This window comes from Rattus norvegicus, chromosome 17 (genome assembly GCF_036323735.1).
Source record: "Rattus norvegicus strain BN/NHsdMcwi chromosome 17, GRCr8, whole genome shotgun sequence".
Lineage (NCBI taxonomy): Eukaryota > Metazoa > Chordata > Mammalia > Rodentia > Muridae > Rattus > Rattus norvegicus.
In genome coordinates, this window is record NC_086035.1 from 7905388 (window position 1) to 8030000 (window position 124613).

At 50.1% G+C, this 124613-nt stretch overlaps 1 protein-coding gene and 4 long non-coding RNA genes across 11 annotated transcripts; 3 read left to right on the top strand and 2 right to left on the bottom strand.

The window, feature by feature from the left end:
- The first annotated feature begins 49021 nt into the window (after positions 1 to 49021).
- On the top strand, positions 49022 to 51254 carry LOC134482767 (uncharacterized). The gene is made up of 2 exons (XR_010059313.1): positions 49022 to 49591; positions 50820 to 51254. It is a non-coding gene; the product is annotated as an uncharacterized LOC134482767 (long non-coding RNA).
- Positions 51255 to 55497: 4243 nt separating this feature from the next.
- Positions 55498 to 84847, bottom strand: Tgfbi (transforming growth factor, beta induced). Of its 2 annotated transcripts, NM_053802.1 has the most exon segments (17): positions 55498 to 56153; positions 56841 to 56865; positions 57573 to 57652; positions 58093 to 58195; positions 59003 to 59127; positions 61293 to 61423; positions 62093 to 62229; positions 62857 to 63002; positions 63556 to 63693; positions 64422 to 64634; positions 66067 to 66208; positions 67943 to 68089; positions 68386 to 68550; positions 68980 to 69140; positions 70382 to 70446; positions 80081 to 80179; positions 84567 to 84726. In NM_053802.1, coding segments are annotated over 17 exon segments (2058 nt in total). In that variant the 5' UTR covers positions 84701 to 84726; the 3' UTR covers positions 55498 to 56106.
- A 7644-nt stretch (positions 84848 to 92491) lies between these two features.
- Positions 92492 to 100550, top strand: LOC102555503 (uncharacterized). Of its 6 annotated transcripts, XR_010059055.1 has the most exons (8): positions 92509 to 93712; positions 94089 to 94115; positions 94204 to 94312; positions 95626 to 96605; positions 96982 to 97186; positions 97814 to 97922; positions 98372 to 98671; positions 100162 to 100550. It is a non-coding gene; the product is annotated as an uncharacterized LOC102555503 (long non-coding RNA). The 6 variants fall into 6 exon arrangements; XR_010059056.1 differs by having other exon boundaries at positions 92492 to 93712; positions 94089 to 94312; positions 95626 to 97922; XR_010059054.1 differs by having other exon boundaries at positions 92494 to 94115; positions 95626 to 97922.
- A 2348-nt stretch (positions 100551 to 102898) lies between these two features.
- On the top strand, positions 102899 to 109160 carry LOC134482670 (uncharacterized). Its single transcript, XR_010059058.1, has 2 exons — positions 102899 to 103521; positions 108121 to 109160. It is a non-coding gene; the product is annotated as an uncharacterized LOC134482670 (long non-coding RNA).
- On the bottom strand, positions 108139 to 110989 carry LOC120097786 (uncharacterized). The gene is made up of 3 exons (XR_010059059.1): positions 110895 to 110989; positions 109644 to 109821; positions 108139 to 108272 (listed from the first exon to the last, which is right to left on the bottom strand). It is a non-coding gene; the product is annotated as an uncharacterized LOC120097786 (long non-coding RNA).
- Between the last annotated feature and the right edge of the window lie 13624 nt (positions 110990 to 124613).

Sequence of the window (124613 nt, forward strand, 5' to 3'; positions counted from 1 at the left end):
ATCAACTTCTGGTGTCCACAGCTTCACACGTGTGTACACGCACACTCACCACACACACACACACACACACTCACATGCACTCTCTCACACATATACTCACAACACATACCCTCATACATACATTCACACACATTCTCACACAGGCTCACACACTCACATACACACACTCATGCACACATTCTCTCACACACAGTACACCAATGTGCATGTGCACAAGCACACCTACTCACACACTGTCTCACACGTACACACTCACACTAATGCACATGTGAGCACACACACTCTCTCACATGCTCACACATACTCATATTACACACATGCACTCACATATATGCTCTCCCTCACACACACAATATACTAATACACATGTGCACGAACACACACACACACACACACACACACACACACACACACACAGAGGCAATGACTCCTATCTGCTAGGCATTGTGCCAAGCAATGGGGCTTGTGCTAAATGAGGTGTCAAACATCAAGCATACAAAGGTGTTTTTCCTGCCCTAGTGACACTCCCAGTCTCCCAGTCTCCCAGTCTCCCAGTCTCCCAGTCTCCCAGTCTCCCAGTCTCCCAGTCTCCCAGTCTCCCAGTCTCCAGCTTCCAGTCTCCTGGGCATGCTTGCTGTGTTTTGTCTTCAAATTTCTCAAATATTTCATGTGAGAACTAGAAATGAGAAAATCAAAATCTGTCCTTTTCAATCTGCCAACCCGACTGTTTCCCCCGTGGAGCAGATGAGTGGAACCTTTAAGGAGCTCCTTGCCTGGCAAGGGTTAGCCATGAGTATGGACCATTCAGTTGAAAAAAAATGCAAAGTAATAAACTTTTTCACCCCTAAGTAATGAAACCACTCACTGTCGTCATTCAAATGCTAAGTTTAATCGGACTTACTGTAGACAACTCTTCCTGAAATATGGACTTTAAAAAAGGACCTTCAGGGGCTGGAGAGATGGCTCAGCGGTTAAGAGCACCGACTGCTCTTCCAGAGGTCCTGAGTTCAATTCCCAGCAACCACATGGTGGCTCACAACCATCTGTAATGGGATCTGATGCCCTCTTCTGGTGTGTCTGAAGACCGCTACAGTGTACTTATATATAATAAATGAATAAATCTTAAAAAAAAAAGACCTTCTGGATTGGTGTGATGGCAGAAACAGAAGGACCATGAGTTCAAAGCCAACCTGGGTTTATAAAGAAACCCTGTTCAAAAAGAAAAAGGGGGGGGGGGGAAGGGGAGAGACAGGGAGGGACAGGGAGAGAAGGACAACCATCATCCCAAATTTACAGTTACATATTTTTTAGATAAACGCACATGTATTGGAAGCTTTAAATCACAGAGAATAAACTAGCCAAGGTCAGCAGGCAAAGCAGCATCTTACTCACCACCTCCCCGTGCATGTGGGAGCGATAACGCGCACGGAGCGCGCACTCGCTCGTTCTGCTCCTGGACTTCACGGAATCCCACAGGACACCTACAACTGCCCTACAGCTGCCAATGCTGCCGTCTTCACGATCAATCAATTAATTATTTAATTAAGAAGCTATAGTACGGACCACAGTTCTAGACTGGCCCGCACGCAGCTTCACAGGTGGTTTCGGCCCTGCCTAAAAAGACTCCGTAAAAGGTGTCTTTTCACGGCTGGAGACGTGGCTCAGTGGTTATGACCACTTGCTACTCTTCCAGGAGGCTTGAGTTCAGTTAGGTCTCACAGCCACCTGTAACTGGAGTACCGGGGGACCGGATGGCTGTCCCATCTCTTGACCCATCCCTTTCCTGATCTTATATGTCTCTTCCTTCTCGGGGAGGACAGATCGATTCTTAGGAATCTTCTCTTGGCACTTGGTATTCCAGGAAGTGTGTAAAAAGAAAAGGCAGCTGAAGTGCCAGGCAGTGAGGGGTCGGATAGCCTTTTCACACGCACAGAAAGGGGAGCTCAGGGGAGCTAGTTCTCAAGTACACCCAGGTAGTCAGAAACAGAGCTGGAACCCACAGCCGGCTGAGCCTAACCCACTGCACGACATCGCCAACCCTCTTGGCTCAATGAAACGCAGGACCACACTCAACTCTTTACTCCAACAAAATGGTGTCTGTGCCGAGTGTTAGGGAGTCTCGATACTCTGAAAACAGAGCTGGGAAAAGGACAGGTTACTAGGCAAAAGAGTAAATAAATAAATGTGTTGGCGCACATGACTGCAATTTGTAAGCAGAATCCGTGTCATTTGGTGGCGGCAAAGTCATACAGAGCAAGTAGGCCATAAAACTTGACTCTAACAGCCCGGCGAGGGCCCTGAGCAAGATTTAAAGGCCCTGACCGAGTGGAGCCCGTGTTCCGACATGTTTATCTGGGGGGAAATAGTGAAATAGTGAAACCTGCTTATTCTCTTTGCTCGGTGGCTCATGCTTCTGCCGCTGTACTGTGGACAACGTGTGGGCGTTACTATCATGCCACATTAGAGACGATTTGGACCGATGCATCAAATCAGGGAATTATTCAAAGTCAGCGCTGGCTCCTTGGCGGTGTAATGTCTCCACAGCAGAGAGGAGCCACCTGCAGGGTGCAGCCTGGCTGAGATGGGAGCAGCTTCCTCAGACCCGGGCTCCACAGAGCACCGCTGTGCTCACTATATGCTAAACCCTGAAGTTCGAGTTTTTGAAAAATAAAATAAAATAAAGGAAGAAGGTCACACAACGTCTCCACTCTGCTGTGTCGTGATGGAGTAGAAGGAGATTCCAGGTCATTTTGTTGGAATCAAGAACCCGTGTGAGTTCAGTGGACCAACCTGGCTCTCATGACCCTCAAGTCAGAACAACAGTCAGCTGGGGTCTGCTTCCAGTTTCAGGGCCGCAGGAAAATGGGTGTTCCTTACGCATCGTGAAATATTTATTTTACTTGCTTCTGGTCGCTGGATGAGATTCTATTCTGATCTACGGTATTGCCACTTCCTTTCTGATTCACTTATTCCCTTTAAAAAACATTGCCGATTGATTGCCCTTTAGGGGCGAGGTCCTTGGGATGGCTTAGAGAACAGTCCATTCAGGACCCCTGCTCGCACAGACTACTGCAAAAGCCAGACACAAATCGCTCTACGTCCAGTCTGCCCAAGGCAACCCCCCACCCCGCACACAGCCCCCCACACCATCCCCACCCCAGAGCCCTGTTTATTTTCCTGACCGTCTTTAGATCTGCTAAACTTTCCAAATACTGAGCTCTCCCCTTCTCACAATGTCACCACTGCCGCGGCCGCCGTGCTGTTTCTTTCAGCTTGAGGAACCCACTGGAGCCAGATCCACAAGGTCATCGCGTACTACTTCATCAGTGATACCCGCCAGCTAAGCAAACAGGGAGAGCAGTTTCTAGATTCAGGCTCTAACACTGAGTGGCTCCTGCAAACTAAACTTAGAGACTCTCAGCAGCTTTAAGACAGCAACCATAACCATTCCCTGCTTTCACATTAGACTGTTTTTATGCCTCGAGAAGGAGTGGTGAACGTGGGCTTATAGCGGCAAATGAGGTACGTCGCAAAGATATCTGGGGGTGGGGATATCCTTGCTTATATATCATATAGGCAATAAATGGGCTTCCTTAGCCAGAAAGTCCTTCTAGTCCCCCAGCTGACACAGCTACCAGGCTTCTAGAATAACAACAGCCCCCACAGTGACCTTTTCTCCTTTTATCCCCAGAATTCTTGGCAGTTAGAACTCTATAAAGAGAAACTCCGCAGGCCATTACTTACTGCCCAAAATGACGCTCTCTATTTGATAGAAGTCCATGCCAAGTTGATGTTCTAGTCAGGAGTGGCTTCTGCCACTCTCTGCCACCTGCAATCTGTCAGGAAGATCACATCGGCCCTCGCCTGGACCGCTGTGGCCAGAACTGCTTCTACTTGGCTAAAGCCAACCACGGATGCAAAAAAAGAAGTGGTTCAGGTCACTCTGCTGGTGAGGCGGTTGTGTCGTGAGCATGGCAGACACCATGGACTTCCTGCACCCCCACCCCAGCCAGACCAGCACACAAAGCCAGAGCCAGGGCATCTACTTCGGAGAGATAGCTTTTACCTACGTAAGGCAGGCATTGCCTTCCACTCACCGACACACTGGACAGGCTTTTATTCATTCTCTACTCTGTGTGTGCACATGTGATACACACACACATAGACACCACACTGTCATGGCACGTGCCAGGCACAATGGCAAGTAACACTCGACCTGCTCACTTAGACTGTATAACTCAGCTGGAGGAATGGGGCAGTGGCCAAAGAGCCTCACTGTGTAAAAAGGAACACGAGACAGGAACAGCTACAAAGCCAGGGGAAGACCTGAAAGGAACAGGTATAAACTAAGTAAGGAGGATGTCTGACGGGCATAGGGATGAGTCTTCTAAGCAGAGCAATCCCAGAAACACGAGCGATCATGGCGGTGACTACGAGAAACCAGACAGCTCACAGGGTCAGAGAGCAGAGTGAGGGAGCTTGCCCAAGTGAGCAGGGTAGGTCAGTCAGTGGCTGGAGCCTACCAGAGGGTTCCAGAACCGTCCCAAACTGAACCAAATGTCAGCAGTGGTCAATCCTTTTGGGTCTTAGGCAATTACTTTGATAGTGTGTGAGGGGGTGGGTGCAAGAGAAAGTGACCACAGAGGGGGAGGTGTCAGGAACACACGGGCACTTAAACACCAGCCTTAGTCTTCATCTGACCTTTCAGGGCAGTGCCACTGTCTTACCCATGACTTCTACTCAGGGCCATCACAAGACCTTCCCTGCCCTCTCCCTGTCACGTATTGAACACCTACTTGGCCTTTCTGAAGCCTTGTAAAATTCCTCTGCCATGCTCTGGTCTCCTACCTGCACACCTGCTGATGGGCAGAGAGAGCATGATCAAGTAAAGGAAGAAACACTGAAGACAGGAGTAGGAGCAGGGAAGGTAGGTGGTGGAGCACGGAAGTCATGTGGGGGAGCACGGAAGTCATGTGCGGGAGCACGGAAGTCATGTGGGGGAGCACGGAATGCAGGAGTAGGAGCAGGGAAGTCATGTGCGGGAGCACGGAAGGCAGGCAGAGGACTGAGTGGCTGTTTTCAATCTCCCGAGAGTAATTTTCCTTGAAGGGAAAGTCCGGGAGGCACACCCCCAAAGTTAACAGCAAAACAACTTGTGTGCACAGGGCGGGGGGCCTACGAGTTAATTACAAAATGCTAAACAATGAGGCTGGAGCTAAGCCCACGCCCACACAGTTTGCTCCTACTGACCTACAGCCGAGGATTTGCTTGCCTGTGCTTTGTTTCAATTATGGGGGCTTTAGTCATTGAATTCAGGCCAGCGTTTCAGGAGGGCTGGAGCCCAGGTACATTTTCATTTGGTGCCTGGCCTGTGAAAGGATCCTCTTGTCCACCATGCCCTAAGGAACGTCCCCAAGTCTGACTCAGAGAGGCTCCCAGGTAAGGAGTCAGCCTATCAGGGGTGAAGCCGGGATAGACATTTCTCTTAGGTAACATCGTAAACATCTCGTACTTACCTTTGAACTGGAGGGAAATCCCAGACAGTCCAATTCCAAGGACAAGACTGGATCCTCTGTGATGGGGCTGCCTTTGAGGAAGGCAGAAAATGTAACCACGTGATCCATCCCCTGATCCGGACCTGGGGATTGCACTCAGGATAAAGGCAGGATTCTCTTGCCTTCTGGCATGGAGAAAGGATCAGGTACCCAACCACTTGCTACTTGGAATCAACATCTGGCCCTCCTACGGTAGAGACCTGATAGGACATGCCAAGCTAACACTTTTACATATGTAGATATTTTTATTTCGAGGACCCCTTGCCTGTTTCAGAGCTTATGGTTGCCCCAGGACCTCTTATAAACACACCATCCATCACACAACACTGGCGGAAGCAGCTAAGTAGGAAATGTTCTCGGGGAGGAGAAGGCAGCTTCGCCTAGGAGAAGGCTCACTACTAGAAGCTTCTACCCTTGTAACCGGCTAAGCCTCCATCTCTATTCCATTCCTCAGACCAAAAGAAATCTTTCAACTACTGCTGTTACTGGGAGGTCAGAGATAGGAAAGAAGGTAAGAGACGGGGACAGAGCAGGAACTGAGCAGTGTGGGCCACTGCTCCTATTCCTGGACTCTGAGGGATGGTTCTTTCTCAGTCCCTCCTCACGTATGCAGCCTGGGGAACTCTGTCAACAGATGCTTTGGGTTGGATCCGAGACCGATAAATAAATACATAAATAAATAAATAAATAAATAAATAAATAAATAAATAAATAAATGGTGGGGCGATGGATGCATCAAGCCAAGGAGAATGGAGAGAAGGAAGGTTAGCCCCAAGCACAGGGAAACATGAGAGAAGGCTCTTCCTGACAGCCAGGGGTGTGGTACATGTGGGAATGGGGTCAGGAGGGGCTTCAGGGTCACTTCGAGGGAAGGACTTGGGGTCTGTGAGGGTGACAGAGGGTTGGGTTATGTGGCAGAGAGGGGAGCTCAATGCTTTGAGTCAATGCTCTCTGGGTTGTAGAGGGGAAAGGTGTGGGCATCTGAGCTGTGTGTAGCAGCCTGGGTTTCCCAAGGAAGGAGGAAAGCCAGATTATGTGGACAAGATACACACGGTATGGTACCAGGCAGCCTGGAAGCTTAGACTTCTGCACAGTAACAGTGACAGTGACAGTGACAGGATGAGCTAGGCTGGCCATGGCACACTCTTATTGTGCTTATTCAGACCCAGTCCTAACTCCCACTGTTTCTTAACTAGCAGGCGCTTGAGCCCACCCCACTCTGTTTCCCTCTTATCGAAGGAATGGCTGGTTAATAAAGAAGAAGGTCGGGGTTGGGGATTTAGCTCAGTGGTAGAGCGCTTGCCTAGCAAGCGCAAGGCCCTGAGTTCGGTCCCCAGCTCCGAAAAAAAAAAAAAAAAAGAAAGAAAGAAAAAAAAAAAGAAGAAGAAGGTCCAGTCCTGTGAAGAGTTCTTTAACCTGGATAAGTCCCTCTCCATCCATTCCAAATAAGATGAGCAGAGGCTGTGCCCGTGTGCACATGTATGTGCCCGCATGGCATGTGCATGTGTGCATGTGTGTGTGCGGGTGTGCCTGTGTATATATTTACATATGTGTGCATGTACACTGTGTGTGCGTGCATGTGTGCATGTGTGTGCATACCTGCGTGTGCACATGTGTGTATGTGTGTGTGCATGTGCCTGTGTGTGTGCGTGAGTGTGTGTGTACTGTGGTGTACATGCTGTGCATATATATATACAGACATGCATGGGTAGTAATGTTGACAGTCATGTGCGGCTCCACAGGAAGATTATTTTCTCTTCCTCATTACCTCCCCTTCTTATCTGTATCCCCACCTCTCCATATCCCTTGTTGCTCCAACCCCAGCACCAGCGTCTGCTTGGAAGATCCACAATATCTCCTCCATCCCTCCTTGACCCTTCGGATGTGTCTTACACTGATACCAATCCAATCTTTTCAACCCCACCACCGTCTGGATGCACAGCCTTCAAATTGTCTCACGCAGCTGTTAGAAGAAAGAGAAGCCGTCAGGCCATGACCTCCAGCTCTACCCCTTCGTTTGCCTTTTCTCCTCTGCTTCCTGAGCCCCATTGGAATTGGTTTTCCCTCTGACCCTTGCATCCTGTGTTTTTTTCGCTCTCTCCCCAGAGCACGTGCTCGCCACTCGTGTGCTCCTCCCTTCCCACTGCCTGCCCGCCAGCTCCCACATCATGTGTTCGCCATAACTTCCTGTCCTCTGACTCCCACGTCACGTGTTCATCATGGCTTCCGGTCTTCTAGCTCCCACATCACGAGTTCGTCACAGACTCCCAGGTCCCATGTTTGTCAAGGCTTCCTATACTAGAGCATTGCCTTCGCTCTGCGTTCCCAAATAGCCTCTTTGTTTTCGGAACACAGATTGATTGGGTGGAAAGTTGTTTCCCTCCTTCCGCACTTCTGGGAGTTAGCCTGGGGTCCAGTCTCTAACAGGTACTGAAAGAAAAAAAAAAAGGTTGTTTGAGTATATAAATGAATGGGAACATATGGAAACTACTTATTGGCTCATTAATTTATTTAATGAAAATTTGATAGAGTGGCTACTACAGTATGCCAGGCACTGCTGTTTACTTCACAGCAGATTTCAGATTCCTGTCTTCGAGGGGCTTATGCTATGGCGAGATACGAAGACATGTGCATGATAAAGACCGATTAGCTAGTCTTTAGAGTCATCTGGGGGGATTTTAGAAAATGCTTTCATGAGATCTGACTTTAGGAAGCCTGTAGGGCATTTTTTTTTTTAAATTAGTGATTGAAATGTGAAGGCCCAGCCCACTGTAGGTGGGTACACTCCAGGCAGGTGGTCCTGGGTCCTATAAAAAAAGGTGCCGGGCAGCAAGCCAGTAAGCTGCAGCCCTGCAAGGCCTCTGCATCAGCTCCTGTCTCTTAAGTTCCTGCTCTGTTTGAGTCCCTGCCCTGACTTCCTTCAGTGATGGACTGCTTGCTACCTGGAAATGGAAACCAAATAAACCCTTTCCTCCCCAGCTTGCTTTTGGTCATGGTGTTTTCACCACAGCAACAGAGACCCTAACTAAGAAAGTAGCTTAGATGAGACAGGTGATACTGTGTAGATAGGTGACAGACAGATGTCTCTTTAAAGATTTTGATGTGTGAGGCAACATCCAAAGCCAGAGTAAAAGCCAGCCAGGTCAGGGAAGGGAGGAGAGAAAATTCTGGGAAAATGGCACTGCTTTGAGAGGCAGTGGAACTACCAGGACATTTCAAGACACAAAAGAAGCCAGAGGCAGACCCGGGTCCATCCTGCCCCTCCTCCACTCCTACAGTGACCGTGTGGGTGGGGCTTTGGGACAGTTTTTAGAGTCAACTTTCTGCTTCCTGCATGGTTTTTGAGCTCCTCCTGGGACCAGACAGCATACCAGGTGTTGGGGATGGAGGGCTCAGTACTGAAGAGGAGAGCGGGCCCACAAAACCAAACCACCCTTCCCTCCAATCCGGTGTCTGTCTTGTCCAGCAAGGTTCCAAGAATAGAGCTAAGTGGGGTAGGAAGCTGGGATCAGGTCGAATGGGCTCTCTGATGGAGAAACTGCAGCACCCCGGAAGCTCAGTGGTTTGATTATAGACAGTTGATACATTATATTACATACAGTCATACATATGTAGTTATGTATATTATATACTGTTATACACACACACACACACACACACACACACACACAAAATAGACCAGTTAGTGGTCTATTATATCCAACTGAACAAGGAAACAGGTTTAGATAATGTCTCCTCCCATCAGTGAGGAGAGAAGGCATGGTGGATGTTTCTACCCACACTGACCACATCCACATATAGAACAAGGATGGCTTTGTCATTTTTCTGAGCCTGAACCCCTGTGAGTATGGCAGGGAAGGACGCTTTGCCCCGCTCCCATGGATCGGATGCTTGACATTGCTGCGCACAGAGCAGTCAACAGCACACATTCGCTCAGGGCTGCTCCGCTCTCACTCGGGGCTTTGTCCTCTCCCCACGAGGACCCCTTCATTCTATTACCAGGGCAGCCACTGCTTCCCAGATCACCCCTACCTCTGTGCTTCATCCTCCAAGGTCCACAAACTCCCCGACAGCTGGGAGGATCTGCAAACCCCACTTGTCTGAGCATGCTGCCTTCTGGATTAAAAGCGTCCAACAGCTCTCCCTTGGCTGGAGGACGACTTCAGTCCCCGGCCTGCCATCAGGAACCAAAACTTCTTTACCGTCTTATCTCCCACCCCTGTCTCCTTAGGAAATGAACACTGGCTCACCTACACCATCTGTACAACATGCTGGGCCCTCTTCTCGTTACTGTGGGCCACCAACCCTGTCTTGGATGCTCCCTGTGTAGGGAATATCTCAGAGTCCCCAAACAGAACCTGTGGAGTGACATTGTTCACACACTGCTGCATTTGTCACTGGGACTGGGAGCTCTTTGAGACTAGGACATAGCTCAGCTTCCTCTTTCTTTCCAGTGTCAAACGACATCAATGCCAGACATGCTGGTTTTTAGTGTCCAGAAACTGGACTCAGAGTCCAACCAGCCAGTCAACGTTTGCTGACTAAGTAGGTTCATGGGGTTCTCTGCTGCTCATGGTATCCCCCAAATCTAGCATTGGGCTTGGCACAGAGCAGGTGATCAATAAATGTGTCTGGAATGAGATGGACAAGTCCCCATCACAGAGCACCCCCAGAGCCATCCAGAGGCCATTCCTGGGGGACAGGGCAGGAGGGGACAGACAGTACTAGATCTCCACCAGCGATCCTGAGTCTTGAGGATCTTTGCCTCATAAGCCTATGAAGTCCCCAGCTGCCCACCTCTCTGCAGCCGTGAAGCTGAGGCCAAGGATGCTTCCCCTCCCCCCATGCTGACAGGGTCTCCGGCCCCTCGTCTCCTAGAGAAACATGATCCATTGCCCGTGGTTTATATGAGGTTCCAGGCAGAAACCCCTTACTCTTAACTGCATGGTCTACAAAGGACTTCTGAACACAGGTAGCATTCTCTCTCCTGCCTCAGCCTCTCTCCTAAGATGTTTGTGGGTGACAGCCATGATCTCTGCTGCTACCTAACCCTTGCTTTCTGGCAGTCCACAATTGGAGCAGCCACCAAGCCCTGAGGCCAAGCCCCGCAGCTCAGAGGTGGCTGAAGGCTTTGATAGAAGCCATGAGACAAGCGGACAATATAGACCTTTTGGCACGATGTTGAACAGACTGGTGGGTATTTTGTAATCATCCCTATGTGAGTGAAGTCACTGAGGGTGAGAGCAACTTGATTTGCCCCTCAAGATTTGCTCTTTTCGACGAGGTCTCACCGTGTAACGCAAGTTTCCCACAAACTGGAGGTCCTGCTGTCTCCACATCTGGAGTAGCTGGGATGATAGGTGTGTGCCACCAGACACTGATCCAAGTCACATTTTAAAGTGATTTTTAGTCAACTGCGAGAATCCAAGCTGCAAATTTTAATGCCTCACTGCATGGCTGTAGGCCCTGAAAAGTCGTACAGAGGACGTGGCTTTTTAGATGATAAAAATGTTAGCTTGAAATTACGGAAAAGAAAATGATTCTAAGGATCCAAGTAAACAGGCTCCGAGGTGCTTCCCCTGCTCTGTCTCGGGCTGTATGTTGGGTAAAAAATACACAGAGCCCCAGCCTACTCCCTTCGCCCTTCTATCATCCTGTCCCGAAAATCTGCAGCGAAGATCCGCTGCTCAGCCCTGGCCACGTATTTGGCACATGACCGTCAATCAGCAGAAGGCGTCCCAGCTCTCCCGAAGGCTGCGCTCCTGTGTGGTGCTGGAAGAGAACAGCAGGCAAACTTCCTTCAGAAATAGCTTTTTTTCCTTCTGTTTGTAGTTGGTAGACATTCTCGGTTTAGTCAGAATTAAGGAAATGACACTTCTCACACTTCTCATGAGGTCCAGGTGACCAGTAAAGAACGACCTGCTTCTGAGGCTCTGGGCTCGCTCTGGAGCTGCAGCCCATGTCTCCCTGGGGCGGACCTCTGCAGCCCATCTGCCAGTGAGAGCCAGCTGCTGTGGGTGGAAGGTTTGCACCCCTCCATATTGCCTCCGGCCCCCACCTCAACGTGATGTTAAGGAGAGGTGGGGCCTCTGGGATGGGAGCTTCGGTCCTGTGACTCTGCCCTGAGCGTCCAAAAGCACAGTCCAAGAGACTTCCTGCCACCATCCAGTCCCCTCACAAAGAAAGCTCCAGGAAGCCAGGGAGAGGGGAAGAATGACCCAATGTCCAGAGTTCTCAGCCGGGGTGAGGGATGGGCTCCTCTGGAAGCCCCTCTTCCTCCGTTGGCTTGGACCCAGATCCGTTCACAAAGGAGAGCCAGGCTTGGCCCAGAGATCCATGGGAAAAGAAAGGCAGGGGGCTGGCCCTGCATCCAGATGCTTAGCTCACTGCACCCTGCTCAAACTTCACAAACCACTGAGCATTGAGACAGCACTTGGTGTTGGCATCGGCATCTGAAACAAACCCCTCAGCTGCTTGTTACCTCAGGTGCTGGCAAAACCACACATACTACCAGCAAAGGTCTCCCCAAAGAGCATAAATCAACCCCTCTCTGTTCTGCAGGCTGCGCATGTACCACACAGTCCCAGCCCTCAGGTGCATTTGCTCTGTTCCATTAATGTGTTTGTCCTTAACCATCCTTCCTACGATATTTATTTGTTTTATTTTTATTTAGGCCACAGGCAGTGGATCTCTCTGAGTTCGAGGCCAACCCAGTCCACGGGGCAAGTTCCAGGACCGCCATGGCTACACAGAGAAACCAAGTCTCCAATAAAAAGGGACAAAACTCTAAATTAATATATGTTAATTAGAGGTCAGGGATCACAGGAACTGATAGCATGGAGAGGGCAAGAACCCTGCTGCCTTCTGTTAGCCCTCTACCAAGATGGCAGCAATGAACAGTTCATGTCTATTCATGCAGATCCTGTTTCTATGCCCTGCTACCCCCTAAATCCACTCCGTGTAACACTCCGCAATCTTTCTGCCTCTTAACGTACATCTTGAGCCTTTCCCCTCCACCAAGGACTCTGTACCCACCCACCCTGGCATGACCTTAAACAGCTCCAAACAGATGCCTTTGCTCTGGTTCCCTCTTTACTGCTACTACAGAGCCGACAGGGCTAGCATGCGTGCATCTGTGTGGATCTGGAATGAGCTCCTGGGCTATTGGAGGCCCTCCCAGGAATTGGCAGGATGTGAATACCTGGCCTGTATCTGTGCCTATGTGTGAGCATGTACACTTCTATGTGAGCTTGTGCACCTCTGTGTGAGCATGTGCACCTCTGTGCCAGCATGTGCACCTCTGTGCCAGCATGTGCACCTCTGTGCCAGCATGTGCATGCTTCCACAGGACAGAGTTCCTAAGAGAAGACATGACTAAAAGGATGGGTGTGTCTTTAGCTTTGAGAAATCCTGCCAAATACTGAGTGAGAGGTTTGAGCCAGTTTTCTTTGCCCTTCCTGGCAGAAGCTAGGTGTTGACTTGGCTTTTACTAAAAGGCAACTTTAGAACACGGAGAAGACGCTGCCTGTGCCTTGCCCCTGAGGATTTCTGCACAGCATGGGATGGTTTACATCTTCCAGCACTGACTGTCCCACACATGCTAAGTGGAGAGAGAGGGGGGGATGTGGGGAGGGATCTAGGGACATTGTCTGAGAAACCCTGAGAGACAGGAAGTATTGGAGAGGAGGGCAGAACTAGCCTCCACATCATGCACCTTTCCTTACAAGGAAGCGTAGCATCATTTTTTTTACTGAGATGGTTCAAGTTCCTTCTCCAACACACACACATACCACACGTGGGATGCACCCTCCTGTCTCCCATGTTAGGGGCATCATCCATTGCGAAGATGAAAGGGTCTCTAGAGGTACCATTTGCATTCCTTCTAGGCCTTTCAGATGGTTAAGCATCCATACAGTGAGCTTCAAATGAAATGTGATTGGGGTCCACTAGAAATGGGTCCATAGGTTAGACCTCAGCTGTGTGGGAAACGTTTAAAGCCTCTCCCTTCTCTGTCTCCCTAGTCTACATCCCTATTCACAGGACACAAGACTGGTATGTGCTGTGTGTGTGTGTGTGTGTGTGTGTGTGTGTGTGTGTGTGTGTGTGTGTGTCTAGGTGGCCAGGATATGATTAGAAGAAAAAGTTTAATATCTGAGTTCGTTCACAAACATTCCAAATAAATCATCACATCTCACCTGATGCTCAAACGAAGTCATGTTGGAAGACAGAAGACAGAACTCATGGCCTGATTCAGTAGACCCATCCCTGCAGGATCTGTCCCCATGGCAGGGACTGGAATAGATGGGAAGCCAGCCATGGAGTTTTCACATGGTGCCTCAGTTGAGTGCCCATCCCAGAGGGATGCCCTTAGGTCTCAGGTATGTCCTAAAGCCACAGGGTTTTCCTAAGGCTTGACAGACCAGGTGCCACCCAGGTGACTCTCAGACCAGTGGTGAATCTGCCGAGCGTTTCAGACCCTGCCTGCAGCTTGGATTCCCAGGCAACTGTTTTCAGAATTCACTGGTTGGCTTTAAGGGAGCTCCTCTGACCCACTGCCCAGAACCTGACCTGCTCCTGGCCCCAGGCTCATGACTGCCTGCTGTTTTCTCTCATTACCACGGTCAGTTGTACTCAGTTGTGTACTCAGTGCTTGTTTCGAACACAAAGCTACCAGGAGAACCCCTTCTTAGGACTCAGTTACATTAAGGTCTGGGCTCTGGGTTCTTCTTCTATGATCCTTTCTCTTTCCTTTCTTTCCTTGGGTTCTGCGAAGTGAGCAGTTGAAGACCTCAGTGATATGGCCGGCCGCAGACTCTGGACCCAGAACAGAAGGGGCGCACACCTGCTTCCCACAGCGACCTTGCTTCGATGTGCAGCCCACCGTCCTACTATAATAAAATACCCAAGGTGGGTTATTTTGGAAGAAAAGAAGTCTGTGCCGTGATTTGCTTTTGCGACTTGGATAAAACACAGACCTATACAAACTCTGGGGAGCAAAGGACTTTGTTCATCTTACAGGTGATGGTCTGCCATTGTGGGAAACCAGGTCGGGAACTCCAAGAGGGCAGGAACTTGAACCACGGAGTAGCACTGCTTACTGCCTTGTTCCTCTGGATTGCTCAGCTACCTTTCATATGCCGCCAGGCCTACTTCCTAGGGATGGCACCACCCACAGTGGGCTTGGGCCCTCTTAGGCTCTTTCTCAGTTAGTAATTAAGAAAATGTCTCACAGACATGGCCACAGACCAGTCTGACTTGAGGTTTCCTCTTCCCAGGTGACTCTTGAAGTTGAGAGCTGATAGTTTGCATCAGTTTTGAACAGAGAAGTCTGGCTGAGGGCATCACAATGGTGGGGGCCAATGTGGAAGGTCACATGATCAAACAGGAAGCCCCAGACCAGGTCAGAGGGCAGGCGGGCGTCTCATAAGCGCTACACTAATTCCTCCATTAGCCTAGGGGGCTGTCATGAGCTCCACCTCTTAAATGGCCTGCTACCCCCCAGCCCTCACATCACCATACCTGAGACCAAACTTCAAACCAATCTTCGACAGACATGCTCAAACCACTGAGGAGGGTGAGGTGCTCTCCCAACCCAGAAAGCTCGAAAACATCCTTGAAGTCCTAGAAGTGTCTCTCCTCTTGGAAAAAGTCAGATCTCCAGGACAAAGAGATAGGTTAATCCCTATGGAAAAATGCTAACGGGAGGGAGGGGGCTCCTTTCCAGTGGGGACCCACTGTCTAATGGGCACACACACAGGCACCTTCTGAGACAGGCAGAAGAGAATTAGAACTAAAAGCTTATCAAAGATCTACCACGTGCGAATTGGGGCAATTCTTCATATAACTCCTCCTGGAAACTATGTCAGACACAGATTTTGTCCCTGTTTTACAAGTGGAGAAACTGAGTCACAAAGAGGACAAGTGACTTTCTGGAGTAATGCTTTTAGAGGAGATTTATGTCAATGGAAATATGGGAATGAAGAAAGCACAAAAGAGAAAAAGAGGGGAGGAGTAGGGCTGGAGTTGGTGCACTCAGGTGGACCCTCCTTAACACCCCATTCCGAAGGCCCCTGTGACTTCCCACATGCTCTTCTCAGTGAGCTCACAATTTCCCGTAAAAAAGACCCGCAGTGCCAACTTGAGAAACAGAGTCATTTCTCAGTACTGCCTTTTATGAGTAGTTTTCAACTCTGGGCCTAGTGGCACAGGCTTGTAATCTCAGCACTTGGAAGACTGAGACAGGAAGGAAGGTTGTGAGTTCAAGGCCAGCCCTGGGCTGCACAGCATGGCCTGAAAAACAAAACAAAAAAGGTTAGCTCAGCAAAGCAAAAGTCCTCCGCCACTAGACAGAAACATTCCATGGTGGCTGTTATTTCCTGGCTGGCTGCAGTGAGTGACCAGGAAGGGTGCACCTGGCCATCGTGAGGGCGAGGGACCAGACAGAGAGGGCAAGCACGCCAGCCACACAAGTCAACATCACAGAGAGCCAAGCGTGGTCCCCAGAACATGATGCATTCTGCCATCCAGCATCAGACCTGGGCATGTCTTTCCTTTTCCAGCAGAGCCTCCGTTGCCCCGATTCAAAAGCAACAGAGCTGACGAGAGAGCTGCTTTCTGGGTTCCGTCCTATCTCCAAGCACCCTGCCTTGGGTCAGGGAGGCACCCCCACCCTCCTATTCTCAGCCCCCACCGCCCGACTCCAGACTGCGAAAGCTGTTTTGTGTCTTGTTTTTCTGCAAATACTTTGATGTGACAGCATCTGCATTTATCTTCCTCCGTGTGCTCTTGAAGTTGGACATTTGTTTAATTATCTCTGTCTTTGATCAAAGTCTCTAGAAGTCTCTAGGCTTCCTTAGCCCTGAATCTAGTGATAGAACAAATACATCCAGGAAGAGGACAGCTGCCCTCCCCCAAAACACCCCTCCCCGAAAACCTCAACCGCCCACTGGCTGCTGGGGCATAGAAATCCCGCACACGCTGGCTACTCTTGGCTGGCTACCTTTTGTTTCTCCTCCAGAGAGTATTCCTGTGTCTGACCTGAAGGAGATGGAGCGTGAAGAAGCTGAAAGATCTAACAGAGAGGAACAGCCGGAAGTTTGCAGGAAAGATGGCTAATCCCTGCCAATGGGGGTGAAGAAGTCAGACATCTGGTTGCTCGTTTGTTTCCTGCTGAAATTTAGGGCAAAGGGGCCCCTAGAAATTTGGGTCTGGGAGAGTGGAGAAGAAAGGGAGTAGGAGGGAGATGTGTGTGTGTGTGTGTGTGTGTGTGTGTGTGTGTGTGTGTGTGCACTGTTCTGTATGCTTTCAGCTGGAAGCTGCTGCTGAAAGTTGGGGAGGAGGTTTGGCACAGCATTCAAAGCCCTCGGCTTCCGGGAGTGGGCTGTATCTGAGAGGCCCTTGCATGTTTGCCCTTGGCCCAGGACCATGCTTTCAGGAGGAGCCCATGGCTTCGGTCCAAAGTCCTGCCAGATAACAGAAGCGGGAGTGAACCTAGAATTCTTCAACCATGGGGCAACTGGGAGTGAAGGACAAGAAACCACAGTGCTGTGTGCACCCATATCCTTAGGCCTTTGTGTCTTCAGCGCTGCGTGCCCTACAGTGTGATGAAGGAGAATGGCCCACCTCTGATTCCCACCATCCAACATTGTCAGGGATATCAATCCCTACTACACAGAAGAAGAAGAAGAAGAAGAAGAAGAAGAAGAAGAAGAAGAAGAAGAAGAAGAAGAAGAAGAAGAAGAAGAAGAAGAAGAAGAAGAGGAGGAGGAGGAGGAGGAGGAGGAGGAAGAGGAGGAAGAGGAGGAGGAGGAGGAGGAGGAGGAGGAGGAGGAGGAGGAAGAAGAAGAAGAAGAAGAAGAAGAAGAAGAAGAAGAAGAAGAAGAAGAAGAGGAGGAGGAGGAGGAGGAGGAGGAGGAGGAGGAGGAGGAGGAGGAAGAGGAAGAGGAAGAGGAAGGGGAAGAGGAAGAGGAAACCGGGTCTGAGGTGTAAGCCAACCTTCAGTGTCAGAGCCTCGGCAGGCCCAATGCAGGCTCAGATTTGTTACGACACCCGGTGCTTCAAGGTCCCATGAAGAAAGCTAAATCCAGTGGCCGCTGTGGCTTTGCCCTCAAGGTGCTGTTTCTAGGCCAGGTCAGATAGTATCCATTGTCAAATCCTGGGGCTTCCTGAAGCTTCTGCTGGTGATTGCTGTCCCGGGACATACTGTGTCGTAAGCCAGACCAACTTTGGAGCATCACCTCCAAGTCATCTTCAGTGAATGGTTCTTGTTTTAGAGGAATAATCATTGGACTGATACTGCACGAATCCTCTAGCTTCCCATGTATTATTGCTTTCATAATATCTGGGGAGATGGTTGTTATTTTATATTTAAGATGTCAAACAAAAGCGCCATGTTGATCTTCCTCTCCCCCTTTCTCCACGCACAGCTTGGTCAGTATTTGTTGGGAATTATGTCTGACACTGTAGGTATGGCAAGAAGGCAAGCAAATGGGAACTTGGAGTTCATGGTGGAGGTCACTGACTCTACATACATAAGAAAACACATTTGAACCTTGGCGGGGTCGGGGGACATGTGTGTTATTGATGGAGAAGGAACCAAAGAGACCAGGGAAGCAAGGAATGCTAACAGCAAAGACCTTATTCAGGCAAGGCCATGGTGAGCGTCACCATCTGGACCAGAAGGCGCTGTTGTCTGAGATCTCGGGATGTCAGGGTTGAGGCCAGCAGCTAGTTCACAAATGCCTTTAGCCACTGGCAAGTTCCCCCAGCAGCCTCAATTCTCCCAGTGGTACAGAGAACAGAACCAGCTTCACCGGAGAGTCAGAGAATTATCAAGGTCTGGCCCACTAAAATAAAAGCCCGAGTCAGGTTATGCAAATGTGACCTCTTGTCAGATTTGCTTCATGGGTGAGGGTAGTGGTCTTTACCAGTGGCAGATGGGCCACTGTGTACAATGCAGTCCATGTGAGGACGCTGTAGGGTATTGGTCAGAAGGCTTTCTTACTCATGGGCACATGTCTAGTTTCTATGAGAGACAAGGCTTCCCTGAAACCCGCGTTGTACAAAAGCAAAAGTTTATCTCTTTCACTCCTGTATCTGTACACAGGGAAACAACCTTCCTGATGTTGCGACCCTTTAACACAGTTCCTCATGTTGTGGTGAACCCCACGCCCCCCCCCCACACCATAAAATTATTTCGTTGTTACTTTCATAACTATAATTTTGTTACTCTTAAGAATCATAACGTGGATATCTGATAAGCAGGACATTTAATCTGTAACATACCCTGTGGGGGTCGTGACCCACAGGTTGAGAACCACCAGGCTAGAGGGGTTTTTATCAAGGGAATGCATTCTTTCTCAAGCTTGTGCTGATGAACGCCCTCCTACCCTCAATGCATCTCTTTCGAGATGTGTGGACTCTCTGAGTGTTTAGTAATAGGAACATCTGGGTTCACTAAGAATTAACATATTTTATGTCCTGGTTTACATTTTACAACCCCTTCTAGTGAACTTCTTTGCAGGTCTGACAGCAGGAGGGATGGGTGACCTGTGGAGCTTCACGTCATCTCCCGTTTGGCTGTACTCACACTACTGCAGATGGCTTGATCAGGTATTAACTCCCGTGGATGTACATCGTCACCTCTTTTTCCACCTTCAGAGTGTCTGTAACTTGAGGAGGCTTGTCTGCTTTGCCTATCATTATATATCCCCCACCCAGAGTGGGGCCTGGTCTGCAGCAAACGGTAACTGAGTGCAATGGATTGGCTATTGAAACTTCTTGTACAGATGGGCCCCCGAGGCTTAGCCAGGTTGACCAACTCAGATTCACCCAGGTGTTAAAGAGCTGAGACTCAAAACGGAGCCCTCAGCTTTCCCCTGAGGACTTTTGCTGGGATAGGGTCCATCTTTGGGTGACATAAATACAGAAACATAACAGGAAAATGCCAGCCTAGTGGTGAATATTTACTAACCCAGAGGCTGGTTTTCAAGCAAGGGAAGCTAGAAATGATAATACGAACAGAGCAGCAAGGGAAAGAAAGACAAGGTAATGTCCAGAGAAGAGCAGAGGGAATGGAAGCCTGGGGCTCTGAGAGATTAGTTGGTGAAGGTCATTGTTTGGTCCAAAAGAAACTCCAGTGGCTGACCGTGGTGCCTATTAGCATACCAAAGCACATGCTGGTCTCCAGGCCAGGTCTCAATATCACAACCCCCTGTGGCTCTTCTCAGCTCTTCTCTGCCCTCAGCTCTCATCTGCACTCTACCCTAAGCTTCTTCAGTTCATGGGCTTCCTTCCCCTGGCATCCTATCCTCATATAGACACACCGTTTTGGCATCTCTATCTCTGTTTCTGTGTGTGTGTGTCTGTGTGTGTGTGTCTGTGTGTGTGTGTCTGTGTGTGTGTGTGTCTGTGTGTGTGTCTGTGTGTGTCTGTGTGTCTGTGTGTGTCTGTGTGTCTGTGTGTGTCTGTGTGTCTGTGTGTGTGTCTGTGTATCTGTGTGTGTGTCTGTGTGTCTGTGTGTCTGTGTGTGTCTGTGTGTCTGTATGTGTGTCTGTGTGCATGTGTGTGTGTGTCTGTGTGTGTGTGTCTGTGTGTGTGTCTGTGTATCTGTGTGTGTGTCTGTGTATCTGTGTGCATGTGTGTGTGTCTGTGTGTGTGTGCCTGTGTCTGTGTGTGTGTGTCTGTGTGTGTGTGTTTCTGTGTGTGTGTCTTTCTCTGTCTCTGTCTGCCTGTCTGTCTCTCTTTATCTCTGTTTCTGTCTCTGTCTCTATGTCTCTGTGTGTGTGTGTTTCTGTGTGTGTGTATGTATGTGTCTTTCTCTGTCTCTCTCTGCCTGTCTGTCTCTCTCTATCTCTGTTTCTGTCTCTGTCTCTGTGTCTCTCTGTTTCTTTCTCTCATCTTCCTTTCTCTTGATCCCTTCCTCTCTCTCCTCCAACCCCCCAGCTCGTGGCCAGTCCAGTCTGTAAGCCATGTTCAATCTACTGCTTTCTCCCCCTGCTCTGGACTTTCCCAGACACCTCTGCCTCTTCTCTCTCCTCATATCTATAATAAAACCTTCCCCTCAACCACACCTTGGAGCGGTCCTACCTTGGTTCATCCATCTGGTGCCCAAACCCTCTGTGTACACAATGATGCCCCAAGGATGGCCAAGCCCCAACCTCACAGCTTTTGATACTACACCATGACACCCGACAGACATTTGGAGGAAATTCAAAACCAAGAAGGACCCTGGGGAGGCTGCATAATTTATCTTTGAACAACAAGGTATATTAAACATTTTTTAAAGAAAAACCACTTGTGTGTTCAGCCTGTTGCCATGTTGAGTCTGATAAATATGCATTTCTGTTTAGAAAGTCTTCATTAAAAATAATTCATGTATAAAAAAGCAATTAAGAGATACACAAAAAGCTCATTCCTCTGGGCAGGTCAAGTCGATGAAATAGTTTTAAACATATGCCCTGCCAGGCTCTGTACTAAGTAAATTTCTTTTAAAATAATTTTTAATATTTATTCCTTTAGCGTGTGTACTGAGAAACTAGGGAGTTGACAGACTCCTTGGTAAGCAGACAGACAGGGGGAGGAGCCATCACTAGGTGACAGATTTCCAACATAGCCTCCTCAGGAATTCCTCACTCTTCTGACTTGAGAAGAAAGGCCTTGTGGGACTTGGTGATGTAGCTCAGTGGGAGAGCAGCTGCCTTGCAAGGAAGGCCTTGCAGAGCCTCTGCCTCTCCCACCAGCTGGCCCTCCTTGGGGGTTGGCTCAACAAGTTCAAGGGTTACACAACAACCCTGGGCTCATCAGCCATTCCAGCTTCCTTCAAACCGATCAACCCTAAATCAGGGGGGAAATACCCTTTAAAATCCCCCAGGGACAGGAGAAGAGACTGGAATTTTTGACTTTGCATTCCTGTCTGCTTTGCAGAGGGTCTTTTTCTCTGGGTGTCTCCTGCAGATGTGTGTTTCCTCACCTCAATAAACGCCTCTCTGTGACTGCTGATCCTGTCTGCGGTGCGTGGGGTTTCTCTGCTGCTCCCTGTCTGCCTTGCTTTGGTTTTTGCCTGCCTTTTAATTCTTTAACTAGAAGAGGAAACAAACCCAATCTCTAGACTGTATCGTTCTGGGGACCGTCCTGGATGCCTTCTAAAGATGGTGTCACGGGCACGCGTGTGCCATGGCACCCATGTGGCGATCAGAGGGAAACTGGCAGGAATCTGTTCTCCCTTGCTGCCACAATAGGTTCCAGGGACTGAACTCAGGTCATCAGATTTGGTGGCAAGTGCCCTTACTTTGCTGAGCCATCTCGATGGCCCCCAAGCATTTTCCACGCCATTAGCCACCAAGTAGCGCTTTTTATTATCCCAATTTTACAGAAGTGGGCTCAGTGAGACTAGGAACCATGGCCAAAGGCAGACCAGGAGGCTCTGCAGCTCAGACAGCCCTGATACCAGAGTGAGGACGCTTAAAACAGCTGCCCTAAGGGCTTCGTGTGTAAGTGCTTCACGAGTGGCCGATTGCAAACACATGAGTGTATGCGTTCTCCCCGAGTGTGTGCCTTCCCACGCACTCCTGCATCTGACACTCAATGCCTGTTTATTCAAGGCCTCTCCAACATCCCTCTTCCCAAACTCTCATACCAGCTCTCTTTACCTTGGTGCCTCCAAGCTGCCTTCTCGGGAGCAGATGGAGAGACATTGTCTTCACTGATTATCTTCAGAGGTGGGAACTTACGTGCTTCTTCTACATGCTGGCCTTAAACTTGAGATTCCCCTGCCTCCAGTGTTGGGATTGTAAGCTTGACTGGCTTGACTTGGAATCATTCTAATGTGCCCCGTTACCTCAGTTAGCCGTGCTCCCAGTCAGTGTCATCTATCTGGTTTGCACCAGGTAACACGAGAATGGAAAGTCGGTTCCTTCTGAAAACCAAGAAAGCATCGTGGGGAACTCCCTTTTGCTCTATGTCTTTTTGGTGTCACATAGCATTTTGAAATTCCTTTCTAAAAAGGAAAAGGCAGGCAGGTGGGTTTTGAGGTTTTTATGATGTAGTCATGGTCAGGAAGGCAGCTCAGAGGGCAGCGTGAGGCTGTCTGGGGTCCAGGAAAGAAACAGCCTCTTTCAGAATGGAGGGAGCTTTGCTTCTGTTTAAGTGAGGATGGCAGAGGGTGAGCCCTGTTACCCAGGATGAGACTCGACCTCTCTGAGTACCAAAGGCCATCTTGGAAGCTTGTCAGGACAGTTATAGTCAGCAACAGTCCTTAAGTGAAAGTACATCCTGGCTATAAACCCTAGTTATTATTCATCAGTCTTGTTGGGACGTTATACGGAATAATCTGTAAGTTGTCATCAGGTGGTGGAGGTGGATAGCACACAGTGAAAACTATAAAAGGGGGCACGATGACCTGAGTGGCCCAAGACAACGCCCCAGAGGAAGAGGAGGTAAAGCGGAAGCACAAAGGATTAAGGACTCTGTCCAGTGGGAGAGAGACAGCACCTTCAAACTGCTCTGTCAAATCAGGACAAGTGACAGACCTATTAAAAAAACAACATTTACAGCTGAGAACAGGCCTGACACTGAGTGACTATGGAAGTTAAATGTTTTCAAAAATTCACCAGCCATTTGAATCTTTTTTAAAATTTATTTGTAATTTTTGGTATAGTTTAAAATAGTTTGGGGCTATTTTAAAGGTTTGTTTTTATTTTATGTTTACGAGGCCAGAAGAGGGCATTGGGTCCCTGGAACCACAGTTACAGATGGCTGTGAGCTGCTATGTGGGTGCTGGGCACCAAACCTGGGTCCTCTGAAGGAACAGCACGTGCGTCTTAACTGCCCAGCCAGCTCTAGAGCACCTCTTTCTTATGTTTTAAACTCTTTGTCTGTTCTATATCTTAGCTCTGCAGCGTGTCTACTACAGGCATTTTTCTGAGTTTGTAATTTACCTTAATTGGGGGGTTGGTGATTGGGACAGGGTTTCAGGGTAGCTTAGGCTGGCCTAGAACTTACTACATAGCATAAATTCACTTAAAATTCTCAGCAAGGGTTCAGCGTCTGCTCCCAAAGTGCTGGGCTTACAGGTGTGCACCAATTTATCTTATTTTGGTGAAGCTCTTTAAATTTAAAACATTAATGTACCCATATCTCTGTGTGTGATATGTATATATGTGTGTATGTGTTCTGTGAAATGAGTGTATGTGTATATGTATTTGTATGTATATGTATATGTATGTATGTATGATGTGATATGAATGCACGTGTGTGCGCGTGTCTGTATGCATGTCTGTGTGTGTGTGTGTGTGTGTGTGTGTGTCATACCTCATGACATATTTCTGGAAATTTCTTCTGGATTTTGCTACCATCATTTTTTTACTCTCCTTTTTCTGAGAGGCCAGGGTGGGATGTGTGAGCACGTGTAGTATTTCCTGTCAGGAATGGGACAGACTGACCACGACGCTGGTTGATGCAAGGCACTGGGAGTCCCTCTCTTTTCCCAGTCACTTTCTTGTCCTATCCTCTCCTGGGCAGATGTGTGGGCCTCCCAGCCCTACTTCTCATCAATCAAGAGCAGGACAAACGGCTAGACTGGTTCATGGCCCAGTCGTCATGTTGTGAGCAGAACGCTGTCTTTCGACCAATGTCAAACCTAACTGCAAGGCTATGAAATCACGTGACTTTGAGTGACAGTCCTAAAGTGGGTGAGTGTTCTCCTGCCTCCCAGACCCTGGCTCTCTGATGGCAGAGTGTGGGGAGGAGGAAATTTCACTGGGAGCTGTGGTGAACATCTCCTCCCTCCTACCATCAAAACGCTGACCCGCAGGCCTCTGAACCGATGCTAACCCCACTGCTAACTCATTCCTTTCCCGCCTGTCCTTGAACTCTCCCTGCTTCCTTTCTGGAAACTGCAGTCTTAGAGTGGGTGTAGAAACAAATGCTGGCATTAAGTAGGAAATGACATTCCTCAGGGTACCTCAAAAACAAACAAACCCCCAAACAACCACCCCCCTAAACCCAGCAGCCTGTTAAAGCTCTGAAAACAGCCTGATTTTTACAGCTATTCTGAAATAGTCTGGAGTGCTGACCACTAAGGTTTGCTGAGAATTCTTTCGAGGGAGCCAGGACACCCTGGCATGGGTAACACACGCTACCAGCAGTTTTCCCCTTAGCCCTTATTGTTAGGTAGAAATTCTTCCCGAATTTAATCGACGTAAGGCACTTTCTATGCGTTTTCCACCTTTTCTGCACCGTCAGGAATGTTGGAAAGCGATTGGTCAAGAGAGTCAGCGCCCAGCTCCCTCAGATTGCAAACCACGGGGTCCCAGGGGCACTCATGGTTCTGTCAGAGCGAATGTCCGGCACAGACATGGCTCCTGCTGTGCTGTGGAAAGCGTTGTGTTTCTCTTTAAATTTCCCACTTCACGTTTTAGAATTTGATAGTTCATACGACTTCTTTATATCATCACAACAAACATTGAGGATATAGGCTGAGATCTGTTTACCAATAGGAGTCACAATGATCCCAGCCACAGGGCAACAAAGTGGACCCCAGTGCTCTATAAGATTCCCATACTCGGTGTCTGACCTAGGAGGATTAGTGACTCTAGCGTCCAGGCACCATCCGGGGAGGAGGCACCCAGGGAGCATCTTTCTAACCCTAGACCAGCCCAGCCTGGTTCTTCCCTAGAAGGGCTCAGAGCCAGGTATGAACATCCCTTTTTCCCAGGCTGCTGAAGCCACGATCTTGCCTTGGGATGTCTTTATCCTGTTCAGAGTCCCACAAAAATCAGCATTTAGCTAACACATTTCATAATTATTGGGGATGTAAAAGACCCCATTGTTCCCCCACACCTCTGTGGAGGAACACAGCTTCTGGAGGTCACTGAAACTTCCAGGAGTTAGAATCACCAGTGGCTTTACAAAGAAGGGTTCCTTGCTCCAGTCACGCTCAGGGTGGGGCGGAGGAGAGTTTGACAGGATGTGGTGTTCTCCAACTTAATTCTTTCATGAAGAAAACAGTCTGAGAGCCTTCTCTAAGGTATGCAAGCTTGATCGAGATATTTCCACATTGTTCCTCGTCTTACAATGCCCCTGGAATAATTGCTAGCCGGAAGATACTGCGAAAAAAGAAACAGTTGCCACCGCAGCATGGCTGGGCTGGGTGCGGGGAGGAGGAGCAGGAACCAACTGGAAGCAAGAAGCAAAAGGATTAAGCTTCCAGAGAGGAGGAAGCAGCTGAAGGGATTCTGCTCCAGGGAGGAGCTGTGTGTGTGTGTGTGTGTGTGTGTGTGTGTGTGTGTGTGTGTGTGTGTGTGTGTGTGTGTGTGTGTGTCTCACTCTGTGTATGTGTTTATGACCTCGTGTAGTTTTAACTTTTTTAAATTTCATTTTATGCATGTTAGTGTTTTGCCTGTGTGCAATACTCGTGTGCCTAATACCCGCAGAGGTCAGATGAGGGCAGTGATGCCCTGGAATGGAGTTAGGGATCTTTGTGAACCACCGTGTAGGTCCTGGGAAGGATCCTTTGCAAGAGCGACGAGTGCTCTTAACTGTAGAGAGAATCTCTCATAAACATCGCCTGTCAATAAAAAAAGCCGACAGCCAATGAGCTGAGACAGGAAATAGGAGGTGAGACATTGACAGGAAGCGAGAGGATTCTGGGAAATAGTGAGGGAGTGAGAGGTGTGGGGAGAGATCTGAGTGAGAGGCTGAGAGAGACGCGCAGGAGATGTGTAGGAAGAAGCAGCCAGGACTGAGGCGAGGTACTAAGTGGTAGACATGGAATAGTTTAAATGAGTGTAATAAGTTACGAGCTAGTCAGGGATAATAAATAATTAGTCTCAGAGTCGTCATTCCGGAAGCCGGAACTGGAAGAGGAAAACTGGGAATTTATTTTATTTTACCCTTAAGTGCTGAGCCCTCTCTCCAGCATAGCTAGTATGTTTTTTACATTATTATAAAAAAAATTGTTGTTCTGGAGGTCGGGAGTATTTGCCCAGAGTTCGGAGTCCTGGGTTTGATCCTGGAACCATGTAAATGAACCAGTGATGCCGGCCTCTAATCCCAGCACTGAGGAGGTGAGGGCAAGTAGGATTGTGACAGAAAGCTACATATATACGTATAAGTTTAAATTAGGCCTTTTATGTAAAGAGAAAGGGGGGAGGGGTGAATTCTTCCCAAAGACATTAAACTTTCCATAGGATATTTAACATGATAAAGTTTTCAACAGCTCTTCAAAATCCCCCTTCCGAAGTCTCTGAACAATGCTTCTAGGAGAGTGGCTCTGTCACTTGTCTCGGGCACTCTCAAGGCAGTAGAACAGAAGTACAGCCTCAAAACAACATGAGACTCATGTGCAAGAGGCTCTCCGTCGGCACTAGCGCGTCCTTGGTGAGACCAAGGTGGAATGTATGTGCTTTGCGATCTGATTCTTTCCCCTATTAACACTACACTTCAGGGCTTCACCTACCGTTTCTAGAGATTAGCAACAGTACCTGCGTTTGATAGATCTTTAAATTTGTCCAAATTGAGATTTTTAAATTTCTTTTTTATTAGGTGTGTGTATGTGTGTGTATGTGTGTGTGCATGTGTATCTGTGTATGTATGTGTGTAGGTGTGCGTGCGCATGTGTATGTGTGTGCATGCAGGTGTGTATGTGTATGCTTGTGTGTGTGTCCTGGTCTTTATTTTTTTTTATTTTTTTTCCACTTTTTTATTGTTGTTGTTTTTTTCACTTTTGGTTTTGGCAATGACAAAAACAGCAAAACCCATTGCTGTGCATTTTTTTAGCTTGAATATGTGACCAGTTCTCACTCCTAGATAAGCAGGTAGGAGTGAAAAACATGAACAAGGAGATTTCAGGATAGCACCCTGGGCCATGTCAGTGTTCTAAGAGGCAGGCGTGGAAAGAGCCACGAAGTCCTTGGCCTTTATCCTCTTGTCCCAGCCCTCTTCACCAGAGCGGCTTCACCAGCTGAGCTGTATACTCTGGTGACCCCAACAGACAGCTCAGGCAAGGAGCAGGCAGAGGCAAGTGGAGTCACGGCTTCAGCAGAGGAGTTTGCTGCTGACACAGATCACAAAGGCTGACCGACTTCCCACCACAGGCAGCTGGGGCTCGGTGCAGCCGGAAGACTTGGCAACAGTGTGGCTCCCACTGAGAAGCAGGACGGTGGACAGAGTTAGAATTGGAGGTGTTGGTCTATGGTCCTGACCCTGTGTTTGTTGAGAACTGACTCTTGAGTACTACAAATCCGCTCTGTCACTTGTCTCGGGCAGCCATGAGAGACTCAGGCAGCTGACCAAGAACTGTAAATTAATCCAGTCTTAGAAATACAGTGTTAATCATTTATGATCCTAGACTTTGCCTAGATGTACAGAGCCACACATGCAGACTACAGGAAAGTAGATGTGAACGTGCCTGGGGAACAGAGGGAGCCAATCGCAGAGGGGAGCAGGGGGAGCAGAGGGGAGCCAATCACAGAGGGGAGCAGGGGGAGCAGAGGGAGCAGAGGGAGCAGAGGGGAGCCAATCGCAGAGGGGAGGGGAGCCAATCGCAGAGGGGATCTGAGGGGAGCAGAGGGGAGCCAATCACAGAGGGGAGCCAATCGAAGAGGGGAGGAAAGAACAGGGTGGGGCAGGTGAAAATCCAAGTTCTTTATGTCCAAGTGTGGCAATCACTCTGGTTTCATGTGTTTGTTCGTCATGGTTTATTAAACGAATATTCTAGAGTCAAACATTCTGCTTCTGCTGGTGATTTACATACACTTAATATCAGCACAATATTGTCGAAATGCTAATAAATCATACTGCCTGGCCAACTTTAAATCTAAAAACAAGTTTACAGTTTGGAAAAACAGATGAAGGAACTCTCTCATACATACACTGCAAGGGCCAAATGACCCAGTCACACATGTGCATACACACAGACACACACACACACACGTGCATACACACATGCATACACACACGCATGTGCACACACATGCACACACATGCACACACACATGCACATATGTGCACATGCACACACACATGCACATATGTGCACATGCACACACACACATACACACACATATACACACACATACCAGGCAATAATGAGTATTAAATGTGAGGAGCATCAGGTAAGGTAACAATAGCTGCAGAGGTCTGGTAGCTCACTGACCCGAGACACAAAAGCAACTGCCAAAAGAGATACAATGTTAAGAAGCAAGGAGCTTGGGGAGCTGCCTCACTAGATAAAGTTCTTACCATAAGCAGGAGCCCTGGAGTCTGGATGCCCATCGCTACATGAGAACTGGGGGAGAAAGATAGCTCAGTGTAATCCCAGGGTTTGCAGGTAGAGACATGGGCTCCCGGGGTGAGCTGTCTAGCTAGATCAGGCAAGCTGCAAGAGACTCTCCCTCAGTGGAAATCGATGGAGGAATATATCTGACCTTTAACCTCTGACCTCGACGTCCATGCACCCATGCATACTTGCATATACGTGTGGCCATACACACATCTGCGTATGCACATTCAGAAAGAAAAGAAACAACAAAGGTCTAAGCTGAAGAAAATCTGCATTTGGCTGGGTATAGTGGCACATGTGTGTGACCACAGAATTTAGGAAGCTGAGGCAGGAGGATGAAGAGTTTCAAGCCAGTCTGGGGTTGCACAGCAAGACACTTTATGAGAATAAAGGCAAAGAAAGAAAAACTTTTGAATTTAGAACTAAGGGGCCCATCAAATTCCAAGTAACAAACGAACAAAAACCCCACTTGCATCTTGGCAAAGGTTCTCAAACCTGAGATTAAGGGAAAGTCTACTATGTTTCCAGGCTCAGAGAAAGCACACCCTCAAAGGAAAAGACCTCAGACAGCTGTGTTTCCTTCAGAGAGCCTCTTAACCAGGGGAGGTGTCACTAGGAAACTAGAAACCAGGAGCTCAAGTAGGAAGAATCATGTGGCAGTGTGAATATGTAATATATATGCTTAAACCTAAAGCTACCCTAATAATAAGACTACATGGGGAGGTGGCTCGGTGGGTAAAAGCGCTTGCACTGTGAGCATTAGGACCCGATTTCAAGTCCCCCCACCCCACCCCATGTAAAACTCGGTCAGGTTACATGTGCCTGCAATCCTCACAGGGGAGGCTGACAGGCTAGCTGAAATGTCAGTGGCAGACACTGTTTCAAGGTAGTCGGTGACCGGGCAGTAGAGGGTGATGCCTGGTGTCCCGCTCTGGCCTTTACATGTGTGACCCAAGACTAGCGCACCTGTGCTGGGTACCTACCTACAAATGAATGGGCCGATGAGGATGCTCGCACCAGAGTTGAGACAAAGGGAGGGTGAGTGTTGTGAGATGCTCACACAGAGGACCGCCACCCAAAGTCTCATTTGGGATGTTATCGAAAAGAATATAGGGTTACATTTCTTGGAAACTTAAAACTATGTGTCTTAGTTGCTGTTCTGGGTCTGTGAAGAGAAAACCAAAGCAGCTTACAGAAGAAAACATTTCATTTGGGGCTTGCTTACGGTTTCAGAGGGTGAGTCCCTTATCCAGGGTGGGGAGAGGGACAGGGGGCAAGCATGTTGCTGGAACAGGAGCTGATTGTTACATCTACTCTGACCCATAAGTGCAAGGGGGAGGGGAGGGACACAGGGACGGAAGGGGAGGGAGGGAGAGAGGGAGGGAGGGGAGAGAAAGAGAGCACATAAGTGAGTTAACAGGGCCTGCTGTGGGCTTCTGAAACCTCAAAGCCTATCCCCAGAGACACACCTCCTTCAACTAGACCACACCTCCCAATCCTTCCGTAACAGTTCCACCAACTAGGGACCAAGCATCTAAATATGAACCTAGGGGGCTCTCATTCCAGCCATCACACCAGTGGAGTAAAATTATCCTTACTGTTTGTTTTTTCCAGACTGAGTTCTCTGGGTAGCCTTGGCAAGTGCAAGGCCCTGGGTTCGGCCCCCAGCTCGGAAAAAAAGGAAAAGAAAAAAAAAAAAAAAAGAAACTAGGTGCTAAATGGAATCACCAGGTATCATTCATATATATATATATATATATATATATATATATATATATATATATATGTGTGTGTGTGTGTGTGTGTGTGTGTGTATGTATATGTATATAGAGAGACATATATTTATGTAATTATAATGTATTATATATTTAGCGTGTGTGTATGTGTATATGTGTGTATGTGTATGTGTGTGTATGTGTGTGTATATGTGTGTGTATGTGTGTGTGAGTGTGTGTATGTGTGAGTGTGTGTGTGTGTGTGTGTGTAAAACAGCAATAATCAAAGCAAAAGAAGCTATGGATTTGAGACAAAGTGAGGGAAGGGGATGTGGGAGAGTGGGAAGGAAAGAGGGGAAATTATATAATTATATTTTAACAAATTAATAAAAACCGTGTGCCCGAATCTGTAGGCTGCACAGCAGAATGACTATGAGTAGCGTCTCTTTGGACTGCTGCTGCTGCTGTGGCTTGTTTTGTTTACCTTACCAGGCAGCCCAGGCTGGAACTTGCTGTGTAGACAAGGCTAGCCTCTAACTTCAGCCTCCTAGATGGTGGGGTTACGGCCAGTGCACCATATGCTGCTTGTTTGTGCTTTGAGACAATGCCTCGCTATGTAGCTAAGGCTAGCCTTGAGTCTGTGCTCTTCCTGCCCCTAACCCCTGAGTGCTACTAGGACTGTAAGAGGGCAACATAATACATGGCTTTTGGAAGAGTAAACTTCTGCTGGAAGGAGGGAGGGAGGGAGGAAGAGAGGGACTCGGTGCCCCTTGTGCACCATTCCTTATTCTCCCTTGTCTGTTAGGACCTCTTCATCAGTGACCTCTCATTTCCCATGTTCCTCAAAGGTGAGTCTGACACAATGGTGTCATCAAGGCAGGAACCGCTAGACAGTGCTGACTCTTGGTTAGTTGCCCAGGGGTAGGCAGAGGTCTATGTGAGACATTCAGGATTCATATCTCTGTGGGCTTCTTTTCTTGGAAACAGCATCCTTGCCTTGGGAGGAGATCTTCATGTCGGGTAAGTCAGCAGGAAGGGTGGAGGGAGAGGGGTGAGGGAAACAGAAAGACTGGGTCTCTAAAGGACACAAGGACAGCTGGAACCCCCCCTCTCTGCCCGCTTGCTTCTCTAAGCTGACACATTTCCCCTCCAGCCTGAGCCAAAGGAACTATTTCTGCCTCTGCTGATGAGAAGCCTCCTGAAGGAGACAGCAGCCTGGACCTCAGTTGTTTAGGCTCCATACTAAACCGTGGCCTCGATAGGCTTGCTCTGATGGAAGATGCCTTCCTTGGCTGGGCCACAGGGGAAAGGGCATTTAAGACTTCTCCCCTTTCCACTGTCAAGGGTGTGGCTGTGCAGCTGTTGCCTGGCCCTCTTCAGTACCAAATCCTCCCCTGTGCTTCCCAGAGCAGCCCCTGTACAGGCTCTGCCTTCTCTCACCCTTTGGCTCCAACACGCTCACAAGGCTCCTGACCCATCTTTCTTCTGTGACCTCAACATTCCAAACTTTGACCTCAGCCCCGGGGACCTTCACCTAGGCTTTCCCCTCTGCCTGGACGGCTCTTTATTTTAGACCTCTCCTTTCTCCCAGCTGACTACTTCATGTGTCAGCCTGGATATTAGTCATGCTAATTCCTCTTCCTATGACCCTTGACGCTCCCTTCTCCAATCTGACATCATCTTGCTTTTTTGCTGTAATTACATGTCTGATGCTGCTTTCTTTCCCTAGTCTGCAAGTGCCTCGGGCGAGGTCTGGCTTTTGTGGCCTTATCCCTGGCCTCTGACACTGGCCGCCCTTACTGGATTGCCAAGGAGTGATGTATGTGCAGCCGTCAACCACTAGCCCACAGAAAGGCTCCTGGGCACAGCAGGGGGATGCTGTTTTTAGCAACAGGGTATCTTTTAGGATTCTTGCCGAGGGGGTGCTGCAAAGACTTCACTCTGACTTCAGCAATAACAAAGGAAGCATAGACGGCAGGTGTTCAGGAAGCCTCCACAGTTCGCAGAACAGCCAGGGACTGCACAGACCGGGAACCATGTCTCCTCACAGCCCTCATGCACACTGTGGGGTGTTCTGGACCACTGCGACAGAAGATTAGCTAGGACATCCAAGGCGCAACCTGATGGGTTTTCACGGCGTGAGGCCAGCATCTGGAATCCGAGGCGGGTGTTAGAAACGTCAGGGAGCAAAGCTGGAGGCATTGCGGGTGGAGATGCTGCCTGCCCAGAGCAGATACACGGGTGAGGGAATGAGTTGATGGTGGCTGTCTTAGTCAGGGTTTCGTTGCTGTGAAGAGATACTCTGGCAATGGCAACTCTTATAAAGGAAGACATTTGATTGGGGCCGGCTTATAGGTAGGTAAGAGGTTTAGTCCACTGTCACCATGGCTGGGAGCACGGTGGCACATGGGTAGACATGGTGCTGGCGTGGTCGCTGAGAGTTCTACATCCAGATCAGCAGGCAGCAGGAACAGAGAGTGACACTGGATCTGGCTCGAGCATCTGAAGCCTCAGAGCCTGCCCCCAGTGACACACTTCCTCCAACAAGGCCATGTGCCCTAAATCCTTTCAAATAGTGCCACTCCCTAGGGGCATAGGGGATCCCTTCTCGCTCAGGCTACCAGTATCCAAGATGACACTACCGTACCGGCATTTTCAAATGACACCCCACAGTATAGACCTGGATCAGGATGTGTCCCTGACTGCTGTGCCGTGGTTTGGCTATGAATTGTCCCTCAAATACTCACATGTTTAAAGAAATTGTCCCCACCTGATAGATACAGATGAAGGGATGACTGGGTTCTGACAGCTCCAATCAGATCAGGAGATTAATCCAGTGACCGATTCACGATAAGATGGGCTTATTGGGGTGCCTACTTGGAGAGAGGCGGCTACGGAAAGCGTGTATAAAAACATACCCTGTCTCAGTCCCTTCCCATCCCCTACTCCCTGCCCTGCTTCCCGGCTGCTGGGAAGTGAGCAGCCTCCTCCTCCACACACACCTGCCTGCAGCCCAGCCATCTGCCTCCCCTCAGCCCAAAGCAATGGATCTAGGCAACCTGGACTGAAACTTTGAAACCATTATATAAAATAACTCTTTCTTCCTTTAAATTATTTTCCTAAGGCATTGTCATTGAGACAGAAAAAAAAAAAAAAAGACTAGCATATTGAACCCCAAAGAGTTTTTTCTTTTGAAAATGAGCTATAGACTTCAAAACTAACCACAGGGGGTTAATGCCGAATGATGAGCAGGCATTGTACTTCACAGTCAGTTTTAACACACAGCATAGTGCCAGGCCCCTGGTGAGCGCCCAGTGCTTGCCAGCTACTGTTGAGCCAGTCAGCCATCTAGAATGATGCCTGGTAAAACCACTATGAGAAGGTGACAGTCATTCTCTTGAGGTCATAGTTCACTATTTCTAACCCTACAATCAGCCGATTAGAGGAAACTAAGAATTAAGTCCCTAGCTGTGGGGTCTGTGGGAGGTTCTGGGGGAAAGCCTGTGGGACTAGAACAGGGGCTGTGGTCGGAAGTTTTTTGGCAGAGAAGGGCATTCCCTAGTTAACTACCGGGCTTTAGCACCTATGAAAAACTGCTGACAGGAACTGGGCTACATCCGGTGGGGGTTCTACATCGGCTCTAGTGTTCCCTCAGTGGCAGTTGGCTCTGGATGCTCACTGGCGTGGGCAGCGCCATCATCTGCCCTCGGCCTTCTTTTCTGGATCCTTGTAGGCTCACTTCCCACGTGAGAATCATCAACTTCCTCTGTGCCCGGCGTCACAAAGCACCAGCTCCCTGAGTGCGCATGCGCAGACTGTACACTGTAGCCTACAGTGTCCTCCCTGGTTCTTCCCGAAATCCCCGCTGCCAATCAGGTGGACTTGGCAGCAAGGCTCCCTCAATGCCTGCCCTTGACACTCATACTCTTACAGGGATATAACCTTGACTTCCTTAGCCGTAAAACAGCCACACAATCATCTCGCCTGCCATCTCCACCCCGCCCGAGACCTCAGGGACCCTGTGCATTTGTCTAGTTTCTGGTCTCTGGTTGAGGGACTGTGGTCAGAGGCTTCAGGGCTGGGCACTCTTCTCTTCCCAGCTAACTCCCACTCAGGAAATGGCCAGTCTCTATTTTGAGCAGAGTGAAGTGTTAGACCTTCCTGAGCCAGGCCACCTCCCCTGCCCACACCACACACCAGCTGGGCTTTAGACAATGACTTGTCATCCCCTCCCGCAGGGCTGTCAGGACCACTCTGGTTGGTTGCCTGAATTCCCTGAACCTTCAAAAAGTAAATCTTACTTTCTAACCACCTGCTATATATAGCTTTATGCACAATAGCTAACCTTGGAGGGCCGAGCCCTTGGACAGGCTTGAGCCATTGTCTCCACACCCACCCGTAGGCCTTCAGAGGCTTGTAGCCTCCCAGTTGGGAGCTGCTTGTAGGGAGGGGCCCTGTCCTAGAGAGAGCAAACAGGCCCGATCATTTTAAGTCCCACATATCTTGTTCCTCATCTCTTTCAGATAATTTTTTATTATTTTAGATTATATGTATCTGTCTGTGGGTATGTACATACGTGAGTGCAGGTACCTCTGTGTTGGATCCTGTGGTGCTAGAATAATAGGCAGTTGTGAGTTAAATCACATGGGTGCTGGGACTGAAGTAGAGGTCCACTGGAAGAGAGGTGAGTGCTTTTAATCGCTGAACCATCTCTCCAGCCCCCTTGCTCCTCATTTTAAAGCTCAGGTCCTACTGGGGTCCCACCACTAAGCTCACCCCTACTCTTTGTGCAGTCCAAGGCTACACAAGGAGCCCCGTGGATAAGTCTTCTGGAGAATACTGAAATTGAGTTGGCAGGCAATGAACTGCACCCGACAGACCAGTGGTTCTCAATCTTTGCCTCTTGATCTCGGGAGGGGGGTGTGTGTGTGTGAATGACCCTTTCACAGGGGCCGCCTAAGACCACCAGAAAACAGATATCTACAACTCATCACACCAGCAAAATTAGAAAGTAGTAACAAAAATCATGGTATGGTTGCGGGTCACCATGACCTGAGGAACTGTACCAAAGAGTTGAAGCATGAGGAAGATTAAAAAACACTGACATAGACCCTTGAAAATATCACAAGATGGCAAACACTCCAAAAGACCTCCTCGGTGCCCACTTTGTTACACCATCCTCCTACTTCCGGCTCCGCCCCCATTCCCATGCACACCATCCTACTTCCGGCTCCGCCCCTCTACTCCCCACACCCAAGCCAGGCACCTTTGTTCTACTTTATCGTCTAAGAGAATAGACCAGTTTAAGGAACCAAATAGCAGCACGGTCTTCTCTGAGCGTCTCCCTCTCCATGTAATTACTTTGGGATTCGCGGATGTAAATGCAAGTCTCTATTGCTAAAATTTATCTAAGGCCATGTGACTCTGGGCATGCTGCTCTTTCTTGCCTGTTGCTAAAATTCCTTCCTTGGGAGAGACATATTTACCCCACCAACTAGCAAACCCAGGTATGATCACACCGAAGTCGACCCTGGGGAACCAGTGAGTTTATTAAGCTTACTTATAGAGCAGAGAATGGGCAGTCATCAGCACGATCTGGGAGGCCATAACGCAGCCACACCAGAAGCTTACCCCCAGCGTGATGATGACTCAGACGGTCACGCATGTAGTCCTCCACGGTCCTTCAAAGCTGATGTAGGTCTAAGGCCCTCACTCTGAGGCCATGTGCAATTACAGCAAAATTGCGTACAACTGGTTAGGGGGAGTGGCTGGGTACTCAGCTGAGGAAACCACGACCCTCCCATGGCTCCTTGTATGAGGAAAGCTCAATAGTCAGCAAGCCCAGCTGTGATCATCTTTAGCAAGCAGGCCCAGCTGAACATGGTGGCAGTCATGAGCATGGCTTTACAGAAGAGTCTCATTTCCTCACTCCCCTCTCCACAGGGAGGGTTTTCAACAGAAAACCAACCTGTTTGCAGACACTCTGTTTTCAGCTCAGGGTTGTAATGGATGAGGTGGGTTTTAGATACTTCTCGATCGCTGTGAAGAAACCATGACCAAGGCAACTTAGAAAAGAAAGCGTTTAGTCAGGAGCTTGCTTACAGTTTTGTGAATCCATTGACATTGTGGCAAGGAGCATGGTAGCAGGAAGGTATGGCACTGGAGCAGTAGGTAGAGTTTACACCCTGATCCGCAAATTGGGGGGCAGAGAGGAGAGAGGGACAGAGAGACAGAGAGAGACACAAAGAGAAAGACAGAGGAGAGGAGAGGAGAGGAGGGGAGGGGAGGGGAGGGGAGGAGAGGAGAGGAGAGGAGGAGAGGAGAGGAGAGGAGAGGAGAGGAGAGGAGAGGAGAGGAGAGGAGAGGAGAGGAGAGGAGAGGAGAGGAGAGGAGAGGAGAGGAGAGGAGAGGAGACTGGGCCTGGTGTCAAGTTTGGAAACTTCAAAGCCCAACCCAGTGACACACTTCTTCCAACAAAGCCACACACCCAAATCCTTCCCTAACAGTTCCCCGAGCTAGGACCAAACATTCGAATACATGAACCTTTTGGGGTCATCCTCATCCAACTTCCACAGGGCACTCACTGTGAATATTCACATATGAGATTTTGTTTTACTCAAACTTCAATTTTTAGATTTTTTTTATGAGCGTTTTGCCTTCATGTGCGTGTATCACATGAATGCCTGGTACCCTAAGAAGAGGGTGTCTGGTCCCCTGGAACTGGAGTTATGGATGGTGGTGAGCCCTGATGGGATGCCTGGGAACCCAGACTGGGTCCTCTGCAGAAATGACAAGTGCTCTGAACCCCTGAGACTCTCCAACCCTGCCAGTGCTTTCTTTTGAGTAAATATCGTATAGTGGGGTGACTGGATCACACTGCAGTGTGTTTAGCTTTTTAAGGAACCGCCAAACTGTTAATACAAAGTGGAGGCGCTGTGTAACACCCCCAGTGAGGGAGGCAGGGAAAACCACCAAAGCTCTGCTCTGTTACTCACAGCAGCCAGAGGCACTCTCCTCAATTTTAGGGACCTTGATTCAGGCCAAACAGGGATTGGTGGCTTCAGCATAATATTTCGGGACTGAGCAGTGTGAAGCAGAGTTTGCATTTTATTAAAGAGAGAGGCCGAAGAGGAGAGACATGGTACAGGCGTCTCAAACAAGAGGGTGCGCTTGTAACAGAAGCGGCTCTACCATTGCGCCCTCCCTGCTAATCCAGGCGCTCGGGACAATGCCTCTGGATAGTTCGTGGGCATGTAAGGCAGAGCAGAAAACAGAAAGCCCGGAAGATGCGTCCTGCCGTACCCATAGCGAGTCTCCACGTCAGTACTGGATCTGCTGGTTAACTTCATACGTTTATCCATTCACTTAACATCTGTTAGTTCTGTTTACTGCCGTGCACTGTGGCAGGCATCGGAGAAGTAAGTATTCTCTGTCCTCAGGATACTGCATTGTGCCCAGGAGGCAGTGTTTGGGCGTGTTCAGGTGACTTCCGGATAGCCGAGTAGGACACAGGAGCCGGGCAGTGTAGAGCAGAGAGAAGATGCCACAGGAAGTGGTAAAGAAAGGGATGGGGGTGGGGGGGAGCCAGCACAAGGACTCGCGAAAGCAGTGGTGTTGCAGCAGAGCAAGGGCAGAGAAGAGTGGTGCCCGGGACTGTGGGACATGCAGGCTGGTACCGCTCATGCGCCCGGCGCCAGTTCATGCAGCCACTGCTGTTTGGATTGGCTTCAAAGACTCTAAGGCGGTCCTTCAGAGTTGAGTACGGAGAACTAGGGTTTCCGGTTCCCATATATGGGGGATTTTTCTTAAGGTGCAGAGATATTTGCCCACCAGGGGGAGCACCTGAGATGCACAGCTGGCCCCGGCCTTCCTGCTGCTAATTAGTCTGAAACCCAGGCTTCCCTCAGCCTCCGCCAGCCCCAAGGCCAGGGCCAGATGAGGCAAGTCAGGGAAGGGGATTGAGGATGGAGAACAGGAAAAATGGGAGTTTCTTCCTGATAACAAAGTCCGTAGTATGCCCGGCTGCCTGAGCTGAGAAATTTCAGACGCTGCGATTAGCAGGTACCAACAACAGCGCCATCTTCCTGTACTCTCGGGGACCAATTATAAGGCCTCCTAAATGCCAGGATTCCCTGGTCGGAGTCTGTCCTTCCTGTGCTGGGTTTCTGACTGTCTGGCATCCCTTGGCTCTTTATTCTCATTTGGACTATTGGCAGTGCGATTCGTCTTCTTAACTTGCTCAATGGTTGATAATTTACTTTGGACAGCTATGAGACTTGCTAAGGTCTACACTGGCCACTCAATCTCTGGATCCTATACTGAAGTCTTTATTTTCAGTCCCATATGCCTGGGGACAAAGCAAACACCCTGGAGGCAGAGATGCTGGAAAATTCACAGTGGGGGCAGTCAAACCTTGGTACTTGCTTATATTAGCGAGGGTTTCCATTGCTATGAAGAGACGCCATCACCGTAGCGATGCTTCTGAAAGCAAGCATTTCATTGGGGTCTCTTACACTTAGAGGTTTAGTTCCTTATCGCCACGACAGCAAGCAGAGTGAGTGGGGTATAGGCAGACACAATGCTGGAGAGGAGCTGAGAGTTCTTCTTCTGGATCTGCAGGCACAGAGAGAGAGAGAGAGAGAGAGAGAGAGAGAGAGAGAGAGAGAGAGAGAGAGACTGAATTTGGCTTGAACATTTGAAACCCCAAAGCACAACTCCAGTGACACACTTCCTTCAACAAGGCCACACCTCCTAATAGTGCCATTTCCTGGTGACATTCAAACATACAAGCCTTTGGGGGGCCATTCCTATACAAACCACCACAGAAGTATTTTTTAATCGTGTGTGTGTGTGTGTGTGTGTGTGTGTGTGTGCATGCGCATGTGCGCGCACACACGCACGTGTCAGTCATGGCTCTCGTGTGGAGGTCAGAAGATAGGTCAGGGCTGGAGAGATGGCTCAGTGGTTAAGAGCACCGACTGCTCTTCCAGAGGTCCTGAGTTCAATTCCCAGCAACCACATGGTGGCTCACAACCATCTGTAATGGATGCAATTCTCTCTTCTGGTGCGTCTGAAGACAGTGACAGTGCACTCACATAAAAACAAATAAATAAATCTTTAAAAAAAAGATAGGTCAGGCACAGGACTTGCTTCTCACCTTGTTTGAGACAGGACTCTTCCACCTCCCTGTGGGGACACAGGTCATACTTTCATGTCACCCAATGTGGTTTCTGGAGATTCAAACTCAGGTCCTTGTGCTCTTACATCAATGGCTTTGCCCACCGAACCACCACCCCAACCTGCCACACAGCGTTTTGGTTATACTGAGGACCTGACTGACAATCCCAGGGTGAGACCTCCCCCCAGTGCAGCCAGCCTGGATTTTCCTGTAATTCTAATAAAAGAACCAAGTTCCTTCCTCCCTGTCCCGTGTCTGTGCTGCCACATGTGGGATGCTGAGAGGTCTCCCCACCCCCACCCCCTGCTTTACTTGTTTCCTTTCTTGTATTCTGCACACCCTCCAGATATTCCATGAGATTTGTCTTCACTTGTGTAACATGGACATATCACTCGGGGGCAGAGGCTTTCTACAGTGGCGGTGGCTACACCGTCTAGGGTCCACTAGGCCAGATTGTTTGCTAAGATACGTGAGTTAATACTCATGGACTCATCCATTTGTTTCCTATATTAAACTCTTGTCCTGATCATGTCTAGTAGAACTTGCCTGTCCCCAGGATCTTAGGATCTGTGTGAGATAGGCCAAGTTGCTATGTTGAGGTGGAGAGCTCTTACTCTGCCCAGAAAGCCCCTGGAACTCCAGTGAGACAGTGCAAAGTGGGGCAGGAGGGTGCAGTGTAGGGAGCATGGTGCAGTGTTGGGAGCACCTCCCAAGGCTACCTCAGCACCAATTCCTCTCCACTCTAAATCCCTCTGCAGTTGCTAGAACGCTGTCCAACCTTGCTGACAAGCCTTGATTGGGCTGGCCAATGGTATCCCACTTGTCTGAGCATGCAGTCTAGTCTCCAGTGTCACAGAACAGTCACATATGGTCGTCTTGATTGTGAGTCTTCAGGCCTCTGCCTGTGCCCTGCTGTGTTGCGCCTGGACGCACCTGTGGCTGTACGTGGGGATGAGAGATGGTTCTCTACCCTCTACCTGAGCAGACACGACACCATCAAACAGAGGCTCAAGGGACAAACACCCTCTCACCCTCACTCCCAGTCCAGACCTTGGACTTTGTAAAGGAGGGAGACTAATGCAAGAGACACCTGAACTGGCTGCTGCTGCCATCAAAGTGAGCGGGTAGGAGACTTCAACCTGGCGTCTTTCTCAAGCCTCATTTTCTAATTATTCTTGGTGAACACACAGTGGCAAAGAGAACGGAGCAGACAAGGAGTCCTAACTGCCGTGTGGAGGAGGGTTTCCAGCAGGCAGCACCCAGGGACCTCCTAAAGGCCAAGTTGACAATTGAGATTACTCATCACCTGCCTCCCCTCAGAAATGAAACACAGCACTCGCTCGCCTTCTCCCGCCTCCCCCAGCTATGTCTCCTCCTGGCAACAATCCAAGTTTTGGGTCCCCCATGGCTAAGCATTGCTTTCTGCTCTTCTCTCAGACACCTTTCCTTTCCTTCCTTCCTTCCTTCCTTCCTTCCTTCCTTCCTTCCTTCCTCCCTCCCTCCCTCCCTCCCTCCCTCCCTTCCTTCCTTCCTTTCTTTTTCTTTCTTTTGTCAAAGAAAATATGACTTTTATTTACTGCTTTACAAATTTTGCCTACAGAAAAACACTTGAAATATTTTAAAACAATATTTTAAAAGGCAATAACATTTTATATTCATGCCCGTAAACAATGCAAGATGTCATCTGAAGACCTCATTCGTGTCGGGAGGTCGCACGACTCCTTCGGCTCTAAGGATGAAGGCTTTACAAAATTTCACCAAAGCAGTATCAGAAATCTCACACTGTGGACGACCTGCCTAAGGGATGCTCTAAGGGCAATGCCTCCAGGAGTCTTCCCACCACAGCTAAGTAGTACCCTGTGGGTGGGCTTTGAAGACAACATTCGGCCCCATGAGGCTCACGACTGCCTGTACTCCAGGGGATCCAGCGCCCTCTTCTGGCCTCCACAGGCACCTACTCAAGGCTACACACACACACACACACACACACACCAATGTCTTGTTCCAGTGACATTTGAGGCTGGAGAAACCAGAACTCTTAAGCCCCTCCCATCCACCTCATCTGGTCTTTCCTTGGCCCCATCTCAGGACATGGCAACACAGCCCAACTGGCTGGTTATGTCAGAAATTTAGACCCTCTCTGTGCTTCTCCTCCTCCACCGTTCCCACTCCCAGCTGATATATTATTAAGCCTCACTGGCTCTATTTCTCTAATGTGCCCTGAATGCAGTCAGTGCTGGTGGTAACTGTTGAATTGCGGGCACATGAACCCAGACTCCATCTCTTTCCCTGGGACACTGGTAGCCTTGCTCCGGGACTCCCTGCCTTCCTTTAGCAGCACCAAGCTCATGATGCAGCGGAACCATTTTCTGTTACAGAAAAGGCAAGACACTGTGCAAAGGTCCTGGGGTCATATTAGTATGCAGACATTAGCTGGTATGGAGGGATATGGGGAGATAAACTGAACTAATCTGAATCCCTAACTGAAATCCCCTGCCACACATACCCCAAGGATGGCTAGGAACACACTAGGGAAACATCTCAATGCTCAGGCCTTGGGCCGGAAACTGTTGGAGCGTGACCCAGCTCCCACTGGGTGCCTCCTGTGCACGACTCTTCAAGTCCCCTCCATTTCAGACTTGATTCTTTTTTTTTTTTTTTTTCTTTTTTCCGGAGCTGGGGACCGAACCCAGGGCCTTGCGCTTCCTAGGCAAGCGCTCTACCACTAAGCTAAATCCCCAACCCCCCATTTCAGACTTGAAACTGAAGCTCTGGTGACTCCACTTTTCTTTCTTTTCACCATTCTGTGAAGAGCTCACTGTCAGCTCTTAAAAGTGGTTGGGACTGTGCCCTGCTGCACGATGGCTCCTCATGCTGGTGTCCTGGTTTCTAAAGGCTTCTGCGGGCATCACTAGGCCAAGCAGTGGCACTTTAAACCTCACGTCGCTTAGATCACAGGAGGTAGGGAGCTGGAAGGCTCAGCCTGCACTCCAGGAAAACACAGGAGGCTACTTTTTGCTGCCTCCACCCCTATGGCCCAGGGACCTTGTTTTCCTTCCCAGCACTTTCCACATTCCACTATAACTGGGTGCCCTGAATACAGTGCTGAGCTGCAGCTCAGACCACCATAGACCTTTTGGACTCTGCATTTTAAAGATCCTTTGAGGGCAGGGTGGAGAGACAGCTCAGTAGTTAAGAACATGTGTTGTTTTGGCAGAGGGCCTGGGTTCAGTTCCCAGCACCGTGTAGTGTCTCTGAACCACCTGTAACTCCAGTTCCAGGGACCCCAATGCCTTCTTCTGATTTCTGTGGGCACCAGGCATGCATGTGGTGCACATAAAGCACATACATACATACATATATACATACATACATGTATAAATGTAGGCAATACACTAATACATGTAGAATAAAATATAATATTTTTTAAAAAGGAGATCCTTTGGAAACTATAGACCTCTCCCCTCCCAGGTCATACCCAATCACCTTGTACAGGGTGGGATACTGACCTATGACCTCTGGGGTGGGTGTGGTTGGTTGTGATGGAGTATTCAGCCTCAGCAGGGTGGGAATTCTGCTTGGGCAGGAGAAATGGAGATGCTAGACTACACTTACCCTACACTGTCATCGGGTGCTGGGCTTGTGGGAAAGGCCAACACACTGCTCAGGGCATAGGGGAATGGGGTTGGGAACTCAGCCCATATGGGAAAGTACATGGGCTGAGGTCAAAGCTGGGTTTGTCTGACTCCTGGACACCTAGTCACCGCTGGAAATCTTGGGGAGTTGGGAACAGAGGGGGGCTGTGGGCAGGGGAGATGGAGAACTCTGGCTTAGCTCATCGAAGATTGTCCTTAGCATAGCTACAATTGTCTGGGATCATGGAGTAGACGAAGGCTTTCTCTATGATCTTCAAGGTGGTCCTTCATGAGACAGTTCTTGTCTCCAAACTGTTTATTGACTGCTCATCGTGGAAAATGGGCGCATACCACCTCTTCAGGATGGACCAGAGATTAAATACCTTTTGCAGAAAGGAATGTCTGGGAAGGGAAGCTTATTGGCTAACCCCTCAGGGCCTCTAGCTGCCTCTTTAGCATGGAGATCTTTGCTCTGGGCTACGTGACCGTTGATCAAGTCTCTTTGTAGAGAGTGTGGTCTCATATTCTGAGCCAGGGATCTTTGTAGGGAGCAGGAAGACACCTACTGTCCTCAGATGGGTGCCTGGGTGCTGGGGTCTCTGAACCCACTCTACCTCACCAAGTTTCCTGTCACCGTCCTCTGCCCCACAGTTGGTGAGATAGGATCTCTTTGAGTGCCCACCATCTTGATATCTAGGCCAGAAAGTCAAAGCCGTCTTCTCTATCCTTCTCTTGTTTGTCTTGCCGGGACATAGAACTTTACCTATAGTGGGACCAACAAAAAGATACTGGGGATGCTTTAACATCTGGCGGATGTCCTGGGTATAAGGCAGGACAGGAAGATGGAAACTGGAAGAAGCGCAGGGGAGAGATAATCTCTCTCTCTCTCTCTCTCTCTCTCTCTCTCTCTCTCTCTCTCTCTCTCTCTCTCTCGTCTGGCTAAAGCCCCTTGGTAGCTTAAAGTCAAGAGTTGCAGCATAATGAACACGGCTGCTGTGAGGCCGGTCTATACAGAGACGCTGTTACTTCTGTGGAGATAAGTCAAATAAGGAGGTTAAAGTAACATCCAACCCTGCCGGAGGCCCGAGGGTGTGTGACCGTCGAGTTTAACCCTATTTATTCCTTTCCCTGCCATCAATTTGCAAGTGCCTTCTGAGACTCTCACAAACAAGGTTATGAACTTTGGCCACAGTCAGACTGTGTCACAACCCCCCCCCCCACTCCCCCTGCAAGCTTCCCTTCAGCCCTGTGACCCACGGGCTACCTTATCAGCAAAAAAAATGAAACATTACTGATTGGCCCACAGAGGAAGCTGACCCGTAAAGTTGCTTCGGGGAGGAGGTTTGCTATGTTGCCAGGCCTCAAGGCCATGACTCGAGAAAGGGGGAGCATGAGAAAAAGGGCAACACTGCATACGGAGATCTCAAAGCAGGATGGGGCCTTAAAGGAAGGAGAGGCTTCCCTTTAAGGCTGAAGAGGAGCTATAGTAAGGATGAGGGAGGATTGGGGGAGGCAGAGAGAAAAAGGGAGAGAGGAGAGGAAGGAAGGGAGTCTTAGTTAGGGTTTCTATTGCGATGACCACAGCAACTCTTATAAAGGACAGCATTTCATTGGGTCTGGCTTATAGGTTCAGAGGTTCAGTCCATTATCATCATGGCGGGAACATGGCAGCATCCAGGCAGGCATGGTACAGGAGGAGCTGAGAGTTCTACATCTGGATTGGCAGACAGCAAGATGAGAGAGAGAGTGAGGGGTGGAGGAGAAGAGGAAGAAGAGGAAGAAGCCTGGCATCTGAAACCTCAAAGCTCACCCCAGTAACACACTTCCTCCAACAAAGCCATACCTACTCCAAAAAGGTCACACATTAAAATAGATCCAGTAAGTCTACACCTCCTAACAGTGCCATTCCCTGTGGGCCTAGAGGGGATATTTTTATTCAAAGGACTACAAGGAGAGGAAGAAAGGAGAGGAAGAGATAAAAGAGAGGGAAAGGAAGAGACAGAAAGAGAGGTGGGGGTTGAATGAAAGAGAGATTGTGTGAATATGCGTATGTGTGTGTGTAGTGTGTGTGACTCTGTGTGTGTATGTGTGTGTGGTGTGATATATGTGTTTGTGTATGTATGTGTCTGTGTGACTATGCATGTGGTATATGAATGTGTGCATGTGTATATGTGTATGTGTGAATGTGATATGTGTGGTGTGTCTGTGTGTATGTCTGTGTGTGTGTCTGTGTGTCTGTGACCATGTTTCTGTGTGACTGTGTGTGTGACTCTGTGTGTGTGTGTGGTGTGATATATGTGTTTGTGTATGTATGTGTCTGTGTGACTGACTATGCATGTGGTATATGAATGTTTGCATGTGTATATGTGTATGAGTGAATGTGATATGTGTGGTGTGTGTCTATGTGTCTGTGACTATGTTTCTGTGTAACTGTGTGTGTGACTCTGTGTGTGTATGTGTGTGTGTGTGTGTGTGTGTGTGAGAGAGAGAGAGAGAGAGAGAGAGAGAGAGAGAGAGAGAGAGAGAGAAAGAGACTTGCAGCTTTGGTTCTCTCCTCCTATCACCTGGTTTCCATGGATAAACCAAGGTTGGCAGACTTGGCTGCACATGTCTCCCTGCTGAGCCACCTCTGGCCCAAGGCTCAGGTTTAAATAGAGGGCAAGAGGTGCGCATAGGCAAATATCAATCCTGGTCAGGGTGTGGTCCTATCCACCACTGACTCACTCAACTCAGAACTTGGGCAGGGTGACATGACGTGTTATCCATCTCTTTCTGGGGGACAGACTCCTCTCCTCTGGCTGGCACCAGGTGGCGGCCTATTTGTTCAACTTGAAGTCCCTGGGGGAATTCCATTTCCCTGAGGTCCATCGATTCAAACTGAGAAACACAGGAGAGGAACGCAAGGCAATCCGGGAAGAAGTGTATGTGCCCGGTCAGGATGGTAATCCTGCCCCTTCCTCTCAGAGAGACATGCTTTCCTGTTTCCACAGGCTAGGGAAATCCCAAAGCTTTCCAGAAATGCGTGTTTAGACTCTAGAAACTGATACATTAAACTGAGAGGAAAACAAACAAATCAGATGTGTTTTTGTCTCCGTGGCAGCTGTTGATGGACGCCTGGGTTTTGGCCTGAGCCACTGCTCATTAAAATCACAGGGCAAAGGGCGTCCCTCCAAGGATGTTGCTTTTTGCATATTTACATAATGACACCCATGCAGCTACCCCTGACCTTATACTCTGGTAGCGGTTCTCAGGCTTTCCGTGTCTTAGTGGGTCTCCTGGAACTGTGGGAAATTTCTTATCCAAGAGGGCTGAGCTGGGGCCCCCAAAGTTTGCTTCTAACAAGTCCTGGAGGAGGCCGTCAGTCCCATGATGACACTTGAAGGTGCCTAATTATTCTAGGACAGATTCTCTGAACCTGCTGAAACTTTGACCCTTGACTGTGGCTCCAGGGATGATGTCAGTGTCACCTGTTATGATGCAAGTCTGCGGTTCCATCCCGTGGTGGCTCTGAGTCTTCATCTTCCCAGCTTTTAAGAGGCAGCAAAATGGAGAGTGTTAAATATGCTGAGCTGGGCATTGCAGTGATGAGAACAGGAAATAGAAACCGGTGAGGAAGCTTTAGAGACAGGGACCTCTATTCTTGTCCTTGCCCATAAGTAGCAAATGTTTGGAGGCTCTGTCATATTTCTTCTTCCTTTACACAGCTGCCTGGGAGAGGCACACAGACTCCTGGAGGCTGGACCAGCCCGACTGACTGGGTCACCCACTACTACCCATGCCTCGAGGCAGACAATCCTTATTAACTCCAGACCCTCTTTGCAGCAATCCATCTTGGGAGTACATTCTTACCTTAGGGCCACAACTGTCGCCTCTGAACCTATAATAATACACTTGTTGTAAAGTGGCTTTTCCGTTACTGTGATAAACACCATGACCGAAAGCAACTTGAAGAGGAAGGGGTTTATTTCAGCTACACTTCTAGACTTCAGTCCGTCACTGAGGGAAATCAGGCCAGGAACTCAAGACAAGAACCTAGGAAATGAAGCAGAGACCATGGAGGAACCCTGGGTGTGGCTTGCTCTCCCCTGATTCATGCTCAGCTAGCTTTCTTATAAGGCCTAGGCACATGAGCCTAGGGATGGTACCATCCATAGTGGTTGGGCCCTCCCACACCAGTTGTCAACTAAGACAACATCTCATAGATACAGCCAGAGGCAAAGTGATTGAGGAAACTCTTCAGTTGTGGTTCCCTCCTCCAGGGTGACTCCAGGTTGACAGTGGAAACTAACCAGCTCATCCTCTATGAAATCCATTTTTTATCTTACCAAGGAAAAGGAAGGGGAAGGCCCTCCTGTGGCTTTGGTAGCCATTGTTTCTCTAGGACTTTAGCACCTAAGCTATCGCCCAATGGAGGCAAGGAAGCTTTTCTTTCTCTTCGACATCTGCTCCCCTCCCTCTTCTTTCCCTGATCAGTGGCACAGACCTATAATTCTAGAACTTTGGAAACAGAGACAGAAGTATCAAGAGGAGTTCAAGGCCCGCTTAGCCTATTTAAATGAAACACAAGACCCTGGTTTTGTTGTTTTGGTTTGGTTTTGTGGTTGGTTGATTGGTTTTAGCTTTGGTTTTTTTGTTTGTTTGTTTTTTATTTTTGGTTGTCTGTTGTTTGTTTTGCTTTGTTTGTTTGTCTTTTGTTTTGGCTTTTTTTGTTTGTTTGTTTGTTTGTTTGTTTGTTTGAGACAGAGTTTCTCTGTATAGCCTATTTGTAGACCAGGCTGACCTGGAACTCACAGAGATTTGCCTCTGCCTCCAGACTGCTGGGATTAAAGGCATGTGCTACCACCACCACCACCACCACCACCACCACCACCACCACCACCACCACCAGGTTCTTTTTCTTCCTCGTTCTCCTCCTCTTCTTCTCCTTCTCCTCCTCTTCCTCCTCCTCCCTTCCTCCTCCTCCTCTTCTCCTCCTCTTCTCCTCCTTCCTTTCCTCCTCCTCTTCCTCTTCCTCCTCCTCCTCCTCTTCTTCTCCTCCTCCTTCTTCCTTCCTCCTCCTCCTCTTCTCCTCTTCTCCTCCTCCTCCTCCCTTCCCTCCTCCTCCTCTTCCTCCTTCTCCTCCTCTTCTTCTTCATACAAATGAACCTGGAGCATAATCACACAAAACAGAACCTAGAAATCTACACTAGTAACAAGTTCCCTACAGTGCCATATTAGAGAATCACCATTCTGTACAGTAAAATCACCAGGGAGAGTTGTACTAGTTTCTTCACAGAAGGCCTGTTCCTTATCGCCCCTCTATGAAATAGAAATTCTCCAGGGGGAGGGTCGGGTGCTGGTTGAGTTCTCTACTTAAGGTCTGTCTCTCAGATGGACCATAGGGTCAACAGGACTCTTACTGGAATGGACAGTTCCTGGGAAGGGTCACTGGCCTTGGTGGTAGAACTAGTCCCTTGTGGCTATTGGTCAGAGGGTCAGTGTCCTCAATGGCTGTCAGCTGGGGACTGCTTGAACTCACTCCGAGCTGCCTGTGTCCCTTCCCTCCTTTGTGACCCTCTATAGTGGCTGGGCATGGAAACATTTTTAGAGTTCATTCTGATGTCACCAACTGGACATCATAATTGAGCCTAGTAATGGGAGATGTCAGCTGGGGACATAGCTTGGTGCTATACTGTTTGTCTAGCACAAGGGCCTGGGTTTCTAATTGCTAGCATGCGTGCACAATGTTATACATAGACACATTTTCCTCAAACCCCAAATTCAGAAGGAGATCCTAACATCATTTAACCACGGCTGCCACTGGTAGAACGATGATTTCACTTTTTCTTTCTACTTCTTATATTTTCTAACACGTTTACAAGAAGAAAGTGTGGAGTTGGTAAGGAGAGAGAGAGAGAGCAAAAACAACAACAAAACAAAACAAAACTTATCTTCAAAAAGGAAGAGCTCCAACAAGATCCAACTCTACACGATGTTTTAAAAGATATGAAATTAACACCAATTTCAGTGGTGTGCTATAGATGTCCTCACAGCTATGCAGATCAAAGGGACGAGGAGACAGGCTGCTAGTGAGAGGTAAGATGGCCAAGGACAGGGAGCTGCTGAGGACTCGACGGCATAAAGAAATAATTCAAGGTGGAATCAACTCCCTGAGACTCTGTGTCTCCCACAGCAGAAGAACAAGCTTAGATGGAAGCCAGGTGAAAGGACAAACAATGGATACTAGTGTATGTATTTCAATAAGTATTCCTGCCCCGCCCCCACATGACCTATATGCTCGTGTGTGCACACATTCGTATTTGAATGTGGCACATAGGCCACAAGTCGTGTACTGAAGTCAGAGAGCAGCCTTGGGGGCGGTTCTCACCTTCCACCTGCTCAGAACAAGGTGTTTTTTTTTTTTTTTGTCTGTTTTTGTTTTCCTGATGCATGTGACAGGTTAGCCATCATGTAAGCATGGGATGTCATCACCCTTCTATCTGCTCCGACTCTTGGAGCTCCAGGGTTCCAGACACCTGTGTCACAACGTTCATCAGGGCTCTGGGGACTCGAACTCAGGTCCTCATGACTGGCTAGCAAGTGCTTTACCCACTGAGCTGTTGTAAACAGGAGCTCACTGTGGTCTGTCTTCAGTAGGAGAGCACTGAGAGCTCAGCGATGAATTATTACAGATAAGCAGGAGGTACCTGGCTGCTGTCTTCCTCAGCTAGCTGCTGGTGCTTGCCAGCCGGGATACATTGTAATTTATCTTAGGGCTGAAAAGTTACAGACCATCCGCTACATAATTTCAACTCTTGTAGCAGAAAAGGGAGTGGGAGCTTGAGCCAGAAGGATGGAGAACTTGGGGTGGGGACTATGCTAGACAGGAGGGAAAGATCATATTTATATACCTCTCTAAAGAATTCAGTCAATGAGGAATTTGAGGGACAGTTAGAGATATACAAAAACCTCTATTTTGAACCTAATCATGGTAACAGCCATTCTTGCCTCTTGGCCTGGCTTCCGCAGACATGAACTAGGTCTGTTTTGCTTCCATTATGCTAAGCCTCCAGTGCTCTTATTTTGAAGTGAGGATCAATGTTTTCTACGTCATTTTCCCAGCCCCCAAAGTGTTTTTCTGAAGTCGGACATCTGGCTCAGAAAGATAACAAATAAGATATTACTTTAAATCCTTCGCTGGCATAAATTCTGGATCTCCACGAAAGGCAGTTGGCTATTGATAAATGTACTCTCCAGTAGAAGAACATTCTCAAGTATGGGACAGACAAGCCACTTAACAACATGACCTCACGTCACCTGGTCGTCCAGAATGTCCCATCAGTGTATGTGTAAAGAGTCCTGAGTTTTCAGACAAGGTCTTCCATGTTGCTGGGCTTTACAGGGTCTCTCAGGTTCCCTTACTACTGTGGGTACACCATGACCTCCTCTGAGGGTAGGTTCTCTTTCCTGCTGCAGGTGAAGATGCAGGGTCGTGATGAGCTGCTCGCTTGTGTTTGTGCACGCCTGCTGTGTACAGTGGCAGGGTCGAAGCAATTCAAGCCAATGCGAAACACACTTAACCTGAGAACGGAGGCACACAACTGTCATCTCAACACCAAGGGGATTTACCCAGCATCCTTCCCCACCGGGACAGTAGCTGTGCCTCTGCTCAGCCGGAAACCGTAGGGCTTTGCCCTCATCCTACATCCAGAAAGCTCGGGGATGCTGCACACCTACCCACATGGTTTCCTTAAACCTCAACTAGTTCAATGCTCATCTCAAGAGGCTGTGGGGAACCACAGTCACCTCTGACTAGAAGGAAGAGGGGTTTCCCGGCTGTTTGTGCAAAACCTCATTTCTGCCCAAGTGAGGGTATTTAATCAGAAGTCCTCCCTCTCTGTGACTCTCCAATCTCAGAACTTCCTGCAAATCAAACTCAGGGGTGAGGGTGGGAGCCAAGACAGGGAGGGTTCTGGGAATGTGCGGAAACCCTTTAAGTAGGTAACCACTCCCTCCACAGGGTTAGAAAGTCAAATCACCCCAGGGCCCAGCAGGGGGGATGTTGAAGTATCCCTTACAGGAGCAGGGAGGGGAATGACTTAAAAAAGAGTGGTATGTGCACTGAGATGTGCACCATGGAACCCCACTTTCTGTTAACCCTTGCCTCTCATGTACACAGCCCCTCTCAGGAACATGTGCGGCTGGAGGTGGGGGCAGGAGGGAGCAGTGCTGAATCCCAGGTGGCAGTCGTGGGATGTTTTCCCTTCCTTCTGTGGAGTGTTGATAGGCTCCTTACTATGGACCTAGGGGACCTGCTTTCTTTTGTTCACTTCTATTCCATGACAGTGACCGAATGGTCACTTACACTTTCAGTGACTGGTGCAGTTGTTTGGGTCTGAAGTTCTGTCTCAGGTCTCTTGGTGTGGGTGTAAGAGGTTGAGTGTGTGGATGTGTGTGTGCATGCGTGTGTGCATGTGTTTGCATGTCCTCTGTGTGTGTGTATGCATGCATGTGTGCATGTGTGCACTGGTGTGTGCATGTCCTCCTGTGTGTGTGTGTGTATGTGTGTGTGTGTGTGTGTGTGTGTGTGTGTGTGTGTGTGATCCCAAGGCCCCTCCCAATTTGGTCTTTATATTGGCTCTGTGGAGTGAGCAACTTTCTGCCCTTGCCAGGCACGGATGGCCTGAATTGGCCCATTTGACATCTGCGGGTGGGGCACTGGGCCCATCCTTCATTCCAGGACCTTCTTTCCTGGCTCCGAAAGGCCCCTGAGCACATTGCTCCATGCTGCTCCTCAAAGCCGGTGCTGGATTACCGCGCCAGCACAGAGGTGCCTCCCTCCGTCTCCCACGGCATCGGCCTGATGCTAGGTACCATTGCTGCGGCTGCTCACCAATCCCAGACCCACAGTGGTGTGGCAGCAAATTATGGTCAGTCAAGGATGTGTAGCAGAGATCTAGCCTGCCGGGGAAGGGTGCTCTCAGGAAAGTGGGTTCCCTTTTGCCTGTGTCCCGCTTGCTCAGGGCTGACTCCCAAACCTCATTTGGCCCTGGTGCAGTAAGCAGGGAGAGCAGAGAAGTCCACATTGTGGGCTTTGGAGCTAGCTCCTACCTGGGGCGATGTGGGATACTGGTTTCCACTTCTTGTCTTCCATTTCCGTAGCCGTAGGCGAAAATCCCCATCGCGGCTCCCTATACGCAGCCTTGCGGAAGGAAGCGAATGCGTTCAAGTCTTCAGCTCAACACTGTGGACCCTCTTCAGCCAACAAAGCCAGCTTTAGGCAGGCCCTGACCATGGGGCGTTCGGGCCCCAGATGGTGAAGACCTTTGCATGCCTTTCTGTGCTCCCAGAAGCCAGCAACAAGAGGCAGGGCCACCTTCCGGTTCGTCCTCTATCCTCCCTGGACTAAGGCTCAGGAGACAGGACTCAAGTGAGGCCTGGGCAACCTCTAACCTGTTTGGGCTGCTCTTGGTCTTGGATGGGGCGCAACCCCAGGAAAGCCCCAGAGGCAGACTTCTGGGCCGCAGGAGGCCTCCAGGTGGCAGCACACATTAAAGCTGAGCCCGAGCCTTTGGGAGAACCAGCATGTGGGCGGCAGGCTGAAAGGGCAGCATGTAAGACCCCCACAGAAGGCTGGGAAGGGAGGCTGGGAGGGGAGGTTGGGAGGGGAGGTTGGGAGGGGAGGCTGGGAGGGGAGGCTGCCCGTGGTTTTGAGCCACAGGAAGCCCCCAGGGAGAGTTGGAGAAGAGTGGAAGTCCTCATTGAAAGGATTGAGGCAAAGCTGTGGAAAAGGCAAACAAAGAAAAGGGGGGGGGGGCTTAAACCCCGGTTGGCGATTGGTATTTTTAAGGAATCCTCCTGTGGGAGGTTTTTTTTTTTTTTTTAATATTTTTAAAAGATTTTTTTTTCCTGCGTTTATGTATGTTTATGTTCCTGGTGCCCGTGGAGATCAGAAGAGGACACCAGATTCCCCACAGAACTGGAATCATAGATGGTTGTGAGCCACCACACAGGAGCTAGAAACCCAAACTAGGTCCTCGACAAGAGCATCGGCGCTCTAGACTGTGACGGTTTCCAGCACAGAGCTTTATTTAAAATTTAAGGGGTCTTAAGGGTTAGGGAAATCATTCATCCGTTTTTGTTCTGCTGGAGTCTTGGGTACTGTGTGTCCTCTGGGTGAAGCACAGTGGCCCGGCATCCAACATGAGCATGGACATCACAGGGCAGACCAGGGGACTGCCCAGGCACCAGACGAGCAGGCCTGAGCTATGGGAAAGCCACATGAAGCTGTCACCTCTCCACACACTGTCTTCCCGAGCCTCGAGCCCCAGCCTTCATTCTCAGCTCCACTTCCGGATGTAGTGTCTGTTCTATGCTATCACTTCCTCCCATCACCCCATCCCCCACTTCCTCAGGTTCCTTTGTCACTGGACACAGAGGTACAGTGCTGAGCTTCAACTTCTGTCTTTCCGTTTGTCACCACTAGTGCCATTAGCTGAGTGACCATTCTCTTTTTCCGCTCACAGGGAAGGTTTGTGACAACCAAGGCACTTCTGTTACCCCCGACCTAAGATGAGTGTGTGTGACCCTCAAAAGTCACCTGTGCACACGAGGAATGAGTGGGTGGTTTTTCTGAAAGGGGGATTTATTTTAATCATGTGCGTGTATGTGGGGGGTCTATGTACCCATAGAGGACAGGAGAGGGCATAGGAACCCCTGGGGCTGGAGTTATGGCTGGTTGTGTACTGCAAAGCATAGGTGCTGGGAACCCAGCCCAGGCTCTAAGATCAGTCACGCCCTTCTAAGCAGAGCCACCTATCCATCCCCCTGGATGATCTAGTTTAATGAACCGATACAATATCTATCTTCCTCTAGACTCAAAGCTGTGTAAGGAACCTTTCTGCCTCACCCATCACCCTAGTCCCAGAAGTGACTGGTACTAGGCTTTAACCGTGTGTGTGTGTGCGTGTGTGTGTGTGTGTATGATGTTTGTATGTGTATGTGTATGTGTGTGTGTATGATGTTTGTATGTGTGTGCATGTGTGTGTGTATGTGTGTATGTGTATGTGTGTATGTGTGTGTATGTGTGTGTATGTGTGTGTATGTGTGTGTATGTGTGTATGTGTATGTGTATATGTGTGTATGTGTGTGTATGTGTGTGTATGTGTGTATGTGTATGTGTATATGTGTGTATGTGTGTGTATGTATGTGTATGTGTGTATGTGTGTGTAGTATCCATGGAGTAGAGCGGGATCCCTTTCTCCAGGAGAGCTGGCTGCCATCAGGAAAGACCCAAGGGAAGGATCCAAGGACTGTGGGCATCCTAGAAGGCATGATGAGAATGGAAGACTGTAGAGAACTCTATGGACCATGTCTTACCTCACCCTCGTATCCACAAATACCCAGGAAGTGAGTCACACCACCTGCTACCTAGACAGCCTTTGACGTTATGTCACTACCACAGCCACACAGCACTGACCCCAGACTGCTGAGCACAGTTTAGATGCCATAGGTTGAGGGAGCGGAGAGAGATTTGCATACAACTTAGGCCAGGAGGTAGAGCCTGGGAAGACTAGCTTTCTTGTCTGGTGTTGGTCTCTGGGAGCTGGGAGCCGGGCTCCAACCTGCTTGGCTATTTTCTTTTCTTTCTTTCTTTCTTTCTCTTTCTTTCTTTCTTTCCTTTCTTTCTCTCTTCCTTTCTTTCCTTTCTTTCTCTCTCTCTCTCTTTCTTTCTTTCTTTCTTTCTTTCTTTCTCTTTTTTTGGTTGTTGTTGTTACCAATATCCTCCCTTCCTTGAGTGTCCCTCTCCTCTCTTGTGTGACAGTCTGTGTTGGCAAGACTAAGCTGTAAAGGTCAACCCAAGATGACATCTCATTCTTGGAAGAAGGAGCTTCAGGGTAATAAGAGGGCACAGTGTTGGGTGATGTGAAAATGGAGGACTCGGGACTAGGTGAAACCATGTCCAACCAAGGGCTTAAGTTCACACCGTCATAAGCTGTGTGGGCATCCAGGGGCCATTTGCTGGAACTATTTCAATAACCACCCTCGGGGGTCCTTGATGAATGGATCTTGGGAAGATTTGGGGGATGGCGCAGCTTGCAGGTGGGCACTGAGGAGCGGAACCCATCCCTGGTATGCAGCTAGCACACAGGTGTTCGTTTCTTTGGTTTTATTATTACAAATGCGCCGTGGCTCCATCACACTCAGGGGAATCTGAATTCTACATGTTCGCCACACCCTTTCCTTTCTACCTGGGCAGGGCCACGTAGAAGCATTCAAACCACGTGTGGTCACAAGACATAATTGACAGAAACAGTTCAACTCATAGCTTATAGTGATGCCATTTCTCCAGCGGTACAAGAGCTTTACAGGATGGTGCCAGGGCTTTCCTGGACGATGGACTGCTTGGTTCACATTTGTAAGCTCCGAGGCTGGAGCTCCCTTTTCCCAGGGCCTTGGCACCGTTGTTGAATTCCATGCTTTGGAAAGGTCCTTTCTGGTAGTCAGCGCCAAGATACGACCGCCAGATCTGTGTGTTCAGTGGTTGAACAACCGTGTTTGGAGGGATCGAAAGCTAAAACTGACCTCTCTCCCCTTAACATCCCAACCCATCCAAGGCTCAGATCTCAATGTGGTGCAGCCCATGTATGTTGAAGTGTGATATTTGGTTTCCGAAACATTCAATGGTCTCTTTGGCAAACTGAGAGAAACTGGCAGGAAGCTGCTTGCAGGGCACTCCTCTGTGGTCCTTCTTGCTAATGCTTCATCCTCTCCGCTTCATCCTCTCTAGTAACCGCTGATAGACAGGGGCTGACAAAAAAAAAGGAGACACAGGAAAGCCAGTGAGGCACAGGTGTCCCGTTGTGTGTCTGGGGCTCTTATTTAAGTCTTTTTGTCTCAGTACCAGGGAAACGAACCCAGAACGGTGGGCCAAGATGACAGCCACATCCCCTTTCCACTTCTTATTTATGAGACAAGGTCTCACAAAATTGATCAGACAGCTTTGAACCCATTCTGAAGCCTATCTAGGCCTTTGACTTGTAATCCTCCTGCCTCAGACCACCGAGGAGTTCCGATCGGGTACCATCAGGCCCAGCTTCCGAATCCCGTGGGCAGAAGCCACATGGCCTTCCTCTGCCCTGCTCCCCTGTTCATGCAGGGGATTTGGGGTTTGTAGAATTTCTCATCTTACAGCCTGGAGTGTTATCCTCAGTGTGGGTGCCTGCCAAGCCCCGTGCAGTCTTCCCAGGCTCCCTGAGCCCACAGTCACACCGGCCCCGAGAGGCTGTCCTGACTCTACTATTACCATGCTACCGAGAGGGAAACTAGATTTTCCATGTCTGACCCCAGTTTACCCTGCTACTCTGACCTGGAGGCCAGGCTTGTTTTACTGTGCGCCATGTTTTGATCTGCACACAGAAAGATTGCGGGCATGGGTCTGCTGGGGACAGGTGGGGACACACTAGCCCAGATGGGACTGTAAAGTCAGACACTTACCAAGTCGCATAGAACTCTGGGCACTCTAAGGAACAAATAAACACAAGAACAAGTCAGGATTTCCTTCGCTTTTGTTTTTTTTCCCCTTTGCTACGCCTGCCTAAGGCGTCAGGTTTCTTAGTACCTCTTGTCACAGAACCTGCATATGGAGGGGCTTTACACTGCACTGGCCTCACTCAAAACAAAGGCTGAGGTAGAGAAGGGGAAAACTTGAACCCACAGGCTCCAAAGAACCCCCTCAGGTAGTAGCCCGTGACTGTACAAGCCTCCTCTCAAACGGGCACTGATGTAGAAGGTATACATCCCTGGGGGACCCTAAGCTAAGTGTCTCCACTGAGACCAGAGCTTAGAGCTGGAGTGTCAGCTGTCAGCTGAAGCGTCTCCCAAGATACGAGTTCAGCCCTTCTGGAGGAGATCTCTGTTCAAAAGCAGACTGCCCATGTGAGGGCTCCAGCTTCCGGGATCAGGGCTCTACCCTGAAACCTCTTCTCTAGAGACCAAAGCTTTAGTAAGTTCTAACGGGCTTCGCCTGACCCAACTCCACACACGCCGAAGTAACCACACACTGCAGAAGATAGGTTAGCCTTGGAAACAGAAGACGAATTCGGAGGCCCGACAGCCAGGTGGCTAACGCATGGACTCAGGGTGGGCTGCCCCCATTGGCGAGGTAGATCCCAGGGCTGCCTTCCTCAGCTGTGGCTCACTGGTGGGGGGGCAGGGGGGCACACATACCCTGGAATAGGCTGACGCCTTCTTGAAGATTTCAAGGGCAGAGTCTGCCAACTCTTCTCCCCGTTCTTGTGGCCGGTTGGCTAGAGAGAAAAGAGAAAACTCACGGTCTGTCGCCAGCATCCTGATGGACACGCAGCCATGCACTGCCTGCCACCGGTGTCCCCATGCACCCACATAACATCTGGGCCTTTTCTGCCACCAACATCCACACAAATATTCATACTGGGTAATGTCAGAGTTGGGGTAAGACGGTAGGCAACTCAGTAAGAAATAGGCCTTGGGGTTGGGGTTTTAGCTCAGTGGTAGAGCGCTTGCCTAGCGAGCGCAAGGCCCTGGGTTCGGTCACCAGCTCCGAAAAAAAAGAAAAGAAAAAAAAAAAAAAAAAGAAAGAAAGAACTAGGCCTCAAATTCTGTAGCCTATCATCCTAAAACATAGTTCTCCTGATTCACTTTTCAGTCAGAGACCCAGGAGCCACACTCATGGGCACCATTCAGTTAGGACCGCATAGTAGGGCCTTACCTGGCGGTTGCAGAACAGTGTTGATGGCATACACCACACCGTTTGTGGCCATGATGTCGGTTTCGGCAACAGGTTCCTTATTGACACTCACCACATTGTTTTTCTGAGAGAAGAGACAACTGTGGTTAAACGCAGAGCCCACTGGGCAGAGTGGGCATCCGCTGACCATGCACCCATCCAGTGGAGGGCTTCTCTGGCGAGCAGCTACCATTGCCCTCCTCAGACTTCCCCTGCCTTACCTAGGCGTGGCACAACAGTGCACTGAGCAGGATTCTTACCCTCACAATGGGGAGCAAGGAGGGAGAATGTCTCTTAGCAGAAATAAGAGCTGAGGTGCAAGAGAAGCTTCAAGGAAAGCTTGAAGGTGGGAAGGAGCCCTCAGGGTGCAAGAGAGACCATAAAACCCCTTGAAGCTATATAGGGAAGGAGCCCTCAGGATGAATGCTTTCTTGAACAGCCGGTGTGCCTATGACAGACAGTATCTTAACACCTGAGAAACAGTCCTTAAGTTAAACAGGCCCCTCCTAGTCGCCCCCTACCCCCATGTGTCTTCCCATGCTCCCCTTCGAACTGGTGAGCAGGGGACAGCAAAGCTCCACAGAAAGGAACAGAGAACCAGTCAGCTCCTACCCACACGGGGCCCTGCTGAGCCAGTCTGGCTCTTTCCAGATTGGAACCCTCTGAACACAGATCTAAGGCTGAGCGGCTCCCAGTGAGAGATGCTCCCAGAGCAGCGTCAGAATGAGAAGATCTCTCAAGATGCGGCCCAAGCAACAGCTAGGTGGGTGCCTGGCTTTGGGACTGGAGCTGGGGTGGGGTGGGGGTGTAGATAGGGGACTGCTCTCTGGAGATACTTGGAGGAACTACTCCCCACTTTCTAAAGGGTTCCTACACAGTCCACGCCACTCACCGAGCTGACTTCCAGTTTGTCCCCTTGGAGAGACTTCAGCCGCACCAGAGCCCCAATGCCTCCGCTAACCAGGATCTCATCCCCAATGTGGTACTTCAGGATGTTGGTAAGTTCCTTGGCATTTGCTGTAAGATTGTGGAAGGAGAGGACACCGGTTAAGCACAAGGACTGTGACTCGTGAGGGTATATGGAAGATCAATCCGTGCTCTTAACCTCTGAGCGCCCCCCCTCTGGCCCCCGCGAGGTTTCTCCAGAACAGGGTGACTCGCTGAACAAGCAGAAGCGCTCACTGAGTACCTACTGTGTGTACAGCCAAGGACCTATCATCTGCTTAACGGTGAACCGATGACCAAGGCTGTAGCCAGCGGGGGCGGCTGGGTTAAGCAGGGCTCCGTGATGGCTAAGAAGGGGTTAATCCATACTCCTCTCTGCATATGAGTCATGTTTCCCTGAGCTAAATATTTGCCTGGAGAGCCAGGGACCTTTCCAGCATCAGCATCTGGGACCCTTCATCATTTGACATGGGCTCCTGCCGACTATAACACAGTAGTGAAATATTTACACATTATGCCCTCAAGTGCATTTTCGGCTGAAGATAGCAATTCCCCTGAGGGAGAACTTGAAAGATTGAACAGCTGTGCTCCGGAGGAGCCTCTGAGCCGATGATGAGGTCAGGGCTGAGTGGCTGAGGCCATTCCCTGCACGGCGCCCTTCCTCCACACACCTTCCTGCGTGCACATCGCAACATTCTTTCCAGTCCACATCCATGTCTCTGCCAACTCGGGCAGGCATCTGAGAGAGTCAAGAGGCAGTCCTTAAACCTGCCAGCCACCCCCTGGTGTCTGATCCTCCCCAGCCAAAATCTTACTTCCCCAGGGCTTAAGCGGCTGTTCCCAGGACCATGAAACTTGGAGGAAAACGTTGAAGCATTTTAAAGAGTTCATCTGGTTATCGACACATCTACAGAGAGCTAAGGGACAGAGCCTCTGATGATAAGGAACTCTCTGGCATCTGCACCCAAGCTGGTAAGCGATCTCCTCCCACAGAAATATAGCCCAGAGCAAGGTGCAAAGAGAAGTCAACCCCCTTGATCCAGGGTCTCCAGTCCAGGTCTTCAACACCAGGGTCCTCCTTCCTCCTTTGGGTGCCATTTTCTCTACCCATGGGGACTTGGGGGGCTGTTTGGGGAACTTTCTCCACACCCCTCCTCTGCTCTCACACAACGGAAAATGATGGAATCTGAGTAGGCACAAGCCACCTGGGGAATATTCTATTCTTACAGGGTTGAGGGAGGAAGGGAAGTTTATGTTCAGCGTGAACTTCTCCCCTCTTCCCAGGAACCTGCGTCAGCACCGCAGACCCAGGCATTTGCTTGGCCGTAAAGCAAATTAAACAGGACACAAATTTAGCTCCTTGCTGTCTGCAACCTGAGCCTTCTATTCTGCTGGAAAGGATGCATAACCCGTGTTTGCTCCGAGGCTGGCTACACAGCTGCCTCCTGGCTCCTCTCTTCCTCCCCTAGCTCAGCTTTCTAGGAGGGGCCGCATGCATCAGGGCTAAAGCCCATCCCTGCCCCCCATTTCACTGTCATCGCCACTGTGAATGGAGCATGGGTGTCTTGTCCTGAGTGCCACACTCTGTTTGCATCACAGTGAGCCGGGGAAGCTTGCCAATCTCTTTTTTTCTTTTAAAGGGGGAAACTGAGGCACAGCAGCTCAACCAGAGCTCACTCACTTTCTTAGCCACTGCCCTCAGCTAAGTTCCCCAGGAAGAGTTTTTTTTTTAAATCTATTTAATGCAAGTAACGGTTTCATTACCACAGATCTCCAATAAAAAGCACACCTCAGGGACCTGACTGATTATCATTGGCCTAATTTCCTTTTGCCTGGCACTGTGTCCAAGGAAGCAAAATGGTATCATCTGTGCCCTCTTATAACTGGGTGAAAGTCAACTGGCCCAAGGAAGGAAGGAAGGAAGGGAGGGAGGGAGGGAGTGAGGGAGGAAGGAAGGTTGGTTGTGATACTCAGGGTCCCCTTTGCCATGGACTTACTATGACTGTAAATGGCTCTGACTGTTTTCCGTCCTTTGAACAAAGTATACCTGGTTCCTGCCCTCACTCTGCCCCATTTTCCACCATGGTCACCATTTACTGTCCCATTAACCCTGCCCACATGTCTACAGGACGACCTCAACACCAAGTCCCTCTGTGAGCTGTCCCTTGTCTCTTGCCACAGCCTGGAGACACTGCTCTGTCAGAACAGTGCGGATATCTGCTTAACCTGCTCTTTACCCAAGAGTTTGTTCAGCTCTTCTGGAGGCATGGCTTGGAACGCTTCGTTCGTGGGAGCGAAAACAGTGTAGACCCCTTCCCGGTTGAGGGTCTCCATCAGGCCTGCAGACTGGATGGCGGCCACCAGCATGCTGTGGACAAACAGAGAGAATGACAGCTCGCTCCCCGGGCCCTCTCCACGCAGAAGGAAGGTCCGTTGTCATCTCTTCACTGGGCATTAACGTCCCATGCAGGATACATGGCCAGAGGGGAGGAAGGGTGAAAACAGGTGAGAATTGGCATGGCCCACCGGGAGACTGGTGGAGTCAGTGTCTGCTGAGTGTGTGATCCTGGGAGGCAGAGATCCAGTCTCCCAGTCTGTAGGAAGGTGGCTCGAGTCGGTGCTAGGGAAATGCTTGACAGCACTCATTGAAGAACTAGCACATTGGAAGCACTGGATGCAGAGGTCTCAGGGTAAGAAAGAGAAGTGACCTGGTGGCTTCAGTTGATGCAGAAAGAGATGTGATGGGTTCTTAAAGCCCCTTAGCTCTAAGTCCCCTGGGGACTTTCCGGTGTGAGCGATATCCTTGTGTTTTAGCAATTAAGATGTTCCCTCCCCCTTCCTATGGGTATAAGGATTGTATTGTTAGCAAGAGCCCTGCTTCCCAACGTAAGGGTCCTCCTCCTCTCCATACCCCAACCATGGATGGTCGCACCAGTATGTCACTAGCATTAGGTCATCCTCTGGGAAGTAGGGTAAAAGAGCTGAGGCCCAGCATGACCACTTGGCAGAAGCTTGACCCCGGGATGAGACTGGTTACCTAAAACGGTTGTCCCCCTTCAGGACATCCATAACAGTCCCCATAGGGGGTGTCAGCATCCGGTCCATGGTGAACAGGGTCCCATACCGTCCCTTCTTGTCATGGGCGGCAATGCAGCTGTTTTCAATGCAGAGGCTCTACACAAAAGAAGGGCAAAGGAAAGGAGATGGTTATCATCTCAGGAAGGGCCCAGACTTGTTTGGAGCCAATAGGGACAATATCACACACAGAGGTTTCCTCAGGGAAGGATGGGCAGAGAGGCTGTGATAAAAATCGCACAGGGATTCCACGTCAAGGTCAGTCTCACGAGAGGTCCATTGACGGAGATCAAATAGACAGACTGGAGGCAGTGGGCTGGTTGATTTAACCAGTGATCAGTTCATGGCTGGTTGGTTTTATCAGCCAAAGGACATCTTTAGCCAAATGGTCCTGTTTAGTCCCAGACCAAGAACAACACCATGTTGGCTATCCTATTTGCTATGGGAAGGTCTTGGACCCAGGAGAGCTGAGCTTCACAGGGACAAGCCTAGAAAGACTCCATGTTTCTCTCCCCGTTCCCCCCACCTCTTCCTGCTGAGACCCAGACAGTCTCCCTGCTCAGCAGCTGAGTTAGGGTTGAGCCTCAGTCTCCAACCTGCAAGAGAGGAAGTGTCACCCAACATCCTCCAGAAATCACTTCCCCTTTATGGAAAGCCAGTTCTTATGTAAGCCCCTGGCTCTCACACGCGCCAGAGGAGGGGTGTGAATCAGGACCCAGAACTTACATTTCGATAAACAAAAACTCGAAGCTTTTTGCCACCCAGTGTGTCCAGTGTCTGTCCGGAGTACAAATATTTGGAGGCCAACTGCCCTTTGACCATGTGGTTCAGAAGCAAAGTCTTCATTTGGCCGTCAATGCGGGGGACACCATCTGCAAGCAAAGGGGCAGACAGACCCAGAGAGACAGGCTCCTGAGATAAGGCGTGTGATGAGAGACACACGTGCGTGGGAGAGAGCCCATCCCGCCTTGGTTTGGAAATGGGGACAGAAAGTAAGGGTGGCTGTCAGAAAACCCTTAACAGTCAGAATCTGCTAGAGAAAAAAAAATAGTTGCAGCTAACTACCGAGGATGTTTGTCATTTTGTCCTCAGAGGGAGGAGAGAGTCTTTCTCGCTGTCCCCATGACAGCACCTCAGCTGACCCCTGCCCATATACACTAGTGTTAACTCAGCAAACAAAAAAACCAAGGCCTGCTCCACTCTCCTGGCAGAGGCGAAGTATCGAGCTCTGGGGAAAGATCCCCCAATACATTCTTGGCTGTTTCAGATAAACAACGGGTAGTCCAAAGTTTCGGATAGAATCACATCTGCTCTGGACTATGGCAGGCGGAAGGTTCCAAGGCTGTTGTAAATCAGGGCAGGGCTGTAGGGTTGGGGCAGCCATCCCAGAGGCAACAGAACAGCGGGGCGCTTTCCTCGTGTTACCTTTGAACACAGAATTCAGAGGGGCCAGGAAGGTCAACTGTTCTTTTCCAGAGAGATGCGTGCTGAGGCCAGCTTGTCTGAGGAGGTCAATGGCTGTGGAGACGTCAGATTCCGAAGCGAGCTCGAGCAATGTCTTGGCTACAGGAAGAAGAAATGGTGTTCAAAAGGTAAACGGGTGGTACGTATATGTCGCAGTCCAGAGCGGGATGGATATCTACACGGAACTTCATCTCGGTAGTCAGCAGCCTTCTAACCACAAAGGAGCCAAGCATGCTCTGTTATCAGAAAACCTAAGCTGCAGGGAGGTAGATGACAGCCACCCGGCAGTTGGCAGCACTGTCCCCAGGCCCCAGGGTGGCTTGGCCAGGACCTGTTTGACTCAGGGGAGGAGCCGGCATGGCCTGCATGTCTGCTCCTGAAGATACTCCCACAGGAGGAGATTGTTCTCTTTCCTGGGAGATTCCTACTCTCGGGCTGAACAGGAACCAAAGTCCATCCTGTCACCTTCCCTGGGTCAGTGGCCCCGGGTGCTTGAAGGAAAGCAAATGCCGTGACGTCAGCAATGGCCCTTGGTGCCCAACCACAGCATGCAAGACCAGAAAGGGCTCTAAGGTGGTGTCTCCCTTAGGTTCCTTAGGTTCCTTAAAATCTTCCCAGTTACCTCAAGACACAGTGTCTAGACCCTGGAAGTGTAAGACTTCATATTTCTCACAGCCTTTGGGTTCACAGAAGGTACAGAGCTGTGTGTCGCACCACACCAAGAGCAGGAAGTGGCTCAAAAGATTGCTGAATACCCCTAGCCCGTCACCAGGGTTCCAGAAGGGAGAGGAAGCTGGGCAGGACAGAGGCCCCCTGGGCCTACCTACCTGAATCTGGGATGAGCAGCTCATCAATGAAGTGGATGACACCGTTGGTGGCCAGGATGTCTTTGTTGGAGATGACAGCCTTCCCGTTAATAGTGAGCATGTCTCCACTGCAGCCCACCTCCAGTGTGGTGCCCCCCAGGGTCTCCATGGCCATTCCAGCCACAATGGCCTCAGCACACATGGCTGTCTTCAGGATATGATTGTTTAGCAGGTCTATGGATACAGAAGAGGATACAGGTCTAGAGCCTGCTGTGGTCTGATGCAGGGGCCAGCTCCCAGCCTGCCCAGGGCTGAGGATTTTGCTGGGGTACCACAGGGCCCACATCCCCATTTCTTGTCTACCACCAGCTAAAACCACTGGGACTCTATGGTCAGACTCCCCAAGTTTGAATCCCATGGCTGCTGACCAGCTATGGGATCCTGGGCCAGCCACTTAGCCTCATCCACCTGAAATGCAAACCTCTCCTCAACAGAGCAACCCAAGCCATTAGCTCACGAGCACTGGGCTTCAGGTGGATTCTCCCAATGGGCCAGGGAGAATGGGAAGGTTCCAGTAGGCCCGTTACGGGTCTTTAAAGTCTTAGGCCTTTATAAGACATTGAGCGAGGCAGGAAATAATATAAACTACCCCAAGGATAGCCATGCAATGACAAGTTTGCTCACAGCAGGGGCCTACCCTCTGCTGCCATAGCTGCAGACTTGAAGAGAGAAGGTTGGGGTGTCCATCAACAGATTCAGGTGTCTTGTTGGATCTGTCTTAGAGTGTGAGTGAAGGTTGCCCACTCCTCTGTCTGGGTGCTACTTTGGAGGTGTGTACAAGGGCACTCAGAAGCTGAAGCCTCCCCACCCACACCCTAGGGGGCTCTCACACACCCATGACCTCTGTCAGAGGAAGCAGCAAGGTCCAGTCAAGGACATGCCCCACCCCCACCCTGAGCTCACAGGTTCCCAGACTGCAGCTCTCCGACATGGACAAGGTCCTTTGTCCCAGCTTCACCACCTCATTGGGTGTGGGAACCAAAACTGCCCTGTCACAGTTAGGAGGAAGCTCTGAGGCTGACAGAGACCTTGGGATGCTGGAAAGGCTCTAAAAGCCAATACTGACCCAACTCGGCCAGTAGAGGATGGACAGACTGTGGGAACAAGTGTGGTGGTACACTTCAGGCTAGCCTAGGTATAGTGAGCCCCGTCTTAAAACAAGACAGCCTGGTTAAGCCCCCTCCTCATCTACCTTCCATGCTTAACTTGGGAGATGATAGACGGAACCAGCAATAGAAGTCAACTGACACTTCATTTCTATTATTTTTGGTTACCCATGAGGCCTCTGGCCAGACATAGGAAGATATAAAAGGTCGCCATAACAATTCCTCTTGAGGGATACCATTGACACCTGATTCTTTCAAGCTCTTTAAGCTTCATATGTCCACCCGACCATTTTGGCTACTCCGGTTTTGTTTCCTTAATTTGACCAGGGTCAGCTTGGCGACTCATAGCATGGGTTCTGCTTGGCTCCTACAGAGACATGGTCATCAGGAGTAACATAGACCAGGCTTGTAGCAGACATCCTGAAACTTGTGGCATTAGCGTAGGGCAGTGCTCACGAGGGGCTGCTCCAAGGAGGCAGCAAGGAGCTGAGGGTGCTCACCTCTCAGGGCCTCGGGGTCACCCAGGATCCGGTTCAAGGTCTCAGCAGGAATCTTCTCAAAGGCCTCGTTGGTTGGGGCCAAGAGTGTGAACTGGCCGTCACCCTCCAGCACGGTATTGAGTCCTGATGCAGCCACGGCGGCCTGTGTAGGGAAGGGAGGATAAACCTTCCTGAGCTCACTGGGCAAGGTGTGCACACTCTGACTGCACCTCCCCTCGGGTAGTGAGACACTTAGAAGAATCCCAAGTAAGAGAGAAGCCTGACCATGGACGCCATGGGCCCTGGTCTGTGTTCCCGCCGATCTGGCCACCTTTCAAGTGGGGATGACATCACTCCTACCCTAGCTCTGGGTCCTACCCCTGGAGCTCCCTTTGCCTCTCCTCCTCTTTCTTTTCTTCTCAGACTCCTATTCCTTCAAACCCTGACCAAAATGCCGCTCCTCTTGGCACAGGTCCCCAGATGAAAGACCCTGACTGTCATGTCTCCTAGCTGTATTCCCAGTTAGCCATGATTCCTCACGAATGATTATGCAGTGCAGAGATCACATGCCTCAGGGCTGCACAGCGTCTACAGCAATATCCTAACAGGCCAGGGTGCTTCTCACTGCTCCCCAGTAGAGTGGTTCCTCCTGGTTAGTAAGGCCTGCAGAATATCCCAGTCCACAGGCTCCCTCCATACTTCCCCACAGCCTCAGAGCCTCTGCAGTGGGGCAGAGTAGTGTGGGCTCTCCCATCAGGCCTCTCTACCCAAAGCATCTTTTCCAAAGAAGTCTCCCCTGCCCATCCCTCCTGGGCTACACTGCCCGTCCCTCCTGAGTTACACTACCCACCATTATTTTTCTCACTCCCCCAAGCTCACGTTGCTGTCCTGTCTTGCTCAAGTCTCATCTGTCTCCCTGGAAAGAATGGCAGCCACTTTGTTCACTTTGACCCCTGGCACCTAGACTTGGGGAGTGATGGGGTTTAAGAAGCATGTGCTGGAAGGGGGGTGGGGAAATGGGTACCGGGGAGGGGCCGAAGCAGAATAAGAAAGAGGAAATTTTTCTCCTATCACTTTCCAATAAGACTTTGTGCTGAAAATGATAGTTTGTACTGTCAGCTTTGGGGGAACATTCCCTTGCAGACCCAGAGAAAGGGAGGGAAAAGTACCTAAAAAGCCAGATTCCCTGGGGTCCCCTGAGCTAGCTAAGGGCGCTCCCCAAATGCCAAGGCCCCTCTGTGCCCATGCTGGAGTGTTTGTCTCTGTGTTGGAGATCTCCAGGGCGGGGCTGCTCACTCCCACTTGTGTACTTTGTGGTTAGGAAGTCCTCCTTGAATCAGACAAAATCCTGACAGGGCAGCCTGTGCCCACTTCCTCCTGTGTGGCCGGTGCCAACAGGAACCACTTGCCTTTCGAGTTGTTGGACATACGCCTTTGGCCTGAGGACAGTCAGGATCCAGCTTCAGAGTCAGAGCCTACACTCCTGAGTCTACACAGGCAGCTTCTCTGCCAGGTCTATGTTCCAAGGAAACATGGGTAGGGGACCCAGGCGAGGACCTGTGGTCTTAGAAGCCCCACGCTGGCTGACAAACCGTTTGTTACAATGTTCTGTGTGGGAGGCCCTCACAGTGCTGGACTTCGTAGTTCAGCCCCACGGCTCAGAGGACTCTGTCTCTACTATAACACTGCTAGATTATCCAGAAGAGCCACGGAAAGGAAAGCTTTATAACAGGGGCCTTTCTCAGGGTCTGTGCAGCCTGGTGCTCTTAGTGCCTTCTCCGTGTAACTACACTTGGGACATCCTCATGTCCTCCTGCAGAAGACACCTTGTCAGGCACCTTCGAGCAGGGAGGCCATGTGTCCCCAGCCTGGGCCTCTATTTAAAACCGTCCCTTACCCGAAGTGTCTCAAAGGTGTCCTCAATCTCGATGATCTGCTGGATGTTGTTGGTAACGGTGGAAATGACCTTATCAATGAGATGCACCACGCCGTTGGTCGCATGGTGGTCAGCTTTCAGCAGCCGGGCACAGTTAACAGTTACAATCTGTCAGAGAAGAAGCAAGGTCGTATCGTAGTGAACACCCAGGAGTCCAGGGCTTGCCTACAGTTTTTCTTTTCTTTTCTTTTCTTTTTTTTTTTTTTTTTTTGGTTCTTTTTTTCGGAGACTGAACCCAGGGCCTTGTACTTCCTAGGCAAGCGCTCTACCACTGAGCTAAATCCCCAACCGCCTACAGTTTTTCAAATCACAAGACAGAACCCTAGCAAGCAACACCCCTGATGGGCCAGAGTTGGGCTCACGACAGACAGAGGACAGTTCTGGGTAACGGGGGATGCCCCTACCCCGTTGGGATAGTGATGGATCTGGATGTTGGAGTTCTGGTACATGGAGGTGAGAGCCATGCCGTGCTTAAGCTCGTCTGTCAGGACCCGTCTGTCCACCATGTGGTAGCGGAGGGCGTTGAGCAGTTCAATGTTGACATTGCTCACCAGGGAGTCCAGCACTTCCTAGAAAGAAAGGACATGGTGGTTAAGAGGCAGCTACCCGGGGTTGGGGATTTAGCTCAGTGGTAGAGCGTTTGCCTAGCAAGCACAAGGCCCTGGGTTCGGTCCCCAGCTCAGAAAAAAAGAAAAAAAAAAAAAAAAAGAGGCAGCTACCCTGTGCTCAAGGGAGAGACCCTGGCTCGAAGTGGACCTAGATCCCCCTTCTCTCCTTTAGTGAGCATCTGTGGGAGGCTGGAGGTACCTGGAGAAGCTTGCTTTTGCTTTCCCTGGTGAGGGGAGCATGTTAAGGGTAAGAATGTATAAAATGGCAGAAGGTTACTTCAGAATCCCACTGTGTGCCCAGGCCTGTGGAGACGGGGGGGGGGGGGGGGTGATCACGAGTGGTGTGGGGGGCAGTTCCCAGCAATCCCCTGGGCAGAAGGCTCCTCTCACCGCAGGCAAGGAGGACCAGGCCTCGTTGCTAGGGGCAAAGATGGTGAAGCTGCCGGGTCCCTCCATCTCAGGCCTCAGCTTTTCTGTGCGATCTGTGTACAGCTGTGTGGTGGTCGATCCCACAATTCCCAAGGTCTCGTACAGATTGGAGAGCGGAAGAGCTGCAGAGGCAGAGGACAGAGGGACAGTCGTGAATCCACCACAGACACACGCCCGCCCTCAATTCTTAGTCAGGAATGACAGAGGGCACAACTGCAGAGAAGTGGGGTGGGGTGGAAACCCAGACATCTGTTGACAGACATGCTCAAAGCTCACGGAAGCCCAACGCCTCCCTGCTGAGCAGCCTGATGGGTGATCTCTAACTGTCTGGTTGCTTTAAGCACAGCAGAGGAGAGCGGTTTGCTCCTGCTCCTGTGCATTTAGATAAAGTGGGCAGAAACAGGTGGGAGACTGCAAACCCCAACAGCTTTGCTAGAGCAAAAGAGCTGTGAGCCTTCCAGGTCTTTGTGTATTTTCCAGGATCTGACCTCTTAGACGACAACCTGAAGGGCTTTCTAAGCCAGACTCCCTATGTAGCCCCAGGCTGGCTTTCGATTCCTGGTGATCCTCCTGACTCAGCTTCCTGAGAGCTGGGATAACGGACGTGTGCCACCATACACAGACTAACGTTTGTATTTAAATAACCGGAAACCGTCACCTCAGAACTAAGTCCCCAATCTAGGCCAACGTCCTATCCTACTTTATTTCTTCAGCTGCCCTTCTGCTTGGCTCGGCAACACCACAGCCCTGGTAATGATAACCATCTCCTCGTCATCTTAAAACTACCTTGGACTTCAAAGCTAAAACGAAACACAAAGCCTGCTTCACTGCCTGCAGCACCGAAGGCGCTGGTAGAATTCACCGGTCTCACGCCATCTTTGGCCCAACTCCAGAGGCCAGAGACCATGTTATCCTGTCTGTGCCCTGGCAGGGCTAACCGCAATTTAACTGGCTAATAGGCTAGCCTTGTTGGATGCTCTGAGAATCACTGCCAGAACTGATGACAAGGCCAGAGCCTGCAGCCACTGGGAAGAGGCCTGGCAGACGAGTGTGGGCTTTCCTCTAACCGTTGAACGAGGGTTGTGAGTAACACAGGAGAGGGACTTTTTCATCCATCCTCTGCCATCTCCCGGCTCCAGTGAGCACATGGGAAGGACAGCTCAACTTCATGCTTCCCACCATGCTGCCATCTATTCCCTTTGGCACTGCTCCTCCTCCTCCCCCTCTTTTTTCTTCTTCTTCTTCCTCCTCTCCTCCTCCTCCTCCTCCTCCACCTCCTCCTCCTCCTCCTCCTCCTCCTCCTCCTCCTTCTCCTCTTGCTCTTCTATCCCACCCACCCACAGGCAGTGCCAGGCTCACTCACCTGCAGGGCAGCCTTTCTCTCCTGGGACCTTTTCATATCCGGGGCAGCACTCATAGCTGATGACTCTGTAAAGAGAGACACGGAGATGTCAGGCAGCATACGGGAACTCTTCCTTCCCGATGCTCTCCGCTGAGCAGAAACGCTACCGGGAGGACAGAAGGCAGTCAACAGGCATGGCATCCTCGCCAGGAAGCACGTGCTCCGTGGTGACTGTGCTGATCAGTGGTCGGAAGCCTCTGCCGAAGGTTTCATGACAGTGGCCAACACCGCCAGCCAACCAACCGGGGAAACCGGGAGGAGGGTAACACACTCAGTAGCACAATCAGAAACGAACGCCCCAGTACCAGTCTCCAACAACCATGCACAAGCAACCTGGTGGACGGTGTTGCAGGAAAGGGACGAGGGAAACTAGGGAGTCGAGTGTTGTGTCTAGCTCTGAGCTTACCTCACCCCTGTGACTCCATCATGTCTCTGGGTCTCCCCAACCTCCTGTGCAGGGACAGAGGCAGGCGCTTGCGCGCTCGCTCTCTCTCTCTCTCTCTCTCTCTCTCTCTCTCTCTCTCTCTCTCCTGCCAGTTCAGTTCAGTATTTGATTTAATAACCCGAAAGTCAGAGGACTCTGGGCGGTCATTGTGTTCTCTTGGGTTTTTTTTGTTTGTTTGTTTGTTTGTTTTTTTTACAAATCACGTTTCCAATGAAAACTGAGTCCCTCTTAATGGAGGTGCCTGTTCTCCTATTTACCCACACCAGAAACTTATTTAAAAAACACGTTTCTGGTGTCAAAACCATCTTAGCGGTTGTTTGCAAACTAACCCCCCACCTTCCCTCATCTTCAGCCTCCCTATTGTCCTTCCAGGGGGGTAGCCAATGCTACCAATACAAGATCCTCTGCATTCGGATGAATATGAGATGGGCAGGGCGCTTTAAAAGTCATTTGCTGAGAAAACTAAAGATTGTCTGCTCTCCTTCCTCCAAGGAGCCCCTCATGGGGCGCTGCGTGGACATCAAAAAACAAGTTTCAGTTGACTTTGAGGCACCCCAGAAGCCTCAAAGTCAGGAGTCTCAAACAACTTTGCAGCAAAAGGAGCCTGGAGCCTGTGCTGAAGGCTGCCCACAGGTGCTCACAATCCTCCACTGCCTCCCTTCCCTCCCCCTCCCCACTTCCCTCCCCCTCCCCCTTCCTCTCCCACTCCCCCTCCCACAAGGCCTAGAGCCAAATGCAAACAACCCAGTCTCCCCTCCTCTCTCTCTCTCTCTCTCTCTCTCTCTCTCTCTCTCTCTCTCTCTCTCCCTTTCCCTCTCCCTCTCCCTCTCCCTCTCCCTCTCCCTCTCCCTCTCCCTCTCCCTCTCCCTCTCCCTCTCCCTCTCCCTCCCTCCCTCCCATACAAGAGATTTGCAGTCTTGTTCTTGTGGGGATGACATCATCAGAACAGAGGCAGGCAGCCGGGAAGAAAGGTGGCTCTGGGGTAGGGGTGTGAGCCGAAGAGGCTGCTGGCTGTACAGGAAGGGGGTCTGGGTCTTGTGAACGCATTTGGAATCGGTTCAGGAAAAACTTAGTTAAGCAAAGATGAAGCCTGGTTGGTCTGTTACCCAGGGGATGCCTCAGGTTCTCAGACCACCAGGGAGGTACAGGTGTCACATGTCTAGACAAGCCCGCCCCCCACCCCCACCGCCCAAGATGGAGGAATAACAAGCTACATTCTTCAGTGCTCAGCCTTCTCCACCTTCTGCCTTCCTCGTCTGCAGTGTGCCTCCCATCTGCTCCTCCTCCTCTCGAATCTCAGTACTTAAAGGACAGGGAATGACTGTGACCAGGGCTGACACTGACCAACCCACAATGCTGTAAGGTGACTCTCTTACTGTGTTATCTCTCCTGCGGAGGAACTTGCCCAGGCAGAGTGGTTAGGAGGTGCCGTCCATCTGAGGAGGCTCGCCTTGGAATCCCTTGGTGTCTACAGGGGTACCCCGGGGAACCCACTTCTCTCTATGTCTGTTTTCTGGCCCACAGAGTAAAACATTATTAAACCAGCTGGTTTAGCCTCAATGTAATCATTCCAGTCAGCTGAGGAGAGATCGAAGGGCAAAGAAACATACTCAAAGGAAAGAGAGAGTGCCAACTGCCATCCTAGTCAAGGCTATGGAGCACCCCCAAAGCCTGAATCTTATAGCACCTGGACCAACCTCCACCACCGCCCCATACACAGACACAGACACAGACACACACACACACAAACACATACACACACAGAGAGAGACACATAAACACACAAACACACACACAGAGAGATACATAAACACACAAACACACACACACACAGAGATACATAAACATACAAACATACACACAGAGACACAGAAACACACACAAACACATACACACACACAGAGACACATAAACACACAAACATACATACACACAGAGATACATAAACACACAAACACACACACAGAGAGATACATAAACACACAAACACACACACAGATACATAAACATACAAAAAAACACACAGAGACACAGAAACACAGAAACACACACACACACACACACACACACACACACACACACACACACACACACCACACAGGATTCCAGGTTTTCTCTGATAAATACTGAACCTGTTTGGCAAGAGGCACATGCTGTCAAACCTGAGGACCTGAGTTCAATCCCCACGCTCATGTGGAAGAGAGAACAGGTGCCCATGGCTGTCCTCTGATCCCTGCATGAGTGCTTGCACACGCACACATGCAAATGCAGGTGTGCATGCATGGACTCCCATGCGCACATGCACACACACTAAATAAGTAAATAAATATGTAAATAGATGTAAAAACAGTAGCAGGGTTCTACGACTGGAGTTGGGGAGGCGGTGGAGTTAGGTGAAACCTTCGCACCAACTCTGTCCTTTTCCCAGAGTGCCGGAGTGGAGTCCCATGGAGTTAGAGGAGCATTTGGGCAGGAAAACTGTCCTGTCCACCACGTTTTTTTCTGGGCCCCTTGGTGCGCATGGCTGCTTCCTCGTTCCATGGTTTGGGGTTCCCAGCTACACTCCCCAGAGACTTTGCTCCCCCAAAATATTAGTTTCTGAGTTCCATCCCCCAAAACTAAAGGGCAATGGCGCAGCTTAGGTGGCCCCACCAGGATTTCAATGAAGATGAAGAAAACCTCCCCAGTGTGTGTGTATGTGTGCATACGTGTCCACACGTGTACATATGTGTAGGAGGACAGAGCCGGGCATGTGGAGAACTGGAGGCTGAGAAAGGGACAGATCCCATCAGAAGAGGCTCAGGACAGGGCAACTTAGCAGCAGCGTATAGGGGCAATGGGGATGAGGACTTTTTAAGATGCGGGTCTTCACGGTGGGCTCTCCTACCCTCCCTAGGCAATGCTGCATTCTACATAGGTTCTTCCTGGAGGACATACGGGCTTCGTAAGCACAGAACGTAAGTCTGGTGCCACCTCTTTAGGACCCAGCAGAGAAGGACGGAATCTATAGGTGCCTCTCCTTGCAAGCCCGCAGTTACCGAATGCCCCTTCACAGGGAGGGCCGGGCTCCTGGTTTCTGCTTCTCATCTCATCAGCTAGATTCTGATTAAAGGCCAGCTTCGGCTTGGCCACACACGGTGCAGGATGTAAAAACCTCAGGCCGGAAAAAGCACACACACACACACACACACACTCCAAGGGAATGAATTACCAATTACCTTGTTCCCTGAAATGAGGGAAGATAATGTTAATATAAGGGTAAAGAGTGGAGTGCTGGGATGCTCTTCCCAACATCCATCGGATGATTTCAGTCAGATCGGACGGGGAGAAACCTCACTGACATCTCCCCAAGTTTGTTTTCCTCTAAGTTAATAGAAACTTAAAACATTAACACTCCCTAATGCAGTGCCCAGCTCTGGCTGCTGCTCTGGCTGAAGGCAGGAGGCTAAGGAGACTCCGGGAGGAGGTGGAGTGGGGAGCAGGTACCGAGCCTAGTCTCCTGAGGTAGGGGACTCTCATGGTGTTATAGCATGTAGATACTGGCATGCCCCAGCCTCGAGTGACTCATTTTCTTGAAGCCTTCAGTAGAAAATCAGCCATCTAACCAACTATGCCCCAGTAAAGTCCTCTGTCCCTGAAGCTGTCAGAGCCTAGAGAAGCATGGGTTTACGGTGGTTTCCATGTGGATGGGAGTGTACATGTCCCCCAGATCCCGGGCCCATTGTCTGATGAGAGTTCCAAGTACTTAGCCTCACACTGTCCTCTCTCTCTCTCTCTCTCTCTCTCTCTCTCTCTCTCTCTAAGATTTATTTATTTTATTTATACGTGTACACTGTAGCCGTCTTTAGACACACCAGAAGAGGGCATCAGATCCCATTACAGATGGTTGTGAGCCACCATGTGGTTGCTGGGAATTGAACTCAGGACCTCTGGAAGAGCAGTCGGTGCCCTTAACCACTGAGCCATCTCTGCAGCCCTCACACTGTCTTCTCAATGACTACCAGACTCGGAGTAAGCCACCAGGAGGTGATGGTGACTCTGGCCCCCAAGGGTGGCTCTGATTCCAACAGGGTTTGTTTCTAGGACCCTGTCTACAGATCTGGGCTGAAAGGAAAGACCTGGGGCAGTCCACCTAGAGCATGGCTTGCTCCCTTGGGTACCGGTGGCATTGTTGGCCCTAGCTACCAGGCTTGATTCTTCAGGGGAAAGCACAGAGTGGCCAGACCTCTCAATGGCTGGCTCTCAGTAGGATGCCCAGGCTTCGGGAGCCTCAGTATTGCCATCTGCAAATGGGTTTTAAAAAAAAATAAAACCCACACTGCTTGGTCAGAGAATGACTACAGGCACTGAATTGGCAAACAGGCAGGAAGCACTGGGTTTGGAACTTCTGAAACAGACAGAGTAACCCCCACCCCCACCCCACGGAAATGTTGAAACAGAAGTTCAGTTATATAATTTAATATAACAAACACAGCTCCATCAGTAGAGACCTCATCTACGTGAGACCACTGATCATATCCCGTCGTGATAGCTATAAACTCAGCGGTGAGGGCTGTTATTAGTTTCCGGTAGGTAGCTTGCTGCGAGAAAATTGTCGCAAACTTCGGTGGCTTAAAATATTACAAATTTATTGTGTCACAATTCTGAAAGCTTAGAGTCCAAAATCGGCCTCGTGGGCCTAATATCAAAGCCATGATCCTTTCAGAAGCTATAAGGATAATCCCCTCCCCAGCTGCCCTTCAGCTCCTCGAGGTTGTTGTATTCCTGAGCCTATAGCGACTTCACGATCGCTTTGGATTTGAACAGCACACCCCCTTTCTCTCCGACTCTAACTCTACCGGGCATGCCCGTCGACAGGGACCCTTAGAATCCCATCAGACTCACGTCAGGCTGACACCCTGGTCACTTCCGTGATGTGAGGGAATGTATTTACAGGTTTCAGACTAGGGTGTGGGGACCTTTGGGGGATCGTTACCCCCATACAGTACACGGCCCCCGTGAATGTTCTCAACAGAACACAGTTCCACACCAGCTGAGCGGGCTCCTGGTTTACAGAAAGTCTAGAGCTGGAAGGTTTAGTAGGCGCTGCCCCAAGTCCGCTGTCTGTCTGCTCAGTCTCCATTATCTTACAGCTGGTTATGGAGGGGGACGGGTAATGTGCTCAGGTGTGGTCTGGGGGACAGTGCAGACGGCTCTGACAAACCCTCTTCTGGGACCAAGGATGCATGGGAAGGAGGAAAAGGGTGGCTTCTGTCTTTGTGCCACAATGACATCGACAAGAAGTAGACCTCCAAGTTGATGGGACAGTACCAGTCCCAGCATTTCTTCTAGGCTCCGCCCCACAGTTACCTGGCAATAGTGGGGTGTGCCTGAATCACTGTAAAAGGGGCTGCCTGCCCCTCCTTTTTCTCTCTTGCTCTCCCACTCTCTTACCCTCTTCCCTCTCTGTCCCTTCTCTCCCCATTCCTCTCCCTCTTCTCTCCACATGTTCACAGCCAGCCTCTCCTCTCTCTCTCTCTCTCTCTCTCTCTCTCTCTCTCTCTCTCTCTCTCTCTCTCTCCTCCCTATGCCCTGAACCTGAATAAACTCTATTCTATACTATACCATCGTCATCATGTGGCTGGTACCTCAAGGGGAAGGGTTGCCTCAGCATGAGCCCACAGAGACACCCCCTTCCCCGGCACCTTACCTCACTCTCTCTACCAAACATATCCCTTCCTCTTTTTTCTTTCTTTTTGTATAAAACACAACAGCACCCAGGAACTCCTGCTATGGAGCTGAAGGGCAAAGCAATGCCAGCTGCTGGAGAAACAGGAGTGTCCTGCCAATTCATCTTGGCTCAAGAAAATGGCTTCTCACCTGTGGTTGCCAGGGGAACCACGTAAAGATGCTGGGATGGACCGCTCTCACACCCAGGTGCTAGCTTCCACACTGGCCCTTCTGTACCACCTTCAGGGTGCCGCAGCTCCAGCCACAGCTGTGACATCTCAGTAGTGTCAGCTTCAACATGTATGCCGAACAGACCTTCACCCCTCCTCCCGCTCCAATCCTGAGCCTCCCATACGAGGCCTGCAGAGAAGCAGCCTGAGTCTCCCTTAAGCTACACATAAACCTTTATAACTCCCTGCCAAACCTGGGCCTGAAACCACAGAGTGGGCTGCTGTCTGTCATCCACAACTCTCTGACTTCTTAGCTATCGTGTTGCCAGGGTGTTCTATAGCTCTAAAGTGAATTTCTAAGGGATAGAATTCACTCAACCCACCCAACAGGGCTCCTCTACCAACCATGTCCTTGCAAGCCACCAAACAGCTACTGTTGGAAGACCCAGTAGCCTCACTGCCAAGGACAACGCTGAGCATGGCAGGGCTACTCTACCCTCCGGAAGACACCATCCACACAGACACACTAGGCCTGCTGCCATCTCTCTGGTGACCTCACGTGACATGATCTTTACCTCCACACTTGGTGTTCATCAAAACTTCCTTCTGGTCTCAGGCCCTTTGAAGACCCACTTACTCTCATCCCAACACACGCTTCCAACACAGCTCCCCTGACAGCTTCCCGAGAAAATGCCAGTGATCATGCTGTCTCGTCAAGACATCCCTCTGCTCCAGCCACCACACTTCTAGCCCCATGCTTCATCCAGCGAGGCCCCTCAGGGACCCAGTCAGGAGGACATTAATTCCAGCCAGTGGGGACCCCCCTACTAGCACTTAATTGTTTTCTGAAGTCAGCTCCCTTCCAGACCTCCCTCCTATGCACACCGCTGTCCTGTGACACTTAGTCCTAGAGGAAGGACCACAGAGATGAACTCTATCTCTTTCTTCTCCTCTCTTTGTCCCTGGGTCTCTTCCAAGTCAGCTCCACCTTCCCGAGGCCAAGGCCTCACAGGATGTTCCATCAGGGATCATAAAGTTTTTTTTATCGATTCATGTTTTCTTCTGCTCACTTCCTCTTTCTTTTTCTTTTTTTTTTTTTTTTTTGAGGCTTCCCAAAGCAGCCGCTCCATCCAGGAGTTGAATGTGAGTATCTCTTCCTCTTAGCCTTGTGAGCTCAAAGTCTTGGATGGCCTTATCCTTGACTGACCCCGCTACAAACATCCTTCTCCCACCCACGTCCTCATACATTTTCCTCTTCCTGGAGCTGGTGCCCCCCTCCCCATACACACATACTCAGTGGGGTGAGAGGGCTGTCCCACTACCCTACTGTGTTCGCAGAACCAAACTCAGGTGAGAGGAGAGGACTTAATCAGCTACTATCTGTCAGTACACGCCCCTGTGGCTTGTGCCTCCTCGAGGCACGCGGAGAAAAGAGGCAGGTAGGAGGAGCCGATCAGCCAAGACAGCTCACTGTCAACACATGGGAGCTCTCAAGAGATACCATCAAGTCACCATAGGTTTCCTCAGTCAAATGCTATGACATAGGCCCATCTGAAGCAGAATGGCCAGTGCCACCTCATGGTTAGCTTCCTGACAGGAGCTCTGACACGAAGCTCTGCTTCTTGGCCCCAGTAGCTTGGCCATCTTCCAAGAAACAATGACATGGGGCCTGGCCTGACTTTGTGTTTAATTTAAGCAGCCCGTGTTTGAGTAGATTATACATTTGTGCGACTATATCCACCATTTCTGAGAGCTATTGGTTTTTAAAAGTTGGGTGTCCGGCGAGGATGTTTCCGTATAGAATTCGAAACATCTCTTTTTGCCCTAAACAGCAAAAAATTTCTGCTGAGCATTCCGTTCACTGAACCTGGGAGGCATCCCAGCTCACACTACTGTCAGAGGCTGTCCACCGTCCGGTGGGAGTCGCTGCCATGACTGTGAAGAGACTCCCAGAGAGCTGCCGGTCTCGCTCCTGTTCTGCTCTTTGAGACCAGGATGAAAAACTGCCTAACCATCCCAGCCTCACACTGTGTGTTCATTTCCATAGGTGTGCGGGGAGGGGCGGGGGGGGGGATGCAGCGTTTCCTCCTCTCCGTGGGAGATGACGGTTGCTTGAAAGGGTGAGGAACACAATTTAGAAAATCTCTCACACTGGGGTAAGTTCAGGGAAATCATCCCATTTTGCAGAAAAGAGGAAGGCCAGGTCCCTCCACAAATGGCTCCGGGGATTTTGCCATAGCACAATTTCTTTTCTGTAGCCCGAGATCTGTTGACTGTCAGTGCTAAAGCCATTAGGTTTCCCAGAGTTCTGTTAGAGCATGCATTCAACTGCTTCCACCAGGGAGCCAGGCATTGAGAGCGGAGGCCACCTCCCTCCACAAAGAGAGGCACTCACAAGGCCTACTGTGACCACCGGGCTCTGTGGGTGTGCCCTTCCTTCTGTAAGTGTTGTCTACGTTTGCTATTCTGGGGTTGTAGTTACGATGCGCAGGCACCGTAGTCCCCTTAGGAATAGTTCTCAATGCACCCCTCGTGCACACAAGGCAACTGAGGAGACATCTCCAAGTAAGTGGCAGAGCCAAGGTCTGAGTTGGAGCCTGAGCTCATGTCTCACTTTGCTATGCTGCTTCCTGGTGTGCAAATTCCTAAGCACCCAGGCTTTCTGAAGTGTTTACTTTGGTGCTTGCTGACACAAGGGTAACCTTGGGGATAGGTTCACCAACAGCTTTTTACCCCTGGGGGGGGGGCGGTAAACTGTTCACATAGCTCCTCTGAACAGTTGTATCATTTAGTGAGAGAAACACACACACACACACACACACACACACACACACACACCATTCACACGTGCACACTCAACCCAGCACGCTTCTTGCAACCCTAACTGCCCTAATCAACACTGCCAAGTCTTGTCAGCAGCGCTAAAAATCTAAAAGTCAAACAGCTTCGCAAAGTGCCACACCCCACACGCATTCCATGACATGTCTGTCCATGCGTCTTCTCACCTCCTCAGTCATCTGGCCTTCTCTGGAGCTGGCCAGCCCAGGGTACCTGCCACACACACACACACACACACACACACACACACACACATGCACGCACGCACGCACAGTGTGTGACCTCCTTGACAGCTTTTTTTTACTCAATATGGCCTCCTTGGCAGCTGGCTCTTGGCGCTCTCTCTCTCTCTCCCTCTCCTCTCCCTCTCTCTCTCTCTCTCTCTCTCTCTCTCTCTCTCTCTCTCTCACACACACACACACACACACACACACACACACACATACAGAGTGTGCCTTCCTTGGTGGATGGAGGTCTTTGATGGCAACAGGTACTCACGTCGACTTGCCGCAGATCTTCCTCTGGTACCACTGCTTGCAGTTGGTGAAGTATTTCTTGTTAGTGCCAATGACCTTCTGCACAGCACATACATTGGGGCTGGAAACCAAAGCAACAGTATTACTGAGGTAGCCAGCAGTTAGCCCACACTGAGGTCTAGAGAGAGGAAAGACAGCCATTTTGGTGGTTTGGGGCAAACCTTGGTGGGGTCTTTGTACAACCTCCCCATAAAAATCTTCTCCTGAAATAAATTCCTCAAGTCCATCTCACAGGCTTCTCTGGCATGGACAAGTACTAAGTGTAAGTGGAAAAAAAACCTTAAAAGTTTAGGGACAGGTTACAGGCTACAAACACGGGTAAACTCTAAGCCATGTTGCTGAGACCTGCCAAGCCTCCTCTATCTGAACCTGCCCTGAGCAGACTTGGCATCCCAGTATGTGTCAGAGGTCCTGTTGTCAAGAGGGGAGGGCTGCCAGCGCTTCTCAGCCAGTTCCACAAGCATGTTCTGCGTGTCTAGACCAGCTGCCTGGCTCCCGGGACGACGCAATGGGAGTATCCACTCTGCAAACCAGGGTGCACAGCCAGCTGCTGTCAGGACTGACAGGGAGTACCTTCCTACTTAACTCCCCATGGCCCATCCCTCAGAGCTGCTCCCCACTTCCCCCAGGTACAGACCTTACTTTGTGCTGGGTACCAAAAAGGTCCTATGTTCCCTCTCTCCAGCTGCCCTCCAGAACCATAAAGATAAGTGTTCTTGGTCTGGATAGAGTCGGGCAGAAATAGGCACCTTAGAAATGGCTGAGAGCCATTGAGTTTAAAAATATCCCCAATTACTCTGGGAAAGCAGAAGCAAACACCCTGCCTTGGTTTCTGCTGAGAAGGCTTTTCTGGACGCTGTTTGGATGCATTTTCTTCTACGGAACAACCAGAATGGTGATGGTGATGGTGGGGACTTCTTCACATCTGCCATGCCTCGTGTTGACAAAGATGAGGCTCTTCCCGAGCAGACAGCAATAGGCTTTGGACTGAAGGGTGAGTCGGAAAAGTAAAGGAAACAGACTCAGAGTGTTCGTGAGATGTCCGTGTTCGCACAACTTCGGATGCATTCAAATTCGGGCCATCTCTTCAGTGGCCGTTTCCCAACACTTTAAAGAGGCGACGCAGAGGCAGGAGGATTGCCCTGAGTTCAAGGCTTACCTGGGCTACACAGTGAGTTTGAGGCCAATTTGGACTCGGTTTCAACTAGCTCGCTCGCTCGCTTGCTGTGGTCCATAGAGCCCTGTAATGAGCGTGGCGTTTGGGAAGATCTGTGGCTACCACCTCATCCTGTCCACAGCTGAGTGACTGATCAGGCGGTTGTTCCTTCTGACCCTTTATTTCTCCCCCGTTTCCTTTCCATGTAGCATGCGCCTGCTCTCTGCTGTTGTTTAATAGACATCAGTGTGCAGACCAGGTATGATATTAGGAAAGCCATCTTGACAGAAGACAAGTGAAGGCTGGATCAGCTGGCCTTAGCTGGGTCTCACCAGGCCCTTAGAGGCTCTGCAGCCAGAGGATCCTCATGTTTCTCTCAAGGTCCTTGAATAACCTCTGGAGAGCTCCCATAGGCTGCACTCCAGCCCCCAGTCGTACTCACTGCTGTACGACTCCAGAAGTCCTCCTGTCCAACTGAGCAGGAAATAATTACTGTGGATGAATTCCCCGCAGCTCGCCATGGGCGGCCGGCGGCTCTTCAGTGAATCTCTGTGGATTTGGCTCCAGCATTCCTCGCCTGTGTATAGTTTCCACTGCTCCTGCCCCTGTGACAGGAGCAGAAGCTGGGGGTGGAGATAAGCTGTGTCCACAGGAAATCTATGCTAAAATGTGTTAAAAAAAAAAAAACAAAACAAAACAAAAAAAAAAACAAAAAAAACCGAGCAGGGCTTTTGCCCCGAGACCCAGCAACTCTGCTGTTCTATTTGCGTGTGAAAACCAAGTACTTTTGAAAGCTCCATCCAGTTTCTCTCGATGTTGTGCAAAAGTGTGGCCCACTTTCTCTCATTTTGCGTTGCCCACCCCCCATTGTTACACAGACACAGCTGGGAGACAAAGGACCACCCGGCAACCCCCACCCACTACCAGCTTTCTACGTTTGCATCCAAAGCGTCAATTTCTCCCTCCCTAAAATAGGAACTTTGCAGTGTTTGGGGGCAGGGGCATGAGGAGGTAAAGGGAGCAGGGTGATGAACACCCTGTGCACGGGGACTAGGTACGCACAGTGTCATTTCCCTCCCTCACAGGACACCCTGCAGTTCCCCCAAACTTCTCCTTTCTCCAGCTCTCGCTTTGAATAAAGGGCTGGAACTGGAACAAGGTTATCCATCTGCACAAGGTGCCACACCCATGTGTGCAAGGCCAGGCGGTCCCGTGGTTTTTCAGGGACCGTTAGGTCGGAGTAAATGCAACTCTGCAACAATTTGCCACAGCTCGTGTGCCCGGGGAATCCAGATCTCCCTTGGTGAAGGAGGGTCTTTCTTATATTTACTGTGAGATGGGGGTCTCCTTAAATTGCCTGCCTCTTGGCCCAGCTTCAGAAGCAGTTGGGATGAAAGGCACGCATCCCCCTGCTCAGCACCTCATCTCTTGATCCATCAGCCCACCGAGGTTACTTATCCAAGTTTTCCAACTCGGGGCACAAAGCACAGGGAATACCTCAGAGAAGTAAATCAGAATCATTTGCTCGTTTTGTGTTTGGTTGGAAGCACATGCCACAGTGAGCTCCACACAACTTCTGGGAGGCTGGTTCACTTATTCCATGTGGGTCATCAGGGTTGGCAACCAGGGCCTTGGCTGAGCCACCTCACTGGTCCACATCTGAAGTTTCTTAAAGCTCCAGTCTTCCTAACAATCAGTGTCCTGGACTCTGGAGGGCAGGCAGTTGGCCTCCAGGATAGATCTTACCTATCTTTAGAGACCTCACTGTGGCTGTGGCATTGCAGCTCTGAGTTACGATGCTGCAGGGTGACCTGTGGCGACCTTGGTCATTAAGAGGAAGGAGGCACAGAACTGAACGCAAGAAAGGCAGCGGGGACTAAAGGTGAACAGGGCAGGGATGAGAGATGCTCCAGTTGTCAAGGTTCTGCTTTGAGGTTTCGAATCTGCATTTTCCCCATCTGCCCTCTCAACCCTTCATGCTCACAGCCTAAGTTAAAAAATGACCCCAGGACCTTTCCACTGGCTGCCTCCTTCCAGGAGGGCGTGAGGTTGAGGAATGGCCTGGGTTGGCTCTGTTCTGCCTGTGGCCAGTCCTGCAACCGGCGGCTTGTTTTTCCCCAAGCACTGAGCATCTGGGAGGCTACAAGACACCTGAATGCCACATGCAGAAGAAAGGTAACTGTGCCCTAGAATTAGCATCCTTTACCCAAGTTCAGAGCATACCCACTTGCTGGGGGCTGCAGCTTGGTCAAGGTCTACAGAGACAACCGTCACTAGCCACGTGGTTTGTTTTCTCGTTAGATCTGAGTACAGGACTGTGTGCTCTCTTAGAGAGTTTCAGGCATAGCCTGGGGCATGAATGCCTGACCACAGGTACCTGGGCCTCCTCAGAAGCCATTCCTCCACTGCTTCCATATAGTTTCCTCTAGTTCAAATGGTGTTGGTGCACCCAGGTAGACTGGAAGTGCAGCAAAGCCAGGCTGCGTTTGAAGCAGGCATGACCTGGTTGTGTGTGAAAACACTGTGCCAGCCTCTTTCTACATCAGGGTGAAGCCTTGGCCAGATTGTGTCTCCGAAAGCCTACACATCTGCAGTGTCTCAGAGAAATACCCAAAGCACCAATGACCGATGTTTACAAAGTTGGCGTCGCTTTAAGACAGATTCCAGTCCTGACTCCAGGGTATATGGCTGGGCAGGCTGGTACCCTCTCAAAACTCGGTTTCCCAATCTGTCTAGCATGTGTGAAGGGTGGTGAAGCCTCCTGCTATACATCTGTGGCCAGAAAGCACTGTTGGGTGTTGAGTGTTTGGGAGCAGAGCAATACCAAGTGCACAGGAGCGGTGGGCACCTAGGGTCCTGCCACCAGGTATGACCAATCTCACTCCTGGAATCACTGGACAGTGACCTGCCTGGATTTCCCCCCCCCCCCGGTGGGTACCTTCTCAGGGTGATGGTGATTCTGGTTGAGAGCTGCCCATTCCACCTTCTACCTAGAGTCAAGAAAGGAGACTGAAAGTCCCCTAAGCTGGTTCATGCACTTTCGTCTGACTCTGTGGTCACTGGCCAGTCCCCCAACCCTTTTGCCACAAAGCGTTCCACTGTGTCCCCACATCTCATCAACCCACAGTCCCTCCCTCGACGCAGGTTTGGTCTCTCTATGCAATGGCTGATTTTCCTTCGGCCTTTGTCCCCTGCACCTCTGGCTAGCTATGATGTCCCCAGCTGAGCGCACTGGCAGCTCAGCGACCTGTCCTGTGCTTGCACCTCCCACTACAGAAGGGCTGGAACTTACCCGTGCTGGCGGCCCCGGAGCCGGCTGTGCTGCAGCACCAGCTGATAGGGTGACTTGGCCGGGCCCGCCAGGGTCCCGGTGAAGCCCAGAGACAGAGCCAGAGCGAGGGGCAGCAGCCGCACGAGGAGCGCCATGGAGCTGAAGCACGCGCGGACCCACGATGAAAGCAGGCGCGGGCGGCGCTGGCGAAGTGAGAGCGGCGGGGCAGCGCGCGCTGGGTTTAGTAGCCCGAGGGAGGGAGCAGCCGAGGGAGGGGAAGGGCAGCCGGCGCCTCCCAGGCCACACCACAACTAAACACCCGCACCCTCCTGCACCGCCCCGCGGCTCACACACGCCCTCCCACTTCGCACAAAGTGCGGGTCCAAAGGAAAGCGTCCTCAAGTTTCACTCTCTCTTAGGTGTTCATGTCTGGAGCCCAAAGATACCTACCTCCCTACCAGACTGCAGGAAGCCAGAGGGTCTGCGCTGGCTCCCACAAGCTTAGGCCTGTCAGACTGGCCTCTGCAGTCCAGATGCATCAGCTCTGCCGCTCACTGTAGGTGAGGAGCAAATCTTCCTGCTGACAAAAGATAGGAGAGGTGGGGCTCACACCTTGGCATTCAGGAATCCCTCGCCTGGCTTCAGTAAAGATGTGTGAGTGCCAGGTAGATGCCGCAAAGAGATAGATCAGCTAAGAGCCGTGCCCTGGATGAGTTCGAAATACGCCAACAGTCACATGGTAGGTAGGTGAGAACTCATCCTAGCATCTATTAATCACCCTCCCCTCACCTAGTACCACTAGCCCCAGAGATGAGCTCCCAGGAGTGGGAGAACATGGGCCTTGGAGCGGGGCACCTGGGACCTTAGGAGTCTGGGATGGGCACCTGGCCCAAGCTGAGTTTGGTAGTGGCCGCTTTTAGATCTGAAGGTTGAACAGGATTTAGCAAGGCAAAAGGAGGATGGGTTGAGAGGGCCCGAGCTATCCAGTTGAGCAAAGCATGCTGGGTGGAGAATGGGGCAGAAGAGAGCTCCGAGCTGAGGATCCTGGCAGTGTTAGGGAAGCCAATGAGTGGCCCCACTGGTGTCCTGAGCGGGCAGCAGAAAGGGACCACATAGGAGCCTGAGCCTCTGTAGTGGAAGAGGAGAAGGGATGGACATACGTCTAAAAGACAATAGTCTCAAGGGAGCATGCGACCTACAGATGCTGCTTCATTTTGGTTGCCCACAGACTTGGGCTGGCAAATGCCCGGGGGGCATAGGTGCAGCTCAGCACTGAATGGTGTTTCAGGAAAAACAGTAGCCAAAAGCTAAAGGTCTGTCTTGCACGGTGCCGGTGTCGGGCCACGGGACAGAGTCCTGGGTTGAATGAAAAGGGAGGAAAGAGAACCGGATGAGCTGTGAACGTTCCCACGAACTGATGTGAGATGTGAGCGAGCGGCTACCTGCCTTCCCGGCCACACGTGTGGACAGCATTCTCTGAACTGCATGAGCCAGGACAAATCCTCCTCTTGCGAACTGCTTCTTGTCAAGCATTGTCCCAGCAGTGAGAAAAGGGACGAGTATACCATGTGCTAGGTGGGGAGACAAAGAAGCATGGGGGACGGGACGCAAAAGGTGTTTGAGATCTGGACCCCGTGGTGGCTGCCGCTGCTGTTTCTCATAGGAAGGGCATGGGGACAGGTGTCCTTTGCCAGGGAAGGGCGAGTAGCTTGGGACTTGATGAGTCTGAGGTACACATGATTCATCTCAGTGGAATGTTCACAGACGGCCCAGTCCAGGACTTGAGGGAGGGATGAAAGGTGGAGATTCAGACCTGGAAGCCGTTCTTTAAGGAGGGGGACGTGGAGCAAAGAGGCATCAGGGATTTGCTGGAGGGGAGGCACAAGTAAAGGGTGGTCCCTCAAAGGATGCTGCTGATAACCTAGTGGGTAGAGACAGGAGATGCGGTGGGAGGGAGAAGGCCTTAATGGAGGAACGGAGAGAAAAGCTACACACAGAGCACATCTAAACAGCGTCTGCTCCACTAGAAAGCAAGCCACATCTCTGGACTCGATGAGTGTGCGGTCTGGGATGAAGAAAACACCCATAGGTTGTCAAGTGCAGGCCCAGTCCCGGAAAGCCTCCCCCGAGGCAAGAGAAGCGGCCCTGTTAACTGGGGGGGAAGAGTCTGGGAGGAGGCACACTTTCCACCTTCCAGTCCAGCACCCCCATCTCCCGAGAGACGGAGAGGGTCTGAGCGAGGCTAGTTAGTGATCTCACCCATCCTCACTCCCCTCTCCATAAAACTAACATTCGATGAGTCGAGTTTTTCCATGAGCTCAGTGAGGAGATCACAGTAAAGCCTCGGTTACTGTTTAGATATTTTTAAAAAATTTCCGCCACAAGCTCCACACTGCCCCGAACCATAAAAGGCAGTAACATAAACATACCCCCCCACGGTAGGAGCTGCCGCTTCAAAGACGGTGATGTTGCCGGGGAGGGGAGGCCCTCCAGCCCCTTGACCTGGAGCCACCAGGGCAGAACACAGACTTTTCATTTGAGAAGCTTTTTTCCTTCCTTTCTTTCCTTCTTTGCACGTTAGAGAATCTAAACAAGAGAAAAAATGAGGCTCGTTTGGAACAGTAATTGCTAGACCTTTACTTACTACCAGGTACTTTAGAAAAATGGCTGCTTTGTGTTTCGTGGCACAATTGAGCTCTCCCGCAGTTATTTGAAAACAACTTCAGGCTGTGCAGACAGTGGCCCTTCAGCGGCAAAAGACAAGCCAGGGCTTCCAATGAGCTGTTTGCATAGGATCCTGTGTTTGTGGACCAGGAGGCGGGCATGGGGCCAGCTCAGACAGTGCTCCTCCTACCCCCACGTTCCTGGTAATTCCTGAGCACCAAGGGAGATGGTCAAAGCTTTTTCCAGAGGACGCTCAGCCCCTCTAGCCTGCCCCGTGTGCAACCCAGAAGGGACAGGGAGGCACGCTCGGCACGAGCATTTCCATGTTAAACGAGCGTGTTTCCTTTGTCACGCAGTGCGGTGCTCCCGTTCGTGTGGGCAAGAAGCAGCGGCCTGTTTGCTACAGTTATGGGCTGACGACAGATCTGGGTGGGAGCTGACTTTCCAGAACTCTCCCACAGCCTTGCCACTCCAGGTCTGACACGCGGAGAGCAGCATCCACGCCACCGGAGAAGGCGTCAGGAACGGGGCCCTCTGCAGACCCACAGAGTCAGACTCCACATTTTGACAGGGTCCCTTAGTGATGTTCCCTAGTGGGCTTCGGGGGAGGATAAGGGATGAGTCAAATGATTGGCCCAAGAGGAATACTGGAAGATTTACCCTAGGAAATCTCTGCTTGTGTTGAGGTTAGCTCCCAATGTGGATGACCAGCAAGGTGTGACCACCAAGTGGCTTTTCCTCTGGGTCGTCTTATTGATAGTGACTTCTACACGCTGAATGGGGACAGAAGACTGGGATCCAAGTCATCTTCTGCCCCCCACCCTATCCTCACCCCTTCCAAGGCTCCTAGGGAGGCTCGGACAGACCCAGATTTGTGACAGTTGGCTCCTGAGACAAAGCCACAGCTTTGGACTTCCCAGCTCATGGAAACCACAGCTGTCACAGCCCTGAAACAGCACTAGGCTCCCAGGTTCCACCCTGAATAGCACAAGGCCCCAGGTATGCTCTGCTCAATGCCTTGCTGTTTTCCCGTCTCCAAACACTGGCTTTCTTCATGAGAGTTTGCCAAATGCTACTTGCTGGTTAGAACCCAAATTTGTTTTCCAGGGAAATTGATTTTTTTTTTCCATAAGAGAGCTTCATTGATTTGGCTCAGCTGAAATCTCCAAGAAGAACCCAGGGCATTCTTGGGGTTGCTTTAACTGCCTCACCTCAAATACTTTTGCAGAGTGATGCCCTTGGTCGGCAGTTGGCTGGCTTGTGAGACCAGGCTTAGCCACATCAGTCCACTGCTTCCTGGATGTTTATCTTTTTCTCCAAGGTGGGCAATGGCCCAGAGAGCTAGACAGCACCAGGTGGCTGTGCGCTCTGAAGTCAGGAACTCACCCAGTTCTCTGGCCCACACATCTTTTCGACAACCTTGCTGATGGCACCATTCAAGGTTGTAAACCCCGCCTAGCTTCAGAGGCAGGTAGACCTCATCTAGCAAGTTCCAGGCCTGGCTGTACTAGGCCCAGCCAGGAAGACAGGATCCAAGGCTGTGTTAAATAGAGACACCAAGTCTGAGAATCATGTCAGGAGGAATCAGAAAGTGGCACGCATGTGCACACGCGGAGTGCTGGCCTGTCCGTGGATTGCCCAAGTCGTGAAGCCCTCCGCCCTTGAGAGAATCCTATGGATCGAGTACTATTGTCCTCACGACTCCTCATACAAAGAGGTGAAGGCTGGGAGACCCAAAGAAACTCACTAGAGAGTCCCCAAAGCTGGTAAAGCAAGGTCAGTGTATGAAGAGAGCAGCCCCCACCCTCACCCCGCTGTCTCCCAAAACCACCGTGCAAGCTCAGACTGTAGGGAGTAGAGGAAGCCCCAAGAAATCCTGAGTGAACGTGTGACAGGTGCCCATTGTCAAGGACCCATAGCATCGGATCCTTGGGAAAACGAGAAGGCCCTTCTCTCCCCACGAGGCTCAAGGGGCTGGAAAGCCTTCCGTGTGGCCCCAAGTGTGAATGTTCACAGTGTGTGCAGAAAATGTCCACCACGGCCTGTCCTCTCCGAATGCTTATGGCTGAAGACTGCTCCCCTACAGAGATGGCCCCTACAGACCTTAGCTAAACCTGCCTCTAATCTCGGCTGTAGGCAGTAACCCTGCCTATGTGTTCAACTGTAGACGACAATTCCAGGGTACTGCTGTTTCTCCATCAGAGAGCCCCATCCCCCCGATCCCAACTTCCCAGTGTGCTTGTCTTTTCCTCTTGCCCTCACTGTCCCAGTCAGGTCTATTCCTGAAGAAGTTGTTCAAAGATGTATCCCTCTCCATGCAGGGTAGCAACGTAGCTTCTGAAACCCTACCTTTTTCTTTGCTTAAAGCTTCAGTTGACAGACCCTCCCATCTTCCCAAATCCTCCCTGGTGAAGAGGCAGCTTTGGCAGGGAAAGTAGTAGCCCAGTGTTCTCTTCTCCAGAGTGCAGAGGTCACTGGGCCAAAGTTCAGAGTCACCTCAAAGCCAAGGTCTTTGAATTAGTATTGCTTGCCCGTGAGGTAGACCTCACATAGCAAGTTCTAGGTGGGTAGGGCTACACAGTGAGAGACTGTGTCTCAAACAAATGACAGAGCTCACCAGGGGACTGTCTCCACTCCTGGCACACAAGAACACTTCCTATCTATGACTTGGCAAGTCTTTCTGGGATGGTGCTTCTCAGGCTCACCAGAGGGGACTCTAGTCAGCCAGCTATACTGCTGATCCCCTGGCTGTGACTCTCTGCTCTCTCCAGACAATCCTGTTGCAGGTGCTAGCTCCGAGGAAGCATTTAGAACTTCAACAAAAAATAAAAAACACAGCTGAGCGGGTTGGGGATGCAGGTTGTTGGCGGAGGGCTTGCCAAGGTCCGGGGTTCAATCCCTAGAAGTGCAGCAAGGAAGCACATACTCATTTGAGCACAAAGGGGGCCTTCGGTTTTAGGTCTGAAGTACATCCCTACCATCTACACGGATACCTAGGTAACTTACAGCTAATATTTTACTTTCTGAATACTGGGTCCTGTTGGAGGGGGTATTTCCTAGACCTCATATCAGAGATCTAGGCCCCAGGCCAAGCTTTATGGCCTCAACTTATGAGGGACTCAGTTTTTATTTGTTTGTTTGTTATTTACATATGCATGTGTGCTTGGCATAGGGTACAAGCCAGGTTAGAGGACAATATCCAAGAGTCGTTTCTCTCTTCCTATCATGTCAGTTCTACTGGGTCAGGTAGGACTCAGGCCTTCAGTCCTGGGGGACGGTGAGTGCCTTTACCCATAGAGCAATCTCCCAAGCCCTCAGGGACTCCTAAGTACAACCCCGGCAGCAGCCTGCTTGCTTCCATCCTTCCGCTCAGACTATCTAGAACCCTCCTTAACCTTCTACACGTGAAGCAATTCCTCTGTCCGACTGTGGTAAGGCAGAGCTAGCTTGCCTAGTGCAGCTCCGTCTGGAGATGGCCTCATAACCAGGAAGCTTCTATAGAGTACCAGAAAGCCATGCGAAATAAGAAGTGACGTGTGGCGGTGAGGGTGTGGCTGGGCACACTGAAAGAAAGGACTTTAAATGCTTTGCTCCAATACTGATCAAATACATGTTCCATGTATGCGAATTAGTTGAGCTAGTAGCTGTAAGAACTTGGGATACTTTGTTTCATTACTCGTTTCATGTATATGAATTAGCTGAACTTGTAGCATTGTTTGACATCTAGGACGTGGAAGTCTTGCAACAACAAAAGTTACTTTCTTTCTAATGCAGCAGCCACATTAGGGGCTGGGTCCATCCTATTATTAGTCAGCCCCTTTGGGGGGAAAAAAGATGTTCTGGCAGTTTTCAGAAGTCAGCACACTCCAGAAAGTAGGTCTTGACGGGGTCTTCCATTTGTCTGAGCTCTCTCCACAGCCAGCCTGTTAGTGGGCTGCACGCCGCTTCCAGACAGGACTGAGTCATGACTGGCGGGAGGCACTCAGCCCATAGGGAGCCAGACACACACGGTGAAATCAGCACTTAATACAAGGCTCAATGCAAAAGCAGCTCCTGAGGGAAGTACCAACCACACGCCACGCCATACAGCTGGTGTGGGCAGGGAGGGGGGAAGGGGTCCCAGACTCTTCCCAGAAGAGGTGATTCATCATCTGAATGAGAGGGAAGCTGTGTCAGCAAGGTAGCCTGCAACTCCTCGGGCAGAAACTGGAGACGACTGCTCGGCTGGCTTTCTGGTTCCTGTTAGTACTTGATAATTTGTGAGACTCGGGAGAGCAAGGAGTCGTCGCATTCGAAGACACTAATTCCAAATGGCCAAATAACACCGTCCTGATTCTTTACATCAAATCATCTTTGACCCTCCTCCCCATGGCATAGCGTGTTCCCAGCACGGTGAGGTTTGATTCATTTAGTCTTCTCTAAGGTAGATCATCTCATTCTTCTTTGGGCCACTTCTCCAAAAGCAAGAAGCCCCAAAGTAGGCCCCAAGAATTGTGGGTCTTCATGTCACCTGCAGGACCATCAACCGACGTCATGTGTTGGTGCCATTCAGGATTCTGCTGAACTTTCTGGTTGCTTGCAGTTTCAAGGAAGCAAGGAAGGGCAACAAGTGGAGGCCTTTGTGGTCTGCAAACACCAGGCCCTCGCTGTGGGACCAAATCCAATAAGTGCAAATTCTACTGAGCCCTGGGGACGTTTCGGCCAAGTCTGCCAAGTTGGGGAAGGACACGGATCTCGAGGCTGGGTTCACTAAGGCTTGGCATGGTGATTAAAGTATACAGCATGATGCACACGTGTTTATTGAGAGTCAAAGCTCACTGGAGCCCCCCTGAAATAATGATGTTGTGCCATTGTGAGTCGTTTTTTTTTTCTTTAGCCTCTGTACTTACTCTAGAGACTCGAGTTATCACTTCTAACCAGAGAGTTAAATAGAAAGGAAGACAGCAGAGTCATGAGACCCTGGCTTTCATGCTCTCTCTTTCTAATCGATTCCAGATGTGCGGATTGGCATGGTGTCAGCTCTGGGACAATAACGAATGGGAGTCCTTTCTCCAGCTAGCAGCAAGCGGCTACTGGTCCCAGCAGCATGGCCTGTGTGTTTTTATTTCTGAGGCTTCACTTGGCTGGAGGCATTGGCCCATGTTGAATGTTTACCTGGCAAGGACCTCAGAGTAGATGATAGCAAGCCACGAAGACCGTAGCCCAAGATGTCTCCTCCAAAAGAAGGCCACAGAATGCTTCTAAGTGGTCCTAAGCAAGGGTCACAGCAGAGGCTAGATTTGGGATAGAAACCTTTTATTGTAGAAATGGCACTCTGGAAACCATTAACTTAGGACCCTGTCCTTCCTATAGATGAAGTGTTTGTCTTTCCTGTGGTCCAGGAGGGAGGAAGCAAGAGAGGGTTATTCCCAACTGTTGATGCTTACAAAAGTCAACCACATGCATGAGGCAGAATCAAGTGACTGGGGCTACAGATAGGCATGAAAAAGGACCTAGTAGGGACAGTTAGGCCTGTTTTCATGAAAGAGATCCTATGGAAGATATGGTTAGATCTGACTTGATTCAAGTGGTTGACCTCCCTCTTTGAGGCAAGGTTGGCCTTGAGCACCTTGGTCTGGGACCCAAACTCTTCATGTGTGCCTCAAAGTCTTGAACTAAGTTAGCTGATCCCAGCTTCCCTGGTTGTGCTTGGGTTCTGTCCTGGGTTTCACAGTCTCTTCTGGATTCTCAGTCATTGAGCAACTTCTCTTGCCATAAACCACAGGGAGAATCAGCACTGAGGGTCAGAAACTGGAAGAAAAAAAAAAAAAAAAAAAAACGAAACACAGATTGGTTTGAGTTAAGTGTGACCTTCTTCAGCAGAGGAATGGGAAGTTCGGTGGCCAGGATGGTACTGCCAACCCTCTGGAGCCGACCGTGAGATTCCGATGGTTTGGTAGTGTAAGAATTAGCTTTGTGCTCTTGGGAACACAAGGAGTACTGACTTGTGGCTTTCCAGGAACATGCCACAAATAGAAGATTCTAGAAGGTCACAGAAGGTCTTCATTTCGGGTCTTAAAAAGAATGATGCTTTCGTTTGTTGGTGAATAGGGCTGTTAGCCTGAGTCTGAGAATTCTGTGGGTTTGAAAAGACTGCCCCGAAGGGGGAAAGGGATGGGTCGGCAAAGGGCAAAGGTCCCTTTCAGGCAGCAAGGAAAGCTGAGGCTGTCAGCTGAGTGACTAGATCTGACTTGCTAGGACCGAGTAAGTGTGAATGGACAATCCTGCCTTCTCATCCCCACTGAGGACTCTGCTCTTCTCTGGTTTGGGACAGCAGATGCAGGCGGAGACAAGTCACGTCATTACGTTTACCATTACCAGCCCAGAACCCCGGTCCAGGGATCAGCGGCCATACATTCTTCTTGCGGTCCAAGTTCTCCCAAATAAATCCTGCTTTTGGAACCGCATGTGGACATACATTCAGAATGTTACCTCCTAGGGAACTGTGCCTTTGGACCCCTCAGGTAAGATACCGGTAACCCCACTTTGGCTAGACTGGGTTTCATGCAATGGTGCACAAGCCCAGAGATGATAACAAGAAAAATCTAAAGAGTTTGCAAGAGGCCTCCCTTCCTTCTATACTTAACAACCAACAAATGTTTACCGGTGAGTTAGGTGTGGTACCACATAGTCTAGCAACTAGGTCGGTAAACACGAGACTTCAGAAGATTCTGTATGTTTGCCAGATGCATGTCATTGCCTAGTGAGACAGGGGAATGGGTGACTTCAAATCCAAGACCAGTAAACCTACAGCTAATGTTAGGAGAGTCTTCTGTTCTCAGAATCTAGCCCGACTTTCACTTGCCCACTGCAGTTTAACTTAGACAACTCTTTGCGTAGGACACTCGCGTGGCTGACCATAATCTGGTAGGTGCCCTTCTCTGGCCTTCTTCCATTGGCCCTGTTGGTCTACTGTCACCATGGCAACCAGTGGCATGCCTGTTATCCTCACCAGATGGCCAGATCGGTGAGGGTGGGGGAGTGCTTGCCCCATTCCCAGAATTCATCACTACCTTGCGTGATGGGAAGGAAAAGTCACTGTGGACCTACAGTCTTTGGAGAAGGTATGTCCTTGAGATTTTCTCTGAGAAAGTTTGAAAAGGGAAGACCGTGAGAGACATGGAGCCTAGCTGCGCTGTGTTCCCACTCGGTGTGAGATTTCCACGGGAACCATTGCTCTTAGCAAAGAGGGAGGGTGTTCGCTTAAATGGATCCCCTCCCATGCCAGGGAGGTTTCCAAGATGCCAACCACGCTAATGATTCTTACCATTCAGCGGAGTGGGCCACATGCCAGGTCACTTCTCTGGATATCTGGTCTGATCTTTCTGACGACCTTGCTGAAAAGACACTTGTCTTCATTTTTTGCAGACCAGGGGGGCTGAGCCTCAGAAAAGGTGGGACTTGGCCAGCACTGCACAGAGACTGAGCCAAGAGTCTTAGCCAAGGCTGTTTGGCTCAAAGTCAGCAACCTTCAAATACATTGTTTGTAAACCTCCTCAAAGAATTGACCTTCTTGTACATTTTAAAGCTTATACATAAAGATTTTTGTATTATATGTTTAAATCATTGCCTAAAAACGTTAGAGTATTATATTGAATGTATATGTACTTTATTTTTTTGTCAAAATAACTGGAAATGTAAATTTGGTTCATCTAATTATGAAAAAGATCTCTGCCCCATTTCAAGTCCACCTCTTCCCAGACTCGGGCAAGTTATTGCTGTCTTGTGCGTGAGTGTTCTCTGTGATCGGAAATCAGGGTGGAACCTACAGGCTCGTGGGAGGATTGGATGAGCCACAGAAGGAGAGCTTAGCACCTCTGGTCTGCAGGGCTTGGTACGTGTGGGCCACCAACTTGTGCTGTCACACTGGCCCAGGTGTCTTTGGGTGAGCTCTTCAGGACTTCAGTTTAATTCACATGAGCATATTACTACCCGCCTTAGTCTAGATCCAGGGAGAAAGACAAGTCTGTGTGTCTTACTAGAGACCGTCTCGACAGAACCAGGTGCACACTTCACCTGCTTCTTGAATGGGTCTTGGAGTCTGTGCTTTCTCCCTGCCTCCGGTGGGAGTTTTGGCACAACGCTTACAGTGTGGTGCTTACAGAGAAGTCTTGCTTTCATTAAGGTGAGAACAGAAATGGGGGAAGATGTGCTGGCAAAGAGGGATGACCAAGGAGGATCTAGAAATTGGTTCTGGTAAGGTATACCTCTGTGTCCTGAAAGATGTTCCTCTAGACCTTCAGGAGGTGGTATACTATTTTGAAGTCCTCATTTGTCCTTGAAGTATTAGAACCACATGTGACCGAAATAGCCCTCTCTCAGCTAAGGCCAGCATCCAAGACATACCCAAAGGTTTTCTCATTTTTTTCCCCTCTAGGTGAGTCAGATTGCACTTGGCAGCTGCAGGGCCACAGACTCCTGCTATCTCAACGATGGTCTACAGCCCAGAACAGTAGCATTTCTGGTACACCCTGGAGCCACCCTGTCCTTGGAATCCTTAATAAGCATGTGGTGATCAGTTCTGTCTTCATTTCAGAGTTGCCGATGGTTGGGAGATTTAAGATACCCAACACCCTGAGACATGCCCTGGACCGACTATAAACCAGAATCCCTAACCAAACAGACGCACAGTTGTGCACAATTACTGGGTGCAGTATGATATCTTGGGACACATACGCAGCATGTGTTGGTGTTCTGGGTTGACTTTGAGCACCCTCATTGATCCCTAGTTGATAGTGTGGACTTAGGAGGTGTGGTCAAGCTAAAGGAAGTAGGCCCCAAAGAGACGAGCTTTTAAAGTTATACCTGGTCTCCAGCCCCTTCCCCACTCCTGATCTTGTCTGCCTGAGGCAAGACGTGGCCTCTGTCACATGCTCCAGTCAGTCACTGCCACAGGCTACGTTTTGCCTTTTCCTGAGCTCAGAATCACCAATCAAGGCTTCTGAGCTGAGACCCCTAAAAACAGGAGCCCAAATGCATCCTCCCTCCCTTGGGGCTTATACCGGGTCATTCCATCACAAGAGTGAAAATCTGATTAGCCCAGCTGGTAGGTAACACTAAAGGAAATCTCCGTCCTAGAACAATAGAAGTCACCTCTCCCGCCCGACTCTCTCTCCGGACCTATTAGCCTTCCTCTCTCAGACCTTTCTCCTCATGGTCCTCCCAGCTTCTGATAGCTATGGTCTACTCTCTATCCCATGAGATCCATATTTTAGCTTCGATGCATGGCTGAGAGCATGCGGGCATTCGTCCGTCTGTAGGCAACGTCTTCCGGTTTGGACGCTCTCGGGTGATTCCAGGGCATAGCTGGGCTGCGAACCAGACACGCCTAGGCAGCCACGCCCCCACATATCTGAGGTATCTCGGTGCCCCTGAGCACCAGGTGCCCTCTAGCCCTTTCCCACCCACCGCAAGACTCCCCCCGCCCCCCGCAACGTGGCCTTTGCTCTCCCCGCCCCTAGATTTCCCTCAAACATTCCCTCACCTTCCAACCCAGCTGAGTGACTCACTCCTGCCTCCCTTTCCCGCAACCCACCCTTGGTCCTTCCTCCATCTTCCCCATCTTGACCAAACTTGCTCGCTTTGCAACGGCCCCCACGGGACTTCTTCGGAGCATGCCGCGGAGCTTTTTCCCTCACGTGACCCTTATGGTTCTTTTTTTTTTTTTTTTTTTTTTTTTTTCGTGACCCTTATGTACTCTCCTTTCTTTCCCTGCACGCCTCCTTCTCACTAGACCGGGAGCCACGAGGGCAGAGTGAAGCCCCGCTGACTTTGCTGATCCCGAAGCCCCCACGCTTGACGGGGCACCCAGCAGCTGTGACCGCTCCCCACCCCTCGCTCGTCCTGTGCCTCATCCAGGTGGAGGGCAGACTTAACATGGCTGGCAAGTCCGGAAAAGGCAGGCAGGGCCTGACAGACCTTGACACTTTGCAGAGGAGGTGACAGCCACCAGGGAGTGGCCTGCTAGCCTCACAGCTAACTGGTCTCATTAAAGCTGTTAGGGTAGAGAGTGCTTTCTAGGGCTCCAGGCCTTGAATTCAACTCACAGCCTTAATGGGGGTGGGAAGGGCAGCTCTTTACAAATCACTATTCTAAAAGGAGTAGGCAAGCCTGACGTTAGGCAAACTGCTCTCCTTCCTGACAGAAGTTCCTGTCGTGTACATATCAGTTAACACAGAACTGGGGCTCTCCCTTCTAGATAATAACTTACCCTTTAGCAGAGCAAGAGGGGGTCTCCCCCCCAACACACAACTGGCAGAAACTGACCACCAGACCTCAAAGGAAACATCGCCCAAACTCCAGGCGCTGCCCGAACCTCTCTCTGGCAGCTTTTTTTTTTTTTTTTTTTTCTGGCTTCGAGACAAACTCATGATAAAAGTCCTTTTAATACAGAGGCTCGCATCTGGCCTGAGAGTCTGCCTCTGTTTTCCTCCACATTATGGAAACCCTCTCACAGACCACCCTTACAGAAAGCCAGGCAGCAGCACACAGATATTTAATGTCAGAAGCAGCCACAGAGAGGGGACCTCACCCAACCCTCACTGGCATCTGTGTCCCTTCAATAGGTAACACCGCCATGCCAGGTCACGCTGCGGACAGGCTCGGCATACGGATCCACACCAATCGCGCTCAAGACAGTTCTTGAAGATCGGATTTGGGACCTGCGAGCTGTAGGTGGGTGGTAGGATCCATTCACTAACTAGCATCTCAACCCTAACTTTTAGGAACTGGAGAGGTTTGGGGAGGTGCTTTCCTCCCGAGCACGGTAGCCAATGAGAGTGGATCTCTGAGTTGTAGAAGTGAGTCAGCCTCTGCTCCTCTCCTGGGTGGGCAGTGTACAGCTAGAACTCCTCAGGCCCCAGTCAGAACAGGGCCAGCTTATAAGTGATGAGAAGCCCCCCAAACCCCAACCTCCCAAGCGTGAGGCTTGGAACAGGCTGCAAGAGCTGCTGGGAGGCCCACAGGGGACCTTTAGGAATATGCAGCCATGTGTCACATTTGGCTGATAACTAGCACTGTGAGGGCTGCTCCTGGGATCTCTGAAGCAAGTGCAGCTGGCCACAGGCAGAAGCCAGACACCTTATAGACTGTTGCTAACCTTGGCTGTGTCTGTATCTCAACAGAAGCTGCCAGTGAGCTGGGCGGATCCCATTCCATTCAAACCTAAATCTCCCACTGAGACTTCAGCCCAAAGTAGGGCCTTCTGAGCCCAACGGGGAAACCTGTTTGCACATGCCCACACATTCCAGACACCAGGCCATGGTGACGTGTCTGCATTAAGAACTTCCCTCGCTCAAAAATGAGCCTCTGAGAAAGTTAACAGAGAGCTCAGACGTCGATGAGGGAGGCTAAGGAGATGGTTCAGCCTGGGTGGTGCTCGGCGTGCAAGCCTGAGAATCTGAGTTCAAATCCCCAGCACGCAGGTAAAATGCTGAGTGTGGCGAAGTACACCTGTGACCCCGTCACTGGTGGGGGTCAGGTGGGTAGACAGGAGCATTTCTGCAGCTTGCAGGCCAGTCAGTCAATCCAATCTGTGAGCTCCAGGTTCAGTGAGAGAATTGATATCAGAAAGTAAGATGGAGAACAATAAAGACATTGACCTCTGGCATCCACATGCATAAGCACATAGGTGTGCACACAAATGAACAGTGCACACAAATGGATATGCGCATGTGTGCACACACGTGCGCACACACACACACGCACGCACACTTTCTGATGAGAGCTGCAGTTTTGACATTTATCCAGAAAAGCACAAATTAGTCACACTGAGAAGAGGAAACAGCTTACCAAATATCAGCACTAATTTCTGAGATTCCACTCAGTTACATAATACTCTGCTTCCTCTTCTTCAGAGAACACGAAGCAAGCAACTGTCTGAACCACGGCTGTATAAAACGACAGCAAAGACTAACACGCGCGTACATGCAAGTGTGTGCACTTGTGGGCAAAGCAAGGCGTACTGCATTGCAGACAGAAAGCCCTCATAGCGAGAGAGAGGGCTCCCATCTCCCAATCTCACTGGAGATCGGAGGAAGCTTTTCTCAAGTTCGTTTCTGTTATCGAAGCCCACGGGCTGATGATGTAGTTTGTTTTTAAACCTTTGACTACAAAACACCCAGAGTAAACCCCTCCCCCGTTAGCCTTGACCACCCATCTCCAGATCCTCCCTTCGCCCACGAACCACGGGCTGTCCCCAACGCACACATACAGCACGCACGTACGAAAGGAGACATTCGCCTCCTGCTAGCCATCAGCGTGCATGGCTTCCCGATCCCCCACAAAAACAGACTCAAAAGATCATCAGATAAGAAATGTTTCAGAGCTTAGAACGAAATCCTCTCCTTGTACTCCCAAACTGCCTTATCGGAAGGATTTGTCAAGTGCCTTGGGCTGGGTTCTCAAACTCCCAGGCATATTTGTGGGGAGCAGGCCTGGCGGCTCTGCATTTACAGTTCAGGAGGGTTCCGTGGACGGGAGAGAGAAAGAGAGTCTCCTAGGATGTTGGCGATGGTGGATTAGAAAGTAATTTATCAAAGGAAAGAAAATGCGGTAGGAGATCACAGTCTGCTGCTAAGGTCTCTCAAATGGGCTGTGTCAGCTAAGACAGTGAGTGTGGGCTTTCTTTCTCACAATGACAACAAACAAACAATCAAAAACCCACGGAGTCCAATCCGGACTTGCCAGAGACTCAGAGGAAGCAAACCATTTTCTCCCCACAGCCCAATTCCATCCTGTTTCCTGGTAGGAAAGCTTCATGGTGGTGATTTCAACCGAGACAAACCCCATTGTTAAAATAATGTACTTTAAACCCAATGCTACTCAACACGTGTGGTGTGAGGAGACCAAGGAGGCGCTGCCCCGAGGGTCTTTGCTATGGATGCGCCCACCTGAGGAGTCTCGTTTCTTCCAGGCCGGCAGCCATGAGGGTGGCTGTGTTTCTGAAGAAAACATAGCAGGGTTAGGAAACCGAAGAGAAAGGAATGATGGAGACTTTGTGAGCTGGGAAGGACATCAGAGCAGAGCGCAGCTTCACCGACCTGACCAGCACTGGACCCTATAACAGTACTGGGAGCTCTGTGTGTGAAAACAAGTTTTCCTCCCTCCTCATTTCCCTTCCCTCAGTCCTCTCTTCTCTCTCCTTCTCCCCTCCTCTCCCCTCCCATGTCCTCCCCTGTCCTCTCCTCCTCTCTGGCTGGGTATGGGACTCTTTGTCACACATGCAGAGCTCCATCTCCACCCTGGGACTCTTAGCAGCCAAATCACAAAATAAAAAAAGAAATGGTGACATTTAGTTCAAACTATATAGTTGTCTTAGTCAGGGTTTCTATTCCTGCACAAAACATCAGGACCAAGAAGCAAGTTGGGGAGGAAAGGGTTTATTCAGCTCACACTTCCACATCGCTGTTCATCCCCACAGGAAGTCAGGACCAGAACTCAAGAAGGTCAGGAAGCAGGAGCTGATGCAGAGGCCAAGGAGGGATGTTACTTACTGGCTTGCTTCCCCCGACTTGCTCAGCTTGCTCTGTTATAGAGCCCAGGACTACCAGCCCAGGGATGGCCCCACCCACAATGGGCCCTCTTACCCTCAATCACTAACTGAGAAAATGCCTTACAACTGAGTCTCGTGGAGGCATTTCCTCAAGGGAGGCTCCTTTCTCTGTGATAACTCCAGCTTATGTCAAGTTGACACACAGAACCAGCCAGTTAATTGAAGCCAGTGCATTAAAAATTATTACAATATAAATTTTTTAAAAATGACCCATGCATTTCTGGAAGGTTTCGCATTTTATCAGAGATGTAGACAGTGAGGACTAGGAGGAAGGAGAAGAGATGAGGTCAAGCCAGTGCGCCTCGTGGGTTAAGGGCCACTTTGGTGAGGTTGCAGCCACAACCAGGAGCTAGCTTCTCAGGAGTGTGTGCACAGACCCCGTTCCTGATTCTCAAGGAGCAACGCTAAAACATCGGAGTTGTTCCAAAGTCCACCTGAGTAGAAGGATGGTTTCTTCCTGTGGCACCTCCTCAAGAATGAGCAAGCCAGTCTGCGTGTATAAGGCTTGTCACACTGCGAGGGTGGCAGAGGGAGGAGGGATGGACAAGTGACAATCTAGCAGAAAGACACAAGTGGTTGTGGGCCTCATCCACGTGAGCAAGACAGGGCCAGAGCACAGTCATTCAGAGTGTCACCCATCTGGAATGAGGACACAAAGCCAGCACATCAGTCATGAGCTGGAAGGGACGTCAATCAGGAGTTGGAACGGCCTGTTGGCCTTCTTCGACAAGGTTCTGGAACCTTTGGAGGAGCCAGGCACAGTTTAGGTCAGAGCTCGGAACTCAGAAGGCAGGCAGGGAGTGATGCCTGGGCCTCCAGGATGGGTAGCCTGGGGCTGATGTGGCCGGAGCTCTTCCTGACAGGCGGGAACTAAGGAGAGCCTTCGTTAGCATGCCAGCACCATTCTGAGTCCACGAGGTCCGGGAGAAACACCGCACTGGCCTACTGGGGAGATCTTTCAGCAGGCTGCCTTCCTGGTGGTCAGCTGAGGTTGAATCCCAGAGTCTCAGGAAAATCGCATGAGAGGAAAGCCCTGAAGTTCCTCAGAACATCTGGGTGACCTTGGATAGAGTTTACCATGCAAAGCAGTGAACCCCATGATGGAGAACTGAGGACTCATTTGAGGCCTTTGTTAGCATTCTGTCTAAGCTCCACCTCCACAGCTACCTGGCAACAGCCAAGTGTGCCTGACACTATAAAAGGGGCTGCTTGCCCCCTCACTCTCTTGCTCTTTTTTGCCCTCTTTGTCCCTTTTCTCCCTATTCTCCTCCCTGCTTCTCTCCATGTGCTCATGACTGGCCTCTTCTCTCCTCCTCTCCTCCTCTCTCTCTCTCTCTCTCTCTCTCTCTCTCTCTCTCTCTCTCCCTATTACCCTCTTAACTCCCCTCCCCATGCCCTGAATAAACTCTATTCTATACTATACCCTGTCGTGTGGCTGGTCCCTCAGGGAGAAGGGATGTCTCAGCATGGGCCGGCTGAGGCGCCCCCTTTCCTCAGACCTCCATAGACCATAGTCCCCCTCTCCTTATCCTTTTATAAACACAAAATTGGTGCTGAAACCCAAGGCATATCCTCTATCTTTTTATAAACACCTCAACCTTGGCTTGGAGCACCCTGTTCAGACTGCAGCAATAATCAGTCACGATATGGGGCTTCCAGAGGCAAGGCCCGTGACTTCATGTGGGAAAAGACTCTCCTAGGGCAAGAGAGAATGAAATCAACACCAAGAGTGCGGGATGGGGGAGGCTCCATTAACAGAGAGCGTCTTGACATAGAGTCCTTGCATCCGGGACTCTATGTCGAGATTTTACCCCTGCAATGATGAATGCCAACACATGCCCTTTGACCTCCCTTAACTGTACTGTGCTTGTTACTCCCAACTGAAAGAATCTTGGCTGAGGACAAGTGGGTCCACGCCAAGTGTGTGGCTTTTTTCTACAAGGAACCCACTCTGTTACGAGGACATTTTTCTTCCCTGAAGGCTTGCACAAACAACCAAACAGCTGAGCAGGCCAGATGCCTGCAAAAGCCATCCCTTTTCCCTGGAATACGGTGCGTGGGTGGACGCACAGGGATCTCCGCACAGGAAGAACGGATAGCCTGGCGACCAAGGGCTCCTCTTAAAGTGCCTCCAAGAACAGTTTTACCCCGCCCCTTCCCAGAGCCCTTCAGTGACAGCCAGTCCATTTCCTGTCACATGTGGGATCTGGTCCCAGCTGCTCTCCAACATCCGTGCCAGCCATGCCTGCCCTCACCCCCACCCACCCCTGCGTTCTCCAGCCACTGTTTCTTTAATGTGCCAAGTTTACTTCTGCATCGGGAACAGTATACTGGCGCGCGCTCTCTCTCTCTCTCTCCCTCTCATTATTCATAACTTTCTCTGAAGAAGCCAGATTCCATGCAGCCTGTCAAATTGTTATGTCTGAATATCTGTACTGTTTGTTTTGTGGTCTGTTCACTATACGTGTCCCCACTGTGTGTAAACCTCTGTGGGCAGTCATCTTACTCCTTGTTTATCTCCATGCGCCCAGTGTACAGGGGGCCACCTCATACACAGTACTGTCCAATAAACATTTATCAGTTGCAGAGACTGAACACACAGGCTGTTTATGTGGTCAGCTCTGACCTGTCCTCTCAGACCTGTACCTGCACTAACAAGATCAGTGCAACCTATTTCCCAGGACTCAAGCTGGCCACGGAGCATCCATTCTGCCGGAAGTGGTGAGTCGATGCTTCTTCTGCTCTGCGAGTTTACAGAGATGCAACGGCAATGTGGAAAGTAGGTCAGCCTATGCCTTTGTGCAGGACACATGGTGCTGTGTGCACTTTTAGGGGTGGCCCAAGGCAGTGAGGTTGGTAAGAGCCACAGACAAGGATCCTTTTAAGACATGTGTACTTTCCCTCTTGAAGCATCTCAGGATGTGGAGGATGCAGGGGTCCCCCTACTCTTCTCCTGAAGTTTATCACAGAGAGGAACACGGGTGGCTTGTCTTGAAAGGGGTGTGAGGTAGAACTCCTCCGAGTACACTTGAGGGCTGTGACAATCCTGTTAGTGTGTTACAGCTAATTAGATTATTTACGCCCATAGAGGGGATTTCGTATTAACCTGAATATCTGGTTTCAGAGGTGTCTCATAATCTTTTAAATATGTTCTCGGTCCTATAGTGATTGGGAGTCAAAACATGTCTGAAAACGATACAGGGTAGCTAGCCCCTTACCCACAGAGAGTGACCTGCCCCACCTGTTCCTCCAGAGGGAGGACACGGGACTCAGAAGCCCTTGGAGACCTTAAATCTTCAAGTCACTGCATAAAGGGAATTCACACCCGAGTTCAGACCCACCAGACAGCTGGGTGCCAGCCTGCTGTTTACCAGGGCACTGACTCACTGCTGCCTGTCAGAGGGTAGATTTAGAATCTGAACACAAGGGGAAAAAATCCACCTGAAGAGCCTGGGAGGCCTCGGGCCAGGCTGGTGAGGCTGAGGGAGCATTGCAAGCCCCGATCCACCAGAAATTACTCACTTGTGCCTTGGAACTCTTGCCTAAACTTGGCCTAACAGAAGGCCCATGTCTCACGGCCAGAATGAGGCAATGTCCAAGTGCTGAAGCTTAGCCAATGAATCAGTCCTGAAAGGAAGAACAGACTCCACTTTAGAGGGAGCCTGACACAATTTTTCTCTTCTGTTCCATCCAATGTGCGCATACACACACACACACACACACACACACACACACACACACACACACACACGGTGTTAGATAAACTGACTGACAGCTCAGTAAACTACGTGGTCAACTGGCACCCAGGCCATCTGGTTCTGAGGGATTCCAAGAGGCAAAGAGATGCGCTGAAGAAGTTGGACTACAGCAGAAACGATGGACCTTGGCACCGAGGCTGGGCTGGGGAGGTCTGTGCTCCTTCTGTTCCTTTGGCTGCCCGAGCTGATCAGTCAGCCCAGGGTCAGCCGATCCCTCTTTCCGAAGCATTCTCACTGAATCACAACACCCAAAAAACAAAGATGAATGTTGGAGCAGGAGGCACATTGGAAACTTTCCAGACCAATCCCCGTATTTGTAAACAAAGCAAGAGCCCCACTTTGTCCGAGGTCACCCAGCAAGTCCATCCCAGAGTCAGGACCCGGAAGCCAGGCTTCTGATTTCCGGCATTACTCATTCTCAGTAAGCCTACGCACCACCTGGCCTTGGTGGTATCCATATGTCCGTCTGTACTTCCCCAGGGAGATTCTAGGGAACTCTAGTCTCCCTCAATTGCCTAAGGTGTGTTATTATTTATGGTCACAAAGTCCCTTAAGGATATTTATGACTTTGATGCTCAAAAATGCTTCATTAATGGCCCCCTAGTCTACCTCATGAGACCCAAGACGATGACGCAGAAAGTTAACAAAGTTAACAGCTACTTCGGTGCTTTAGGATCAGCAGTCAAGGAAATGCCAGGTGAGAAACTCAGTTGGAGGGGGAGGGGGAGGAAGGAGAGGGAGGAAGAGATATTATATGTAACACACACACACACACACACACACACACACACACACACTATACACACATACATGCAGGTCCCCATAGAGGACATTGGATCCCCCGACGCTGGAGTGGTGACAGGCAGTCATGAGTCACCTGAGGTGGGTGCTGAGAACCAAACCTGGGTCCTCTGTAAGAATGGAAAGTGCTCTTAACCCCTGGGCACTCTCCCCAGCTCCAACGTACCTTTCCTTTAGTCCTCCCAGGACAGGATAGTGAGGAAAAGGATAGAGCAGTTTAATGGACGGTTACTGAATTAAAACCTTTGGGTACCAGGAACAGGGCTCTAAGCTATACACTGCCCAACCTGCCACTCTATCACCGGTCTAGCAGGTCTTGACAGACACCATAACTCCAGAGACATCCCCACACCACTCCCCTGGGAATTAACGGTCTTGGTAGAGCCCTCCCCTCACTCTTTGAGAGTAAACAGTGGTAAGGTTACAGCAAGAAGGAAAACAATGGTGGTTTCAAAACAAAAAAAAACAAACAAAACAACGCTCTGGGGCTTGCAACAAAAAGGATGTTTTTAACATAATGCTACTACAGAAACTCAGGAGGCCCCACGTCTGGTTAGTACTGTCAAGAGGACAGGCTCATAATTTACCTAGAGTTAGCATTCTGTCTCGGCAACCACCAAGTGTGCCTGACACTGTAAAAGGGGCCGCTTGCCCCTCCTCACTCTCTTGCTCTCTTGCTCCTGTTTTGCTCTTGCCTTCCTGCCCCCACTCTCTCTCCCCCCATTTCCTCCCCCCTGCCCCTCTCTCCATGTACTCATGGCTGGCCTCTTCTCTCTCTCTCTCTCTCTCTCTCTCTCTCTCTCTCTCTCTCTCTCTATCTCTATCTCTATCTCTTCCTCCTCCTCCTCCTCTTCTCTCTCTGCCCCTATTACCCTCTTAACTCCCCTCCCCATGCCCTGAATAAACTCTATTCTATACCATTCCGTCGTGTGGCTGGTCCCTCAGGGGGAAGGGATACCTCGACATGGGTCCACGGAGGCACCCCCTTTCCCCGTACTTCGCCACACCTCCATAGAACACATCCCCCTTCCCTTTATCTTTTTATAAACACATCACCTAGGAGGCTTGCCTCTGACTAGGCCCATGGGGGATTATCTAGATTTGGTTAAATGAGGCAGGAAGACCCATCTTAACTGTGGTGGCATCATCTTATTGGCTGGATCGTGAGCAGAATGAGACGTGAGCTGAGCACCTGCTCTCATCCCTGCCTGCCTCCTGCCCGTGGCTGCAAAGCCACCAGCTGCCTTCTCCTTCTTCTGTCTGCCATTATGCCTTCCCGGACATGACAGACTGCACCCTTGAACCACGAGCCAGAACAAACTCTTTCTCAGCTATGTTGCTTTCAGTATTTTAGCCACGGGAGCAGAGAAGGAACTAAGACAGCCAACAAGGAGCAGAGCTAAGATTGCAGCCAAGTGTATGAGCAATAGCGACAAGCACGAGGCTTGGAGAGAGCAGGTGAGAGCAAAGTGAAGCGCTGGGCAGAGGGGGAAGACTCAGGCTCCTCCCCCAGCCGCCACCCAGTCCCGTCCACGATACAGAACATCTAGAGGCAAGAGTTTGAGCAACTGGGGCAAAAGCAATCTCAAAACCGAGTAATGGCATACAATTTTACTGGGGTGCAAATTGAGATGGCTTCGAGTATTCTAAATAAAGTAAGTTTGAAGGTGGCTATCCAAGCGGGCCTGAGACCACCGTGAGTAAAGCCTGCTCTCCGGGGCCTGAGAATTTGGCTGGTGGGATTTCTATCATTTTATAGGATTGCCCCTAAATTATGGTGGGTCACACAGTGCCTCAGGTGTCGAACATTTGTTTTGCCTTCTGGGAGTGTGACGCATCGGTACCTGATCAAACCTCAAGGAAACAGACCAGAGTAGCGAGTCTCTGGTGGGCGGTAATAGGCAAATGGATCACAGTTAACTCGGTTTTCCTGATAAGAAGTAGCTTTGTCTGAGCATGCGTGGGAAGGTGGACACAGGAAGCCCTTTGTCTGAGCATGCGTGGGAAGGGACACAGGAAGCCCCCAGGCCCCGGGAGAAAGTCTTCAAACTACGTCTACAAACATCCTTGGGACATGGCTACCATGAATTCTGGCTGAGCGCACTTGCCACTGTGTTTGGTGAGAGTCATTTAGTGAATTTCTAAACAATGGCCCTGGGGACCTGTAGCACAGGAGCTCTCATTAAAACACATCCAAAAACACTGTAAGACCAATTTACCAATAGCACTGTGGAGGAAAACTCATCATAAAATGACGACACCCACCCGGTTGGCTTAGGACTTAACCTTTGGCGCTTTATAGAGAACATCGGCGGGGTCCCAGAGGCATGGCAACTCTCTTGCCTTCGCCTTCCATCGGCTAAGATTACGGCATGATCCTTCGCTTCTGGCATGCATGTCGTTGGGTTCTGCAGAGAGGGCTCGAATGTAGATCAGGCTACGGCCCCCAGACTTGTAAAGGACTCAAAGCCTGAAGAATATGATAAAGGAGGAATGGATCCCAATCCAGACATCCAGTTAGAGTGTGTCAGAAAATTCCACAATCGAACGCTTGCCGTTTTCCCCTCAGCGGTTCTGTAGCTGGAATACTTCAGCAAAGCCAAGCAATGCATCTTTTTTTTTTTTTTTTTTTTTTTGGTTCCTTTTTTTCGGAGCTGGGGACCAAACCCAGGGCCTTGCGCTTCCTAGGCAAGCGCTCTACCACTGAGCTAAATCCCCAACCCCGCAATGCATCTCTTATAGACGATCTTTCTCTCCACAGGTGAGGGTGATCACCAGCTATGACCAGTGCTGTCTAAACTATGGTGAAATGTGGATCCCTTCTCAGCGACTGACAGATGGCTCTCCGTGTGTACAGGTTACTGAATTCCACAGTATGGCACTCAGCAGGACTCTGAGCTAATCTCGGTCTTCCTGGCAAGAAGGAGAGGAGTCGATGAGTGATGCCTAGACTCAATACATGATGCCTAAGCTGGGGGGAAAATGCACTCGTTTGCTTTTCCTGATCTTTGGGTCCAGGATATGGAAATTTGAGAAAGTAATCGGGGGAGGGGTATGGTTGTCCACACCTTTTACTCACACTTGGAAGGCAGAATTAGGTGAATCTCTATGAGTTGGAGGCCAATCTGACCTACACAGTGGGTTCCAGGCCAGCCAAGGCTACATACACATCGAGAGTTCATCTCAGGAAAATTAAACGACAACTGTAGCCCTAATTTTAACTACCTAAGAAGATCCAGGAGTATAATGTAAAAACCAAGATCATTCGACTCTCAAGAAACTCAAGTAACAAATTTCTGCTTAAGACCAAAACACCCCCCAAACCTCACTGCCTCTGAGTGACTTGGGTTCCTCTGAGGGAGGACTGAGACAGTCACTGAAGCATTCTTGTGCACTCATTATCTGCTACTGTGCTAGTCTGTAAATGGCTCTCTGCCTGTGCGTGTTGGGGGCTGGGAGGAAACCCAGGGCCTCATGCTGCTCGGCAATTCACTTTCTCATGGAGCCGAATCCTCAGCCCTTTAGAACGGCTTTTGTTTGGGACTTCCAAGTACACTGTGGTTAACTGGGCTTTAAAAAGCAACTGTGGTGTGCGCTCCAGCCGCAAGCAAGAGTCAGCCCAAAAAGTCCTCGAGGAATTGCACACAGGCACTCCCTCTAGGTAGTAGACCAGCCATGTTCTTCGTTTTTCTTCATTCTGCTACTTCCTGTTCACCCCTGACCTCTCCTTGCTGTTAGCTTCTTTGCTCTGCGACCCTAGACGCTGTGGCCTATACAATCCAAGAGGAACCGTTTTTCTGATTTCTGGTTGCCAGTTTACTGGTTGAGTTTAATGTGTATGTGTGCATGGGTGTATGTATGTGTGTGTACAGTGTGCATGTGAGTATGTATGTGTATGGTGTGTGTGTGCATGCGTGTGCATGTATATGTACGTGTGTGTGTACGTGTATGTGTGTGTAAATGTGTATGTTTTTCTGGACAAGATCAGAGGGAGGGAAGGGAAGAAAGTGCCCCGTAAGGGCACAGCTGGACAGTCCTGCAGCCCCTGTATTCCCAGCAGCTTGAGGGCCGCTCACGGGTGCACACTCCTTACTGGTTTGTGGATTTTCTTCAGTATAAACACAGATAGAATCATGTCATCTCTAAAGGTCCCACAAGGCAGAATCTAGTTCTTTTCCTTCCTGTGGGGCAGAATAGAGAAGGCATCGGGGATTCTGGGGCAGAGGCTGGGAGGATGAGGTATGGCCATGATTCTAAAGTTCTGTTATAGCTTATAGCTCATACCTTAACTTCGAACATCAGATACCAGGCCGGGTTCTACCTCCGCTGAAAGTGTTTAAAGGTGCGAGATGGTAACTTTCCGATAGCGTGGGAGAATTAGGCACTTCAGTGTTTGCATCTGTGAATTCCATTAATTGCATGAGTAGTAGTTGGGGTTTTCTTTTAAGTTTGAAAACCTAGACTGAAACAAAACATAAATAATATTCTAGTTATACTTAGATAATGATTCGGACTTTGAGCGTAAAATGTCTACCCGGCTGTACTAATGTTTGCTTAATATTGAGGTAGAGATGGTAAGTAAGTAACAAAAATGAGAGAGAGAGACAGACAGACAGACAGAGACAGAGACACAGAGAGAGTGTATATGTCAGAGAGACAGAAGAGAGAGTGGGTGAGAGAGAGAGAGAGAGAGAGAGAGAGAGAGAGAGAGAGAGAGAGAGAGAGAAGTCTAATGAAAAAGATGACGGCCAGCTGCCTGACTCTGGCCTGAGATAAGATCCACACATCTTTCCTGGGTTCAAATTCTAGCTCTAACAGTCTTTCCATTTCTGCCTCCAGGTTCACACCACTGTGCCTGCTTCCTACTGACTGAATCTAAACCTTTAGCTCACAAAATACAAAAGCACCAGACACAAGACAAAAGGGCAAAGGGCGGACTGAGATACACTGTTGCAAAACAGGGGCATGCAAAGCAAGGTCCTCATTGGAAACCAGTTTTGAAGGAGTTTCGTAATTGTCAGCTAGGTAGAACCGGAAGAGGGAACTTAAAGAGGGATAAGGAAAATTGACAATGAGCGTATGAACAAATTCTCTCTTGAAACACTCAAAGGCGGGCACAGGGTTCCAGTCATTCTACAAGGCAGATTGTTACTCTCTCAAGTGCGCATGCCCACCACTCAGAACTAGGACGTCACGGGAGGCAGACTCCAGGATGTCTGCACGGAACGAAACTCAGGATTCTCATGGCAAAATCGAGAACGATCAGGAATCATGTGGTTTGCTAAATAGGTTCAAGTAGGACTGTGAACAGGGCCCAGGCAGCTCTTAGAGCGTGGCTATGGACTGGGGACCGGACTGGCAAGTAATCTGTCAAACCAGGGCAGGAGCACATGGCGTGCCACTCAGTGTGTACAGTGGACGGAACAGGAGCTGGCTGTGGAACTGGAGTCACCCAGCTGCCCCCGTCCTGGTCCCTCTGGCCCTCCCAACAGAGACATCTTAATGTATGAAAAAGCTATAAACACGAGCATTTACCTTGTCATACTGAACAACTCAGCCTGAGGTCATCGGCATGCTGCACTTAGTCTCCCTGACTCAGAATTGTGCATTGGCTTGCTGTTATGTTTTTAAAGGAAGGCTATAAAAGACTGGCAGAGCTCACACTAAAACGCTGAGGTGAGGAGGGGAGGGGCAGTGGAGGGGTGGAAGTAGGGGGGGTATGTCCGATCACCCCTGGTTTTCCTCACTGATCATAAATTACACTTAGGGAGGTTACCAGGAGTCTTGGGGAAACAGCTGAAGCCCATCTTTCTAGGAAGAAGAGCTGATGGTGAGGGGAAGCCACCCCCACGCTCTAGGAAGCAGCTCCCCAGTCCCTGGCCAGCTGCACCGTGGAGGAGGGCCTCTCCCAGCCTGCTGGCAACAGGCTGCAGGGTCACGGGGCAGGGCTGTGCCTGAGCAGCCAGCACACTACTCCATTGTCTGAGGAACACACCCCATTGAAGTCAATGAGAAACAGATGGCGGCCTGGACCGCTCTTGCGCTCTTGCTCTGCACACCTCCAGTGTCAGCCCGCTCACAGCCTCCAGGGTCAGCCCGGGATCTGCTTTCCATTTTACAGACAGAGAAGAGCCACAGAGGAAGGAGTGAGGGAAGCTATAGTCTCCAGCGAGCCAAGGGAGTTGATGCAATAATAATTCAGTTCCCACCCACCCCCCTACTCAGGAAGGCAAGACCATCCAGGCAGGCAGGATGCCTGCAGCCTGGGCTATAAACTCTAGCTTCCCTCCCCTCCCCCCCTGGTTCCAGCAAGCCCCTGCCTAGATCTGTGGACTGCCCCCTCCTCACTCCCCCCCCCACCCCCGCCACTCTTGGGGCCAGCAGCAATAGAGTTCAAATGGGGTTTTTCAGTTTGCATTGTGAGAGGAAACTTTGTAGTCAATCCCAGCAGGAAGCAGGTCTCAGATAGGTGGGGTGGAAGGAATCTGGGTCCCTCACAGGGGATCATTTCAAGCACTGGCACAAGCTAGGGACAGCCATTTGGCCAGAATTGGGCATGAAGTCGTGTATCGGGTATAAGGAGAAGCATTGGAGCTGCCTGGGGCCTGTCCAGGCTCTCTCTTAATTGCTGTGTTACCTCAGGTCAACTACCCAAGCCCTCTGAGCCCCCGCTTCCTTATCACGTAGCTGGGTAGGAGACTAGTGTCCCCTGGTAGGCAGCAAAGGCGGCAGGGGCTAATTCACCAGAGCGGGCTCACTGCTCGGCACATATGCAATACTCCTTAGAGGCCAGCTCCTATTAGAGCGTCTTACCTTTCTTCAGATTAACATCATTTGGCATCATGGCATGCTCGTGTGTATATTTTCCATAACCCCAACTGAGCTCTGTCTGAGGGCAGTCTCTCCCTGGGTGCCACCTCTGGATCTCACCTGCAGCCGCTACCTCTCTAGATTGTGACTTGTGTTGTCTCCAGATCAGTGTGCACCGTTGTGTATGGTGACTGTGTGACAGGCCAAAGGCACCGGCGCGTGTGCACGTGTACACACACACCCCGTCTCGTTCTCCTCCACCAGGCCCTGTGCACCAGTGGTCAATAGTGTTCTAGTTCAAACAGAGGCCTGTATTTGACCTTAGGGGAGGAGTACCCCCAGAACTCTAAAATGAGACAAAGGGGGAAAAGCAAACCCAGAGAAGGGGCCCCCCTATAAGGGGAGGGAGGCCAAAGCACAGCTGCAAATTGAGACAACATTGAAAAGAGACAGAGAGTTTCGGAGTTGTCTGGAAGGGGAAAGGCTGACCGGCCTTTGAGATGTGGAGTCAGAAAGGGAAAGACCTCACGCCATGGGAATTTTGGAAAACGAGATTCACGAAGCTACTCATAACCGACAGTGTGGATGCAGAAGACAGGAGGGGACGCTGCAGGTGTGTAGGGACAAGGCTTTCAAACATGGACATCGAGGCCTGTCCAAGTCAGTGAAGATGAGTCTGCCTGCCTGGCAGCTTCCTCTGGATGTGCTAATTACAGTTTTTGTTCTTCAACAAAAATAGTTTATTTGTGAGGAGGGCTGAAGTCCAAGGGTGGGGAAGAGCGTCTTCTCACAGGCAGCCAGTAGGCAACGGTGCCTGAAGGATAATAAATGAGTTGCTATGCAACAGCACCCTCACCTCTCATGAAGCCTGGGTCTCACTATCTTCCTCACAGAAGCTACTAGACCAGAGTCCCAGTGAGGATGAGCATCCCCCGGGGAAGAGAGAAGGTAGCAGTGTGGTTCAGTGATGAGGGCCCTCTTTGTATCATCTGTGCCAAGCTACAGTAGCAGCTCCCGATCGCAGGGATTCTAAAGAACACAGACTTCTAACTCGTGTCCCAGTCTATGGTAGCTTGGGTAGAGCTTTGCTTGGCTTCTGTCTTACCCTTCGTGGTCCAGGGTGACGGAGCAGCCAGCATCCCACACCAAGCTAGCTGTAATGGCAGAGACAAGGGAGTGAGCACACACACACACACACACACGGACACACACATGCAAGCATGCATGTAGACACACACTCAGATACACTCACACACATATATGCAGACACACATGCAGACACACACATACTCTCACACACTCACACACATGCACACATCCATATAGACACACATGCACACACACTCAGATACACTCACACACATATATGCAGACACACACATAATCTCACACATTCACACACATGCATGTAAACACACATGGACACACACATATGCACATAACATGGACACGCATACATATGCACACACACATACTCCCACATATGTATGTAGACACACATGGATATACACATGGACACACACACAAGCATGGACACACACATGGACACACACACAAGCATGGACACACACATGGACACACACAAGCATGGACACATATGCATACATAATCACACATACTCCCACATATGCAGGCATACACACTCATAGACACACATGCACACATACACACACTCGTGGAACACACATGTATGCACACACACTCACACATACTCATGCAAACGCACATACATACACACACATGAATACACACATGTATGCACACACACATACTCATGCAAACACACATACATACACACACATGAATACACACATGTATGCACACACACGCACACACACACTCACTGGCTTTGCACTCATTCCCATTTCCTCGGCCATGGCAGACTTGTGGGTACACTGCAGTGCAGTCACATTCTGCTCAGGAGAACAGAATGTGTACAATGGTTCCAAGGAGTCTCCAGACACTGTCCCCTCACACAGAGCTGCCTGCTGTCCCCTGGCTGTTCCTCTCCTCAGCATGCACTCTTCTCTGAGATTCCTCGATTGTCAGGGTGTAGTTTGGTTGACAAGATGTTTACACGTCAAGTCCATGACCATAAAGTGAAGCTGGACAGACAACCAAAGTGCAGAGTGAAAGCCGAGAGCAGCTGGCCCCAAGCCTCTCTCTTTCCTTTCCTTTTTAAAAAAGACTTATTTATTATTTCATGTGTATGGATTTCCGTCTGCACTTGTGTCTGCACACCAGAAGAGAACATGGGATCCTGTGGGACTGCAGTTACGGCTGGTTGAGAGCCACCATGTGCTTGTTGGGAGTTGAACTCTGGACCTCTGGGAGATCAGCCAGTGAGTGCTCCTAACCACTGAGCCATCTCTCCAGCCTCAAGCCTCTCTCTTTCAAGTGCAGAAATGGAATCAAAGGGAAAACCATGTTGGCAGAATTCCAGGAGAGACCGAGTGTCTGTATCTATGCGGTGCTCTTCTCTGGGATACTACGTAACGTAGGTCCTGTAAAGATAGGAGGTGCCATATCACACCTCAGTTCCCTTACAGAGCAGGAAAACGTTGCAGACATAACAAGAGCAGGCCAATCCCTCTCCTGCTGGCTCTGTGCTATGAACTTGCTATGGCGGGTACTGCAGGGCTGGATGGGGGTTAGGGGGTGGGGTTGAGGTCTCAATCACACAGCAGCACTAGCTGGACTCTGACAAGAATCCAAGAGATCCTGAAGGAGCCTGAGCTCCAATGAGGTCAGTCACAGCAGACGCCATGATTTTAGCCTGGCTAGACCCTTCCCGAGAAGCTGGTCTCTGCGCACAACTCCTAACGCTGAGGTTATTATGGGGAAAGCACGCTGGGTCGTTCACCCGCTAAGGTTAAGGTCGTTTGCTCTACATGATTACAAAATCAGTGCACAGCCCTAGCAGGATCTGCAACGACTGCCTTTGGTTTTCCCTGCTACATCCGGGCAGCTGGGTGGCCCAGGTCCCCGGGGAAAACAAGCTATTGGGTGTCAATGACAGACACTGTTCAGAAAAAGAGGTATTGCTTCACCAAGCACCCCTACCGCTGCCCTGCTCAGAGTCCTGTGTCAGCCTTCTTTGGCAGGGGACACCAGCTCTGAGCCTCTTACTGAACACACACTTCATATTCCAGGTATAGGTCTCGAATGCCCCCTTTAGCTGCCAGAGGACTGATCCTCTCTAGTGCAGTGGCCAAGGCAACCCTTGAAAAGCCTGCACCCCTGAATGGGCACAGGCAAAATCCAAGTAGAGAGTTAGAAAGGGACATAGTGTTTGAAAAGCCTGAGGCTCCAGCTTGTCTGTGACTGGCAAGAGGTGGTCGGGACTCAGTTGGCTGCTGGTGTATGCTGCGTCAAATCACCAATATCAGACTTAGAGAGGGAGAGGGTGTCAGCAAAGGATGGCTATTGGGAGAGCACTACAGGGACATCTGTACCTTCAGGTAGCTGCTGTGTCTGACCTCTGCACTGAACCAATGCCAGATGCCCTCTCTTTCCCGAATTTCCCAACCCTAATGTCAGTTCTGTCCACTGACAGTCCCCAGCCCTGCCCACTGCCTCACTCGGTAATCTACAGCGTTCTCTCTTTAAATCAAGGCTCACCCATCTCTCTGCAGGAAGATGCTGAACCCCTCAGCCTTCCTTTCCAAGCCTGCGCAACTACGTCCACGAAGCCCATTCACAGAGAAGGGGGCCAGACAGTCATTACACATTTATGATTGGAGCCATTTATATTGAAACCCCCACGACGAACCTAGAGGAGAACATCGGTATCTTCATTTTATTGACAAACCTGAGGCTCAAAAAAATGTAGTTCTTCCTGATTCAAAGGGCCAGTGAGGGGCTAGCTGAGCCTGGGTCTGAACTCTCCATTCACAACCCCAGCACAAATCTAAAAGTTTCCTCCCCCCTTTTCCTTCTTTATTTTCCATTCTTCCATTTCTTCTCTTTCCCTCCTTGTTCCTTCTTCCCTTTCCTTTCTCAAAACTTGAGGTCCTCCTGCTTCTGCCTCCAGAGCACGGGGATCGCAGCTCTGATCACCAACCGGGAGCACAGGGATCGAAGCTCTAGCCACCACACCTGGCTCCTGTATGGGTCTTAATTCCAACTCCATTCTCTTTAGTTCCCTGGTTGAAATTCTTCCAAGAACTCCCATTGCTTTAAAAAAATAATTTTTTAGACAGCGCAGAACTAATATTAAAATGTCTTGTCTTAGTCTTACATTCCTCTCTAACGACATACTAAAGTGTGAGCGATTTGATACATGACAGAATTCCTATGGCTGGGAGCTCAGCTCAAGACAGCTACAGGACAGGGCCTCTTTGTTTCCAGGATGGTGCCATGGATGCTGTGTCCTCTGAAGGGAAGGAACATTGTCCTCACTCAGCTGAAGACAGAAGGGCAAACTCCCTTTTCAAGCCCTGGTATGTGTGTGCTCATATGTGCAGTAGTGTGTGTGGAGGGCAGAGAGAGCAACCGATCTGATTCAGTATGATTGAGAGTGACAACAGGCACTTATCTGTCCCTTTCCTAGGTGACACCTCTACTGATATTCTAATGAATGAGGGGTGGGTATGGGGATACAGCCCGAGAGAGCAGGAAGCCACTTTTCTTATTTTATTGACACGAATTTTATGTTTGAGATTAACATATCCACCAAGAAGAATAAATACATGTATGCATGTGTGCTGTGTGTGTATAAGTATATATGAGTCTTTGTATGTGCATGCATGTATGTGTAAGTATTTGTGAGCTGCATATATGTGTTAGCATGTTTATGTATGTGCGTGTGTATATTTGTGTATGTGCATGCATTAGTATTTGCATGCATATATGTGAAGATATGTGTTTGTGTATGTATGCATATTTGTGTGTATAAGTATGTATGAATTGCATATGTGTTAGCAAGTTTATGTGAGTGTGTATATCTGCGTGTGCATGCACTAGTATGTACATGTGAATATGTATGTTTGCCTGTATGTGTATATAAGTATATGTGAGTTGCATATATGTGCTTGTATGTTTATGTATGTATGTGTGTATGTGTATGAGTGTGTATATTACTTATATGTACGTGTATGCATGATGTATATGTCCATACACGTGCAAGTACTAGTTGCTTGGATTTGTTATAACCAAGAGTTCCCAGCTGCCAAGTGGAATTAATAGAACCTGTTGCTTCTCCCTTGCCCATAGTTGTCATGGGATGACTTACGCAGAATACTCTATTCGGAATTAATTCCTGGGAGCATATACATCTGAAGCAATTATGTGCCGCTGACTGAAATAACAAACTTGGATATATGGACATCTGGTTGACCGTGTGATGTCCTAAGACATGAAACAAACCGGATGGCTTAGCTGGATGCCTAACTTTTCCTTGTGCCAGGAACAAGGACCCTCTCAGAATCTGCATTCATACATGCAGTTGGCCACATGGTCACATAAATCATAGAGAAATCTGGAGCAGATGTTGCCGGGTAGCTGGGATTCTGTTAGAATTGCATTTGAATGGGAAAGTGACGCAGAGCAGACTCTGCGTGCTCCGCGGATAGAGTAATGGCTACTTGAAAGGAGTATTTATATTCCACAAAGGCTGATTTTTAATCAACAAATGTGATTTACTTTCTTGTCTGGTCCAGGGCAAGGCAGACCGCCGAGTATGAAGGCTTTCTGAGAGGAGGGAATAGGGCCACAGGGCAGAAGGTGCCTTGTCTGTCATGGGGTCCTCTCTGCTCTTGGGTAGCAACTGAGACCTTCCCTAGGGCCCTTCCCGGGAGTATCCCATGGGATCAGAGCCTTTTGCAAGAGAGTGGGGGTGTAACTCTGAGCTGACCTGAAATTTCAGTCCCAGAGTCTGCTCTCTGGCAGAGTCCACGCACACAAGCTTCACGAGATCCTCTGTGCTGTGTTTACTCCAGCGAGTCTGCTTCATCTGAAGTCATTGTTTTGAACCTCGTTTGGAGGAATGTTCCAGATGTTCTTTCCTAGGGAGGAAGAATGCCCTTCTCAACACAAACGCCTGCGTTGCCGAGATAAAGTGAGTTATGTCCTGCTCCACGTGGCCTCTGGCTCCCCTTGCCTTCATCTCCACCCCATGCGCCCCCTTCACGTGACCGAGCGGAATAAGGCAGAACCGTAGACCGGAGACTCTTCTCTCTGTAACTTGGCAAGTGAAGACTGGACAGGAGAGGTCCTGGGGGTGGTAAATGGACCAGAAGATGTCCTCAGCCAAACCAAGACTCGTTTGATTTTCCGCCACAAAGGGGAGGCTGTTTGACTTTGCTAAGTAAGCATAGGTGCGCTGGTGAGTTAGAGCGCCCTCATGGGGTGGGAGACTGAACTGCAGGCTAACAGGAGACAGGCTGGACAATCACCTCCAAGGGTCAAACAGAGGAGGCCAGGGAGAAGCTGAACAAGCTTCCTTGTCTTGTTCCTGGCTGCAAGGAGCCTCCCTCCTGTCCTTCCACATGAGCCCACCTCAAGTCCTTCCACATGAGGCAACCTCAAATAGACTTTTTCAGTGTTCTTAACTAAAAAAAATCGCTTTTCTGGTTCTAGTAATCCCAAAAATCATCAGAAAGAGTGTGGGCCTTTTCTCACAGCCAGTCTTTTCTCACAGGCGGACCTGGGCAGGGTGCTGGCGTTCCCGGGCTCTCCATGATCTCAGATATCAGCTGAGTGCTTATCACACACTGCTTTATGATCGCTGCTTGGCGATCCGTGGGAGGCACGTTGTTTTCCCCTAGCACACTGTAGAATTCAGAATGGATATCTAGGCAACCAGAAAGCAGTTTGAATCGCAGAAAAACCCTAGCCTCGGGGACATCCTGCAACGTGTTAGCCATGGTATTGCTAAAAATGTCTTCCCTCGGGGAGATATAAACAATATGTACCTTCCTTGGCACCATTTAAGCCAAGCTCACTCTGGGGAAGCAGAGTTTGTTAGTGGGGAGGAGCCACTGGCGGCAGGGTAGCCTGAATAGCCACATTGGAAGGTCTGTTCCTAGCATGGCTGATGTCTCTCCCATGGCTGTGGAGCTAGTGTTCCCTCCTCTAATCCTTCTCCAGCTATAACTCAGAGATCCTGAGGCCACAAGCAGTTCGGGTCAGAACTGCATGCAAATGGCTAGCAGGATTCTCTGGAGAGGGAATCACACTTCACCCTACCCCCTCCCCTACTTCCTCCCATCCCCCACCTCCCCACCCCCTGTCCTTACCTGCCTTGTTCTAAAACAACCATCAACAGTCAATCAGCTCAGCTGTGACTGTCATCGGTAGGTGGCCCAGCCGACCTGGAGATGGCTGCAGTTTCGGTGTGGGGAGAGTTCTGTACATCACAAACTTTCAGAGCAATTTGATAATCCACAACTTGTTACAGTTATCTCAAACAGAAATGTTCTTACTGAAGATCTAATACAGGCTACTAGGAAAAAGCCCCTCCCCCAACCCGCACACAACCACGAGCCATCTAAAGTTAATCAGGGAAGCATGGTTGCTATAACTACACACATCTCTACAGACTGGTCGCTCACTGTACTTAGAAGCCCTGTCACGTCTTCAGAGCTTTGCAGCACACAAACTAGGCAGGTAACTTGGGAGCGACACAAGGTTCAAGTCTTCAAGGAAATATGTTACCCTCTAATTTCCTTAGCTATTCCTTATGTGTGTAAAAATGAAATGTGTTGATTTTGCCATCATGAGAGCAAGTTGCTGAGGTCTGAACGACGTATACCCCACTCCCAGCACGATGGTGTTAAGCAGCAGGGCCTTTGGTAGGTGGATAGACAGTGAATCTGGAGCCCTCATGAATGGGAAGAGAGGCTTGTGTGAGGTCATGGTGAAAAGGCTCCACTCTGGGAATCGGGAGCTAGCTGCTTACCAGACACCACATCTGCCAGCCCCTTGATCTTGGAAAACCCAGCTTCCAGCCTGCAAGAAATAAATCCCTGTTGTTTATAAGCAACCGGGTTTATAGTGCTCCGTTCAAGCATTCTGAATGGCCTAACACAGCCCTTCCATTTTTTCCAGCAGGAAACCACGGTCACGCAATTGCTTTTGATCTTTTTCTCCTGGGCCAAGTTTGGTCAAGAGACATAAACTTCAGGTAATTCCTCCTGAGCCGCAGCGTGCAGAGGACGCTGGACCGGGGGGGGGGGGGGTGATGAATAGCATGGGAACCACATCACCGGTGAGGACGTGCTCAAGGACTTAGCTTCTCATCAGTGCTGGTCACATCACCTGAGTGTCTTTGGTTTACACAGAAGGCTTTCTTTCTCTTAAAAATGGTTCTGTCTTAAAGTTCTTACCTTACCCCCCCTGCCCCCCACGCAGACATAAAACACTAATAAAGATGAAATATTCGGTGAACCAGGCATGTTCCAACTTCCTGCAGGGAAAAGGCCATGGGGATTATTTTCTGATTGAAATCCGATATTGTCCCGAGTTGCGGCTACTTCCTGAAGACGCCAACACAGTTGGATACAGGGGCGTGGCCTGGCGAAGCCTACCACAGGAGTGCGGCGATGTTCCGGGCACGAAATCTATGGATGCCATTTCTGCCTCTCCGTGCCGCAGTGGAAACTCGTGGCTCCGAACTTGGACCCATCTAAGTCTACTCTGGGTTATGTTTGATTGTCCCGGCCGGCATCAGCTCTCTTAAGTGTATTTGCTAAACAGGATGACGTCGCCATGGATACTTTCCGCTGCCGCACAACTTCCCTCACACGGTCTGGTACCTCCTTCCCGAGCTGCCACATGTGGTACCCGTTGAACATATTAGCATGCCGTTTGTTCCCAGCATGGATAGGAAATCCAGAGGGAAAACTTGGCTTTAAAATGTGATCAAGAGGGAGGGGCCATGTCACGGGAGGGAACCGAGGTCAGGGACACACAGTTTTTCTTAGGACATGTTTGGGGAGTAGCTTTCTGAGCTCATCAGGGAACCCTCTGTGCAAAGATATGGACACCAGTTGTGCGAACAGACGCCAGGGGATGGGGAGGCAGGAAAGAAGGAAGGAGACAACTTTCCCTGACTTTTGATAATGGGCACCAGGAGCCAACAGCCGCTATGCCTTTACAGGTGCTACACCCAGGGAACCACTGCTCAGTCTGTGTCACTGTGAGCTATTGACATTTCCACTTCATACTCAGCAGACTACAGAGGATGGTGGCCTCCCTCTTCCCATCTGGACACTTCTTGCTTGGCTGTCACCGACAAGGTGCAGGGGAGTATGACTCAAAAAAGACAAGCATTCCTCCAACTGCCCACCCTGCTCTCAACTCCACTGCTAGGCCCAGGCTAATGACGTCACATCCTGCTCACTGCCTTGCCCAGTCTCTGGCTTTCTCTAGTCTCCTCCTCTCACAGCCTATGAGACATCTTTTTAAAACCACAGCTGTAGACACAGATGTGTTCTGTTCAAACACAGCCAGGGCACCACCACCACCAGGACGGAATCCCGAGCCCCTCATGTGGCCCGGGGAAACCCTGTGTGGTTTTCCTCTTCTGTGCACCGATCGGTTGACCCACCCCTTTGTATCAGGATTCATGAACACTGTCAGGGGTCAAAGGTCATATTCTCGGAGCTCTTCCTGAACCATGGTCTCCTTTCCTCCAGCTGCTGCCCTAAGTTAGTAATGAGGCATCGGAGAATCGCCACATTAAAGAGCAACAGCTCTTTCCTGGAACGCGGTTACACAGGACACGAAGGGATCTGGACTCTCCCTTATCTTTACTCCTGATACAAAGCCCGCATACAGCGGGTGCTTAATAAATACCTTCCTGATTACAATGTGTGCCATCCAATCTAGTCAGGCAGCAGCAGCAGCAGCCAGTTTCTATGAGCAGCTAGCACGTACCTTTCTCCGCTTTATCGTTCCGTTTTTACACTCCACCTCTAAACGGCCATTAAAAGAAAATGCAGGCTTCGCTTAGAGATGATAAACCATGCTTTGCCCAAGCACAGAATGAGCCACAAAAGTTTCATCTCCTTATCTCTGTTTGCCATCTCGAGTTAACAGCAGTTTTTTGGATGATTTTCAACTGTTCTATTGGGAGGTTGGGGCTACTGGGCCACGCCAGACTTCGGAGAATCTAAAGCGAGTCCAGGTCAGAAACAATGTTTAAGGACAAGCTCCCTCCTAAGAAAGTCACCCAGAGCTGACTGTTTGCCATTCATGGACAGCCAGACAAAGGAAAAGTTACTTTTTGTCGAAGAGATTAACATTGAAACATTTCTCTAAAAGCTAATCGTTACATTTGTCATTTGTCTGCCAGTCTGTACCTGAGTAGGCCGACACATGTAGCAGTGGGAGTGAGGTCAAAGGTCAGCCTGCTAGAATCTGTCCAGTTCTTATTCCACCATGGGGGTCCAAGAGATTGACCTCAGGTTTTCAGATCTGTCAAGGTAGTTCCAAAGCCATTCTCAGACACCCATGCCACCTCTGGCCCATCCCCCAAAGGTGTGGCCCTAGGGTGGTGTGAACAGTCACATCAAGGCTAACGCCACACGTGGCCACAAAGAATGTCACTGAAACGTGAGCATCGTGGCACACTTCTGCAAACCCAGCACTGACTGAGGCCAGAAGAGGACACTTGTTAGTGTAGCGCTAACACGGATTGTATAACAGAGTTGATGCTAGCCCAGAACTCTATTGTGAGTCCTTGTCTTAAAACCCCTAGAGAGTTATAAATAAAAAGTGCTATCGGTTACTGCTGGGTCACCATGACCAGCAGACACAACCTCATGGAGGATAGACTGGCTTGGTGCCCGTTTTCTGAAGAGTTAATCCATTGTGGTGGGAAGGCATGGAGAGCTGTACTGTCCTCGACAGCAGGAGAGGGTGGGGTAGAGTTCATGAGGTGACTTACGGTGGCTCAGAGGGTGTCCAGAGTCCGGACATGGGCTACATACCCTTTGCACAGCTGCACCCAAGATCTGCAGCCTTCCATTCGAGTGCCGTCAGCTGAGGGAGACATTGGTGTGTGTGAACAGATCGGTCTTCAGTACCTGGGCCTGAAGGGCTGTTCCGAATTGGAAAACAGTGTTGTTGTGTACAATCTTAATTTATACTAACACACAAGGAGGACCCTAGAACATCGCGTCGTAAAACCTGCCTTGCAGGAGAGCACACTACAGAACGAGACTTCCAGTTTCAGGACAGGCAATAGCGGGTGCCGCTCTCTTGGTGTATTCGCGCACAGAGCGTCTGAGGACCTGGTGTGAGTCGGTAACCCGTCCCTTGATAATGAATGTATAATTGGATACAGAGTGAGTTGGTTAAGTTGGCAGAGCAGGACAATGGGAGAACCAACATATAGACTTAGCCAGTTCAATACAAACGGGTTTTTACAGAACTCCCTGGGTGAGGGGTCACCTATGTTGTTAAAATCATGCCACGAAGTTTGTGGGGAAACACCCTGAATCGACAATTCCGGGGTGTGGATCCCTAGCTTCCCCAGTACCCTCTACAGCCCCTCTGTAAAAGAATCCTCCTCTTTTCCAATTTTACACTCAAATTGGGTTTCTCAGGTAGGAAGGAAGTAAAGGTCTTACATCATCTGGCTGGTACCAGGACTGGAAAGGGGGCTTCCATGGTATGAGGACCAGGTAGAGATGAAGTACAGTAGAGGAGCCATTTCGGATGACGGAGGGACCATGCCTGTTCATGGCTTCTACAGGACTGATCAGATCTGTGGCTTGGGCAAGTCTGAACAGACTTTCTACAGCTCTGGGGATCGAGCAGATCTCCTCCTGGACTCGAGGAAGAGAGATGCACAATCCCTGCTTCAGGTGAAGCCTGAAGGGCTGTTACCTCAGCAGGGGCCCACTGAGGAGTCCACCACAGCAGGGCTGTCGCTCATGCTGAGTCATCTCATCTCAGTCTCTGAAGCTCTTTCCAGTTCACCCTGGCTTGCAGGGGAGCTGGGGAATCTGGGAAAAGAAAACAGAGTTCCTTTCTGCAGCTAAAACCTCCTATTTGTGTTCTGCCTCTACAGGAAGTTTTTCAATCTGAGGTTCCCCGTAAGATAAAAACGAGCAGGGCTGCTCAGTGACAGAGCCTCCTGAGGGGACACCGGGGAGCTCTGGGAGGAGCGATGGAGCCGTGTGGGTCTTAGTCACTGGGTTTACCACGTAGATTGATTTACCACACAGATTTAACATCCGTATTGCTGCCAGCAATAATGGTAAAGGATGTCTTTTTATAATCCCCATTGCATGTTTGTGACACGTAGCTGTGTGGATTTCTCTCTGGGTCTTGGTCTCCATGTTTCTCCATGTTTGTTTTTGTACCAAGAGCCACCTGGAAGGTTTAGAAATTAGAAATACAGTAACTAAGACTTAGAAATTTAGTGGATTGTTTTCACGATGGACAAAAATAGATGAGAGAGGAGACTGGCCAGGCTGGTCAAGGTACAAGCGG

Excerpts from the sequence above, each read along its gene's own strand:
- Tgfbi (XM_039095289.2), bottom strand. The coding sequence starts at position 84,700 with ATGGCGCTCCTCGTGCGGCTGCTGCCCCTCGCTCTGGCTCTGTCTCTG. Across the intron at positions 63,003-63,555 it reads TCTGAATTCTGTGTTCAAAG|ATGGTGTCCCCCGCATTGAC; the intron begins GTAACACGAGGA and ends CTTTGCTTGCAG. Across the intron at positions 59,128-61,292 it reads AGAGCTGAACAAACTCTTGG|CAAATGCCAAGGAACTTACC; the intron begins GTAAAGAGCAGG and ends ACAATCTTACAG.